This window comes from Astatotilapia calliptera, chromosome 6 (assembly GCF_900246225.1).
Source record: "Astatotilapia calliptera chromosome 6, fAstCal1.2, whole genome shotgun sequence".
NCBI lineage: Eukaryota > Metazoa > Chordata > Actinopteri > Cichliformes > Cichlidae > Astatotilapia > Astatotilapia calliptera.
This window is the reverse complement of record NC_039307.1, coordinates 28,182,699-28,326,877: the sequence shown is the minus strand read 5'-3', so window position 1 is coordinate 28,326,877 and position 144,179 is coordinate 28,182,699. Positions and strand designations below refer to the sequence as shown.

The following is a 144,179-nucleotide window of genomic DNA, read 5'->3' as shown; positions in this document are numbered from 1 at the left end:
TTTCTTCCCTCCGCAGTTCTGTGAGGTCCTAAAATCAATCATCAGGGACCAGCGCACTGTTATCGTTTCCGGGCTGCTTGGAATTATCTCTGTTGTTTACTTTGGTATGGCACCTTTAACTACATTACCCACAATTCTGATTCCCTTCACTCTCTGGATGGCTGGTTAAAAGAGCTCAAGGCAAGAAGCCAATAAAGAAGATGAACTTTTACTTGGCAAAACCTCCCTGAACACTGAACTCCAGCTTCATGCTTTGTCACAGTTCTCTGATTTCACTGGCCAACAGTGTTTGATGTATTATGTTGTTACTGCATCATTAGTTTCTTATTTTACTCTCAAAATGTGGGGACTAAACTGATTTCTTTATTAGAAGAATACAGTGAGTTATTTTTGCTAACATTGGACTAAATCAATAATAATGTTGTATGTAAATAAAGGTTATGAATATGACAGTTGTTTAATAAACAATGCATTTTTACATGTTTGCCTCGTGTGAATCTGACTCTTCTTACATCGCCACATGAATGCCAGTGGAAGAAGAAGCCTGCATCACCCATGCTAATGGCAGATAACTGGTCATAGGGTCAGCTGTGGAACAGGCTGCGTGAGAAAGCCTCCAAAACAATAGTTGACAAACAGATAGAGAGCAAGTGATGGATTATCGCAAACCTTTATACTTTTATATCAAGAAAGAGTCAAACCCATCACAGGACTACATTTGGCTTTAAGGGTATTTGACATGAAATTATAAGAACCTATCTCAGCTGAGAGTCGGGGTACATCCTACACAGGCTGCCAATCTGCTGCTGGACAACCAGCAACCACTCACACCCAGACCTACGATAAATACAGATCACAGATATCTATCTAATATATTTCTCTCAATATTCAACAAATCACTGAATAATAATGAGACTGGTTTGAACACTTGGAGGCCGATCTAGTCTGCAACAAAGAAACTAACAAAAGGTGCTTCTTTGGGTGTAATGGCTCAATAACTGTGACCTTTAAATTGGAATTGAACTTGTTGCCCAATTAGCCTTCCTGATGGGGGCGCTTCACCTTAATACCCCACAAATAGGCCTGAATTTCAAAATCCAACCACACAGAAAAGGGATTAAAGAAAGCTCCTTTGTTTTCCTGTGAAATTCACACTAAAACATTGAGCAACATTTAATCCTCCTCGGCAGACTCGGCCCTCCCATTTCTGTTATAAATAAAACGGTCAGGTGTCAGCCTGTGTGCTGCACACTGCCATCATGTTTCTCTACCAACTGCTCAGCTTTTTCTTTGTAGTTTCTAAAAAGGAAGAGAAGCCCAAATATGATTTATCTCTGTACAAGCGCGGCGACTTGCTTGAGGTACCCAGGACATTATTCACACATTTCGGGATTTACCTGGGGGACGATCGTGTGGCTCATCTCATTCCGGACATCCTGCCTGCGATCACCAAAAACAAATCTGCGATTGCAAAGATGGTAACAAATAACCGCCTTATCCTGGGGGCCATCACCAAAGAAGCAAGCGTCAGAGTGGACTCTGTGGCAGATTTTGCTTATGGCTCCGAGATCCTGATCAACCACGTGGATAAAGTGTGCGCACAGCCTCCCTTAGATGGAGACGAGGTGGCTCGGAGGGCAGAGAAACTCCTGGGCTCAGTCACCTACAGCCTGCTGTGGTACAACTGTGAACACTACGTCATGTACTGCAGATATGGAATGGCCATCAGCTACCAGACATACCAGGTAAACTCCACACAGAAAGGCCTCCCAGCAGCAAGACTAAAGGATGAAGTTCACTTTTTTCCAAGTCTGACTTCAAACAAGACTAAATAGGTTGTTTGTCACTGCGTTTAAACCTCGTGTCTATTCTTGTTGTAGAAACATAATTTTTGAATACCTTGCCACACACAGAATAAATGCATTTAAGGAAGTTAGACTGCTACAAAATATTTGTTTGATTGAATTTTGCAAAGTTTTTTTTTTTAATAAAAAACCTATAGAAGACAGTAGATTTTGCTATTCACTTTATTTTGAAAACCATATTAGAAAGAAATCTACTGGTATCTATTGCAGACGGGAAATATAATTAAAGCAGCCAGGACCATATATATTGTACCAGACATTTTATATATAAATTTTTTACATAGGTGTTATTTTAGAAAGGAAAAACATTAATTTAGACTTTTCCTCAAATAGGGTGGACTTTTTATAATTACCTCACTAAACAGTGTGTAAAAATGGTTTATTAGTACTTTTTAGGGATTTATATTGAAACAAAGACTTGCTTTTTAAAGGTTATGTTTATTTATTTATTTATTTATTTTGGGGGGGGGGGGGGGGGTTAAGTTTTCCTGCATTTGTTATTTTGAACTTAACTATTTCCTGAGGCGAGCAGTTCCATCTAGTGTTACTTTGTGTCCACATTGTTGTCATTAAGACTTTCCCTTTTCAGAACAAGCATCTTCTACTTTTCTAAATTTATCTCACACACTTTGTCATTTATCACAGCCTAATGTTGACATTTTCCCCCCAGTTCTGCACTACGATACGGAAGATCGTGTTCAGCAGACTGAGCGCCCTTTTGACTGCACTGTGTGGCGTGTGCACTGCGCTGTATGTAGGCTGCGTGACGCCGCTGATGTTTGTACTCATCCTGCTCGTCTCATTCACCATCTGGATGGCTGCCTAATGACCCCTGGAGAGACCGACCTGAGAGAAAGGACTCTGGCCCTGTTTTTGCTGTGTTACTGAAAACACTGGAAACAAGGTTTCTAGGTTGTTGTTTCAACTTCTTATATATGGCTGTTTTAATTTCTTTCTTTTTTCTTGTAGTTTTCTGAACTGTTAAGTAAGCTGTGATATTACTGTAGTTTAGCAGGTTTATTTAGCACAAATGTATTATGACTCAGGTGCAAAACTTTAAAGACTTTGAATAAAGCTCAAAGACATTTAAATAAAATAATGACTGAGATATATGATAGAGTACAGGGATGAGCTGTGCAGTAAGTGTGATAGATGGGTTCAAGGTGGGGGTGGAATTACATCAGGGATCAGCTCTGAGCCCGTTCTTGGTTGCAGTGGTGATGGACAGGTTAGCGGATGAGGTCAGGCATGTCTTCAGATGACATTGTGATCTTCAGTGAGGGAGTACCTGAAAGGATGGAGTTGTGCTCTGAAGAGGAATGAAAGTTCAAGATGTTAAGATTTTAATTGGGAATGAAGATTATATATCAGAGGGACAGCTCAGGTTTCACAGTGAGAGAGGAAAAGTTGAGATGGTTTGGACATGTGATTATGATGGACATCCCCCCCCCCAAGCAGCAGGAAAAGAGAAAGGAAAAAGAGGAGGTTCGTGCATGTATTGAAGCAGGACACGCAGCAGGTTGATGTGACAGAAAAGACCGCTAAGGATCGGGTGAGATGGTGGCAGGTGATCTACTGTGGTGACGCCTAAAGGGAGAAAGATGATGAAGAAGAAGACGAATACAATATATGTCAGTGTGATGGTGTATGCAAATTGTATTGTGATAAGACTCACAGAAATGACACAACTTGTTACTTTTGTATGTTGTAGAATAAATTACTGTTTGTACCATGTGGACAAAAGCGCAATAAATTCCTTCTATTGTAATTCGTTTTTGTTATTCTGTTAAACAATTTGAATTTCCCTTCATGTTGCATTACTTTTATGGCTCATAGGTCATATCATTACATTATTATCTGCTGCTATTTCAATCGTTTTTGACAACGCCTTGTCTGGGAAAAATAGGCGGAGACAACAATGCTCAGAATTAAATGTTTTTGCTGCTTACTGCAGAGACTGTTGTTAATCTTCTCCCATTTCAACAGTAACAAGGAAAGTGATATATGCAGTACAATGTTGTGAAATCATCTTAATAAATTCTCTGTAAATATTCAGTATATGGCTATGCAAACACACAGTTCAACTTAGACTTAGACTTCGAGCTTTTTATTGTCATTGTGCAGTTTCTTGCACAGCGAAATTGGGTAGCTGAACCACAAAGGTGCTAAAGTAAGAAGAAGAGAAACCAATATACAACAAAGGCGGAAAATAAATAAATAATTAAATAAATAGAATAAAATAAAAAACAGTGTATATGTATACATATGTGAGTGGAACTATATACATGGTGTGGACCAAAATAATTGCACATGAGCCAAAAATATTGCACAGAACATGGAAAGACTGAGATATTGCACATAGATGATCAACAGCAGTGTCAGGGTGGATGTGTTGGGGAAGTCTTTACACACTCTTAGTTTGCATTAAGAGTTCTGACAGCCCACGGGAAGAAGCTGTTCTTTAGTCTGTTGGTTTTGCACCTGATGGATCTGAGCCTTTTTCCAGAGGGCAGGATGTTGAAGAGGTGGTGGTTAGGATGGAGGTGGTCCTTTATAATTGCCCTGGCTCTGGAGAGACATCTTGAGCTGGCAATTAAGTTCAGGGAGGGGAGTGGACAGCCGATCACCTTCTCTGCAGTTCTGATGACCCTCTGTAGTCTCTTCTTGTCAGCTGTTGTGCAACCAGCGTACCACACAGGATGACGTGCACCAGCACACTCTCGATAGTGGCACGGTAGAAGGACACTAGGAGTTCAGTCTGCAGCCTGTTCAATCTCAGAACCCTCAAGAAATGGAGGCGCTGCTGGGCTTTCTTTACTAGGGCTGATGTGTTTGTGGACCAGCATAGGTCCTCGGATATGTGGGTGCCGAGGAACTTAAAGGAGGACACCCCTATCCATAAAAGGTGATGATAAAAACAACAACAACAGCAATGATAAAAAAAACAAAAAAAAAACAACGTCAGTACCCACAAATCTTTATTGTGATTTTTTTTGACACATCTGTGTTTGCCTGCAAAGCGTTTAGATGTGTGCAGCTCTTTGAAACAGAAATAACAGATTTCAAACTGACCTAAACTGACTAATACATTCAGGGGTTCCTTTGCAGAAGTATCAAAACTGAGAAAAAAGTTTTGCAAAAAAAGTAAAGAGAAACATCCTTTTTTAAAGAGGAGAATATTATCTGATTGACTCAGAGAAGAGGGCGTTTAATTCCAGGATTTATAGATAGAACTAGTGAGATGAAAGCAGACTTTACGCCAGGCAAGCGGTCAGAACAAATCCAGGAAAACAGATGCTAGAAAGAACAACAGGAAATGTGAAACACTGAGCAGGTATATATGTGTAATGTAGAGCTTATGAGGGGAAAAATATAAAATATAAATTTATATTTGTCATGATGTAAACACAAGATGAGACACTTATCAGAATTTCACAGCATCAGATGCAAAGACTCTAAATGTTCAGCCTGGCCAGAGCGCTCTAATAACTATAACTGAGCCCGCCTCTGTGACAACCTATCCGGTTGTTAAGTCTGATGTCACTAGCCGTGTCTGGGCCTAAACTCTGCTGCAGGTCCATATATCAAACGATCACTATGGCATTACTGAGAGTTGAAAAACTGTCTAAAGTCTTTCATCTTTTTTTTTTTTTAATGTATTTATTTATGCAAGTTTCAAATTTTTTTTACACATTCACAAACAGCGGGACAGAAGAACACAGACAATAAAGACAATAACAACCAAAAAAACAAAAAAAAAACAAAAAAAAAAACAGAGCAACAAACCACACAACAGGGTACAAGGCCAGCACTTGTTAAAAACAGCAGAGAAGAAAACAAAGCAACTGGTATACATGTCAAACAACTCACAATCTAGTGAGTCCAATCCACAAGATCAAATCCAAAGATCGCTAGGAGGAGCTGATAACAATCATGCAAAAACAGTTATGGGCAACAGCTCAGAATGAAAGCAGTTAAAACAATGTGGTCAGGACCCAGGGCGTGGACTGTCCTTCTTAATATGGTCTATAAAGGGCCCCCATATCTTCCTGAACTTCTCCATGGAATCAGACGTAGAGAACCGAATTTCTTCCAGGTATAGACAGGAGACCATCTCCTCGAGCCACCTCTTGAAGCAGGGAGGGGAGGCAGATTTCCACTCCCCCAGAATCAGACGTTTGGCAATCACCATACCAAACATGAGGGCCTGTTGAACAGCAAAGGGAAGTGCCAAGGAGTCGCCGGAGCAGCCCAGGATCACCATAAGACAGTCAGGATACAGTTGCCTATCATAAACAGTGCTATAGAAACTAAAAATACTAGTCCAAAAGGCTGTAAGCGTAGAACAGGACCAAAAAAGATGGCCAAGAGTACCGTCCACAAGTTTACATTTATCACATTTGGGGGAAACGTTAGGAAAAATCTTGTTCAATTTAGTTTTGGAATAGTGCAGTCTATGGACAACCTTAAATTGAATTAACTGAAGCCGGGCGTTAACAGAGGATAGTTTTATCCGACTTAACACTTCAGCCCATAGATCGTCAGAGATAACCAAACCAGTGTCCCTTGTCCAAGCCTCTTTAATATGGCAAGAGGGGGCTGCCGAAGAAAAAAGGTTGACAAGCCGAGAAATTAAGTGTTTTGAGGTGGGAGGTTTGTTCATCATATTGTAAAAGACATGCTGTATGGGGATGGTATCTAAATTTGAGAATGCTTGCTTGACATAATTCCTAATTTGTAAGTACCGAAAAAAATGACTTGTAGGGAGATTGTACTTTGTCTGAAGCTGAGCAAAAGAGGCAAAATGATTGTCAATATAAAGATCCTTTATAGCAATTAACCCTTTGACAGGCCATTGTTTGAAAGCAGCATCCATTGTACTAGGCGTAAAGCTAGGATTGTGGCAGATCGGGGCAAAAGTTGACACTACCGGGAGGTTCAAGATTCTCTTAATTTGATTCAATATTTTTATGGAGTTGCAAAGAATAAAGTCATCACATGCACTTTTAATAACCGATTTTGAAAATAAGATAGCTGGCAAGGATGCTCTAGTGTGCTCGATAGCAGTGCTAAGCTCCAATTCGAGCCATTTAGGGCTGGACCTGCATCCCACAGCATCACCAACTATAGGCAGATTCCAGAAGACCCAGGCTCTGGCATTACAGGCCCAGTAATAATGTCTGAAAACTGGAAGGCCCAGACCACCCTCGTCCGAGGGCTTTTGCAAGTGAGACTTCGAGATGCGGGGGGGCTTGTAGGCCCAAACAAAAGGCATGATAATGGCATCCAACGCTTTTAAAAAGGAAGACCTGAGAAAAATAGGAACGTTCTGGAATAGGTACATGAATTTAGGGAGCACAACCATTTTGATTATATTGATACGGCCAATCATTGAAAGTGGGAGAAGTTTCCACCTATCTATCATACACTTGAGCTCATCAGTTAGAACCGAATAATTAAGCCTGAAGAGGAGTTTTGAGTTCCTAGGGATGTTAATACCCAGGTATGAAAAATAATCCTGGGAGACCTTAAAGGGCAAACTAGACAGGAAATCAGGGCCCAGACCAGACGACAGCGGCATAAGAACAGACTTCTTCCAATTTATGGTGAACCCTGATAGGCGGCCAAAGCTGTCAATCAGCTTAAGAAGTGGAGGAAGGGAGATCTTTAAATCTGAAAGAGCCAATATGATATCATCTGCATACAGACCGATGGTGTACTCTGATGTGCCACAATTTATACCAGAGATATGGGAATTGGCTCTGATGGCAATGGCCAACGGCTCAAGAGCTAAAGCAAAAAGCATTGGAGAGAGGCAACAACCCTGCCTTGTCCCACGGTGTAAGAGGAACGGGAGCGACCTCTCATGGTTGGTAAGGACCGAGGAACGAGGGCAAGCGTAAAGCAACTTAATCATATTCAAAAAATTCGACCCAAAACCAAATTTTTCAAGAGTAGCAAACAAATAACTCCATTCCACCTGGTCGAAAGCCTGCTGGGCATCGAGTGAAATCACCGCAGAATTGGGCAGTGTCGTTGAGTACATCGCATTTAAGAGACATCTAGTATTAGAAAAAGAGAATCTATTGGGGATAAAACCCGATTGGTCAGGATGAATTATAGAGCCTATATGCTTATTTAACCGGTTGGTTAGGACTTTAGCAATTATCTTTTGGTCTGAGTTGAGAAGACTTAGGGGACGATAGGAAGAAACATTAGTTTCGTCTCTGTCTTTTTTCAGGAGGAGACATATATGGGCATCGTAGAAAGAATGAGGGAATGAGCCGTTTAACACTGCGCAATTTACCATCCGAAGTAGCAGGGGAGCGATAACATCAATATGTGTCTTATAAAGCTCTATCCCGAAACCGTCCGGACCACAAGCTTTTCCATTAGGAAAGGAGCAGATTGCATTTCTAATTTCCTCCAGCGTAAAGTCTGCATCGAGTAAGCCCCGTGCAGCCTCAGGAAGAGTCGGGATGTCTAAAGCATTAAGAAAATTAGTGATTTCAGCAACTGTGGCCATGGTACTAGATGTGTATAACAGACAATAAAAACTGCGAAATCTGTCATTTATCTGCTTGTGATCAGACAGCAACTGGCCAGTTGCAGAGAGAATTCTGTGTATCGCCCTTTCAGCTTGAATGCCCTTCAGCTGTCTGGAAAGCACCTTGTCAGCCTTTTCACCAAGCTCAAAATGCTTCTGTTTTAATCGACAAATACAATTCATGACCTGCTCCCCCAACATGTGGTTGTAGTCATATTTCAATTTGAGAATGGTATTAAGTGTGTCAGCAGCCCCGGTATCGCGATACTTCTCCTCCAACACAGCCAGCTCTGCCTCAATATTAGTACGCAGCCTGAGTTTGTCCCTCTTCTGAGAAGCTTGATAAGCAATAATATGACCTCTAATAACGACTTTAAAGGACTCCCACAAAACAGAGTCTGAAACTACACCATTATCATTAAATTGTAAAAATTCTGCGATTTTAGTAGATAGGTAAACCGTAAAAGAGTCATTTAGATATAAAGAGGGGTTAAATTTCCAATTGTATTGGGGGGTATATAGGTTGAAGTCAATTACCGTTGAGAGAGGTGCGTGGTCCGAAACTAAAATACTGTGATAAGTGGAACTAACCACCTTCGAAATAAGCCTGGAATCAATAAGAAAATACTCAATTCTACTGAAGCTGCCATGGACAGGGGAGAAGAAAGAGTATTGCTTTTCTAACGGATGCTGGTGCCTCCAAATGTCAACCAAGTCCAAAGATTTAGTAAGAGTATTGAGTACAGAAACAGCTCTCAAGGTTGGGGCCAGGGACGCAGAAGACCTATCCAACAATGGATCGAAATAACAATTAAAATCACCACCGATAATGATATTATGGTCATTGTATTGTGAAACAAGATTGAATATTTTACTAAAGAAGTCAGGGTTGTCAAAATTAGGGGCATAGATGTTCAAGAGGACTACAGGGGTGGAGTTGACTGTACCTGTAACAAGTATGAACCTCCCACCTGGATCACATATCTGAGTTTTGAATATAAAAGGAATAGTTCTGCGAACAAGAATGGCAACCCCTCTCGCCCTGGAAGAAAAGGCGGACTGGTACACCTGTGACACCCATACCGATCTTAATCGCCTCTGCTCTGAAGGTTGGATATGGGTCTCCTGTAAAAAAATTATATCAGAAGACAGAGATTTTAAATGCGAAAATACTTTACCACGTTTAAGAGCTTTGCCCATACCCCGACAATTCCAGGTCGTAAAAGTGATGTGGCTCATCCCCATCTTAAGTGAGTGGATGGTGTACGACGATGTGGAAGGACAAAATGAAGGCTTTGAGGTTTGAGCTGGCACTTACATCAAAAAACAAAAACGACACATATTTAGAAACAAGTAGACTGTAGATTAGCGGTAATAAAAGCCGAGGGAGGTCAACAGTGATCACTGACTGTTTTAGTAGACTGTTTAAATAGAAGAAAATACAAAACATTAAACATGTTAACAACACAAAAGCCATATTAAACGCAGACTACTTTAGGCCCAGAAGTAGGATTCGTCGTGTCATCACTGAACAACCGGATTAAGTAGATCATGAATTAAGATTAAGATCGTGGGCAGTCGCCACTGGTGGGGTGAGGAACCAACACATGTGAGCATGAATGGGTATGTCTCTCCTGCCTTTATCAAATTAAAATTCATTGTGGTCACTGTTTTTTTATTGTTAAAAATAAGAATAAATGATAAAAACACTGATATGTGAAGTCAAGTGAACTTTATTCATTTTTTTTAACATACAAACACATTCAACAACAATAGTGGAGCAGAGAAAAGCAATACAAGCACACTAACACTTAAAATGACATAAAAATGTATGTGGGGCATGAAAAAACTGCACAACCACATATAACGTCTTCTGCATAAGTCAAACTAAGTCCAAGATCCAACTCTTGATGTTTCCATCTGGACATCTACAATGTGAACATTTAACGAGTCATTAAATGAGTTTATAGGAGTCATTCTATAGGTGCAAGTGTATGTCTGTCTTTCGTCTGAGTATCAAAGGCAGACCAAGACCAGAGTTAAAGAAGGATAATTGCCTTACCATTACACTTAAGCACTAATCCCGCAGAGAAGCACTACATATTGATTTAAGATAGGTTGATGTAATGGGCTGAACCCCACAGGTTCTAATAAAAGGAGTGCAGGTGCACAGACCCTGCTGAGATGGAAGTGTAACTGGGTTTTGTCGCCTCTAAAATTGACGATTTCCAGGGCTAAGTTGGATTCACTAAGAGAAATCTAATTTTCATTTCTATAATCTCACACGGTGTCAGATGTCTCCCTTATTCAGCTTCTATTAAATACCTCGAGACATATTTCACATGGCAGCTTTAAGAAAAAAAAGGTCTGTGTCTATGAGAAGAAAGTGGGCTAAATCTATTTTAAGAGCCCAAAAGCTAAAGCAGGAGTACACTGTGCGTAAACACTCTTATATTTCATTATAATCATTTTTTAATATTTATAATACACACAAACTGATAATATTTGAATGACTTTTTTACAGTTGAGACATTGAGCTGTAGGTGCCTTGAGCTTTATTATTGCTGTCACCAGTTTTCCCTACCCTAACTGTCAAACGTGGTCCAAACATTAACATTAGTGGCTATAGTTACTCAACTAAATGTCTGGAATTGTCCTTTTAAAATATTTCCAGGGCACTCAAACATTTCCTAGTTCTGTCACAAAATATATTTTGTATTTTTATGTATGCTCTGGACAACTTTTTTCCCATAAAAATCAGAGTCTGCTTCCACTGGAGGTCTCTTCCTGTTAAAGGGGAGTTCATTGCTGCCACTGTGGCTAAATGTTGCTGATTGGGGATTGTTCACATCCGTTATAATACAAAGTGCCACGAGGCAACAGTTGTTGTGAACTGGTGCTATATAAATAAAAATAAAAATAGTGGTAGCTGCCAGTGCCACGCCTCAGCGTCTTAGTGCATGCACACGTGGTATAAATTTTTATCATAGGTGACTTCCATGTTCAGTTATTGCATTCACAAGATATTCAGAAAATGTGACCTTTGACTTCGACCTCGGGATCAAGGTTCACTGATATTTGAATTTGTCCAAGGTTTTCAGTAGATGCACATATGGCATCAATTTCAAAACCCCGCATCACCTCCTTCTCCAGTTATTCATTCACAATCTTGGGTGTCCATGCTGTCCACCTGCCTGCCTGGTGGGGTGATGACAATAACCCATCAGCCTTTTGCAACTGAGGGGTAAAAAGTGAATTTCGCTTTCTTCTTAAGAACATTTTAAATTATGTAAATCAGAAATCTAAAGATATTAAATGCATGGTGGTGCTGTGGTCAGTGCTGTTCCCTCACAGCAAGAAGGTCCTGAGTTTGACTCCAACTTTGTTTCTGTGTGGAGTTTGCATGGGTTCTCTCCAGGTACTCCAGCTTCCTCCAACAGTCCACAGACATGCAGTTAATGATGTGTTAATTGGTGAGTCTAAACTGAGTTGTGAGTGTTGCTGGTTGTCTGTCTCTCTGTGTTAGTCCTGCATCAGACTGGTGACCTGTCCAGGGTGTACCCTGCCTCTCACCTATGATAACTCCAGCAAACCTGATAAGGATAAGCGGAAGAGAAAGGATGAATGGGTGCAATTTTACAAACAGTGTTTATAAATGTATTTAAACTCTATCACAGCGGTCCCCAAACCCCCGGGCCACGGACTGGTCCGTGAGTCATTTGGTACCGGGCCGCGAGAGTGAGACTCGGGTGTGAAATGTATGGTTTTCAGGGTTTTTATCGGTTTTTATCGTTATTTTGTTATCGTTTTTTTCGTTAACTCGGTTTTCCTGGGTCTTTTCACGTGTGTTATGAATAAATCTTATTTTTTTTTCGGTACCGGTACTAGTTTTATTTTGTTGTATTTATCCGCGACACCTTAAAGGCCGGTCCGTGAAAATATTGTCGGGCAAAAAAGGTTGGGGGACCTCTGCTCTATCAAAATCCTTTTGTAACACCACCAAAGTTTAACGTGGTTCTCTTCAGGACACTGACTGTACCACCAGAACATGATTTGGAAAATAACTAATCTATGAACATAATTTCTGTGACAGAGATTTGTAATTGTGGTATAGGAAGTTACTACTACTTATCAGAGGGTTTATGGTTTGATCCGCAGTTCTTTCAAGCCTCGTGTGTATTATTGTGGTGTGGAATTAGCTTTTGGACGGATAAAAAATGTGTAGGATAAAAGCGCTATACAAATGTGCGTGAAATGGTAAAAGTGGTTTGCGGTGCAAAAGTGCTTCAGGTGTTTGATAAGACTGGAAAAAGGCTTCAAAGGCTTCAAAATACAGTAGCCAATAAAGTGATAAGTGGGGTGAAGATGGCAAGAAATATGCTCTTCTGGAGAGTGGATGTGCACTGAAGGACGGAATTGAACAGCAGTGCATCCTGATGCGCTGATGTGCTTGAAATTACAGTGACGCACATCGTGACTCCACCAGTGTGAGGCTATAAAATATTTGCTGCACAAACTGCTTGAGTGAGTTTACCTAAACTCTCTTTCTTACAGATTTAAACAGACCAAACGCAGCTACTGTAAATGAGCCAAAACTGAAATTTCTGTCTTTGTTTATATAAAAATCTCATCTTTCAAGTGTTTTTCAAAGTTCATTTATACAATATAATAAGCATATTATCAAGGTAAGTTTGCTGTTAGCCAAATTTATATTTTTGGTAATGGTAACTGAATGGTCAGACATGTCATTGGTCAGCTGCAATGCTGATCCTGGATCAACTTTATTATGATGATATAGGAACAACAACATGAGCATGGGGATATCAGTGCGTACTCACATATGCAAATGACGCCCACGTTTACATGCAAATAAAGTCCAAGAACTACTCCGATGTCAAATCTGGAAGCTTTTGTAAGTAAACCAAACTACCCAAACGACTGTATCAGCCTGCAATGATGTGAAAATATATAGTGTCACTGTATACAACACTGTTATTTGCTCTGAACAGCATGTTCCTCAGATCCATTTCATCGCTTTTACTGAGCTTTTTAGCTCATTTTTCTGCATGTTAAACAAGTGTTTTGAACACACTGTCCATAAATGCTATCTTTTGATTGAGTTCTATGAATTTATTATTGTTGGCCACAATATCTTCCTGTTCCTGTTCTCCCTTATTTATTTATTTGTTTATTTTTGTTGCTTGCATATTACAGCTTTATTAGTTACTAGGAGTAAATATGACACAGCAGCAACTGCAGTAATTATGATAAATACTGAGGCAGAAAATTAGTCAACCAGAAGGCAGCGCGGCTATTAGCCCTGGCTGTGCGAGAGCAGTGTGGCAATGCTAATTTTAATTGACTACACTGGAAGCCCTGCATGTGTCTTGCTGTGCACAATGAAAATGTGCAGCAGCCATGAGTGAAGAGACTCATGATCACCTTTTGAGATACAGTGACGTAAACACACCAAGCAAGCTGGCTTTAAGTAAGAACTCAGTTTCACCGATAACAAAAACACTTGCAAACGTTAGTGTAGCATTTTTCATGCCATTCTTCCTGTTTTTGTGTCATCTCTCTTCAAAATAAAGTAAAAATAATATTTAAAGTACAAATAATAATCATGTCAGAGGTTTACATTTCATTTGGACATCCACAAAGAATTGACCATGTGAGACAAAACTGATGTGGATTTGTCTACATGTTTCAGTTTTAACTCCATTAGTACTGACTGAAGGTAACACGTTTAACAGCATACAGCAAAATGTCCCCTGCATAATCACTTTAACTACAAACTGACATCTGGTCTTTGGATCTTAATATGATATCAGGTTCTGCAGCACTGACCAAGCAACGTTTGGTTTATCACTGTCTTTAATCGGTTAACGTCAGCTTCCACTGAAAAAGAGACGTTGCTCTAGCTGTCAGCTTTTACAGTCAGAATTGTGATCTGAATGCACTGTGGTGCTAAACTCAGTTTGCTTTTACAAGAACAGCTACATAGAGTCTCTACAGGCTCCTCTTGTTCATGTGAATCTTTTATCTGTTGATTTATTTATTTCTATTTCTGAGTATTTCAGTTATTACATTATATGTGGTACAGTATGAGCGCCTAGCACTCATAGGAAGCGGGGGCTGGGGAAATATTGGGCAAATATAATAAAAGAATAGAGTACGAATGGAAATGCAGAATGTATCGCCAACTGCTGCTCCTTTAAGAAAAACACAAACATGCAGCACACACAAAAATGAAAAATACACAGATACATAAATCAACAATTTTCTTGTAGCGTTAATGAGTGTGTCAGAGAGAGAGTGTGTTACAATGCCTGTGTCTTTGTCACAAATGTAATTGCTAATTAGGGTGGGAAGCCACAATAATGCCTCCCATGAGCCAGAAGCAGACAGAGATGGAACCAGAGATGGACAACTGCGCTATCTGCAGCCCCCAAGAGTACCTTAGACCTGTGGCCACACATCTCGGTGACAACCGCACACCCATCCCAGCAGGAGAAGGATTGAGGCCTCAGATGGGATGCCCACGACCAAAGGGTGAGAGTCTCAGAGTCAACCCTGCCAGAGGCTGGCCACCCTGGTGCAAGCTGAGAAGAGAAGAGTTGAGGGTCCCAGGCAGCCTAGAACTATCCCGCACCTGCCAGAGCCTGCTGACAAAGAGGAGGTCTAAGCCACGCCCAGCCTCCAAGGGAGCGGGCCAAAGTCCACACCAGAACATCCAGCCATGTACCCCAGAACCAACAAGCAACCTCATCCCAAGGAGGGGCAGAAGGGTCCAGCAGGGCGCAGGACCATGTTCCACAGGGGAAAAGGCATACAGTCCCCTGCATAATCACTTTAAGTACAAACTGACATCTGGTCTTTGGATCTTAATATGGCATCAGGTTCTGCAGCACTGACCACTGTCTTTATTTGGTTAACATTTGGTTTCTTTGCAACAGAGACGTTTCTCTGTGTATTTTATCATATCAAACACTTTGTTGTTCAGAATGATATATGTCGTGTCATCCTCTACAGACACACAGCAAGCAAAATTCTGCAGGTATTTAGGTTTGCTTCAGTTGTTTTTGATGTCTCCAGTGCACAATTCAATGATGTCTATGTAAATGCTGTCATGTTCAATTACCTGCTCGCTGCCAGTTGAGTGCATCAAATAAGTCTAATTTCTAAGATGTGAGCTGAGACAATGAATAACAAAATTGTACTGTAAAAAAAAGAAAAAGGTTATCCATGCACCCATGCATCCATTCTATTAATCGCTTCTCCAAGTCAGGGTCACAGGAGGCTGCAGCCTGTGAGGGTAAGAGGCTAAATAGGATGAATAAAACATGAAATAAGAGGCAAATAAATTCTGATTCATTTACATATTTATCCCTGCACTAGCTATTTAGTGAAACAGATACAATTTAAGAATTGTATAATAGAAAAAAACATTTTATTCTGACATAGAGTACACACACACACACACACACACACACACACACACACACACACACACACACACACACACACACACACACACACACACACACACACATAATCTATGTGGACCTCTTACTAATACAGAAATGTTCTTTTTTTCCTTGACCAGGAGCTGAAGCCTTAAATCACAGTGTGAGGCATCTGCAATGACAAATGAAGAATCATTTCTTGCTACCATATTAAAGAAGATCATTTACACTCTGCTCAGCCTGCTGCAATCTTCCTGAAAGCCTTGCCCAGGTTTCCTGTTTTTCTTTCCTCATTATTTCACCATCTGTGTTGTAGCTCTATGGGCAAGTTTGGTAGGCGTTTGCCAAGGAGACAGTTCTACAGTAACTCAGTTCCTAATGGCCACATGGTGACTTGGTTTATAACAGCGGTAATCAAATGATTGCAATTATAAGCCGCAGGCTTAACAATTTGAAATGGACCTGCTTCACTGAACTAGACCTTAAGCTGGAACCTGCGCTGTTATTCACCAGAATATAAAAAGTGAGGTCTCTAATAATGAGTTTGTGGGGAAAAAAGACGTTTCAGAGGATGCTGATTGATGGCATCAGTGAAAAAAAGCGGCAGAGACTCACGGACGCTCATATAACTGAAACTGATATTGTTTCATGTAACAACGTAATTTAACAATGCAAACATACTAATAAACAATCAAAAAGAAAACAACATCAATTACATACAACTTTAATTACATACACTATACAGTGGCGTGTCTAGAAAATTTTTGTTGGGGGGGCCAGGTAGGGGCACAGATTTGGAGAAGGGTGGCAGATGTAATTGGCAGATAATGTTAAAAACAATTCTACCAACCGTTAACCATAATTCAATAACCCTGTAAACCTAATAACCGAATGCGCTTTTAACTCTTATTAGAATGAGATTTTAACCACTACGGTGCAAAGTTTTTAGATACTGCGTTGATAAAGTACAAGAGATACAATCAGTCAGTGTTTACTCAGCATTCAAGGACAGCAATATTTGCATAGTATTTTTACTGACATGTAGTGCACATATGTTTTGGGCAAAAACATTTTTGAATATTAAAATACGAACATTTTTAACATACAATTGGCACATTAGCCAATGCCAATGCAAAACCAATGCCTGTTAAAAAAAAGAAGATAATCTTCTCACAAACTGGTGTTTGATTTTGAAACAGGAAAAAAGTGGGGAAACAAATGAAAAGACTAACATTTGAATAAAACCTGAAAGCAAGTAAATACTTTCTATGCTGCCTTATGGTAAACTTTGGTAATATTGATGTATAAATAACAGCATTGGCTGATGATGAAATACAGTCAGCTGGCATGGTGACACTGCCAGTATTAACCTGCAGGGCTGGACTGGGACAAAAAATCGGGGATTTTGACTACAGACCGGCCCACCAGGTATTAAAGCCATAAAGACTTTGAATGAAAACAAATGCTGTTGTGACAGTGATGTACACAGTCTTTTTGGTATATGTATGATTTCTATCCATTTTACGTCAGATAAAAACTTTGTTCAGAGATTCAGATAATTATTTAATAAAAGCTAGATATTTGAATTGACAATAAAAAAAGAAAAGTATTTCTTTGTGCCCCCCTCTCCCTGTTAATGCCCTACCCAGCCCCCTGGCAACACTTTCCTAGACCTGCCCCTGCACAGTTACCAGCTGTCAGCTACGTAAAAAAGGATCCTGGTGTTATTTGTCTCTCAGAAACAGTTCATAACTTCCCTTCAACTCATTCCTGTCACCTAAAAGGTAAACCTGTTTCTCCATCACCTGTTCAGCTCTGATGATCCAGTAAGGACGTCTCCTGGTTTCATCTTCATGTTTCCCTCTCACCACATATCCAAACCGACATCATGACCAGCAGCTTTACAGCTGTGGCTCCAGCAAACATCAGCTGATACTAGAAATTAATGTTAAATAAATTCTAACAACAGCTGATCAAGCTTAAACGTGCTGCTGTTGTTTAGCGCGACATCTGCTGGTTTCCTCTTTCTGGCACAAAGTGGGCGATAAACAAACAAGAGAGCCGATCAGCTGATCATTGATCAGTTTCACGATTGAAGTAGCAATAGAAGAGGCAGCTGTAAAGACAGAATAACTCCAGCTGTGTGTCTTTTTTTCATTATAGCTAAAGTTCGGGACAAACTGCGTCTCTTCTCAGCTCAATACGAAACGTGTAATATTTTCTCTGAATGAAGGACCATTCCATTTTTTAAGGAGCTGTTGGCAACTCTACTAACTAACCTTATGAATAAAATAAAGTTCACTATCAGTAACATCATAGCAACCGAACAGCTGTATAGAAACTCGTCATTCTAGCTCAGGCAGTACGAGGTATTGTAACTGACTGTAAAAAGTCAGCTTAACAAAAATAAACTCCACCTAAACTTGGTTTATATCTGACCCAGATAGACTGCAGGTCATAACTTCTTACCTGAAGTTCAGTTCACCTGACACTCGGACCGGCGGCCACCTCGGGTCTCTCCTCCTGCCTCACCTTCCCTCATCCACCTGTTGCCTCTGTGGAAGCTCCGCCATAGCCACCACCAAACAACTGAGTTATTTTTAAACATTGGCCAGCATCTGGCCAATCCACCACCTCTCATTGTTCATGCCGTTACAAAAAAAATAAAAAAATAAGTCATCAGCCCACCATGCAAACGTCCGATGGCTAGTCCAGCTATGTTAACTTGTTAATCTTTCGCAGAAAAAATGTTTTCTGCGGTGCCGTCTTTTGTGCTTGGCTCTCCTACCTTTGCTAACATGATGCTCATAGTGCAGAAGCCGGTGCTCCATTCACTTACCCTCGGATATCTGAGCTTCACTGTGAAACCATAATCGTACATTTGATATTTCATTAAATTTTATTGTTTTAGCTTCGGAGTGGCACCTGGGGTGGCCAGTCTGGTTGGGGGGGGGTGGCCTGTGCCCCAGGCCCCCGCTGGACACGCCACTGTTCAGCTCCTAAGTGTCCAGAGATAATTAACGCGTGGGTGGTAAATTTATGTCACATTTGACTCACTGCTTACAAAGTTGAGAAGATGCTAAATATGCTCTAGCTTGTGACTTGATTTTAAGTCACGGTAAATTTTGTTGTTGCAAGTAGCATTTCGAGGACATGTTGGAGTCACGTCCTAGCTGCACCTTGACGCATTTGGAGGAATCTGTTTAGAGTTTTTAATACCATACAATAGTGTTTATGTTCTAGGCGCAGTTATTAAACTGCAAATACTAATTATGAAAAACCCCAAAAGATAAAAGAAAAAGCTGCTACCGGTGCTGCGTAACAGTCTGCGGAGGCACACCCAGACTTCATCAGCGGAGTCCCTGTAATACGCAGATGCTGCAAGCACGTTGTCGCCAAGCTTATTTTTTTTTATTTTCTACATAAAACATTTTTATAATTGACTTTATAGTCTCATCTTCTCACAGTCTTTACACTTTGCTATTGCTCAAATGCTCCATATAAAGCACGCTACGCATCTGCACTTTTAGGTTTTCCTATTGTTGGCGCACATTTATTACATTTTGTACTCTCACAGGATGAAGATCCCCAAAAGACCGCGTTCTCGTTTCTTCTCTGTTACTTAACCCGCCTCGTTTTTCTGTATCGCTCAGTCTCACAGAGCAGTTAATGAACCCTCGACGCCAAACGGACCGCAGTGCGCACTGGCAAACTGTTGCGCGCTTTGCTGCTGCTGCTGTTTCTCAGAATAAGGACACTTTTTCTTCCCCCCCGCTGGTGTTTAAATGGGTTTGCTCATATGGACATGACAGGAACGAGAAGAAAAGCACCAAAACTTTACTAGCGGCACAAACGATGAGCGGAATCTAACAATCTCACTCTGCAGATTGAGGTGAGTGGATCTTGATCAGAGTAGCTGTCTCATTTATACTCAAACTGTCACGTGTTTTTTCTTGATAAATAGCCATCACAAATTGCCACATGACTTAATAACTGTTGCATTTGCAATTTTTTACAAGCCCCCCACAAAAGCGCGGTGCATCCTATAGGGCATGTAAATGTTAATTTAAGATTTTCACAATCCAGCAGCTGAGAAGGGGGTTAGTATTCTCAGCTAGTGACAGATTTGTGTTTGCCGCACTGAAAGATAATTGCGGCACTGCTCGTTACAGTATGTGGCTCTGGTTCCTGCGTTCATTGTATTCCAAGACCTCTTAAAAGGAAATCCACCCCATCAGAAGCGCATTGTGCTCTTGGATAGAAGCCAAGCCTTCGGAGTCAATATCTGCAATCACCCAAAGCAAACCTATGTGCCACCAACAAGTGTTCTGTCAAAACTCCGGTGTAACTGTGAGGTTTTTGGTAACTGGCTGATATTTAACATAAATGGTGGACTTTTCAAAGTTAAACCACATAAAAAAAAAAACTTTCAATGTATGAATTAATTAAAATGAGGGCTGTCCCTCAGTGACTTCTCACGTGTAGATTTGCATTTTACAGAGCTTACTTGTGATTTTGACTAATGCAGACTTAATACTAATACTACTAATAGAGCACGCAATATAAACTACTGGCTAATGGTTAATAGACTATTACATGAGCCACAACTAATGTCCATATCGACTTTTTGTTCCACAGATTTACTCTGGTTCTTTTAGTCATGAACACAGCAGAACAATTAAACATGACTCAAGTAGAAGATTATCAGCTTCAACCTTCTAACTGCTGCTCAACCGCGTACACAGTGTATGGTGAGAACTTTCTCATGGAGGATGACAGCACAAGGCTGGTTGCAGTTCAAGTTATCCTCATCCTTGCTTACAGCACAATCATCCTGTTTGGAGTCACTGGGAACTCCTTAGTGATATATGTCGTCTACAAGTTCAAAAATCTGCGGACCGTGACCAATTTCTTTATCGTAAACTTGGCTGTTGCTGACTTGCTCGTAAACACGCTGTGCTTACCTTCCACCCTTGTCAACACCCTCTATGGCAAATGGATGTTTGGTCAGGTGTTGTGCTTCATGCTACCCTGTGCTCAAGGCATGGCTGTGCACGTGTCCACCATCACTCTGAATATCATTGCTCTAGACCGCCACAGGAACATTGTCTACCACATGGAGACTAAGATGTCCAAAGACATGTGTGCTGTTGTTATCGTCATCACGTGGGCCGTCAGTGCCCTGTTGGCTAGTCCCCTTGCCATTTTCAGGGAGTACGAGATGCTTGATCTGTCGCCGGCCGAGACTCTTCACGTGTGTGCGGAGAAGTGGCCGGGAAGCAGCATGAATGGAGCCATCTACAGTACATCGATGCTTCTGATTCAGTACTGTTTGCCTTTAATAATCAACTCTGTCGCTTACATTCGCATCTGGAATAAACTGAAGAATCACATGGCTCATCGAAACGATCGAAATGACCGTAATCAGCGAAGGAAGAAGACAACCAAGATGCTCCTGACCATGGTGGTGGTCTTTGCCGTCAGCTGGTTGCCTTTCCACGCCTTCCAGTTGGCCGTTGACATCGACAGCAGCGTGCCGTACATGAAGGACTTCAAGCTGCTTTTCACTGTGTTCCATATCATAGCAATGTGCTCAACATTCGTCAACCCCATCCTGTACGGCTGGATGAACAACAACTACAGGATGGCTTTTATGTCTGTGTTTAAGTGTTTCCCGCTTTCCAGCGTGACCGCAAGATGCTCCAAAGCCAGAGAGACACAGAAAGACGAAGATGGAGTTTGTACTGATTGTAAATCAACAAATGTCTAAAGTTGCACAATTTAAGGGAATGGACTGATAATTAGTTGTTCAAATGTGAAGTGTGTATTTTATGTTTATTTTGGGCATTTTGACCACACATAATAATGGATGATTAAAATGACTTTTTAAATGTTTTAAAGGGCTTAAACTTTAAAATAGCTAACTTCTAACATCAAATAGAGCAACAAAGGGGGGCATCATTAACACACCTGTGAAACTGTACTCACGGCTTCGTAACATACATGTATACGTCTTTAATCTTAATCATTTAAAATACGGCGGATCCAATCTGCCATCCGCAATATACTGGTGTTATCTACATTTTTGCAGTCAGAAAAATAACTGACAAATACCCGCTGCAATAATGAACTTCTTCTCAATTTTGATTTCTGTTCAGCAACGCCACCAGTACAGCTCTCTTACAATATCTGCATAACATGAATTGATTTTAAGCTTTTCTGATTTTTTAAGTTGCCACAAAATCTTCTCAAACATCAGAATAAGCTTCATCGACACTAGAATGAAACAACAATATATTATTGTGACAAAAAAGCTGAAAAGCAAAAACCTCTCATAATCTCACGTTTTTCTGATTGTTCACCCTAATCATTTATTTTCCTGCTCACGCTGATGCCAGGCTGCACAGACTTTAATGGCGTATTTATCGACACATTTTACTGAAATGTAGCAAAGTCTTGACATGTTTAATTAATTAATTAATTAGCTAATTAGATTATTTTCTCACAATATGAATAAATAATTAAAACAGTAAGCATTTTTATCATAAGCAATTAAAAAAAATTGATGTTTGTAATCATTAATTTATTTTTATTTTACTTTTTTTTTTTTTTTGGTCCCTGCCACACTTTTTTAAGGAATTTGTCTTGTTGTGTTAGAAATGCACACACTGATAAGACACAAGACTTGAAGACAAACACCAAACTTCTATGTCAAAATGAAACTTTGCAGTCTAACCTAGCAATTGCTTTTCAAACAATTAAACCTTTAGAGGGGCAATAACTGTATCTGCTGCTCACATTTGTGAACACAGAAACAGAAAAGTTTAACAGCTGTATTGGTTGTTCTTATAGGGTTATATAGAAACTCACTGAAACAAAATAAATATGGAATAATGAAAAAATGTAAGGTAAACAAAAAAAGTACTGTTTGATCCTGTCATTTGTTATGCTCCACACGTCACATCGTCCACATCACGAGCTGTGCCATCCGTGGCTTGGCAACGGGGAAGATATCACCCTGCTCTTCTGTCGAGTGGACTGAAATCACATTGATGTACTTGCATGCCTTTCATTGCTTGAAAAAGAGGACCGGACCAAGGTATGTTCTTGGTTCTGATCTTCTCCCTCCTATTCCCCTTATCTTCCTCTTCCTCCCACCCTCTTTATCTCAAAGTTTGCAGAGTTTTTACAAGGGAGTTGAGCTACTAAGGTTCAGACTGCCTGTTGTATAACTGATTTCAAGCATGTGTGGGTGTTTCCAGGTATGTTTGGCAAAGACTGGAGAGAAGTGTTATCTCAATGATTGCAAGAGATTTCATTCTTCACCAACGTGTTGGAAGAAACACGTGTGGTGTTTAACAAGCAGTGTTCTGCACAACTGCATCAGATTACAAAGTATTAAAGAATATCTGCTCTTGCAGATATTCTTTAATACTCATTTTGTTCCATGAATCTTTGTTCGACAGCAGTCTTTTACACAGGAGCATGTAGAATAAATAAAATAAGAAGAATAAATAGAACCTAGGCTGTACTAAATTGGCTGTTGCTAAGTGTTTGACTTGGATTGGGCAATTAAGAATAAATACTTAATAATAAATAACAGACAAATTATGATATAATTGAAAGAATTGAATATCCAGTGAATTTAATGTTTAAGTTGCCAGTTCAGCTCAGGCTTCCAGGGTTGTAAAGATATAGTTGGAAAAGTTAACGTATCCATGCTTCTGTTTAAGCATTCACTTTCAACATGCAAGAAAGCAGCAAAGCTGTAATGGTTTACAAGGTTAACAAACTGTGGCAAAATGAAAATGTGCTATTATGAGCTCAGTGTTTGCAGTGATGGTTCAAATATACTATCATTATGTTGATCATGTGCTTTCTTGTGCTTCTCATAGCATCAACACGTTTAGAGACGATTCAGCAGAAGAGCCCAGCTGAGACAAGCAAGTGAAACCAAGAACAGGCTTTTTACCCGAATTATCGTATTCCCGTTAAATCCTTGCATCTATTTAATTTTTCCTTAAACTTTTACGTGTGGTTAATGCTAAACTCCTAAACTTTATTTCTGACATAGAGTGGCTCTTTTCTAACTAATCTGCATCGTAAACAACACTTAATCTGACTGGGTTTTAAAGATTTCTTTGATGCTCTTGTTAATGGTCATGATTTGAATGCATGGTTTGAAGTACAGGAGTCGTGAATACGTTGAAATTTTGACTGTGATCATCTGTGGTCACAGTTATAAAACTGTGTACAATGATGACGTTATTGCCTTCCTGTGTGAATTAACCTTCATACACACTTATTTTATTGATAGATAATGAATATGAAATACATTTTAATCTGTGACATGTAAATGTAACAAATTTAAGAAATGGCATGTGAAGTAAATTCCACTAATTATTCTGTTCTTGCTTTAAATTTGAGAATCATTTGATATTCAGTGGTGTCTTAGCTGTAGTTGCAGATGTTTGCATGTTTTTGTTTTTTAATTTAATTCTGAGTTCAACAGGAAAGTAAAATAGTTCCCACCCCTCCCCGAATTGTCTTTGTTTGCAGTGAGCATTGTAATCACCACTATTCACTCTTACACTGATTATCTCGGCACTCAGGTTTTAAAGTGTTCTTCCTGTTGACCGCGTCCTTAGTGATTTACTTTACGTGTACGTGAGGACCCAAGGGACTGGGATATTGGCTGTGGGTCTCCATTTTTAGTAAGCTATTCATGGTGTATTCAGCATTAAATCAATAATTGTTTCTTTGGCTGTTTGGCAGAGCAGGTGCTGCTGTCACAAAGCATCTGTCCAGGATGAGGGTACATACTAATCAAATAAATTGAACAATAGCTTGAAAACAAATTCGATTTTATTATTTTTTGCTGATCGCCATGTCCTTTGGCTTTCATACAAGAAAGCACTTAAGTCATCTGCCATGTCAATCTCACGACTTTCTGTCAACATGTATTAATATTTAATTAATGACATTTTGTTAGATATCGTGAGCATTGATTTTGCCAATTAATTGTATTCCCATTGTGAAATAATTAGATGGTGTGGCAGGATACTAATCAGTTGATTCACATGTAGAGAAGAAAATTTTATTGGTTATTGGTGATTCCCTGGGTTTCTTCAGCCACTTGAGTGGCTTTCTGTTATTATATATACAACACAGTGTAAAAGTCTTGAGTCCTCCCTGATTTCTTCACGTTTTCCCAGGAAAATTTGAAATAAGTGCAGTGATTTACTGAAATGTGCACACATGGAAATACAGCATATAAGGCCAAAACAAGGTTTATAATTTTAATGAGCTTGAAAGTAAATGTTCGGTATGACCACCTTTATTCTTCAAGACAGCCTGGAAGCTTTCTTGTCTTGTTTCTTTAAGTGGTCTTCAGGAATAGTTCTCCAGGCTTCTTAAAGGACATTCAAAGCTCTTCTTTGGATGTTTCTGCCTTTTGTTCTGCTCTCTGTCAAAATGATCCCCCCACACTGCTTGCTGAGTCCGGGCTCTGGTGAAGCCAATCCATGACTCCCCGTGTCCCACAGTGTGTTTCGCTTTTGTTGCATTAGCAGTGTGTTTGGGATAATTGTCATGCGAAAAAATGAAGTCATGCTTTCCAGGTCATACTGCATGGTGAATCAAAATCTGATTTTTTTTTACAAGATGTCCAACACTACTGGCTGAAACACAGCCCCAAACCATGACAGAGCCTCCACCATGTTTTACAAATGGCTGTAGATACTCACTGTTGTACCTTTCTGCTGACCTCCTCCATACATACTGACGACAGATGGAGCTAAAATGTTCAATTTAGATGAATTACTACAAGGCCACTGATTTTCAGTCCAGTTCCTGTGTAATTTGGCACACCTCAGCCGTTTCCCTTCACTTCCTTTCCTGAAGAATTGCTTCTTGATATGAACCCTTCCACTGAAAGCGTTTCTGATGAAGCTTCAGTGAGGAGTAGATGGATCAAAGTTTCAGATGTATCTTTTAGGTCCAGTGTCTGGTCTTTGCTGGATGGTTCCCCCCATTTCTCAAGGACATGACTTTCAGACACTGGTTATCTGCCAAAGATCAGTTTTAAGCTTTCCACTTACTCTTTTGTCTTACACTTGTCCAGTTTCCTCAAAGGACACACTGCACATCATGTTGGGATATGCCAAGGTTTTGGCTAATAGTTCTTTGGGAATCAGTGTGTTGGTACAACATGGTTATTTCATGTCTGTCAAACTGTATTATCTTTGACATTTCTGACGTATTCAACAAAGGAAATGGAAACAAATGTTGTGTTTCTGCAACAGCGTCATAGTAAAACTTAAATCTTGGTTCTCTCTTAAGCTGTCAGTTACTTGTAGAAACAACAATTTTTCATCCTTTGGTCGTTTTTTTATGCTTGAATCATTCGTAGGTCAATGTTAAGTGTTGTAACAAACAACAACATTTATCTGAAAACGATCAGGTACAAGTACTAGACTGAAAATGAGTGGAAAAGCAGTATTTTCTTTCTACTATACGTTAATTGCACAACTGAAATCAATTATATCTGGTTGACTGAAATTTGCATCAGATGGTAAAGTGGTGCAGGTGAAGTCTAAAATGTATGTTAATGTGTTGATCTAAAGTGAAAGTTTGTGTGCAAACCTTTTCCAATAAACTTTTAAGTAATGTGACCAACATCAGATTTATTTTGTATAAGCAAACAACATGTTAGCAGCAGCTACAGAAACAGAAAATGTCCATTCATATATCATATAAAAAGTAGCTCATACCTACCGTGACATCTCCAACTGGTGTGTGAGATACCAAGTCTGGCATTTTGGTCCCTTATTTATTTTATTTTTTAAAAACTTGGTCCTCGGAGTGGATAAAGCTAGGTTTGTTAGCTAGGCGCGTCACTGATTATGTTGTAATAGTAAATGTTATAAAACCTCCCGAGCATTTCCTCGTTGGAATCGCTCAGCTCTAGGTGTCACAGTTTGTTTGTATCCTTAGAAGTTTTTCTTTCCTCAGAGAAAGAGTATAAACCTAAACAGTAAATGGCTTTTGACTGTGATTTTGTCCAGCTTCTGCAAGAGTTTTCTGAATATTCAACGTGCTAGATTTGTAGATTAGTAACGTGTTGTTGATAGCAATTATGTTTTAATTGACTTAACCTCCTGCTCGGGTTAATGTGTGAAACTTCTGGCTAATTTCCAGCACCTGATTAAGATGTAGGTCAAATATACTGACAGGTTAAAAAGCTTAGAAAGTGCTGGAGGGTTTGACTAGCAGCCGTTAATCAAGATGTTTTATGAGTGCAGATTAAAGAAATTAATTTAGGTACAATCTCTTGATTAATAATTCACAATTATCTTAAATGTTAAATTCGGACCTAGAGAAAATTCACCACAATTGCTACTTAGGTAATTAATTTAACCTCAAAACACTTCAAAAACATCATGTAGAATGGTCATAACAGAACAAACAATAATGCTATGGCTCCCCCTGCTGTCTCAACAGGTTCATGTCATATAAACTAAAGTTACTCTCCAATATTTTAAGACAGTTAATCATAGTATTGGTAATATTGAGTATTATTGTTTATTTAACACTGGACTAGATCCAGCACTGCAATAGTTGAGATCATGGAGAATTTCAAGGATTTTATAACACTTAACCACATGCTGTATTTTTATTTTATGACTCCAATTGTGTGCTACCACAGTTTCAATCTGACATCCTGGAAATTAGAATCGGATGTTGACTGAGGATAAAAATAAAGTTATGCGGTTTTGTGCGTCTGCAGTGACAGATTCATCTGCCTGTTTTGCTCTTTTGCAGACTCAGTTGTGTAACTCTCCATTGTTCTTTGAAATGGTGCATAACAAGGTTAGCTACTCATTCACTCAAGAGGAATTGTGCGATATGGTGCACAACAAACAATACAAAGAGGCCAACGAACTAAGGAGTGGCTGTCGTATTGCATATAGGTGATCTCACAGGGTGGTTGCTGCCAGTGTTGATGAGGTTTTCCTCAAAAATTGTAGATTAGAGAGATGAGGCTGCTGTTTTTAATCAAGGCCACACACATTCCCAAAAGAACCACAGTAAGTGAAATCACTTTGATGACTTTACAATCTTCGTGGCTATATACATGGTACATACTACATAGTATTTGGTGATCCACTTGATTTGGTCATCTTGCCTAATTTTAGCTTTGCTTTTACTTCAAAATACATCCTTGACAAACATAAAAATTTGTTAGCTAGTCTAAAAGGGATCTTGAAATTTCTCACATATAGACTGAGCCACTGAATTCCCCTTTTGTGGTAGCATCCGTGCCAATCCACTGCTTTACAAAACACTCCAGACTTAGCATGTGAACTGCTAACAGCTAATGTTGTCAGAATCAGAATCAGAATCAGAGTCTGCAGCCAATCACCTTCTCAGCAGAGCGCACAACACGCTGCAGTCTCTGTTTGTCCCTGACAGTGGCTCCAGCGTACCACACGGTGATGGAGGAGGTGAGGATGGACTCGATGATTGCAGTGTAGAATTGCATCATCGTCCGTGTTGGCAGGTTGAATTTCTTCAGCTGCCTCAGGAAGTACATCCTCTGCTGGGCTTTCTTGATGACGGAGGTGATGGTGGGCTCCCACTTCAGGTCCTGGGTGATGGTGGTACCCAGGAAGCGGAATGAGTCCACAGAGGTGATGGGGGTGTCAGTCAGGATGATGGGGGGGAGTGGGGCTGTGTGCTTCCTGAAGTCCACAATAATCTCCACTGTCTTCTGGGCATTCAGCACCAGGTTGTTGTGGCTGCACCAGGACACCAGACGTTCAACCTCCCTCCTGTAGGCAGACTCGTCCCCGTCCGAGATGAGCCCAATGACGGTGGTGTCATCTGCAAACTTGATTAGCTTGACAGACTGGTGGGTGGAGGTGCAGCAGTTGGTGTACAGGGAGAAGAGCAGAGGAGAAAGAACACAGCCCTGAGGGGAGCCGGTGCTGATGGTCCGGGAGTCCGAGACATTCTTTCCCAGCCTCACATGCTGCTTCCTGTCCGTCAGGAAGTCAGTGATCCACCGGCAGATGGGATCAGGCACATTCATCTGGGAAAGCTTGTCTCGGAGATGGTCTGGAAGGATGGTGTTGAAGGCAGAGCTGAAGTCCACAAACAGGATCCTGGCGTAGGTTCCTGGGGAGTCCAGATGCTGCAGGATGAAGTGTAGGGCCATGTTGATGGCGTCGTCTACAGACCTGTTGGCTCTGTATGCAAACTGCAGGGGGTCCAGGAGGGGGGCCGTGAGGGTCTTGAGATAGGAGAGAACTAGGCGCTCAAAAGACTTCATGACCACAGATGTCAGAGCCACAGGTCTGTAGTCATTTAGTCCAGTGATCCTAGGTTTCTTAGGGACAGGGATTATGGTGGAGGACTTGAAGCAGGCAGGCACATGACATGCCTGCAGTGAGGAGTTGAAAATGCCAGAAAACACTGGGGCCAGCTCGTTTGCACAGTGTCTGAGGGTGGCAGGAGACACACCGTCTGGGCCGGGAGCTTTTCGAGCATTCAGACTCCTAAACTGCTTCCTCACATCTGCTTCATGAATATGAAGAGTTGTGGTGGGAGGAGGTGGTGTGAAATCCTCTTTTGTGTGGGGTGAGGAGGGGGGTGTTGTAGGTGAACGGTTTGAAGGTGGTGATGGCTCTATGTAGGGGGGAGAGGTGGGGGAATTAGTGTCCAAAGTGTCTCTATTGTTGGGGCCGTTGGAGGTGTGAAGGCTGCCTGATGGCTCGTCAAAACGGCAGTAGAAGTCGTTAAGGGTGTTGGCTAAGAGCAAGTCATCAGTGGAGTGGGGTTTTTTTTTGTCGTGGCTAACAAATGCTTATAGCCATAAAGCTTATAAACGGCCAACATTTAATATCCACCTTTCAAATATGAAGCAGGTGGATATTTCACACCAATGATGGGCATACAACCATGCCAGAGATTTAATGAGTTTGTACATGTTGAATTTTAACAAATACATTCATCGTTTTAATTTGCTAACATCTGTTAGCTTAAACCACAGGTGTCGAACTCCAGGCCTCGAGGGCTGATGTCCTGCAGGTTTTAGATATGTCCTCGATCCAACACAGCTGATTCAAATGGCTAAATTACCTCCTCAACATGTCTTGAAGTTCTCCAGAGGCCTGGTAATGAACTAATCATTTGATTCAGGTGTGCTCACCCAGTGTGACATCTAAAACCTGCAGGACACCGGCCCTCGAGGCCTGGAGTCCGACACCTCTTGCTTAAACTATGCATAAACAGAGCTGGATCTGTTAGAGCAGGGGTGGGGAACTCTAGGCCTCGAGGGCCGGTGTCCTGCAGGTTTTAGATGTCACACTGGGCCAACACACCTGAATCAAATGTTTATTTCATTACCAGGCCTCTGGAGAACTTCAAGACATGTTGAGGACGTAATTTAGCCATGTTGTTGTTGTTATTAAGGCTACACATACAGAGACCTTTAACATTATGAGCAGAGGCCTTTATTGGAAAGACAGATTGTGGTTTCGCTGGACTCTCTAAGCAACCAGGTGTTTACATTATTGCCTAGAAAATACATCATATCAGTAAGAGTGAAGAGTGTATTCTTACTGAAATATTATTACACACAGCACCAAAGTGCAGACGAACACATGAACACATATGTAAGGAATAGAAGGGCTTCCTAGATTTTATGTGTCTGTGCTCATATAAGGGAGGCAGGGTTCTATACAGAGGGAAATGTTGTGACGAGGTCGTGTCCCTCCGCTGGTCTCATTCTGGCACGAGCGTGGATCTCACAGTACAGCTGTCCCTCCACAAAGAAATAGCCCTTCTGTTTCAGGTTGACATCACAGTCAGAGCACACAAAGCAACCAGGGTGACGATATTTGTCCCGAGCTTTCACCACTGTCCCACTGAAGCATCAAAAACAAACTGATGTCAGGAGCACAGAATATACGGCACTTAAAAAGTGGTACAGCTTCACGATAAAGCATAGAACCCAGTTACTGCTGTGCTAACTGTTTATAGGTTAGAAACACTGGTAGATGTACTCTAAACAGGCTCCAAGTGTAAAGACAATAGATGGACACAAACCCAAATAACTGGAACACTTGTTTTCCTGCAGTGCAACCTCAATGCGACTTGTGTTTTTGCAACCAGAAAAGTCGCCCTCTGCTGCCCATCTAAAAACACACAGGTTTAACAGACTTCTCTTTCCCCCAGTCCCAGAAGCTTTTGATAATGTATTGAGTTTCAAAATGTAAGACATTTGTGTTTCTAGCTGACATTCAGTGGCCACTTTATTAGGTACACCTTGCTCGTACAGAATTGGATCCCTTTTTTCCTTCAGAACTGTCTGAATTCTCTTTGGTACAGATTCAACAAGGTTTTGGAAGCATTTCTCAGAGGTTTCGGTCCATCAGACAGGTGCTGCACATCTATATTAGCAATCTCTGATGATGGTGGAGGCCATATGAGTGCAGTGAACTTACTGACACATTCAAGAATTCAGTTTTTGATGGTTTGGCTGTGCGATTTAAATGACACTGAGCCAGTACTGGTGGGCTGAAAGTGTGCCAAGAACACATCCCCCATACCAGGAGCCTGAACTGTTTGTACAAGGAAGGATGGATCCATTAATTGCATGTTTATAACAAATTCTGATCCTGCCATCCAAATGTTGAAGCAGAAATTGAGACTCGGGCCAGGCATCATTTCTCCAATCTCCTGTGGTCCAGTTTTGCTGAGCCCATGTAAACTGCAGCTTTAGTTTCCTGTTCTTAGCTAATAGAAGTGGTACCCGGTGTGGTCCTCTGCTGCTCCAATCCATCTGCTTCAAGGTTCGACGTGTTGCACGGTCACGTATGCTATTCTGCATAACTTGGTTGCACTGAGTTACTGTTGCCTTCGTATTAGCTTAATGCAGTCTGGCCGTTCTTCTCTGACCTTTGACGTCAATGAGGAATTTTCACAGAGAGAACTGCCGCTCGCTCGATATTTTCTCTTTTTTAGACCATTCTCCGTAATCCCTAGAGGTGGTTGTGAGGGGAAAAATCCCAGTATGTCAGCAGTTTCTGAACTACTGAGACCAGCCTGTTTGGCACCAACAACCATGCCTCATTCAGAGTCACTTAACTTTCCTTTCGTCCCCATTCTGATGCTCAGTTTTCACTTCAGCACTGTGTTACTGCCACTCAGTGCATTATTAGGCTGATTCGATTTTTGCATCAACAATGAGGTGAACAGGTGTACCTAATGAGGTAGCAGGTGAGCGCATATAATTTATGCAGTTTCTGCGATCTTCAAACGATGCTAGAGCCTCTGGGTGTACTGCGCTGAACTGTGCTGTTTCTGCATAGATGGTCTTAATGTAAATCGCAGATGAGTCGTTCTATTTTTACTCACACAATCCCATTCCCACACTTGTCACAGACAGGCAGTTTCTGCAGGTTTCCTGTGGGCGTAGTTGGTTTGGTTGTGGGCGCTTTTACTGTCCTGGTCACAATGGGGCGAGTGCCTGATCACATTAGAAAGAAACCACTCAACACAAAAACCCTGCGTGATCATAACACACACATGAAAAGAAAAACCACGAGACGGGGACAAAGCGGCATGAATGATCATTCATTTTGGGTTTCTGTTTTTTGTTTTTCAGCATATTATACGTATTCTGCTAACAAAGGAAACACGTGGAAAAGTGCTTTTGTATTAATAATACTCCAAAAATAAGGAGAATGACACACACTGTGGAGCTTTAATAGGGTGTGATATGAGACATTGTCACAGTATTGCATAAATGATCTACTTACTTTCAGTCCTTTTTGTCCAAGTAAATCACAGTGTAATTTATTGAAAATGTATTAATGCCACAGGTAAGTCATCAACATGTAATTTCAGCTATGACTTTAAGCCAAAGGGTTTTTAGATCAATCCCTGAGCCCTTCTTCCAACCAGGGTTGAAAAAGATATGAAACCTTCAAATTTGTTCTTTATTTTTCTTACAGGGGGAAAGCTGAAAAAAAAAAGGTTTAAAACGGCAACTCTATGTGAAAAAACAGCATCTCGTGAACTGAAAAGTGTTTGATGACAAAACTACTGCCTGTCAGTGTCACTACAACCAGGTGAAGACTGAAAAAGTGGGAAGAATTATGAATGATTTATGAATTGATTTTTTGAGGAAGAGATGCATAATTTAGGAGAGAGCTCACCATCACTGTCAATAAATTCCTGGAGGGCTTTGAAGGAGCCAGACTGCCGAGGCTCCTGGGGATCCTCCTGGTCTTTCTGTAACATCCGGTAAACGTCAGAATCCTCAATGCTGGTTAGAGCTCTGGGACTGAGCAGTGCATCGAGACACACACAGAAAAACCCCATCAAATTCTACTAACTGCAATACAGGAGTTTTCTTATAATTCTGACAAAAAAAAAACAATGAAAGTTTCACCCATCACGCTTTAAAGTTGGTGTCTAGTGTGTGCAACAAATGTGCGTAACCAGGTGACGATCACGCAGCATGATGGGTCAGCCTTACAAGGAGAAAATGGATGCGAGACAAAAATAATCACACGGATTTGATTAACGTACAATTTGAGCTGTAATTTAACCATAATTATGGTTTAATAAACAATGATCCCTTCCAGTGTACTGATAATGTGCTGCAGTGCTCGTCTAAATCAGTGCAGAAGTAATGCATGAGTGAGTGGCTTTGGTCGGATGTGACCTATTCAGAAGTTGTGGTTGAGCCACAAAGAGATTCTTTCCTATATTCCCTAAGACACCGTACATCAAACAAGCTAATGGAATCCATATGACTGCATGGGAAGGCTGAAGGCTAACATGCTGTAGCACATCTGTGTGACTCACTGGACGGGTGATTCTGGAGGTGAGTTATGTAAAACGGGCAAAAACAATTGGTGCAATAGTAGCTCTGTAGGATCTACAGTGGTTATTATTCATTCCTGTTGTTGTATTGCTGGATCCTTATCACTCAAATAAAGAGAGTTGCCATAAGAGAGGCTCCAGAGGAAAGTAATTAGTTAATCAGTTATTTGGTTAAATATTCTTAGGTCAGCTCAGTTATTTTCAACCATAAACACACACACGCACAATCTTAAAAGCTTCCCACATACTTAATAGAAGAGTAAACAGCTATTTGCTGTGTATAATTACAACGATGCAATGATGTCCTTCGCAGAGGAAGAAGGCCTTTGTAAAGTGAGACTAAAAGCCACAAGGCAAAAACTACTCCAGAGAATCAGTATGTGTACTCATTTCATTTAAGCTCATGTAAGAATTTCCACTTATGTTTGCTGTGGCAAAGTAGACACACAGGGCAAGTGACGCAGAACAGCTTTACATTAGTTGGTTAAGTGGAGTATATAATGTGTACAAAAGTATTGTGAAAGTATTGTGCACCTGTTAGGCTTTGGATTCAGGTGCTTTCAACCACAGGTGTATAAAATAAAGCACCAATAAAGAATCAGTTGTACTAAAGAGCTCGCTGAATTCAAGCATAGTAGTGTAATAAGATGCCAGCTATGCACTTGCAACAATTTAGTACATGGAATTTCTTCCAAAATTAAGTGTAAGTGATATCATTGCAAAGTGGGAGCATTTAGTAACCCTAACTGCAAAGTGGCAGACCCCAAAGTTACAGAGCAGGGTTGCCAAGTGCTGAGGTAGTGCATAAAAGTCACCAATGCTCTGCTCACTCAATAGCTGCAGACCTCCAAATCTCCTTGTACATTAACATCAAGCACTGAAACTGTGCGCTGGGAGCTTCATTGCATAAGTTTCCTGTTGATGTAATGTGTTGGTGGCACAGTGTGGCATGCTGTCGTGCTAACATTTTTCTGTGTGTGTGAACCATTAGGCTTTACACTTACGCACCTTTATATTTCTAAACATACCAACACAATGACTGATGGAAAAGTATTTCTAAGCAACAGGTTTTTAGCACTTAGTTTGTGTAATGTGGTGCTTTTAGACAAACTAATGATTATTTGCACTGATCACCTCTCAGGCTTGTGCTGGACCAAGCCTCGGATCTGGCCCTCCATAGCATCCTGGATGTTGCCACTGGAGTAGAGGCCTATAGGCGTGTTGTAGGATGTGCTGACTACCTGGCGCTTGTCATCAATGTTCGCTGCTGCCACAAATGGCTGAGCTCTTCTATTGTGAGCTGTGCCAATTGGTTTATATTCCTGGTAGGAGAAGAAGGAAGCAAGGACACTACTGAAGCAGTAACAAGATACAAAGATTTAAGGCATCATAGCTACTAAACATACAGTCTCACAGACCTGCTGCTCTGCTTCCAGGTTTATTTTAAATGGGTGAGCTCTCCCGTCCTCCATGGCACGTGGAGTCCACAGTCTTGATTCGTTTCTGGAATTTAAAGGCAGATCCTGGTCAGAAGTTCACCACGATGAACTGACTGTTAAATGCCTGTTTTTGAAGCTTGTGCGCACATGTGAGCCTAATCCTGGCACATAAAACATCTAAACTGACCTTAGATTTATGTCTTTCCTTAAGTACCACAGGCTACATATTTCTTCCACATTTTTTCCCACAGCTTTTTTTGTAGTAGCAGTGGATATTATTATTAAAATTAAGGGGTCAACACACAAAATAATTGCAGTAACAATCTGTATTACAGAATGTGGATACATTAGTCATGGATTTATACCTTTATAGTAAAGCGAACACCTGTGAAATAGCTAACACCAAAAAATCCAACTTCAAATTTAACTTGAATCAAAAGCTGAATGATCCAAAAAAAGGCTTGTGAGCATGTGTATACTCCCGCAACCTTTCAATGGTGAGACAGAGCTGATGAGTGGATTCCTTTATCTTGTTCTGAGCTTCACAATGCAGCATGTTTGTTGCTGGGACTCCCTCAATAGCCAGGATGACATCACCAGGGCACAGGTTGGCAGCAGATGCCTTACTGCCAGGAGTGATCTGGATGGGAGTCAACAAACAAGGCGAGCATCATAGACAAGTGGATAACAAAAAAAAAGGAAAAACAAATATCCATCCATTCTCTTCAGCTTGTCCTTATCAGGGTCGTGGGGTTGCTGTAGCCTATTCCAGCTGGCATAGGGTGAGAGGCAGGGTACTCCATGGACAGGTCGGCAATTTGCCACAGGGTTCACACAGTGACAGATCACCAATTAACCTAACCCCACTGACTGCATGTCTCTGGACTGTGGCGAGAAGTCAGAGTACACGGAGAGAACCCATTCAGTTCACTGAAGGTTAGCCCAAATCCTCACCCTTCCACCACCGTGCTTGACTGTTGGTACAAAGTGTTTGTGCTGCTATGCTGTGTTTGGTTTTTACTGAAAGTAGCACTTAGCCTTTGTAGAGATAAGAGGCTTTCTCCTAGTAACTCTTCCAAATAAGCCATACAGGACTTTTCTATACGTACTGCCATGAACTTCAATATTTGCTGTCCCAACTAAGGCCTGTAGAGTCTAGGATGTAGTTGTTGGTAATTTTAGTGTTTCTCTGAAGATGCATGGCCCAACCTTGGGGCAAGATTACTCCTGTGAGGATTAGCAGCTGCCTTAAATGTTTTTGACTTGTAAATAACGTTTCCCTGTAGAATGATGGACTTTAGAAATTGCCTTATAACCCTCTCCGGATTGATTGGCACCTGAATGCTCCAGGCAAGTAAACTCCCAAAATTTGCTGATGATCAGTTAATCTGGTGAATTTGATCAGTAGCTCATGGCTGCTACTTATCCTCTTAAGCAATACAGGTGTACTTCACAGACACAGTTCATCTGAGGGTGTATTTATCCAATTGTAAGTCCAGATAAATTTTAAACTGGGTGTGCTTTCATTTTACTGTGGCGGTCAGTAATAATGCAAACAGCTCCATGTAGGACAAAGGATACTTTAACAAGCATATTCTATGGCCTGTTTCAGTTCCTAGACAGTGTTCCCTGGGAACACTGAATGGGGGATCTTTAAGAAACACAACAAGTTTTTCACCAAGCAACTATTTCTGAAAATTATGGGAGTTACACACTTTACTAAGACACACCATTCATTAGCTAATTCCTAATTAGTCTGTCCAACGTCCAACTTTTAATTTCAGCAGCAGCTGTCTTCATTTGCTTTTCGTCCTACGATTTAACTAAATTTTCATATCAGTTTATTCCTCTCAGTTTCAGTGACAAACAAAAACATGCCCTCGACGAATTCAGGGATGTACGGCTGTAGCTGGTGGGGTCATGGGAAAAGTTTGGGACCAGAAGACCAAGTTATGCAGCGGAAAAGGTTGAAGCAGCCTGAATTAGTATCATTATCAATAGAGGGAGTGGAAAATGAGCACGATATTTACGTCTGTATTAAAACTATTTCCTGTTTGTTGTATCATAGTTTGCTAACAATCATAACAAAGTGTTCTTTTCTCAAAAACAGAAAACTTGGCATGTTTGAGCATTTAAATCCAGCTTCAATAGAGTCCAAATGCAGTTCTTTTCAACAACACCTTACACGAACGAGCAAATACATAATATGCTTAAACTTATACATGCTTACACACAAAGACTTGAGTAAAAAAATAAAACAAAACCCCAACATATTCCGGTGATCTCATTTCTACGTTATGGTCAAGATTCTTACATGGATTGAAGCTTTAGCTTTATTAAACAGAAACTCTGCCCTTGACTTGGATTCCCTCTGTACATTGCCTTTATACAGTCCAGTACGTCCAGATGTTGCAGTGCTGTGAAAAGTCTGTTCTCCATCACTGGCACGTCATCTTTTAATACAGTACTCAGGGGCTGGGCCCCTTGTTTCTGTTCCCCTGCTTGGATCAAAGCTTTATAACCTCCCCCCCACACACACACACAAATTCAAAACACAATTCAGACCATTGATGAGCTAAATCTATAAATTCAGCAGCTCGTGCACTCTCCACAGTAGCTGCTAACAGAGAGACGTTGCTCTGGTTGGTATGCATGTGTGTAAACTCTCCTGTCATGGAGCCAAAGTAAACACCGAGTGACAGCGTCCAGATGGTAATATGTATTCTGATGGTCAGGAAGTGACTGGAAAAAAGAGCAAGAACTGCCAGAAAGCCACCAGGGTCACAGCTCACCTCTCCCGAGGCAACATCAAACAGTACCCAAAATGTCCACTTGCGCCACACAGGGCCCGACCTGTGCTCAGTCATATTGCATTACTGGACATTGCAGACTGAGCTACACTGAGATGTTACGGTGAAACTTAAATTAGGTCATCTGCCTATAAATAACAGCGGATAAAAGTGGTGAGGGGATGTCTCATGCTTCCAAAAGAGGGAGCGGTAATTTACAGTGGAGCATTTGTTTGAGAGCGCTGTCAGACTTTGTCTCGCTGCTCTCATGTCTGGATTGAGTAGGTACACAGCCATGCTTTTATTTTTTTCTTTAATTACATTCTTTTGCTTCCTCGGAGTTCAGCTGTCATGTCAAACGTTTGTCTTTGTTTAAATTACAACCACCTGCCTGCCTTTTCTTTCTGCTTTTCTCCCGTCCTGCCTCTCTCTTCTCTTTTTACCTCCCTTGCTTGCTCTAAAACTATTTTCTTAAGAGTCCGGGATAAAATAGGGGATGCAAGTAGCAAGACTGGGAATGTGACAGGTTGAAGCTCGTTGTGAAGGAGTACCTCAGCCTTCTTGTCAGCTGCAATCTTCTTTTTTTTTTTTCTGCCTGTTTGGACTGCTGGACTCTGATAAGCATATACAGTTGTAGTCTTAAAAATTAAGCCAAAGTAATGACATCATGGGAGTAGTTCTCTCACAGAGATCCTGCAGAGACACGTAATGCATGTTAGGCAATTGAATCCATGTGCTTTACACCCCTCATGGAGACATCACACAGAGATGCAGATCTTCATGGGTAAATCTAGAGCGGCGCCCACTTTACAGCCCCTGTGTGCTGAAGAAAAAGATGATTATCACTTGTGTTTACTTTCACCAGCTGGGAACACCAACGGCTCATGAAGGGGAGGATGTTCCTAACCAAAAATGGCATTGAACGGAGCGAGTCGAATCACTTGTGCTCTCAAATAAATCTTGTGGGTTCACTGAAGTAGCAGCTTTTTAATCTGCCCTGTAGCCATTTTTTTTAATCATAGTTTGTTTTGGGGTTTGGTTTTTTTAACAGTTGTCTCTGTTACAAATGCATTTGAGGATACAGCTTCTCATATTACTGATCTCATATCGTTTCCGCTTCCCCTCTCTCTTCAATCTCAGCCTTCTTTCATCACTGTGCTCATACAGGCCTCTGAGTGTCCACTAACACAACAGGTGTGAGTTTACTGGAAAGAGCTGGTGGTTTGTGAGCTAAAATTGCTTTTGGTCAGTATTTCCTGAGGTCCCTCTCTAAATATAGATTCACATAACCCCATCATACATAACAGGATTACTGATCTCCATCTCTGGCTGACTCTGGGGATTCAGCCCACAGGCAAGTTGTAACACAGATGGAGAAAGCAGTGCTCATCGTCAAAATCCTAACTTTTGTATTTTGCAGTGATCAAAACAGTTATTTGGAGCAGTAGCCAATATAAATGTCTGTTAACTGTGTGCATCCTTTGAAATTCTTATGTGTTTATTAGGTTTGTGGAGTCTGAATTATTAAAAAGCTAAAAAAAAAAAGTTTTGATTTTGACCAATATGGAACAAAAACGCTAAAACTTCCAACTACAAGGGACGATGTAATCTCATTTAGAAATAATCCTCATCAAAGTAACAGAGACTGGTTTTCTTACTCACAGGCTATGCTCAAAAAATATTGGATCACCTACACGTTACACCCCATGAACGTCTGCAGTTGTGCAGTTCGCAGAGCATCTCCTAAGCACCACGTTCATCCCCGCTCAGCAACTTACGTGGCTGGCATTGCTGTGTTTCCTAAATGCTTCCACTTTGGAATAATGCTTAAAGTTGAAGACTTTAAAGTAGTCACCGTATTATGATCAAATTCATTGAGCTGAGCATGGCTGGACACTTTATTTTATATGCCTGTGAGAATGGAACTGAAAACATCTGAAGTTACACTAAAAGCTGACAGGAAGTCACCATTTTACAGAGACTACAACAAAAATGACAGATTTTTCACCCATAAGGAATAAGTTCACATCCCGTTTAGGACATCTGTTGAGACTTTGCTTTTGACGGTATGATTAGGTTAGATTTTGGCAGCAAAAGTTAGCTAGCTCTAAAAAAACAAAATAGTTAATATAATCCTTTTTAAAATATAAATTACATACTGGAAAGCAATTTCTACAATCTACATCTAATGGCTTCTGTTTTAGATGTTGGAGGGTTTTATTGAAGTTTATTGAACTACTTGGTACTGTTAAAAATTTTGCTAGTGTGTGAAAGAGTGGCAGCGAGGTTTCCTGCCCAAGCATTAGTAAGCTAGGTGCTACACCACTTTTCTGAAGTTGTAGATATGATTCCATAAATGAATGAAAAAACATTTTATGATAGCTTTGACTGGCGCTTCAGAATAACAGTCTAAGTTTGCTGGTGGCAAAAACAAGCTTTTACATTCACACAGATCTTTGCTAAGTGGGATTAGCGTGCTTGACGGTCGTTGGTTTCTTGCTCTATTTTAGAAAGTACAAACATTTTGGTCAAAAATTATTTAGGTCAAAAAACATTTAGGTCCCCCAAATTAGAAGATATAAATAGGTTTGAAAATTACCTGAATTTTCCTTTAAAAATGAGACAATAGGAGCCACTGGTTAGCATAGCCTAGCTTAGCGTTCTGAAGCGAAACAGATAGTTGGACTCTCTAAGTTTACCTGCACTCCCAAAACTTACTTATTAGAATGCTATTTGCACTCTCACACACGCAAACCACAAAAACAATAATATAAAATTTATACAATTAGACTAGAGCCTGGTGACTTAAGGACAGCAACATAAAGAGTCAGTGAGGTTTGAGATATGAAAGACTATCTGTTATCATATTTGTACTAAACTAACAACAACACCCAGTCACTTATCTACAGTATTTATCTTCTTATCCAGCTTTGGCCTACAAAATACATGAACATATTTAACATATTTTCAGAAACAGAGAATGTGAACTGTCCCATTTAATTTGTGCTAAATTTACAACATCATTATTGGTATCTGTGAGGATTCCCTTGTTAGTACTTCGTGTCAACAGGAAATACCTAATTTCTTCCAGGAAATTATCGTTTTCATCACCGATGACCCCATACAGATAAGAGTTTCTCCATTTTCTTATCTTCCAAGTCCACCTACAGTCAGTCATTCACATGTCCAAATGACTTAATCTAGTTGGAATTTTTTTTTTGTATTTGCGAGTTATTTTTGTTTCTTCTCTCATCTTTTATCTCTCTCTGTGCTGTTGAGGATGACGAGCTGCCTGATGCTGTAAGCTGATCCAAAGTTGGTGTACTTTCTTCTCAACAGCTGCACTGTTCTAACAGACATTTCATAATGCTGCGCTCATCACTCCAGCGTCGGCACTGTCTGTTCGTCCTGTAACGTGAGGAGGTTCACACAGGTTTGTCCAAACATTTGTTTAGATCATCGGCTTTAAGTTGGTGATTATTCACACAGGCAGCGGGATTAGAGTATGATTTTGGAAATATTTTCCATGCTTCAAAATTTACTCAATGAGACATCCGTGTTTGTGTGTGTATTCGTGTGCGTGTGTGCACATATGTTGGATAACAATGCAAGCTGCTATTTGTATCTAAGCCTCTTGCATTTACTGCGGCACAGGTGCAAGCTTCATACCACACCAGAATGTTTCTAGAATGAATCGTCTGGAAGCACAATGTTTACCCTCAAGCTATTTGAAAAATGCACTGGGAAAAGAAAAAAATTATTTAAAGAACTACTTAAAAAACTGGCAAACTGATATCACTTTGCTTCTGTTCTTATAATGCAGACATTATGCCACTCACTCACTCACTCACCCTGGAGATGGTCAGGGGCTGGTTGAAGTCCTTTCCTCCTGTCAGACGAAAGCCCCAGGGGGCCGGCCCATCCAGCACCACGTTAAGTGGCATGACCCTTTAAAGTCTCCCTGCTGTTTTGACAGCAGCACAGACAGTAAACTGCACACTGTGGGGATCACAGTTAAAGAGCAGTGGAATATCAAAGTGATGGAGATTTTGAACCAAGTGAGGGGGTCAGGGGGAGGAGGATGGACAGCTCCCGCCCCGTGAGTGAGGTAATTGGTCAGATTTTGGGAACTGACTCTCAAGTCTGTACTAATTCTGTTTGAGCGTGTCTCGTTGCTTCTTTTACAGTACTCAGTCACTGCTTACCTAAATGAACTCGTGTCCACACACAGACTGAAGATGTAAACCAGCTTCTGTCAGAAGCCAGCCCCCACTAATGCTTCTCATCCCTGGGCAGCTCGAGGTCTGGCTGGCCTCCTCTTGCTCTGGTTGATGGGTCTTGCTGCTCCTGCCCTTATTTGGTCTGAAGGCAAAGCTTCTCTCTGAGGCCTTGGAGGTCTCACAGGCACATTCCAGTCACTATTGATTTGGAAGGGACCCAGGACTCTCACTCCTAGCCGAGCTTGATAACAATCCAGCTCTGACTTGAAGTTTTTTTTATTTTTTATTGTGTTTACAGCAGAAACCGGGCTTTGTCTACTCTATTAAACTGAGACATTTTTCATGTCTTTAAAGACTTCTTCTAGGCCAAAATCTGAATTCGCTCTTTGTGATCTCAGGAATTTATTTTTCAGCCAATACAGAATTTTCTTTGCTCCCCTTTCATATCTGTGTAGTACTATTAATAAGTTAAAATAAAAAATAAATAAAAACATCAAATGGTCCATGCCTGTGAGTAAGGCATACTAATCTGTGTCAACAGTGATAGCCATTTAGCCTGAGCAGGGAGCGGCTTCATCATGTAAATGTGCCATTATGAATCCACACCACAAACTCCGCCTTCGGCCTTGAAAACCCTTTCCCACTTGCAGTATTTCAGCGTGGATCAGATTCATGGTTTGTTTCTGTGGTTGCCATGACATGGAATCACTTGTGTTTCCACATTTCTTTCTCTCTGGACAGAATTAACAGGCCGTAACAGTAAGAGTACAGATCTAGGCATCCATTCTCTGTAACACCAAAACCATATTTAGCACACGTGTAGCGTTCAAGTACATAAGCATATAGGCATTATATGAACTTTATGTTTACCTTGCTTTACCTGAGGAATGGAACAGTTATATATGTCATGCAAGTTTAATGCAACATAGATCAGGACTGCTCTACTGGTTCAATGTGTGATGAAGCTTCAAAATCCACCAATAGCAACACAGTAACTCTGTAACTTCTGTCGGTGCTGTGCTTTTTTGGAAATCGAATTTCCCAGAGGAACCCACCTGAGGGATTAATAAAGTTCTATCTAATCTAATCTAATCTAGCGCTGTTGAACGTGACTGAAACCAGGACTCTGCTTGTTTGCAGACCCACTGAAAGAGCTCTCCTTATTTATCCTTTATTTATTCTTGTTTTCAAGTCTGCCTAGAGGAGCCGTGCATATGGTGGATTGTAGCCAGAGTGTCGTGACAAACTGCAGGGCACACGTTCCCCTCCTGATGGTGAAATTTACATCGCTTGGACTGAAGCGGACCTTCCACACTCACAGACACCAACTGCTGTTTCTTTGCTTCTTCGCAAAGAATTTGTGACCTTTTGGAAAAGTTTTGTTTGTAAGAAGAAAGAAATGTCCTTGTAGCTGAGAGCCAAAATACTGAGATGGTTTACTTGAACATGCAGCTGCCTTCTTATTGGCACACGACCGCCTTTTACTGCAGATTGGTTTCCTCTACTGGCTCCAAAAGAGAGTCAATCTCTGTCAACTCCTGTATTAAAAGATTGCCTCTGGGGTTGGGGATTCAGTTCAGTGATTTTACGTCACCTGAAGCAGAGATGGGCAGTAACGCGTTACTGTAATCCGATTACTTTTTTCAAGAAACGAGTAAAGTAAGGGATTACTATTGCAAAAACGGTAATTAGATTACCGTTACTTTCCCGTAGGAACGCTGCGTTACTGCGTTACTAAAACAGTGATTTTTTGCGAGAATGTCTCATGACAGTGACATAAGCGAGTGCGCCTTTAGTGACAACAGCTGTGTGCAGATCAACAATGGATCACATATCGATTGTGGGAGAGAGTATGAGCGTGTAGCGTTTAAAGCGTGGAAGTACTGACCTTACTTTGAGTTTGATTCCATAAAAAGTGACAAAAACATTAGCGTCCATCGTGCGTGGGAAGAAAACTTATTTTTACAGCGAAAAAAACCCCCAAAACTTCCAAGCAAGCACCGAGTAGCTACGACATAATGGGAAACTCACAGAGAAACTCGCGGATTCTTCCACTGACCGCGGCACACCTGCACCAGGGTAAACCTCCGCCTACCGCAGTCCTGCTTTACAGGTGAAAATAGAGCAACAGGACCGCTGAGTCTTTGACTTTATTTATTTTCTGCTGTGTTTTACTTGCATCTATTTGAAAGACTGAGTGTAAACACAAAATTTTTTTTATTTTATGTGCTGGAATGTGCAGAAAATAGGTTTAAATATTAAACTAATTTATTCAAGTCAGAGAATGTTGCATATAATTAAATTTTTGCTTGATGCATAAAGTTAAAAGATTAAAACTAATAAAACAAATTTTAAAAAGAGACTTTTCCATTTGATTACATTTTGTATGATGGATTATGTAGAAAAAGTAGAATTGGGCTGAAAGATCTATCGCTTTATCACCTATTCAGGTTGTAAATCGTGTTTTTAAAAAGTAACTAAGTAATTAATTACTTTTGAAAATAAGTAATCAGTAAAGTAACGGGATTACTTTTTTGAGGAAGTAATAAGTAATTAGTTACTGATTACTTTTTTCAAGTAACTTGACCAACACTGACCTGAAGTCAACTGGACTGAAATGGATGTTTGAATTCTTTTTGTGGCACTGACACCACAAACACTTGCCTGGTTGCAGGGAATGGAATTACGTGCCCTGCTTTGAGTTCCAGTCTACAAAATTTGTGTTTTTAGTCAGCTAGCACTAATTAGTAGGTACTCGTGTCCATCTAAATTATATGTCCTACCTTAGCTAGGGCAGGCAACAATAAAATAATTCAAGTCTGAGAGGGAGCGACCCGCCTCCAGCTACTCTAGGCTCTGTTTTCTGGTTTAAAAAACAAAAGAAAAAGCATCCGACACAAGATTTCTCCAACCACAGGGCTTTTCACCGGTTATACATTGGTAGTTTCCAGTAGTCGTGTATACGTTGTAGCAGTTTACTGTCACCAGGGGGCGGTGTCCATGACAATCGGTCTGTTGGTCCTTTAGCTTAGCGTCTACTGAGAATAGGGCTGAAGTAATAATAGACAAAGACCTTCTTAGTAGTGAAGTGAAACCAAGTGTTAAAAACGGTTTAAACGGTTGTTCTCTGCAGGTGCTTCCTTTGCTTTTCGTGCTGCTCTTTTGATGTTTTACGTTTTAATGAAGGGGGAAAAACCCTTCATGCTGAATTCTGACGTTACTCGCTTTCGTATTCCAGCCCACATTTCTATCAATCAGCTTTCAACCTATGCTTAATGTGAGCACCTAAGAACATCTGTGTAGGTTGTATACCCAGAACTTTTCACTCTGTTCAGTCCAATACCGATGCAAACCGCTTTGCAGTTTTTAAATTCTGCTTGACGTCAAAAGTGAACATTAATTCACGCGTGTGTCCTGTGACCTTCTGGTAGGAGAGGATTTATGCCAGGGATTTCTAGATTTCTGCCTATGGCACCTGAGATTTTCATTTCAGGTGGATGACATAATCTTTTTCTGTTGAGCTGAAAGGAAAAAAAATTGTTGGAATATTTGATCTACCAGCTGGATTTTATTAGCAATACAGCCCCTTAAAATCATCCAACAAGTCCTACAAGAAATACTCAGGTCCAAGAGTGTGCATTGAGTTCAATAATAACATGAATAACATAAGATTTACACCTTCATACACGTATAAACATATCAGCAATCAAATTCATCTCCTTGCTTCGAATTTGTTCTTACGCTCGTATCAAAGGCAGGCAGAGGGCCTAACGTTTAAACACTGAACACTTTGTATGTTCTCTGCACACTTTCATACACTTTCTAAACTACATATGCATAAATTATTCTTTTTGTTTTTGCATCACAGGTTTACATATACATGGCTATTAAATTAGTGAGCTGGATTTAAGGCAGCGATCACCAACTCTACTCGGTCTACCTACAGTAAATTCACTTTAAATACCCCACCAACGTAAAAACGACGAACTGGAGCAAAGAAAATCCTACGAGCCCGGCTACACGAGACGTTCTCAGAAGAATGCGGGTTAGCACCACTGATGATGCGAAATGGAAAGAAAGAGGAAACCAAACGTGATGGTGGATGAGAAAAAGCCGACTTTATAAAGCAAGTGGATGTTGGCCATTTTACAGCTCACATACAAAAACAAAAAAAGGCTTACAAAAACACGACACGCTCACACTCGCACACAGTGAACTCACGCCGGCTGAAATGGTGAATGACAGAGAGTGACGTGAAGGACAGTGAATGATAAAATATTTTAAGGTGCTTTTACATCGTTTTGTTGTCAGTGTCCATTCTTTGTGAAGAAAACAAAACAGAGATCAGTTACTGAGAACGACACGCTAAGATGGAAATTGCCAATCATTTCACAACAGTACAAACATGAGTAATGACACACTACCCACTCACTCTGACAACAGCTATAAAAGATCCAACAGCAGTTCTGTGATTTCCAAAGGTTTTCAAAATTCCCGTCCTGTATCTGACTTAAATAAATTCATCATAAAACAACAGTAAGTTCTTTTTAGCCCATTAACCATTGTGTTTTTGTTTTTCTGTAATCACTCAGAACCTGGACTTTGAATAATGATGACCATAAAATAACAATCATTCAAATGTAAGTTAGGTACTGTTAAAATATGCTTAAAAAAAATCCCAAAAAAAACAATGTGGTGCTCCGTTCTTTCTAAAAATCATCGTATAACACAGTGAGACCAGCCTTCGTCTTCTAATAAATATAATACCTAAAAAAGGTCAGTAACCTTTCTGCATACACTTTCAACACACTCCTCTCCCCCGAAGCCAGGCGCAGTCAAAATGACCTCTGCTGTGTAAAATCTGAAGTGAGGTTAAAAAAAGAAACCAAAGAGATTGTTTGTGATCAAGTTCAGTAAAAGTGCTTCAATTCTAACGTGAAAATAACTGAACAGCAACAACGTGTTTACTAATCTGGAGCTAAGTCTGTGATAGTGTTTTTCTTCACGTCTGCAGTATTTAAACTTATTGTTCATTTTATTAAATAATATCCCCCAAAGTCAAACAAAAAAACATTTGCTGAACCATCCTTTTACCTGGCATGATGATGCAACACGTTGGCTCCTAATTTGCCAAAACACATCTGGCCTCTGACACAATACTGCTTTCCTTTAACACTCTCTGCACTAAATCTTTGTGGAGACATCTGTAAATAAACACTGAAGTTAACTATAAGTGATTTAAATTTTGAGTTACTGGAGAAAAAAAAAGGTATTCTTGGTGATCTTAATGTCCTTAAACAACTGAAAAAGAAAGGAAAGCATCACTGCAGATATACTTCCGTTATTGTCAAAAGTCAAAGGTCACTGGGTGCAGCACAAATCTTCGGTTCTCCATAATAGAAAAATAAGGGTAAAAAGATAAGTTTAAAAAATGCGTTATTACTTTATAGAAGTCTTCCATTAAAGATGGCTAGTTAGAGCTAAGTATTTTGTCTGTGTGAAGCTGACAAGCCACACACATACACGCAAACACAAACGTGTGCTGCAGGTCTTTGTTGATGTCCTGCGGGTGCTGTGCTGAGGAGGGCGATGAACGGGTCATAGAAAGGGGCGGGGTCAGCGGGAGTTTGGAATCATTATAGCTGCTTCACGTAGTTTCCTGGGAAGGTTCCAAACAACTTGCTCCTTCGAGAGGTCCCTTCACAAACACAGAACAATGAAAGGAAACTGTCAGGGCTGAAACACGACTATGGCACAAATGTCAGCTGTAGTCTAGAAATCTGCCAACTGTGGAGATTCAGAACTACACCAACATTTAAGCAAGTTTCATTTTTGAAAAACAAAGAAATGACACTTAATCTGTGCTCAGCTGTGAGGGATATGGTTGTTTTGTCTTCTCCCACAGTCAGTGCTGAAGCCACACTGACATCTAGTGGTGTGTCTAGTTTTTCTACATTTTTATGCTTTAGTTTTCCTCTATTTTTTAGAAGGTTTTAGGTCGTGTTTGTCTTTACACCCTGACTTTAGACATTAAATTAAGGAGGGGGTCCAAAGTTGGTGTTCTCAAATCACATTAATTTCATGGTCCATTCGGTCCATTGTAACTGACTAAACCTTTAACTCATACATTAGTAATGGTTAAAAAGCTAGAAACCAGCACAAACACAACAGGAAAAAATAACAAACAAAAGCACAAAATGCACTGTATAAAGTGTAAAAGTTCCTTGAGGTAAATTCTGTGATTTTTGTGAGTATCTATAAAATTATATCGATTTTTTTGATATATACAGTGGTGGACAGAGTTATCAAATTCCTAATTTAACTGAAAGTAGTTCAGCACTTTATTGGAGTCATTATCAAGTTAAACATTGACTGTATTTATTTTCTGCATTCTTCCTGCTTATTCAGTCAGTGCGCTCATTTCTGCTTCATTTATTATGACAATTATCGACGTCTTGCTGGTACTTCCTTAATTCTTTGTGCCACAGATTGAACAAAGTGCTGTGGAAACATTCCTCAGAGATTCCAATCCACATTGGCACAATGACATCAACAACCTGCATGCTGCAGCAGAAATCATTTTTTCAATCTTCTGATGTCCAATTTTTCTGAGCCCATGTAAATGGTAGCATCGGTTTCCTGTTTTTAGTTCACAGGAGTGGGTCCCTGTATGGTCTTCTGCTGCTCTTTGTATTCAGAGATGCTCTTCTGCATAACTTGATTATAATGAGTGGTTATTTTAGTTACTGCTGACCTCCTATTAGTTGGAAACAGTCTGGCCATTTTCTATTTTTCAGGCTGTTCTGCAGAGATGGTTATTTGGGAAAATCCTGTACATTTTCATCAGGTCCTCCTGATCATTACTACATGCCTAAATTCATTGAGATGCTGCCATGTGACTGGATGATTGGATTTTATACATTTATAGAAGAGGCAGGCAAGTGTAACAATATAATTCTACTACTTTATACACTTATATAGTGATAAACTCACTTTTAGTTCATCATGTGTTTGGCTCAATGCATTTTGTATTTCTATCTCTATTACTTTTGTTGGCTGATGCCTGTTCATCTTACCAACAAACCAGCCATCATCGCACTTCTCCATCACATCAACGACGTCTCCCTCCCGCAGCTCCAGCTCATCCTCATTGCGAGGCATGTAGTTGTACAGCGCCTGGTACCTGGGTTGGAAAAGATTTGATTTTTATTCTTTGGCAAGTATTTCTTCACTATTAAGCAGAGATGGGCAGTAACGCGTAATCTGATTACTTTTTTCAAGTAACGAGTAAAGTAAGGGATTACTATTGCAAAAACGGTAATTAGATTACAGTTACTTTCCCGTAGGAACGCTGCGTTACTAAAACCGTGATTTTTTGCGAGAATGTCTCACGACAGTGACGTAAGCGAGTGCGCCTTTAGTGACAACAGCTGTGTGCAGATCAACAATGGATCACATATCGATTGTGGGAGAGAGTATGAGCGTGCAGCGTTTAAAGCGTGGAAGTACTGACCTTACTTTGAGTTTGATTCCATAAAAAGTGACAAAAACATTAGCGTCCATCGTGCGTGGGAAGAAAACTTCTTTTTACAGCGAAAAAACCCCCAAAACTTCCAAGCAAGCACCGAGTAGCTACGACGTAATGGGAAAATTCACAGAGAAACTCGCGGATTCTTCTACTGACCGCGGCACACCTGCACCAGGGTAAACCTCCGCCTAACCCACTCCTGCTTTACAGGTGAAAATAGAGCAACAGGACCGCTGAGTCTTTGACTTTATTTATTTCCTGCTGTGTTTTACTTGCATCTATTTGAAAGAGTGAGTGAAAACACAAAAAATATTTTATTTTATGTGCTGGAATGTGCAGAAAATAGGTTTAAATGTTAAACTAATTTATTCAAGTCAGAGAATGTTGCATATAATTAAATTTTTGCTTGATGCATAAAGTTAAAAGATTAAAATTAATAAAACAAGTTAAAAAAAAGAGACTTTTCCATTTGATTACATTTTGTATGATGGATTATGCAGAAAAAGTAGAATTGGGCTGAAAGATCTATCGCTTTATCACCTATTCAGGTTGTAAATCGGGTTTTTAAAAAGTAACTAAGTAACTAAGTAATTAATTACTTTTGAAAATAAGTAATCAGTAAAGTAACGGGATTACTTTTTTGTTGAAGTAATCAGTAATTAGTTACTGATTACTTTTTTCAAGTAACTTGACCAACACTGCAGTTAAGTACAGCTAATTTAAACTGGATGGGTGCAGTTGTTTTGATTACAGTTAATGCCACCACACACACACACCACACAAACCCCCACCACACACACGCCTTTTAAAGCACAGAGAAAGATGTTAATAGCAATTCAAAAAAAAAATTAAAATCATACTACTTACGGGTCTCCTCCACCGTGGAGTGCATCTTGTACTGACCGCTGAGTTTTAGAGACAAAGAGAGAAACACAAATGATTAACACAAATTTGTGTTTTGCCATTTGTGGAGCTTTTGTTTAGTGTTTGAGGAGAAAAGATTTTAGCAAGTTTTTTTGCTCTAAGATACTTTTGATTTTTATCTTCTCACAAAGTGAAATTATAAATCATCATATGACAAAAGAACAAAAAGAAATGAACCAAAAAAAGCATACTGTAGCACGTTATCAGTCATGAATGATATGGTTATTCCCAACATCTCCCTCCTGCACAGAGACAGGAGTGCACTATGAGCATGGTTGAATGAAGACATGCCCCCCTACCCTTCGACCTCTAACGGGTGACAGATAGGACCTCCGGGACAAGATGGGGCTACGAGGGGGTTTACCACCAACAATTGGATCCTGCTTAACAGGCAGAAAGACCAGAAGCAACACACCTATAATCTTTAACAGTAACCAACAGCAACCTCGACTCTGAGCTCTGCACACAGACAGAGAGTCTAAAGACATGCTGTAAAACATCATCAACATGCTGATGCCAATAAAAAGCCTCCTAATCACAACACAGTACAGTTACAGCTCACAACTCTATTAACAGTTATTCAAGCATGTATTCTGCTGCCTCTAAAATCATCAGCTGGGTACTTACATGTTAATATAATGAGAATTAGTGCCTGAAACTAACAGTACTGCTTGCATTGCATCTATAAATCTGATTATAAATTGTAATTAATCTTTGATATATATAACCAATCAGTTACTTCTCAATTCAGTTCACGTCTTAGTAGTTAGAGAAATACACTATTATGAGAGTTCTTATCATCCTCATCACCACAAATCAACGGCATACTCGTTACATGCCAGCTTTACCTTCACCTTAGGCGACCTACGTCCTTGATGTGGTACAGTTGGGGCAGTGGGGGGACAGCGCTGAGTGGAGGGTGGAGGGGCAATGTTAGCGGGAGGAAGGGGAAAATTTGGCTCTGAGATGGGACATGTCGTGACCGGACTAGAAAGAAAAGGAGAGCTTGAGGGGTGAGAGACAGACCGCTGAGAGGGATCGTCTGGAGGGAAGTGGAGGGGAGGTGGTGAGACAGATGGAGAAATTGGAGGCAGCAGTGACGTTGTGAGCTGAGGAAGGGACGGAGGACGAGGGGAGGCATGGTCACAGGAAGGGACGATACTACGATTGTGCTGCTGTTGTGTGTGGGAGAAAGAGGATGAAGGGCAAGCAGAGGAAAAAGAAGTGGAAAGCAGGGAGGTCACAGGGGGTGGTGTGGAGGGGGAGGAGGGACCATTGTGGGGAAACTGAGTAGATGGAGACACTTCAGCCTACGGGGTAAAGACACACATGTGAATACTCAAGTGTAATCACGGGATGAGCTGTTCTGTTTGTGATTTACTAAACCCCAGACGGGACATGGAGGAAAGTATAATTATATATATATATTAATATATATATATATAACAAAAAAAAAAACAAAACAATCTTGTGATAAGTATCCTAATTAACAAAAATATATCCACTAGTTTCCACTGAGTATGAGATGTTTCCAAAAAATCTTGTGATCAGTGTTGAATGGAAATAAGAACACAAGTCTATAATGCGCCCTAGACTAGACTAGATAACAATAATAAAAATAATGTATTATTTTTTAAATCAGATGCCAAAAATAACACAATTTTTAAAAAAAACTGGAAAGAGAACTCAAGTGCCTCTTGAACACTAAATACACCCCCCCACCCCAAACAAACAAACAAACAAACAAAAAAAAAAACAACCCTGGGTGTACTGCACCTACAGGAGCTGCTCGGCCATGGAAACCAATGCCAAGAAGCTCCTGGTGAACAGTTTCTATGCTGATGTTAATGCCAGAAGAGGTTTGGAGCTCTGCAGTTAATGAGTCAGCATAGTGCTAGCGACTTATACGCACTATGCGCCTCAGCATTTTGCAGTCGCGCAGCAGGAGATGGGAGAAAACAAAACAAAACATAAAAAAAGGACGATGGGACACACTTGCTAATTTTGGCGGGGAATGACATCATACAGTATATTAACTTAATTCCTCAATGTCCCTTCTAAGGCCCTATAGCATTTCCAAACTCAACAGATGTAGTGCACACCATGCTGTACCTGTGGGCTGTGCATCTGATTTAAAACTCTAACATCCTGCTCTTTCTCACTTCTAGCTTCATCGTCTTCTTCAATGAACAACTCAGTGTATTCCTTTGCTTGTACTGACGGTGGTCTATGTGAGTCAAAACGTTGCCCATTCACATTTTTTGACTGCTCTCCCCACGAAACACATAGGGGCTCCATTGTTACAGGCTTGTGAAGCTGCACTGCTAACTGAAAGCTGCCTGTTGAGTTGCTTGCAGGAGTGACCGCTGGGGGCTTTACGTCCGACTGATGGGATTCTTCCGCTTTTAATGGGAAGAGCCTGCTTTGGGACGTTTTGGTCAGCTTAGCTGCTGAAGAATCTACTGGAGATGATCTCAAAACATCACCATCATCTGTGCTGCTGGAACCATCCAAAAACATGCACAACAGCTCATCATAAGGGTCTTTGACTTGCAGTTTAGTGTCTGGGGTTTCCCTGCTTTTGTTTACTCGTACTGTGGATTTGTGCTCTTGTGCAGGAGGTGTGGCTGATTTTATCGGCTCTGATAAAACCTCAGGCGTAGTAATTCCTAAGTTTGAGTCTTCCTCAGTGATATGCAGTCCTCTGCCACAGTTATATTGAAATGAAGAGTCAGGCAGTGGAGAGGTTAATGAGAAATGGGGGTCTGGAGGAGGAGGAGTAGGGGGGGAGATGGGTGAGACAGCTGTGGTGTGACCTAAACTGAGGTTTGCGTCTTTAAAAGTGGGCGTTCTGGAAAATTCTTTGCAGGCTGTGGTTGCTAGGGATGACAAGGTGAAACTTTTTTGTGGCTGTGCAGATGAGAGTGCTTTGGGCTCTTGAGCCTTTAGGAGAGATGCAAGGTCAGAGGGGAGAGGAGGCGGTGTGGGCGGCAGAGGGGTGTTCGTGAGGGAGCGAGCTTGAGTGGATGCTGACGGCTCCACTGTGAGGGACAGCCACTCGGTGGTGATGGCTTGCAGGTCAAGGCTTCTCAAAGAGGGGTGAGGGGAGGGGGGTTTGTGGGTGGTGGGTGGTGGAGGTGGATGATAGAAAGGCTCCATGAAAATAAAGCAAAAAAAGAAGGAACAGTGGGTGATTTATGAAACTAGAACAGAGACGTGCTGTGTGTTTTTATGTACGTTTTGACTCTTCAAGGTAGAACAGAAGACTTACTATAGTTAAAGTATTCACTAATTACTAGACTACCGTTACACCAGAGGGAAGTTTTGGATCTTTATTTTCTTTTTATTTGGGGTGCAAGTTGATAACCAACAGCTTTTTTTAAGATGAAGAAATACCCCCCAAAATCACATCTTAATGAATTTATGAAGCCCCTGAAAGAGATGCATTATTTACATTATTGCACTGTCGTACAGTCAAGTAAAGTTTATTTATAGAGCGCATTTGAAAATAAACAGTGTCCTCTGTAATAAACTTTGACTATACATACATCCCATACAACTGTGAGGAAAACTGCATAAAACAGGAAATAAAGAGACCATCACACAAACACGTGATTTTAAACAGTAACAATGTAATTTAACAATAATTAGGCTCTGATTACTTATAACTTTGATAAAATAAATAATAAAAGCCAAGTTCAAGTATAACTTAATCAATATCTTCAAGGCACAAATCTGATCTGAAGTTGCTCTATTGTTTTTTGTGGCTTGACGAGTAAGCAGGCTCTAGACTCTCTTACCTTGACGGGTGTGGAGCTTGGTGTCCTGTTGCTGGGGTAACCATGTGGATCTATGTGATGGGCGGAGCTTTTGGATGGAGATCGCTTGACAAGGTCAACGTAGGACACAGGAAAGATCCCCTGTTTGGTTGTGTCTGGGATTTTCCCCTCATACCAATTCTGATCCACCTGCCTTATCACAATCACTCTCTCACCCTGCACACATCAGACACACCAACAACACACAAACAAGGCACTTAGCTGCAAATCAGGAACAGTGGAATGAACAGGACCCCACAGCAGGTCCTCTCACACTTACTTAAACCACAATGTGGCTTTTTTCCCCATGTCATTTTACATCATTTTGTCCCACTCTTCTTAACGGCGTTGCTTCAGTTCTTTGTCATCAATTTATGCGCATATCATTATGCACTTTCTTGCTTTTGACTCAATCATTGTAACACATCGATTCTTTTCTTTTTCAGCCTTTATGTTATAAATTTGCTGCTGTGCTTGAGATCATTGTCCTGTTGCATGGCTCAGTTTTGGCCTAGCTTTAGGCCTCAAATCTGATATGAATAGAGGAATTTATACAATATGTCTGCTTTATCAAACTGCATTTGATTAGAAGTTCCTTCCTATGGAACAGAGAATACCGGGAATTTAGTTCTTCAGAGGACTGCATTTTTTTTTACTACAATTTAGTAACATCTTTACCTTTAGATATAACTGCAAAAGCCAGCACTTCAAATATTTAAATCAATGACAAAAACATTATAAACATGCTTTAAGTTGAAATACCTTTCTCAGTGACAACTCCACGTTAGTATCAGCGTTAAAGTTGTAGCGGGCCACTGCCTCTCCAATCTCTCTGACATGTGCTGGAGGAGGAGGACGGATTGGCTGCTGCTTCTCTGAAGACGGCATCTTCTGTAAATGTGTGAAAAATGGTGTAAACCTGTATGCGTGTCATGTTGGAGGAGATGCATATTCAAATACAACCAAGCCATATTCAGACCAGAAATCAGCAGCCGACTTACCTCTACATATGCTATAGGGAATATTCCCACTCGCCCACGGTGTTCTCCTTCATACCAGTTGTTATCTATCTGCCTGATGATGTTCACTGCATCACCCTTTTTAAATGTCAGCTCCCTGTAACACAGTTTTATGAGTGAAGGGCCTCTGCATGCATCTTTCATCCACTGCATGGACATAACATAGCAGCTGAACAAGACACGGTGACTTCTGCAGCACGAGCATCGGTGACAAAATGTCAGCCAGGAAAGCAAAATAATATAAGTAATAAGAGCAAAATAATAAGAGACAGCAATGCAGAAAGCAGCTTTATTCATGCATACATCTAAAAGAAAAAAAAAACCCCATCAGATTATGGTGGTAAGGTGTTATACTGGTATACATGAAAGCAATATTACAACTACAAAATGTAAATAAAGGACATTGAGTTTGCTGACGTGCAGTTAGATGTCTGCGTTCTTAGACTCGGCTCTCTCACGCGTGCACTCTAAGCTTGTTGTACTCACTTGCTCGTTTGTGCCTTAAAATCATAAATGGCTCTTGCAGGTTGTTTCTGATGGAGGAGAGAGAACAGAATAAGTTGTGTCATCTGTTTATGGGAGACCTAAAAGAGTGGAGTGAGAGAAAGAAAGCCCACAAGCATTACCAGGTATATGAAACACGTATGTAACATAATTATTTTGAATTTTTAAGAATAAATATAAATATCAATGTGCTACAGAACTGGGAAATTAAAGACAAAGACGTTACCCTTTTGAGCACATTGATTACATGTTATTTGAGAGAAATGCACCGTGTATAAATGTGTTAAGTGCACCACCAGTTCCAATGTTGTACCTCTCTGTCAGGAGTGGGTCTTCTGTTCTGGGGTGTGTGGCGTCCATCCAGTGTGGAACTCCTGGAGATGTCCTGGTCTGTGATTAGCAGAGACACATGAAAAGGTTCACAGGAGTTACTAAGCGAACATGCCACATCACCTACAATACAAAGTGTGATCTGGGAAACAGTGATGATGCCACTCAAACAGGTAAATGAGGGAATGGAAGCTTGGGTCATAAACAGGTGTGTTTTATTTGTTTTTCATTGGAGAAAACAAGGTGATTGGACAACAGCACAAAAAGACACATGCGATGCTACAAAATACCTGGAAAACAAAATGAAACACGGGGAATACAGAGCAAAAAAATATGGCAAACAACAAAAACGTAGGATCAAAAGGATTACGGGAAAGAAAATGACCTGGTAATAATGCGATAACTATAAATAAATGTTTGAAACAGACAAATGATACAAGAAAAACAAAATGCATTAAAAAAAAAAAAAGGAACATTCACAACAATTTACCCCAAACATCAACCTTGTCTCTTAGAAGTTATATTTCTTTACAAATAAACTGAAATAACAAATACAGTTTGAAGGAAACTGTAACCAGATTATTATTTCTTACTCTGAACATGAAAGTAGATTTTTTGAACACATTCACTGACAACACATTTAAAACAAAAGTGTTTGATCAATATCCACCTGAAGTAACTACACATCCTGTTCTGTTTTGTGATTTGAGGTTTAGACACTGCCTAAACCCAACTATAAATTCAAGTCTACACGTAAACCTCGGCTTCTGGTGAGAGAATTCAATTCTTTGTATAGCCAAACTCCAAAATCCAGTTAATGACTCGTTCATTAGGAGCCTAAAAGTAAGGTGTAAAGAAATATTACATCTTTGAGACAGGATTACAGAGCAATATACTGTAAATTCTCAAATATCTGTCTTCCAAAATTGCATAAAACAAAGCCAGCATTTGAAACAATCCCTCTCCTGTTTCAAACCCTTTTCATCAGTGCTAAAACAGACTTATTATACTTGGACCATGTTATTTGTACCCCTCACTGTACTTTTGTACTATTTCACTGTAATAGTTCAGCTTCTCCACTGTTTTCTTCATCTGTTCATTGAGGATCTGCCAATAAAACTCCACATTCTGTGCAGTGTTTCAAATTAAAGCAGAAGCACTGTCCTCTTATTTTACTAAAAAAATAGCAGGAAGCTTCACTCACATTAACTTAACAAAATAAACAAATAGCCAGATTTGTCTCGAGAATTTACAGTAAATGGGTCTTAATCAATGCCATACAATTAAACAGAAAAGCATGGTAATGGAAGTGTCGGCAGATCAATGAGGAGAACTGGGCAACGAGTGCAGACAAAACTGAAAGAGACACTGAGATAAATGTAAGTGGATGTATATGTGCCTTCGTGTATTTATGCTTGTATGCATGCATGTATTTGTTGTGAAACACACTCATGTTAAGTGACTGCTAAGTGTAGTGTGTATCTGAGGTGTTACATGTGTGTTATTTCCACCTGAGTAACAGAGACCATTTCCATTGCCCTGCTCCTCTCCATAATCATTGTTGTTTGAGGTCTCCAACTGTCGTCCATAACAGGCACTGATTGGTGACTGTATCCGTGGTGACTGTAACCGTGGTGTTGAGGGCTCTCCTCTATATGAGGCATACCCAGTGGGGCTACTGTCTGGGTACAACGATGCAGAGGAGTGACCGCCGTGCCAACACCCCCTCCTTCCCCGCAACGAGGAGCTGCGTTCTGGCACATTTGGCAGCAGTTCTGCCAAGATTCTTCTCAGGATGCTATCATCAGGTGCCCGAGGGTTTCTGTGGCCTCTCTCTGCTTGAATGTGCTCATATATGTCTCTCAAAGCTGCATCTAGCGCTTCGTAAATTGCCTGTTTAGACTTGGGTCTGCTACCTCGACCTCCGCCCCCACTGCATCTTCTAGAGGTAGGTGGTGAGCCCTTTTTCCTGCGGAAAGGCACTGGACTGACCAGGAAGGCCAGCTTGGACATCGATTGCTGGGATTGTGAGCTCTGGTTTTGGGAATGGCTGCTGCGGGTCTGCTGTGAAGGTCTCTGGTGCTCCTGTCGCGCGCGTTCCCGCTCATGACGTATCATGGTTGTGAAACGGGTATATGAAGCCGGGCAGCGGCCTTTGCAGGTGCTGATGAGATGGCGGTGTTGGTAGCCTTGGCTCTGACCAAGACTCTGGTGACCAGGATGATGGTGGTGATGGTGGTGGTGGTGACGGAGGTGGTGGTGATGGTGGTGGAGGGTGGAAGAGCCGTATAGGCTCTCAGAGGAGGTTAGTGAGCAATGGTCAAAGTCACTCTCACTGCAAAATGACGAGCCTTCAACCTGAATGAAGTCACTGAGGTCAGAGGCAACAGCGTCTTGTTCACTGTCAGAATAGTCTGGGTTGGCTTGGGGGCCTTGGAGAACAGGAGGAGCGGGGAAGGACCGTCCACGCCCGGGGTCTGGTCCAACACGAGGCTGTCCCTCAGGGGGGCTACGAGGTCGGTGTAAGTGATCCATGGTTTGAGGTACTGTTCCACTGTTTCCATTGTTGTCTTCTTCCAGTAAAGACTCTATTGAAAAACGGCGTTTTGGATAACTGGGTGTGACACCACCACCACTGCTAGCTCGAGATGATGAGCCACCTGGTGTGGTGGTGCCTGAAGGCACCTCGCCATCACCCAAGTTAGGCATGGATTTGGATTTCTGAATAAGACGCTCATATTCAGAAATGCGGTTTGGCACCATATCACGTGGCACTTCCACACCCCAGGAGGGTGTCCAAGGAGAGAGGCGATGCCGAAGCAGATGAGGCTGACGCTCTAGATCCAGGATGCGCGCACGGACCGACCGGATGACTTCAGATGGAATTAGCTGAGCTCTGTCGATCTGGTGCATCTTTCGATAGAGCTGGAGAAAGCCCGGCGAGTCGTGTGCTCGTCGTCGATGGAGACGGGGTAATGAACGAGTAGATGATGATACTGTGGAGAGATTTCCATCGCATACCAGTGACCCAGCACTCTCTGAGCGGGTAGCATTTCGTCCACCCGAGCTAGAACGCCCATCGTTGAGTAGGTCATCACAACTGCGTGACTTTAGCTTGGCAGGAGAAGCTGGCGCTTCCTCTGCACTGCTCCACGTCTCAGCATTCTGGCGTTTTGTCTGCCAGCTGTTCTTACAACAGACAGACTGTTTGGAGGAAGAGCTGCCATCTTGGCTGCCATCCTCATTTGAATTGAGAGGGTCAGATGGGACTGGGGGAACAAAGGGCTGCTGATAAGGACCTGGAGAGGTCAAACTGTTTGAATACATGCTGCATGCGTCCCCACCTTTTAGATGTCCAATAGAGAGCAGCGTGGTGAGAGAGAAGAAGGAGGAAAGCAAGTTAAGAAATAATACCCAGCAAAACAGTAGGAGAGCTGGGGAGAGGGAGAATAAACAGGAGAGAAGAATGGATGGAAAAAACAGATGACTTGATGTTCTTTTTTTTTTTCCTTCAGACTTCCACCAATCAGTGAACTTTAAGGTTTATACCAGAAAGGCATCATATTGCAAAAAACCCAACAAAATCATATAAGCACAGTTCACATGCATGTGTTGGGAAAAGAAGGGAAAACAAACACAACCTGACCTAGGGTGAGCCTTTGGTGGCTAAACAGCAATGGTAACTTTCTTCTGGATTTGCCAAACAGCAAAATACAAAAAAATATCTCTTTTCATGAAATACCCAGAAGTGAAAGAAGCTGCATCTGTGAAAGCGTGGCTACCTTTGGCTCTGGAGGGTGAGGATGGTGAGGAACGAATGACGGGTTTCTTTAGGCTGCTGCTGGGTCTGTAGGCATCCACTGGTTTAGGGGAAGTTGCAGCTCGGCTCTGAGATGGAGCATTCACTTGGGAGCTTGACGGCTCAGACTTCCTTCTCTTCCTGTAGTCACTGGCAGCACTACAATAAAGAATGGGCCAAACAGTCAGTGAATCCAGTTTGCAGAAGGCGAATACAGACACTATAAATCTCCTGTGGGAGCACTGTTTATTTACCAAAGTCATGAGTAGTTGAATTGACAACAGGCAAAAAATAAATAAATTAAAAGTAACCCAGTAGTTTTAAGAAATAACCTCTTTTGTAAGAAATGATGCTACTGACAAAAGGAGATGTTAAATTTACATAGAATATGTCTGTGAAGGTTCTCAGTCATCCAGGTCATCGTAGTCAAAGGAGCTTGCAAAGAAAAGTGTCTGGACTTCTTTAAGTTGCTTGAAGACGTTTCACCTCTCATCCGAGAAGCTTCTTCAGTTCTAAGGTCAAATGGTGGAGAGTCCCAGATATAAAACTAGTGGGAGTATCCCCCCACAGAGGGACAAAAGGACCCCCTGATGATCCTCTAATCGCCTGAGCCAAGGTGTGAAACTGGGTGTGGGTCCCAATCAGCCAGAGTTTCGGGTGTGTTCATTGTGAAACCTGGCCCCACCTTATCATGCGAATTCCTGAAGTCAGATGGCCCAAGATGTGAGTGGGCGTTAAGGCGTCTGGGAAGGGATCTCAAAACTGGATTATAGATGGCAGAGAGTTGGTGTCGTAAACCCCCGCCTCTGTTCAAAGATGGTCGCTCACAGTGGACATAGATGGCTTCTTTCACTCCTCTTTCAAACCATCTGTCCTCTCTGTCCAAAATGTGAACATTGGCATCCTCGAAAGAGTGTCCTTTATCCTTAAGATGCAGATGGACTGCTGAGTCTTGTCCTGTGGAGGTGGCTCTTCTGTGTTGTGCCATGCGCTTGTGAAGTGGCTGTTTGGTCTCTCCAATGTAGAGGTCTGAGCATTCCTCACTGCACTGTACAGCATACACCACATTGTTAAGTCTGTGTTTTGGCGTTTTGTCTTTCGGGTGAACCAGTTTTTGTCTGAGCGTGTTACTGGGTCTGAAATGCACCGGGGTGTCATGCTTGGAAAAAACTCTCCTGAGTTTTTCTGATACACCGGCTAAATAGGGGATGACAATGTTGTTGCGTCTGTCCTTCTTATCCTCCCTCGCTGGTGTCTGGTCTTCTTTTCTGTGCCTCTTTGCTGACTTTAAGAAGAAGAAGGCCCGAAGAAGGCCACTGAAGAAGCTTCTCGGATGAGTAGTGAAACATCTTCAAGCAACTTAAAGAAGTCCAGACGCTTTTCTTTGCAAGCTCCTTTGACTTTACATAGAATACTTTATAGGTTTTATATATTGAGAGAATGTTAAAATCACTATGATCAATATGAAAACCTTGAATACATTTCTAGTATATCTAAGATCATCATACAAAGTACCAGATTATACTTAAATCCAAAAACAAAACAAAGGGAATAAAGTAACTTGAGTTTTAAATGTTAAAAATCCAAGGGGGCTTTCTGTTCAGGAAAGTTAAATAAATGACCCGGCCTATTCATCACATCCCCGCTCTGCCCTCTCTCTTCACAGAGTATAATGCATCTGAATAAGCAGGCCATTGATGAAAGGGAGTGGGATGAGGGGAGGAATGGGGGTTGAGGGAAGGACAGGAGGTGAAGAGCAGCATCAATAGGTTTGCTGGGTTCATTTATTCTGGCTCAGCTCATGAAAAAAAAAAAAAAAAAACGAGGCAAAGCGCCCTACCATCAGTGACAAAAGCAAAATTAAGACTTCACAAGTCATCATTTACTGCACACGCACGAGATGTTTGTGCGAGCGACAATATGAGAAAGACCTTAGTTTTTCTACTGAGCTGAATCACAACACGGACAGCTGCTGGTGAAAGGATGGGGGAGGGGGAAGAGGGGATGAGGGTGATGCAGAGGAAAATAAAAGAAGCAGCAGTTACCTTGCAGGTCTCTCTGGAGCCTTGTCAGCAGGAGTGATGTGGAGGGATGTCTGGAATAGGGCAGACAACAAAAGAGAAAAGTGAGCCCCGCAGGAACAAAGACTTGAGGCAGAGCAGCTTACAATACACAGCCTGCATGCGGTTGTTGCTGTGCCACACTCAAAACACTCCCCCAGCGTAAGGCGCAATGGATGCTGGTTCCACATGGCACACCTGACCAAGAAGAGGCCCTGCTGGTGCACACATACCGAAGACAAATTTCTGGTCTCTGTCGTGCTGCTCTGAAGGATGATGGAAAAGGTGATGCACTGAAGGGTGTTATGGAGGTTCAGCTCAGGGGGGCAAATGTTACCCTGCAAAAACTGGCATGGATCAGCTGGAATGGGTCTTAGTGGTATAGAGTGTTCAACGCTGATGACAAAAGTAGGGAAATCAACAGCATCGATTGCAATCACATTTATACTGGGATAAATGTGTGATTACCCTATGATGACTTGGGTAGGTGCAAGTCCCCAACCCCCATGATCATGAACTAGACTGAATTGGATTGAGAAAAATGATGGGTGGACACTTATGTCTGAAGCATCTATTGGTTTTCTAAAGTTTTGAGCTCATACTGTAATGTTACCAAAGGCTGATAAAAAAGAATGACGTGAACCAGCACTTCAAAGCTTCAAATGTTCAACAGCCTTCACAAAACAACCCACTCAAATTTTAGTAAATGGCTAGCATTTTAATTTAAACTCACAGTACATTCATTTTTAGCAGTCGTATCTTAAATATGTCTTAGCAATCGAGATCCTGATTGCTGTAACGGGTTAGAAATGGTACAATTAACACTACTGGAACACTTGTGAATGTGAGATTACCTCAATGCGCTGGCGAGCGGAGATGTCTGGATTATAATCCAGCCGTTTTTTAGGAGGCTTGAGCCCCAAGCAGCAGCAGTGAGCAGGAAGGGGAGGAGAAGAGGAGGAGGAATAAGAAGGTGAAGATGGAGGAGGTGAAGGAGGAGAAGCGGTGGTGACATCATGGGGGGGAAACAAACAAAAAAAAAAAAAAAAACATGTGGAGAGAGTGACACCTGTTAGAGAATCTGAGTAACCACAGACAACCACAGCACATGTGATTTGCTTGTATCAGACACTTGTGCACTTACACCAACACATTGACACACACCTACATATATCTATTCATCACACACGTTCTTTGATATACACTTTCTAATGTATTCTATTTATTAGTTTTTTCCCTTAAACTGCAGATTGTCGAGGCTAAAACAACGCAGGCCTACTACACCAGTCTATAAACCACACCAACACACGCAACTGTGCCTATTTACCACACACACATGCAGAGTGTAAGAACAAGCTGTAAGCAAAAAGCAAAGTGAAGCACAAGCTACGACATTGTGTTTCTTTGAGAGTGCAAGGACTTGCACAATCAAATGCTGTGACTTATCGCCTCAATCGAAAACTGAACACAGTGTGTGGTTCTGACCGTGGCCGTATCAGTCAGATAAAATGTCTACACTCTAAGGGCTTATTGAATGATGTGAAACAGTGAAAACATTGCAGGTAGAAATCTCACAAAACAGCTAAACATGACTGTGAGAAGACAGAAAGTCATGCTAGATCTGAATGTGAAATTTTCACCTGAACATTTCGAATAAGCCCAGCAAGTCAACACCTGATGTCATGCGCTGGCATGGACAGAGGCATGTCCATGTGACACTTTGTAAATCAGACAGGTTGTGGGTAATTTGATCCCACATTTATGACTGGAGGCGATCTCTGTTTCAAGTCACTATGACATTATTACCACTTACATCCATCAGAGGGCACTAAAGCATTTAGCTTCAAAGTATGCAGAGAGTTCCCTCATAGTACTGCAAGGATCAAATGAATAAACAGGGTATGTAAAGGCAGATTGACAAATAAATACTGGCATGTACAGTACTACGCAAAAGTCTTGAGCCATTCTTATTCTTTATGTTCTTCACCACAGTCTGAACTCTCTCAGGCAGCTTTCTTGTCATTTCTTTAAGTAGACTTCAGCAATAGTTCTCCAGGCTGCAGCTCTTTTTTCAGTGTTTCTGCCTTTTGTTTTGTTCTCTGTCAAGATGATACCACAAGGCTTCATTAATATTAATGTCCCGGCTCTGGGAAGGCCAATACATAACTGATAGTGTTTTACTTCCTAGGTATGCTTTACAGCATTGGCATTGCTTTTGAGGTCATTATCATGCTGAAAAATTAAGCCACCAGACGCTTTCTCCCAATACCACAGGCTGAAATGCCCCAAACCATGACAGTGCCTCCACTGTGTTTTATAGATGGCTGCAGACACTGTTGTACCTCTCTCTAGACCTCCTCTGTACATACTGATTACAATTTGTGAACAAAAAGTTTCAAATTCAGATACATGATTATAAAGCCTGCTGCCAATCAGCTGAAGGATTAGCTGCATCTCTCAGGTCTTGTCAGGTCTTTACTGATTTTTTCCTACTTCTCGAGGACATGACTTTTAGCTGTAACCATTTTTTTATGCCTTCTTAGGTCATTTCTTATTTTGTCCCCAACTTGTCCAGTTTCCTAGAAATTTTTAAAACTCACACTGCACACCAAGTTTTACAACAATAGTATGTTATGCCTGTCAACTATTTTCATGGATTTAGCTAAAGAAATGGGAACAAATTATGTGTTTTTTGTGACAGGCTGCTAGTAACAAAGTGCCTAAAGGTAATATTTAAAACTGCTTCTTTGCCAAGTTGTCATACAGTGGGGCAAAAAAGTATTTAGTCAGCCACCGATTGTGCAAGTTCCCCCACTTAAAATGATGACAGAGGTCAGTAATTTGCACCAGAGGTACACTTCAACTGTGAGAGACAGAATGTGAAAAAAAAAAAATCCATGAATCCACATGGTAGGATTTGTAAAGAATTTATTCGTAAATCAGGGTGGAAAATAAGTATTTGGTCAATAACAAAAATACGACTCAATACTTTGTAACATAACCTTTGTTGGCAATAACAGAGGTCAAACGTTTACTATAGGTCTTTACCAGGTTTGCACACACAGTAGCTGGTATTTTGGCCCATTCCTCCATGCAGATCTTCTCGAGAGCAGTGATGTTTTGGGGCTGTCGCCGAGCAACACGGACTTTCAACTCCCGCCACAGATTTTCTATGGGGTTGAGGTCTGGAGACTGGCTAGGCCACTCCAGGACTTTCAAATGCTTCTTACGGAGCCACTCCTTTGTTGCCCGGGCGGTGTGTTTTGGATCATTGTCATGTTGGAAGACCCAGCCTCGTTTCATCTTCAAAGTTCTCACTGATGGAAGGAGGTTTTGGCTCAAAATCTCACGATACATGGCCCCATTCATTCTGTCCTTAACACGGATCAGTCATCCTGTCCCCTTGGCAGAAAAACAGCCCCATAGCATGATGTTTCCACCCCCATGCTTCACAGTAGGTATGGTGTTCTTGGGATGCAACTCAGTATTCTTCTTCCTCCAAACACGACGAGTTGAGTTTATACCAAAAAGTTCTACTTTGGTTTCATCTGACCACATGACATTCTCCCAATCCTCTGCTGTATCATCCATGTGCTCTCTGGCAAACTTCAGACGGGCCTGGACATGCACTGGCTTCAGCAGCGGAACACGTCTGGCACTGCGGGATTTGATTCCCTGCCGTTGTAGTGTGTTACTGATGGTGACCTTTGTTACTTTGGTCCCAGCTCTCTGCAGGTCATTCACCAGGTCCCCCCGTGTGGTTCTGGGATCTTTGCTCACCATTCTCATGATCATTTTGACCCCACGGGATGAGATCTTGCGTGGAGACCCAGATCGTGGGAGATTATCAGTGGTCTTGTATGTCTTCCATTTTCTGATGATTGCTCCCACAGTTGATTTTTTCACACCAAGCTGCTTGCCTATTGTAGATTCACTCTTCCCAGTCTGGTGCAGGTCTACAATACTTTTCCTGGTGTCCTTCGAAAGCTCTGGCAGGGCGAAGGACACTGTCTCAGCTGAACTATGGACACGCACACACATACATATACTGATACTGATAAGCACTCACTGACGCAACACCCTCCCTACCCCGGCTCCAACGCCACCTCCAACGCTTACCTCCCCCATGATGTGGACATCGGGTCAGCTGGAGGCGCAGTCGAAAGATTGTAGCGGTCCCAGATCAGATGTACACACTGGAACTCTTTCCCATGTTGCTTGTCTGTGTTTATTGTGTTATTGTGAGTTGATACCTGTGCATTCCTGTATTATCCTTTTGTGTTGTACATTTCAATGTTTTTTTTCCTCGCTACCTGGCCTGACCTGTCTCCCCAATGTGATGTTTGTATTGTATGTATGGTCGGCAAGGTCTGTCATCTCGGTTGTGGGCAAAAGACCTGCAACTGACAAATAAAGGCTATCTCATCTCATCTCATCTCATCATCTCTTTGGTCTTGGCCATGGCGGAGTTTGGAGTCTGACTGTTTGAGGCTGTGGACAGGTGTCTTTTATACAGATGATGAGTTCAAACAGGTGCCATTCATACAGGTAACGAGTGGGGGACAGAAAAGCTTCTTACAGAAGACGTTACAGGTCTGTGAGAGCCAGAGATTTTCCTTGTTTGAGGTGACCAAATACTTATTTTCCACCCTAATTTACGAATAAATTCTTTACAAATCCTACCATGTGAATTCATGGATTTTTTTTTTTCACATTCTGTCTCTCACAGTTGAAGTGTACCTCTGGTGCAAATTACTGACCTCTGTCATCATTTTAAGTGGGGGAACTTGCACAATCGGTGGCTGACTAAATACTTTTTTGCCCCACTGTATGTGTAGAGACAACACTGATTAATTCCTTGACTTAGGAGCCTGTTTCATGCTTGAATGATTCATAGGTCAGCGTTGTGAGGCTTAGCTAACAAAAACACATTCTTCTGAAAATGGTGAGGCAGAATGACTGGAATGAAAAAGCAGATTGAAAAAGCAGCCAATGTCCAAAGAAAAACTTCAGAAAGCCCAGAGAACTAAAGAAATTACAAGAAAGTCTGGCTTCTTAGATGCTAAATATGAAGAATTTAGAAGTGGCTAAAGACTTTCGCAAAGAACTGTATGATAGATACTGAACAAAATTACACAAATTATTTAAGAAAGAGTTTAGAGCAAAAAGTAAATATCAGTCGAATCTCTGCTACTGCATCTTTTTTATTAATGTTTTGACTGTTCATGACCTCAAGTTATCTCAAACGTTTGGAGGCCACTGCCTTTAAACCATTTCCTGCTTATTTTTGAACAAGATGCAGAAATGAACCAACTGAAACAAAAGTGTCGAGGTTCACGTGTGAGCATTTTAGTGCCTGCTAGTCAAAGAACCAAAAACCCAGCAGCAGAGAGATAAACCGCAGTTTGTCACAAAGGTGTTTTGGGGGTAAGGAAGGGGGCACCAAACAAGCACCAAACAAGTATCACATGCCCAAACAACTAGCCCCACCCAGTCTAATAGCACAGACATAAAAAAAAAAGTCCCGGGTGGAGTGGAGATAGTGGGTGTATGCCTATGACAGAGTTGTGTTTAAAGGAGTAGCTAGGCCCTGACTTACCGGCCGCCCAAACTCCAGCTCGGAAAAGAACTTATACCAAGGCTCGTTCTCTAAATCTATGTCATCATAGGTCTGGGAAAGCATGACAGTGACAGAGAGAGGAAGTAGAAGAAAGACAGGAGAAAGGAAGTGTGGAAAGAAGTCACACACAAAGAGAGACATGGTCCTCGTGGTTAGGAATGGGCACAGGTGGCAAAGGGAGATGGGCACAGGATGAACCAGGATGAAGGCTTGCCCATGGAAACAAAAGTGTTGCAGCAGAGCCCATTTACAGCTCAAGTTTCACTCCTACAGTACAGTGGTCAGTCAGTCTAGAGCAACAAACTGCCACAATCCAAAAAGGGCTCAGGCTAAACATGTAAATAATAACTGTAACTGACTACGCTTTTGTGCTGCTGTATGCATTTATACAGTCTATAAACATCAAACACAAACAGCACCATGAACCACTCAGAAGTGAATGTTTGTGAATGAAAAAAGACAACATTTAGATGTTTTTCACGTTTTAAAATGATGTCCATATTAATGTTTTAGTTGCCTTAGTTTTCTTGTATGTCTTGATGCCTTTTAAGACACATTTTAATAAAAGGTCAGCTTGTTTGATTTGTTTCCATTTACTGTTACTTGAACTGTAGAGATGGCATTGTGTGTTTTACCACGCTGTCTGCTCTTTCTAACCCCAATCCCACATAAAATTGAGTTTTCATGCCAAATGAAAAACTGCCAGGAGATGTTTTGTAGGTGTTGTAGTGCTACATCTCTGGCTTAAAAGGAAATTCAGCTTTCAGATGGATGAGTCACCCTGGAAAAAAAAACAAAACAGAAGCCTGGAGCAGAGACTGCCAATCACACAAATGCATTAGGGACACTTGCACACACACATCTAAAGAACAAGAGTAACAGAAAAACATTTTTTGCCTCTTAAAGGCCATAATTACCCAAACGAGTGCGTCATCAACATACAGGTTGTTTTAGGGGTGACACTTTTTTACTTTGGTTAATGGAGAAAAAAAATTATACCGAGCAGCACATTAGACAGCGTGGGTCCTTCTACAGCTTTCTCCTTTATTACCTCTGTCTATCAGGAAGTGACTCATGCATTATTGCCCTGGAAGCACTCTCAGCAGTCATCACATAAAACATCTGCGAAACAGCCTTTTTTTTTTTTGCAAACACAACTCATTTATAACACATTATTCATTATTCCGTCCTAATCTCAAATACTATTTTTTTCAGTCCCGCCTGTCAACACAGTCAGTTTTTGCATTTTTTTCCTGCTATCTGCTTTGTCCTTCACCCCACACAAACATTAACACTGAGTACTGTCGCTAGCGGATGTAAGCACTGGAAGCTTTTAACGCCCACATTGTCTCTGACAGAAGAAGAGCCATGTGAAAGCCAACAATATAATGACATACTAATGTCTGTCTACCAGACTAGCAAGTTTAAAAAAATAAAAAAAAAAAAAAAAAAAAAAAAAAAAAGGCGCTCTTGCTTGTGACTATTTTTTCACTCTAAAAACAGCCTGAGCAGTGACTGAATTATTTAATCTTCTACCAAACGATACCAAGAAACACTGTGAGGAAATCACTTGATGTTCTCACACGATGCCAGGGTGAAGATAAACAGGGAGGCATTTCTCTGCATATTTTAAGAGGGGTGGGAATTTCAGTATTTAAAAAAAAAAAAAAAAAAATTACTCACTGGTCTTTCATGCTCCAAGATAGAGGACTTCCCAGGCTCGTACTCAAAAATACTCTTGGGCTCTGCGCGGTACTTTCGCGTGTCCACTTTTCGGTCTGGAGGACCCCATTCATTGCTGGTGTGAGAGAAACAAACACATGCTTTTTCAGAAAAAAACGCTTGAGATAACTGACATTAAAATAAAGATTATTAAAAATATTACAGCATATCAATATATCATCAATATTAGTTAATATTGAGAAAGTTCGCACTTACGCGTCTGTCAAGTCCCTCTCGCGATCACTGTCTCTCGCCCTCAGTTGGAGAAGGGATGGCATGGGTGGAGGTGGTGGGGGTACAGGGGATGGTGAAAGCTCCCGAGGTCCAAGATGCCCTTCATTGTTATCCGAGGGGCTCTTGGACAGAGGCCTGTACGTATGTGTCCGAGGGGCAGGGTGGGCCATGGTGGTGCTGGATGACAGGCTGTAGTTATCTGGCAAGGACAGGATGGAGGAGAGAGTGGAGGCAGAAGCAATGAGGCCAGTAAGCCAGAAAGGAAGGTTGGGAAGAAGTTATTGATTTTTAGGAAATACAACTTGTGTTACACAGGAGCAGGTCTCACCATTGTTTACGAGAGCATATGAAGCATTGTATGTGTCGGAATAGTCGTCATCTGTAGAGGAAATGTACAAAACAGTTGATTGGGAACACGTGTAAGCACACTTTGTTGTACACAGGGTACAAGTTTGTCCTCAAAGATAGCACTTTTAACCAGCCTGGAAATGAACAGTTACACAAGTGATTTTCTTTTCAGCTACAAGTATATTAAAAGCACCAAAGCAACATGATCCACTTTCCCAGAACTCTTTCTGAACTTTAAAGATGAAAGATGACTGAAATTCTGACTAAAACGAATCAAGGTTGCAGGATGGGGAAAGCATACTACTGCCTGTGCTTCCAGTAAAATCAAAAAAATAAAATGCATCAAGACCATAATGAGCCTTTGGATGAGTTCTCAGCGCACACACCCGTGAAATAGTCTGTGTATCTGAGAGTGCATGAGTTTTTTGTGTGTGCTCTTGTAGCAGAAGGCTGAGCAGTTTAGAACAAACAAGCCTTGTACTGATTCTGTGATTCTGTCAAGCCCACAAAATTAGAGCAGATTTCCCAGGATGGCTCTGTGTCTATTAGAGGTTTCTCTCCATTCCTCCTCCTCTCCAGGCTGTTGCTCGCAATCTAACGAGCTCTGGATCTGGGATCATCTGGGTCTTTTGGTTTAATGAGAACTGGCATGCAAACACACACACACACACACACACACACAAAATATACACACGCATACAAACAGCATGCATACATGACCAATTCTGCATGAAATGTCTAATAATCTAGTCGTTGCACATCATTTCAGCACGCTACAGCAGAGGCCTTACCTGCTTTGTGAACTTTGTGAATCTGTTTGAACATAGTTTTGTACCAGTCTTTGGGCCTATCCACCGTCTGCAGACAAAGAAATAACCAGAGTTATGTGCCGTTAAATGTAACACAAATGTGAAGGCTGAATTTAGAAACTATAAACGGACTCACAACATGTTATTGGACATTCTAGAGCTGAAAAAACACAGTAAGCCTGTTGAAGCATTTATACTTCACACAGGGATAATATAACTAATATAAATAATTTAACTAATATAAACAGACTAATACTAATATAACTATAACTAATATAAAGAATAAAACCAAGACTGCGTCTTATCCGAGAGAAATATTTGTATTTGCCAATAAGGTTATTCTGTCATGGCCACTTGTGTGTTGTCGTTTTCTGTTGATTAAACAAACAAACCCGTTAAATTAAGTAAGCACTAATTATGAAACCCGGGCCAACGTTTAGTTGGTGCATCCCTACATCAAATATCAGGCTAGTGTCTGACCACTGGCTAAAGTTGCTTTATTCACACAACTCCTGCTCTGTATGGCTGCTTTTCACATATAGTGTGTTTGTAACTTGTATAACTGTTTTTCACTTGACATTTGTTAAAAGGTTAAGATAGTCTTTTGTTTAGACAGCTTTTAGACAGAAATTTTGATAATATTCAGTAACCATACAAGTCTCACCAAGAACTTACACTGAATATTCATATGAAAAGAAACACAAGAGCTGTGAAAAAACAGATTTTTAGAATATTTGGCAGTGATACCTCTGTTTGTGTCTGCATATTCCTCAGAGACCTTTAGGACATTTTTTGGTTATATCAACTATTATATTGTCATTTTTGCAAGCAAACAAAATGGCTAAAATTACTAAATTTTAGCATTTTGTGCCTATAACACCTTATAAAATCATCTCATAGGTTTAATTTCATGAGAATAACCTTCAACAGATATACACAAAACTCAAATTATGCATGATACATTATTATTACATGACATCATTACTTAGCAATGGGCTAAAATGATCCATTATTAGCATATGGCCTGTATTTACCACTCCTTTTTTATGCTTTTCTCAGTGTGATTAAGTGTGAACAGGACAAACGATACTGTAGCATGGGCAACTACTTTTGTAATATTCTAAAATCAGGCACTTGCTGCAGCCCTTAGTAGGGCTGTGGGGTCCTTCTTTCTAACTATGACTTTGAGATCTTAAAGTGAGCAATTAAAAAAAACATGATGTTTATGTAAGGTCAGAATATTTAAATGCATAGTTTAAATAGCCACAAATGACACACTATCACTTACCTGAATGACTACTATGTCAGTTTGTTTTGGTATGACTATCAGTGCGTATGTTCGAGTCAAGCTGCCTCAGCAGGTTCAGTTTTGAACCACAAAGGTGTCGAATCCTTGTTGGTACAAAGTGGGGGCTCTGCTTGCTGTGGCTGGAGAATCAAGGAGAGACCCTGGTATGTGTGCCTTTGTGTAAACAGTATAGATCTAACAGACACTTAAAAAAAGACCCATCAAATGGCAGAGAGACTTAATCCTCTCTTTATTCAGTAGCACTAAACAATGTGCCTGGATTCCGGTCAGAGAGGAGGCAGTTTGGCTCCACAGAGAAAGAGCATGTGACTGTGCACGCAGCACTGGCACAGCCAAGAGACGCGCCAATTACCACTTCACTCTCCACGGTTACCAAACAGAGTGGCCACAAAAATGTTTGCCCGCTTAAAACAAGGAGCATCTGTTTTTCTTCTCTCCTGCTTTCGTCTCTTTTCAACTCTTTTCGTTTATTGCTCGTCTCTTATTCTCCCCATTTCTCTTTCTCTCATTTTGTAGCTCAGCGAGCATTCCTTTAAATGCTGCTTCAACCAACCAATAACTGAGTGAAGTGTTAATACACGGAAAGCCTTAACAGAGATAACACACAGGGACACGCTCCTTGACAAGTAATCAGCAAGGACCTTGTAGTACCAAAGCAAAGACCTTGTTTGAGCTCATCTTCATGACTAGCACACAGAAGGAAGCGAAACTGAGATAGTGAGAGCGGGAGAGAGTCTTTGAACATGGGGTCAAAAGCTGCTGACAGCTTCAAGTAATTCCTTGCTTAAAAAAAACCTGTTCACACAAGGAGGCAGGAGAAAATGGCTTCAAAGAAACTCCTCTGCTTTACTACAGCATCTACGAGAGCAGGTCTACTGTACGAGTTCTCTCACCGTGCGGATGGCGATAGGAATGCCTGACTCATCAACTGGGCCGATGCCTTCGTAGTGGGGGGCTTTAACGACCGACACCTTCTTTTCTTCTTCTGAGAAACGGGCAATGGGCACAGTGCTGCTGATGCTGGTGTGCCCTGACATCACAGACTCTCTGGTGACTGTTTCACTGCCCTCTGGATCCAAGAAGGAAGCAGAGAAAGAGGAGACAGACGTGTTAGTAATACAGGTCCTCCACAAGCTCCAGTTAAATGTTTGTAATGGATAGACTGCTACAGATATAGATTATATATGAATCCTGAGACATAGATACATACACCTTACTTGGCATCTTAACGTTTACAGTTACACTGTAAAGATCCTTTTACATTTACAATGATGTAAGCAATGATGTAACGTTTGTTCCTCTGTGAGAGGTTTCAGTTCAATTATCTGACTGAACGTAGGTTCTATTTTCTGCATGTGCTTGTGTAGTCTTAAGTCTAATGTCTTTCAATCTTTTTAGGCATGTCATATATCACCACAGATCAGTGACTCACCTGAACTCCTGCTCTGTCTCTGAAGCCCCGTGTGGAGTGAGACAGGAGGTGGAGGATATGACGGGGGAGACAGCGGCCTATGTGGATGGCTAGTACTTCCATTCATTGCGTGAGAAAGAACCTGGCCCTAGGAGCGACCCAAAACCCAGAAACAGGGAGTGTAAGAAAATCACCAACAGCAGACAAAACCTACACTACTTACAGTTGTAAAGCTCTATAACATTGGCTTAACATAATATATATATTTTTAAAAAATTGTGGAAACAAAAGGATTAGCCGCCAGATAACACTTCATGATAACCATTGCTAAGGATGGATACTAGTGGACTAAAAATCATAAGAGTTGGGAACCTGGACAGTGACGTCTCTGTCGGTGTGTAGTTTTATTGTCACTTGCTGTTTACATTTGTTGTTTGGTTTGGTGCAGGCCCTCAAAATACTGCATATGTTTATGGAAAGATTGTGTTTTAGGTAAATATTCAAGGAACCAATATAAGACCAAGGCTAAAGGACACCTTGTGCATACATGTGAGACACCTGCACAGTTGAATAAACAGCAGCATTTAATCCCCCGGGAGTGAAAACAGGCAGGTTAATCATTACCGAAATGCTAATGCAGTTTTGCAATAAACACATAACAGAAGTTTATAAAATGTTGCTTGTGTTGGTGACATCATAATGTAACAGCTACTAAATCTAAGTTATAACTTCATTAACACTAAAACAAATCATTGTTTGTTTCTAGTAAATTAACCGCTTAGTAAAGATTAATTAACAATCAATTTGTGGTTTATTAGCAATGGCTATTACAAAGTCTTACCATCCAACATTAGTCATCACATTGTTCCAATCAGAGCGGGTAAAAGAACCAGTTCTGATTAAGAGACGGATGGACATGTGAACATACAGTGAACGTGATTCACAGTAAGTTGTGAATCTGAAGTGACTAAAACATAAAGACAGTTAGTGGGGGGAAGGGTCACTCACTGAAACACGTCACAGTGTACATAAAATACATGAAAAAAGAAAAAAACAAAAGACTAAAACAGAGACAGTAAGCCCATTCACATTCACACACATCTCATTATTTAGTTAACAAACATCTGACATAAACAAGATAGTGGACATGATATATTTACAATGGGATGCTCTTCCCATTCAATATGTCACAGGAAGAAGTTACATTAACTGAAAAAGAATAAAAAGTCTGTACAGTGCTGTGAAAACCATTTACCCCCTTCCTGATTTCATAGTTTTGTTATTCCCCAAATTTCTCCCTCTTAAATGATTCAGATCATAAAACAAATTTTGACATTAGAAAAAGATAACCCATGTAAAAGCAATGCAGTTTTTAAATGATGATTTAATTTACTAAGAGAAAAAAAAATGGCATCCATGGGAGAGTTCCAACGAGCAAACCACTGCTGACCGAAAAGAACAGAGCGACTGTCTCACATTTACCAGAAAACATCTTGATGATCCCCAAGACTTGGATACAAAAGACAACCAACAAACCAAACCAAACCAAACCAAACCAAACCAAAAGGTAAAGTCTGGACTTTAATCTCATTGAGACTTTCTGGCATGACCTTATACGGGTTGTTCATGCTGGAAACCCCGCAAAGCTGCTAAACTGAAATAATTCTTCAAGATTCCTTCATAGCGATCTGACACAGATCATTGACAGTTATACTTGCTGCTGTGGGTGGCATAGTTATATTTTCTGAAACGTGTGAGAACTAAGCAAAGATCTATGAACTCATGAAGGGCGAATACTTTTTCACAGCACTGCATTTCAGTTTTAAAGTTTGCCTGTTCACACCAAAGATTCATGGTGAAGCAAGAGGGAGGTACTACAGAGCCAGAGCACCATCATCTTCGACTCAGATAACCCAAAGAAAGACTGACTAAAAAATGAATTGCTTTTTTAAGTGTGCTTGGCATATAATGCTATTATGTTGTCATATGAATAGTATAAAATTATGTAAAAAACAAACAAACACACACACACACACACACACACACACACACACACACACACACACACACACACACACACACACACACACACACACACACACACACACACACACACACACAATTATTTTTATACATAGGTTCAAGTGAGATTGCCTGCCTGTAGTACCCTAATCTACTTACACAGAGAATACTAATTAAAGCTACTTATTAGAATATGATTTTTTAATAAACTGAATAAAGAAAGGCCAATATGATATTTTAGTCATAGTGGTCATATAGCAGAAAGATAAAGTATTATTTATAAAGCGCCAATGTGCCTCAATGTGTTTCATGCTGTAAGGTAGGGACCCTACAATAATAGAGAAAACCCCAATATCAGACAACCCCCCTATGACCAAAAACTTTGTAACAGTGGGAAGGAAAAACTCCCTTTTAACAGGAAGAAACAACAAAAATGACTAATTAACTTCTCATGGTAACATTGTATATCTCATTGAAAAAAAAGGTTTGAAGAATTCTGTATTTAGAGTACTTTTGCAAACACTTGTTATCCACATAGTGATTAGCAGTGTAGTTACATGCATTTACAAAGCACTGCATGCTCTCCCCAAAGGCAAAAATTAGATTAAAATACTAAGAAACAAGTTTACCAAAATGAAATCTACTGCTTTCAATATCATACTTGCATAACTGCAAACACAGCATACACATGTATGTTCTCCTAGCATAACATAGAGAAACAATAAAGTAGAATATGTCTATTTGCAGTGTAATATAATGAGCTGAATGGTCACATAATTACAGTCCAAACACATGCTGCAGTGCTAAAAAAAAAAGAAAGAAGAAAAACAGCAGGAGTTCAGTCTTTTTAGATGCTAATAACCCATAGCTAATGGCTTCCAGCAGAGTACTGCACCTTCACCTTAGAAAAATCACTCCATTGCATCATGAATTTTTGATATGAACTGGCCTTAAGAAACACGATGGCAAAAACAACAAAAGGAGAAATATAGACACGCATAGACATGTTTGAATGAGTACAGACAGTAACATAATAAGGGAACGAAGAGGGCTGGATTTAATTTCAGTATCTGACAGGTAGGGTGTAGATAACAGTTAGTGAAAGTTAAAAATTGGTAGTGATCACACACTTTGTAGAGTTCTGATTCAGCCATCAAAATGAGTGGAGGGAGCGTGGGAACCAACTGTTCTTGGTAATGATGTATGTTATAGATGTGACTTGGATAATTACATTAGTGAAAGTGGCTGCTGCAGCAGTGGAGGCCACAGAGGTTGTTAGCACATCATCACGGCCAGCAGTGGGCGTGTAGGTAGAGACATGGCTCAGAGTGGGCGATGGCGTGGGTGAGGCGACAGGCGAGTCCAGGCTACAGATCTGCAGATCGTCCAGCAGACCGACCGTGGATGTCGAGTAGTGGCTGAGAGCTGACACGGTAACGGGGGAAGCCGAGGGCGAGGCACAGCTCACACTGCTGACTGCGCCGTGGCTTGGCCCGCTGGCCGCACCAGCTGTGCCACCAGCTCCACTTGGGACATACGGAGTGGGTGATAGTGCCTTGGGCATTAGACCTGACAGGTAGTCAAGTGACTCTGAGCTGTGGTAGCGATAGGGGGAGTGCCGTGCTGTGGGGTCAGGCGAGGGAGGCCCCTGAGGTTGGAATAAAAGGTAATTCATTGGAAAAGGAGGAAAGGAGGAGAGTGCTTAGTGATATAATTTATTAGACATGGCGTCAAAAGGGATGTGTAAAAATAACATGTGACAACAGGTGAATTACTGTTGTGAAACCACACTGTGTCATAAAGCTGCAGCACCCTCTTCTGAACGCATTAATGCTGGAAACTGAAGATGTTTTGTTAATTCACACTTTACAGAAAAAGCACCAGATTACATGGTAATTAACTGTGGTGTACAACATATTATACACTTGGTTAAAATGCAGTACAAGTTCACACAAATGTAGAATCACTGTTTGGTTCAGTGGAAGGTATTATCAAGAACAAGAATGAACTAAAGGGCAACACACACAAGTAGGAGACATGCATTAAAACCCCTACGGTATATCTGCTTTAACAGAATGCCACAGTCAGACTCAACATATAAGAAAAGAAGCTAGTTTAGAATTTGGGCCATCACTGTAATAGTAGCTTGACTACTTCTGTTATTTCTGGGGACCTACTGCAACCAAGTGACATGATGCAGTTGGTGTGTTACCCTTTAATCAGTCTTGATGTCACCAAGACATAAACCCAGTGTCTGGATTAAAGTGACCTTTAAATGAACACAACTGTGTATTTTGCTCTGCTGTACCGGTCTGTAGTCAGTTATGTACCAACAGTTTTGCAGGAGAAGGCCTTGGTGGAATTGCAGGAGGAGGCTTCATCATCTCCACCTGGGATGGAGCTGGAGCTGCCATTTGATCTGAGACCTCGAGTTCCACTTTGGAGTTTGTCTTAGATGAAGCAGGATTTTTTTTATTCTCTTTGTCCAAGCGGACAGAAATCGAAGCTGTCTGTGTCACGGGTTGAGATAGGATGGGACTTCTTTGTGGAGGTGAGGAAGTGGGTGGAGGGGACCCTGTGGTTTGGGTCTTATGTTGGGGATCAACACAAGAATTGAGGTGTGCAGGAGGGTCAGGGATGGTGACAGGAGTTAGTGTAAGGGAAGACACCTTACGTTCTTTTGTATTAGCATTGCTTGTGTCATTCGAGACAACGGACTCATTCAGCTGCTGGACTGTGTTTGCACTGGTTTCTGAGTATGAGTAGGATGATGTGCTTCTTACAGTGTAGGACTCTTTCAAGACTGCTTGCTCATTTTTAGTGATTGTTAGCATTCCAGGACTCAAATCATTAGCCAGGCCAATAAGGGAACTGTAATTTTGAGGATTAGTGCCTGCAGGCGAGAAGTGAAAACTCTCTTTTCTGGGGGGTGGCAATGGCAATGGACTGATATCCTTGTTAGCCAATTAGAAAGTGGCAACCAATGTAAGTTCAAACAGCAAAAAAGAAAAACAAAACAGAAAAAAAAAATCATCAGCACAAAGCATGAGATCAGAAAGTTTAAAAGACTTGTTTCAGAATACAGCAACAATATATGTATATTATCCAAATTCCTAATGACGTTAAAAATAACTTTTTTCCCCACTCAGACACTCAAAAGCCAACAGAAGCACATCACATCATGAAATTACACTTGTAATTAAATTTTAAATAGCAACAACAGAAATAAATGCGTGAGTGTCTGTCAGTGTACTGTGAATGATGTTTCACCTGTGAGGGGGACTTTTTGTCCTGCAGATTGGGTCTGACGCTGCGAAAGCCTTTGGCAGCAAGCGATGAGCTGCTAGCATCTCCGTTTTTAAGGCCGTCTGTTGCGCTGTGTGACCGCCAAGAATCTGAAGATAAATTTAGTAATTTTACCATTACTAATGTTTTCTGACCAAGTTTGCTGGGATCATGTGGGATGTTTTACAGCAGTGTTAGGATTGTCCACCAGAAATCACCAAAAGCATCAGGCACTTACCCAAGTCCGATGAGTGAGAATCACTCCCTGGGGAAAAAAGGACACAGCAATAATAAGCAACATGGCTGAGTGTTCCTTACATTCATCTCTGCAACAAACTCCAATATACACCTACTGTGCAAACATTTTTAAAAAGCTCTTAAACATCAAGATACAATTCACACCTAATTACCAAGAACTGCTTCTACTGCATTTTTAACAGCTAATGATTTTCCCCCCTGCATGCTACAACGTGTCTGTGGGTTTCCTCTTGAGGTTGCTTTCCCGTCAGCTTAAAGGATAGAGACAGAAAACTCATTCTTGAAGCAATTTTCACGCTTCACGCTGTAACAGGAGCATCATCTAAAGCAAACGTTAAAATCCACTATGAGCCACTTCAAGAAAGGCAAGTTGGAGCTTCAGGAAAATATGTGAGATAACCTAAAAATGTCTTTGAGTGAACTTGAAATTATCTAAAAGGAAATCAAAGAAATCGAGACTCTATAGAGACAGTTATCAAACTGTAATATCAAAATCTATGCCAAAATGATTTTTTTCTGCATTTCAAACTCCTGGCATAAAAAAATATCAGCATTTGCTTCAGTGACTGAACTTGCTTCCTATGACTAAAAATACAATCAAATAACTGTAATCTAATTTAACACTGAACTCACAAACAATAGTACTCTGTGGTGAATCTAGTGTAACAGTAATTTCATTAACGATGCCATTTTCTGTACACAGAGTATCTGAGGATAATTTAGCTTAGGTCAAGGAAACAGTGTAATGCCTAACCAAAAAAAAGAAACATATATTAAAAAAACCCTTTAAAAACATTAAGGTAATATACACATAGACAGGGAGAAGACATTGTGGGATGTGAGAACATAATATCACTTCTACAAAGAAGAAGCAAAAGAATAACAGCACATAGATACAAATATGACGAATGAGTGAAGGAAGCAAAAGAAGGAAATGAACAAAAGGAAATGAAAGAATTACACAATGAACTGATTAGGAAAAAATAGCATCCCACAATCCAAACATTGCTTAAGCATACCGAGGCAGCCACAGCCTATTTCAAAGTATTTCAAATGTGTTCAAGCCATAACAGGATTTTCAACAACAACAAGCCACTTAGATGTACCTCATGTCCTTAACCGATAGTTTGGCTCAGCCAACACTTGCAGCGGCCTTTTATTTGGGTTATTTTGGGAAATAGTTATGTTCATTTGTATGTTTGTGAGTGTTAGTACCTGTGGCTAGATTTGGTGAGCTCTGGACCCTCTTCATGGGAGAGAGCATGAGTGACAAGGCCACACATTTGCGAGCATATCCTCCGCTATCTGAGAAATCACAGCCAGGCAGATGATCATAGAAGCAAAAGCTGAAGCATACATGCACATGCTTGTGCGCATACTGCCATAAACAAATGCATTCAGCCGGAAAGATAATAATTACAGTAACAATATTGCAAACAAAGGCAGATTTGGAGGCAAAGCACATGCATTTCAAGTAGCTGATTTTTACTGGCACTCAATAGAAAATTAGGAAAAAGCTGTGCAAACACGAGAACTGCAAAAGTGAACAAATCAAAGTCAATATGATTTACTGCATTAGCTTCCACTAACCTAAATATTTACAAGAGATAAAGTGAGACATTAGTTGTTTTTAAATCAACGTGATTCTGAACTGGGTTATTACCAAAAAATAAATTTTAAAAAAATCCCAAACTAATGATTTTATGATCATGACATGACGACAGGCAGAAATGTAAAACATGCTCTTTCTTGTTATATTTCTCCCATTTTTCTCATAGATGAATACATTTTACACTTATAACCTGAAGTCTTATATAAGACACTGTTTTGTAGTAAAAGTTTCATGTATGCTCATCACCGTCATGGCTGATAAACCCACATGACAAAATTATTTTAACTTTTCCAAACAAAAGCAAGACATGGATCGGACAGGTGGATGGGGGACTTCCCAACGATCCTGTAAACGCTGCACTCTGTACTTGTTTTTGGATATATACTGTACCTGTATTCATATTGAAGAGCACTTCTTACTGATCGGCAGCAGGGGCACACACTTTCCTAAAAAACAAAACAAAATACAAAGTATTTTAGAAAGAGATTTAAACTGTTTGAATAGAGTTTCAAATCCAAGACCTCAAATAGATCTTCTTGAGGGTAAAACCTCAAAAGCAGATTTTGGAGATTCCGGTGTTAATACACAAAACTGTAGCGAGGTACCTGCTTTACTGCAACCAAGCATATGACTGTGATTAGTTTTTAGTGTGCTCACTAATTTGGCTTTTTTTCCATTCTGAGAAATGATGGCAGGCTGGGTGCATGATAGTATTTTGTAAACATGGAATAGATCATTTTTCACTGAGAAACAGCAATAAATGATTTCTAAAAAACTATATAAACTATATAAACTATTGGATATACGAGTGACAGGAAAAGGACACAAATCAAAGGCAAAGAATCATTACAACTGACAAGCAAACAGCACACCTGTTTTACAAAGAAACAAGACTCACATCGCTAACACTGCCTGATTCTGTTTAACTCTGTTTTTTATCTTTCTATTCTTAGAGCTGAGGAGAGAAATGCACAGATGTTTGGGCTATATGCCCCATAGCTGTATGTTGCCAGTTTGTTAAAAAGGATGAAACAGATTATATTCACCAACAAAACACATGTATCACCAGACATTTGTTTCAACACTGTGACAGCTTAGGGCCTCTTTGCACGCATGTGAGGTCCTGATAATTACAGCTGTCATTTACTGGTGCTTATTTGGGGGACGGTATGCAATTGTATTCTGACATAAATGTGTAAACTGCCTTAGCAGTTGTCCCCAGTAATGAGTGGCACGAGATGGATGACCCAGCATTTTAGTACATACTGTATTAGACCATACTCACAACTCCAGTCTTAACAAGGAGATAAATACAAAACAGTTTTAATGACAGACTAAGTTTGAAGTACCTAAGAAACATTTATTGCTGCTAACTATACAAGTAACTACAGCACCAGCCTCTCAGAACCATTTCATTTACAACTAAGTAGTTTATGTACACATAACAAACAAAAGACAAAAAACATGCAGCTACAACCATTAACTTGTAATACAAAACATAGTGAAACACATCTACCATCACAGGGACTTTATTTTCCTGTCAGCAGATTCTATTTGATTGCTTGTAATGGTTTTAAGAAATGCACAAGGTGTGATGAAACTGTCTTGGGCCCCAGTCACACAGAGCTTAAACTCATTTGGGGCTAAAGACCATCAGGAAACTACCCGCCATGAGGGAAAAATCTATAATCCCTGATCGGTTAGCAGACAGTTGCTAGCATCTGCTGTGAAATCAATTGACGCAGGCGTAGAGACTGGAGACCCCTGGTAACCACTAGTCACTAGGGAAAAGTGTGTCGTGGGAGCCTGTTGACAGTCGATTTGGTTGCAGGGGTATACAGTGCTGCACGACAAACCTTCTTGTGATTGCTTTGGTTCCCAATTGAAGACACAGAATCTTCTACAAATAGTAACAAACTACTTGCTAAGCAATAGTAAAACTAAGAAGTGTGATGCAAACGGGGGATGGAGACTACTTTCCTTCATAGTAAATGTTTTGAAACGTGTTGGTTGCAGCAGTTATGAACAACTTTTACTATGAAGGCAAACATTCTTTGTTTCCAGATTGTGTTGGACTTTGAAAAGTTTCTCAGCTTGGAGAGTAGACGGCGAGTGTTTGTAGATGAGGGGCATCTGTGCAACAACCTCTTTTCAACTGATTTTTATCAGGCATCAGCCAGATGCCTCCAGCCAACACTGGGGGAATAGACTACAGCAACCAGAGGTTGCCAGGGGGTTGCCAAATGGCCCAAGCCAGTGTGACTGAGGCCTTACCTGATTTGGCCAGTCACCCAATAAGGTTGTCCTTTTAGATCACCCTTTTGGCCTGATAATGCTCCTCACTTGACTGTAAGGAGCATCATCATTGATGAGAACAGCGATGCAGAAGCAGTTTTCAGCTGCATCATATCCTCGACCCCAAGGCTGAGACCGTCAGCTGTACTATAACTGTGTTTTCTAGCCACACAAACACAACCTTCACTCACCACCTGGACTAGGTGCAAATCTTTGCTGCCTGCAACTTCAACCACTTTCCAAAATTCAAAATCAAGCTGAAGGGTAGTCACTTTGACAATGGGGGAGATTCAACATGCACTGCAGAGGCACAAGTGCAAAAGGATAAAATGTAGCAGGTACACAGTGAGCTCAAAATGCTCGAGAGGTGTGTAACAAGTTGAGGTGGGCCAAATATAAATCAGGTAAGGGTTTTTATTTTGGCCATAGATCTTTATTATCATAACTTATAGATATTTTGCCCTGGCTTTGAGATTTTGAGTGCTGAATCTTTTATCACTTACAGTTACACAATATTATTTTTACTACACTTTCCTCTGCTCAGCCCTGTGTCCATCTGCTTCAGAGCAGGGTAGACCCACAGTAAAGCAGTTATATAAGCAAACTCACCCTGAGATGGAACGAAACAAGAGTACATTAAATAGATAAATTAAATTACAAGAGGTATCCTGCTTATCACCCAATAAGAGATGGGATCAGCATGTTTTTATCATGAAGTAACGTTTACTGACAAATTCTTTTTTAATCTGTATTCTTCTTGACATAACCTTCAAGCACCATGTCTTTGATTAGTTTATCCATATTCACTGCTTCATTCTTCCAAACACAGCTAATTTTGGTTGGCAAATAAAATCCTAATATTTGTGGGAGTGCATGAAGACAACATGGGATACTTTCTGTCCCTCAAGACCTAATCCTCACCCTCATACCCTGTGTCCTCATAAATCTTGCTCTCAGAAACAAACACGCACACATACACACACACACACACACACGCACACGCGCGCAGGCACCCAGGGGTAAATCATGGGTCTGGCGTCGCAGGCTGTCGGCGTCCAAATGATGGTCAGATTATAAACAGCATCATGTTTCTTGGGGACAGATCAGCGGCGACACAGCAGCTGTGGCCGTGGTGTAATATTAAGGCTACACACTGGAAGTAAAGCGCTCCGGGCTCAACACCTCAGTTCAACTCTGCCTGCTTGTCAATATAGAGCTTTTTAAAGCTTTTAAATACAATCTAGCAACCCCGTCTAAAGCCTGGGATAGACCATTAGTAGCTCTTTAGCATGTGCCTCACTCTATTTGAAAGAAAGTTTCCAAAATAATCCTGCAAATACTCCCCTAAAATGCTTACTGTGTTGCTTGAAAAGGAAGCCTGGAAATAAATGCAGACAGACCAAACATCTGATACTCTGTCAGCTCTCAAAACCTTAAATAAATACTCAATAATAAAGAAGAGGACTTTGTTTTCCAGCAAGATGCTTTGGATTCTTGTACTACTTTTTAAAGTTGGTATGTCAAGTTTCTTTCGAGACATTTATTTTTTTTTTTTTTTACTTTGCTGTGGTTTTTCCACCGACTGTAATTTAGACATCGGTTGGCCACTCTGGAGACCAGTGTGTATATAATTACTGAGTGTAATAGCTGTGGGACAGCAAATATACAACTCAGAGCTAGAAGCTGCAGAAAGCTGTGATGTCCAGTATCGGGGCCATCAAGTCTCGTTAGTCTGCCATGTGGCCCTCTGAGACCTACCTGGTTTACATTATTGGACTAATAGGGCTTAAACTTTATAAACTTTATTTATAGACAAGAGACTGTTACTGTAAGAGGAAGTTTGTGTTGTTTTGTGTCAGTACTAGAAAAACATTTTTGCTAATCTGAGTTTCTCACCATGAGCCGTTTTCTTAATTTTCCTTCCCTTCATCACATGGTAAGCTTAAACAGGAAGACTTTTAATATTGTTGACTTAATCAATCACGTGTTGACACAAATGTCCTTCTGAAAACAACTGATAAGTTTGAGTACATGTATGGGAAATTCCATGTGTAATCTGAGCGCTGTTTTAATTATCTCATAAAATCCGAGCAGAGACAGCACAACAAAGCTGGACCACCAAAGACCGGAAGGAACAAGTGTCTTTGCCAGTATTAACAAAAACAAAACAACAACAGTCACTTAGCTAGGATGCTGTGAAAAATAAAGATATGCCCTCAAAAAGTGTTCGACAGGATACCATTAGTCACTGACTGCTTTGACATAAACAAAACAAGAGTCTTAAGAATAAACATGCCACCATCTTTTAGGGGGAGTACTTAAAGAGCTGAGAGAAGCACTTTTCAATATCATGTGCCTGCTAAACGGACCTTATACAACTGATGGTGTTTTCTTATAAGCTATAACTGCATTGAAAAAAAATAATTATAAAAACAATGCTTTGCTGTTCAAGATTATGCAGAAGAGTGTGTATGGGGGAAAATCACCAGGTGAGAGTGAATGGTCATTAGTGATGAGGGGACATCAGCCTCAAAGGTTCTGGTACTGAAGTGGTCACTCACTAAGATGCACTCACAGATTAAAATTTGTAGCAAATCTGTTAAAAGTGTTGCATATGACCCTGAATGTCCCACTGGAGGAACATCTGAGACCAAAACAAACAGTTGCACTGACCACACCTTTGTGTTTCATATACAACCAGAAACTCTGTGTGCACACAGTCCTGCAAAACACGAAGCCAGCCTGCTTCAATGGCAGCTTTAATTACATTTACATCAACATAAAGGCCAAAGTTAAACCAATGTAAACTCTGGCTGACTGAAACTGTACCTACTCTTTAAATGATCAATTGGTCTTGAGGAAAGAAAATATGTAAATCAATGCAATAAGACCACTGTATATGATAGCTTTATTGGACTATGAGTAATCAATACATTTAATAGGTAGCATTTGCAGTATATTAAATCTCTGTATTTTACACAGAACTGAGAACAACAGACTCAGAGCTGCCCGGATTCATCATCCGTATGATGTCAGAAAAACAGAACAGCTATATATCAACTTTATGTCCAGCTTGGTTTGGCTGTTGCTGCTTACTTGAAGGTGAGGCTGGGCATGCCTCTCCATATAAAGTGACTTTGATATTTTGGGCCTCTGTTTTGACAAACTATAACCACAGCAATGTCTTCTTTGACTTCTTGTCTGTTTACAGTTGAGATTTGTGCACATAAGTTGCGTAAATCAAACAAACCAATTTTATTGTTACTCTTTATTTTCTGGGGAGACCAGCTGATGTGCCCGACTGCACTCTAAGGGTGGGGAAAATGTTTGATACAACAGAGCATTGAAATATTTTGCATGGCAATATTGTATCAATACAGGGGCACCAAATATCAAAAACTATAAATGATAACTCATCCCAAGATGAGCAAACTTATATTAAATCAGTTCACCTGAAAAAAACAAAACAAAACAAAAACAAACACTGGACACACTTAGCTTGACAAAGTTGCCCTTTTAATTTAGAACAAGTTAACGGCGCAGTCACACAAGTAAAATATGACAGCGGCCTCCGTACGTCACCAAAAGTCAGAGGCAGCCTGGTGATTGTATTGAATTTTCCCCACGTTCTGCCACATAACCCGTGGTGACTACCCAGAACTTGAGGGCGTTGTACACTCACAACCACTCTGATCTGATTTTAATGCAAAAAAATAATAGATGTGAGACAGGTTTGTCAATATCTTTCTTATCCAATAAGATACTGACAAAGTATAACTTTCTGAACATACTTCGCAGTTGAAAAAAGGTGATGAATCACAGTTTATGTTATTGCAATACTCAGCATATTGCAAAATGTTAAAACAGCTTTATCAATGTTCAAAATGCTTGTTACAAGTTTCAGTGAGAAAAAGAAGAAGCAAAAAACAAAAAATACTGCAGCAGAAATATTAATGGACACGAGTTAGAATGTGTGCTCTGCGTATTACCTGTAGGGATGCTACACAGTAACAGCCAGGCCAGTGCATTTTACGCAGATACAACAACAGCAAACAGAGAAATCTGGAAAACCTATCTAGGAGGAATCAGAGAAAACAAACTCCTTTTTTAAACAGGGAAACAGAAGGTCCCGGGAGATTCAACATAAATCTCAGTCAAGACATGACCAGACTGAAACCAAACCGACGGGGACAACAACCCCTCCAAAAAAGGCAGGATTTAGCATTGCTTCATTCCTTAATTACTGAAACTGAGCCAAAGTTTTTGCTTTTTTTTCTTCAGTGTTGCATTTTTGTGGTAAAAATGTGGGGAGTGTGGGATTGTGGTAAAAGAAACGAAAGAATCAAAACAGTAAAAAGAATTGCCCACTGTGCTTTAAATGGACACTGTAGCCACGTTAGCCCAACAAATGTTAATAAAAGTAAACATTGAAATAGTTTATAAGCCTTTTAATAAAGCTGCAGAGGAAGCGTTAAGAGCTTGTAACCTTTTCCTTTTTCAAATAATGAAGAACATAAAAAAAACAAACAAGTTTTTGTCTATGCTTAATTTAAAACTCCAAGTATCTTGGCATCATTTAGCCACACAAATGTCCTAACAAAGTAATGAAAAATATAACCTCCCATAATGGTGGCAACAAAGTCAGATTTAAATATTACATTCAGAAAGCGATGAGTAATCCATGTCACGGTGATTTTAAGCACTTTAACACAGAGGCATGTGTCAAAATCTCTGCTGAGCAGCGGTGTTAAAAATCCTTTAATGGCCACATCACAATGATTCCTGGTAATATGCCGGTCATTTCCCATTCATATGATTGAGGTGCTATTGTTTCAGCATGCTGCCTTTCCTACATACCTTAAGAAACTTCTGACCTGCAATTCACTTTAGAAAAGCGGATTACTCGAACCATGAAACAGTTTAGGCCCTGCACTCCAGCCTGTTAGAAGTATGTTAAATACCCGTCCATACCACTAAATCTGAATAAATGGTCTTTAATGATTCCTTTAAAAAAACGAAACCTTTCTAAAGTACAAAACGAACAGCTTCAATCCTCAAGCAGAACACAGTTTAAGCCTCTCACAAAAGCTCTAAAGTATTTGTTGTTAGATGCAGGAATGTTTTGTCGGTGCCATGTTACTGTTCTACCAGCACATTACTGCCAGTAGTTGAACAACAACCACTTGCAACAAAGTCTCTGTTATCAGCCTTGTTTGCTCAACCTTGCCACTCATTAGCGGACCCCCCTCCCCTCTGGCTGTAAGAATGGACAGGGGAGGTCAACACACTGACCCTGCGTGCCCACTCACTGCCCATACGGCAAACAACAGAGAGTGTGTTCTCCAGATTGCATCACAACGACGCTAACGAGCACAGCCATTGGCCCGAGAGCACTAATGCAATTATGTAACACAATCCCTGGTACTTTGAGTCGGGGATATGGGAGAAAAAGAATGAATTGGATGTGACACTTGGTGGGTTTGTTATCTCAGTCTTCCTATACAGAATTTATGATGTGCTCTGTGTGTAAGGAGAGAGCAATTTAAAAATAAAAAATAAAAAAGTGCATAGAAATCTAATAAAATCAAGAGATGAAGAGAAAACCTTCCTATTGTGTTGTGTTTAGTGAAGGAAGTGCAAAATAACTGGCATCCTACTGAAAATGGAAAATTATATTAGTTGCATTATGTAAGCTCTGTGCCAAAAGCTGCCCGAGGACACATCTGAGCAGCCCCGCTCAACAATACATTTAGAGCTGCCACAGTTTCATGCCGGCTCCTTAAGAATAAGCACAACACACACAAAGATATCTAACAAAAGCTTGAAAACTATTATTCAGACTGCAGCCCACACAACAAGCTAATATAGGCAGAGCTACGAGAAGATAATAGAGTGAGCAAATGAGAGGACAGTGTGACATTAGGCTAAATGTCAAAGCAATTTCAAAGATGAAGCTTGAGCGTTTCCTGACTTGTCATTTTGACGTAATGTAATAGTCAAGCTCCAGCTTTCTGAGTGAAGGAAGAACAACTGTTGTTCAGCTTGGAATCTGAAACATTTTGAGTTTAAAATATGATGTTTGAACTACAAATACCATCAGCCGATGAAAACTATTCATTACAACTTGGTGTGGACTTCATAAAAGCAATATTTTCCTTTGTGCTTGCAGAGGATGCAGAAGTTAGTTTTTCCACATGCTACGAGTAAACACGCCCATCTCGAGGGCGACAAAGTGTGACGAGGTAAAGAAATGTATCCTGAAAATATGCAAACACGTCAGAGAGATGACAACAAAAAGAAATTCCAAATTACAATATGTAAAACAAAGTGTTTACGTCTAAGACTTTGTTAAGACAAACAGTTCAAAAATATATTTTTTGATTTGAGACAGGAGGTACGCTGAAGCGGCAGGGCTATCTGTTGTGCCCAAGATTAAATTCCCCATGCATAGTCTGGATTCCCCAGGTACCAGTGTTAAGTGTCGAGCATGAAGACAAGAGGAACTTGATTAGAGGAGGCGCTATATTTAATGCCATTAGCCGTGACCTTTTAACCTCGAAGCTGGTCAAGAACATTAGAAAAAACTTTTTCCTATTTCCAGGATTCTAGATATTTGCATGAGAGCCTCAAATAAGAGCCTTGCATTCGCTTTGATTCAGTAAAATAAAAAAATTTTCAGCTTTAGAACAAACAACCAGTAATCAGGAATGCGGAAAAGAAGGGCTGAAACAACAGCCCGGGTAAGCTCATAATCATTTATCTAACCAAAAAACCTTTACAAAAGTATCGCTGACCTCTGCAATCAGTTTTAATGAGGCTGGAATGACGCATATGAATGAAGAAAAAAAAAAAAAAAAAAAGAAGAGGTTGCCCTGTGACGTTTGCAGGGAACGCACAAAGTGACTGTGTATGTGAGATCCGGAAGAAAACAAATCCAGCCGCCCGTGATACAAACCGAGGCTGGGAACCACCCCTTACTGTGTACCCAAGGGGTCAAGGTGACATTCCACAACACCTCTGAGATTGGCCTAATGGAGGAATTGGTGCATGGCTTTTGTTGAATAGGAAATAAGAAACCATGAAAAAAGGCTGTAACAAGAGACTGAAGTATGTAAAAGGGCCCGAAGAGGGAAAGGATTCTGGGGCAAAAGTTAAGAGGTTACGGAGTTCTTATAAATATATTTACAAACAAACAAATACACAAAAATCTGATAAAGTCATGCTCAGGAAGTTAACGCTCACAACTGTAATCTAAGCTTTTTTTGTGATCCTATTTCTTAGGTGACCGCGGTCAAAACCGCTGTTTTTATTTGACACCATTTCCTCTGTCCACTGTCACAAAAGACAAAAATTCTACTCTTGGGCTATAATTTTTGGTTTTGGCAGCACAGATAAATACTATTCCCTTTGGGTGTTTGGGCTGTAAAAGCTATTCGGATCTCTTTTAATTTAAATCTTTTTAAAGCATCTGTGTTCATAACAAGTAAATATAGACACATGACAACCGAGTAGACAGCGCTGCAATATCTGCGTGCCTTGAAGAGGGTCTTTGAAGAAAGCAATATAAGATATTAGGACAGGTTAAATCCAAAATATCCACACTCGGATTTAAATTTGTTTTAATAAAAATGGTTTTCCTGTGAACGCCAACGAAATGCAATCCTGCCCCACTGCAGACAACAGAGTGCAGGTGCAATGGTCCATCAAGTAAAGTAAATGTAACTCTTACCGTCATAAACCCAAAAGACTGGAGAAGTGCTAAGAAGAGTCACGTATGGCGTTGTGACTTAAAGTCCCCCTGTGCCTTCCACTTTCTCTCCTCTGCTCAGGACAAGTATCTCCTCCCGCTCAAGCTTTAGTCCCAAGATCCCCGTTCAATGCCTGGGAAGCACAGAGACAACAGACCGAGGAGAAAGTTAAGAGACGGAGTCGAAGAGTGGGAGTGACAGGGAAAGAGAGTTGCCTGTTTGGGTGAAGCAGTGATCAGATACGGTTATTTTCAGACTCTGGCATGCTTGTCTTTGAGACTGGAAAGTAACCCCCCGGTGTGGATGGGTGGGGGATAAGTGACAGGCCTGAGTATCTCTATTTTGCCACACACATGTTTGCATGCATGCCACGCAGTATAAGCGCACGCATGCCCATGAAGACAAACTACTTCTAAGCACACGTTCACACAATTCATACATTCCAAAGGAGTCGCAGAGTGATTCTACTGTATGCTACATCGGGTAGATACACCTTTCAGATGTTAGGCTCACCTGAGGTGTGAGAAGGGTGTAAGAGAACCTCAATGTACTCATCTCCTCCTAACAGGTTTTATGTCACAGTGGCCAGAGTTGTCAGTTTGTGGCTATGTAAAGTGGCAGCATCCACACAGAAACTGACAGGAGTCTTAAATCCTTCTCACATGAGATTTTCTTTCTTTCCTTTTTTGTTGTGGTCAGCTTGACTTTGTGTCAAGAATGCTCCCTCGGAGATGTGAATATCCAGCCACATAGACATGACATGCAATTGCACTTTTTCTTTTCCCTTTTTAAATCCATGTAAATACATCTTGTACTGTCAACGTCATACCAGGCTCTAAATATACAAATTATATGACCACTCACCTGTACCATTAATAATCTTTCCCGCGCTGTAATCCATATGGGACTGTATATTTGGAAAATGACCACACACATGCACACAGACGCCGAATATACACAGGAGAGAGGTCAGCCAGAAGCACCTCTAGACCCCAGACTCCCTGCTATTCCTAGAATGATGATGTAACTACTGCTATTAGCATGTCATATTTAGAGCCTGGATACCTAAAACCAGCCAGGCAGCTACTGTGTAACATGCTATTTGGACAACATCCAACGCATCCACTTAAAACAAGTTTTTAACAATAAACAGAAGAGGCGCAAGAATCCGCAACTTACAAATTAAAGTGCGGTAAAGGCTCGGGCAGAGCCGAGGTGCCACTACAAAAGAAATTAATTAGCTTCCATAAACCAAATCCTGAGATATGACAAAAACAGATGAGATTCATACTACAAACCTTCCACCAAACAGTGGGCGGATCTCTTTAGTTTGCTGTCATTTTAAATGTATTTATCTTACTCTACAGTAGCTGACCAGCAACTATTTTAGTATAAGGCCATAAATTAAAAAAAAAAAAAAAGCTTCATAGGCTCTGCCAAACCTGTTGCCAACTTTTAAATCAAACATGGACACAGCTAAGTCTTGATCAACACTCTCTGTGCCTGCTGTCATCATGCAGATGATGAAGTGGTAATGTAAAAATCCTGTCTACATGGGCACGAATGGATCCAGTGACGAGTAGCGCTCCTCCAACTATGTCTCCCAAACACCTAGGCTTCAGACTTTAGGGTTCCTGAAAGCCCCACAGCAGCGATCAGTGTGTCAACAAACATAATCAAACAGCAGTTGCCCCCCCAGAAACATCTCATCATGTGGGAAGGATCACTGAGGTATGGTGAAAAGCTGACAACTGACAGGTGCTAATGATGCAACCTTGAGGCCAAAATCAGGGCAGTACCAGGGGACCAATAAAGTTCTATCATAAGTGCTATCAACTATAGACTTAATCTTGTAACCTGGCATGACAAACACAAGCAGCAGGATCTGCATCACACATCAAAGCAAACAGATTTTTGACCACATTCCTTACTTGAGATCATATTTTGGCTCTTCTAGGTGTGTCCTACTTAGTGCTGCATGTGGAAGAATGATTTATAAGACAATTTAAAGTAAACGGACAGAGCAGCAGCTTAGTAATGATCTTATTAAAGTACCAAAGCAAACTATTTTTATAGTGACTGACACAAACTCACACTCAAACGCACCGACACTTTGACCTATGAGCCACTCTGGACTACAGTAGCCGTGTCGACATGCTCTCACCCGTACAGTTTCAACACCTAATTCATTATCAGCTTCTCCAAGGCCCTGCCATTCCCAGTTAAGTAAGTGGTAGGATATAAAAAGCAGAAGAGCTGCGCATGTAGTAAGTGTCACTTACTGGAAAACACTTAAATCTGAAGATCAAAAAAGGAAAAGCATATTCACAAAGCAGCGTGCTCTTTAATAGAGATATAATAGTTTAATAATATTTGTTTTTCTACAAACTTTTTTTAACATGTATTACATAACTGGTGTTGTGAACTCCTTCAGTATAACTCATACATTCAGATCTGGCCATTTTTGAGTGGCCAAGTACTGTACTGGTTGGCCCTCTCAAAGACGATTCTAGATTTGAACCAGCTGGTCTGATGGGGGCATTTGCGTGATGAGTTTGCACATTCTCCCTGTCCCCGTTTGGGGTTTTGTTCAGGTTGCTCCAGCTTCCTCTCACAATTCAAAGACACAAATACTAGGTTGGTAGATAATTCTAAAATTGTCATATGTATGAGCGTGCATGTTTGCCTCATGTGGTAGCCCTGTCTATGACGGTATAGTGACTTGCTGAGGGTGTGCCCTGCATTTTGCCCTTTGTCAGTGGGGTTAGGCCTCAGCCCCTAATGATATAGGGATACACGGGGCTTAATCTGATGTATGACAAGCTGGATGTGACCACAGCAAGTAACTGTGGTGTTGCACGGGCTTTTGGTCCACTTTTCTAGATTTACCATAATTTGAAAGCACCTGGCAGGACTTGAATAACATGAAGTGTAACAGAGGTATAGCAGGCCCACTCAGTGTACTCAGAGGCTTAGTGTTTCTGCTGTTTAACAAAGCTGGCTGTGTATTACTTTCTGTGTTTAGCCTTTATATTTAGAAACCTGTGGTTGTTCTTACAACCACTGAAATAGATTAAAAGGCCTCATGACTGAAATAGGATTGACGTGCAAGGATTAAATTAGGGAAAGATCTTGGCTGGAAATACAGGTGAAGATATACTTGTCAACTTGCAGTGTAAGTTTTTAGACTTTTAATTTTCCAGATACAGTATAATTTGAACATCCCTAGCGGTGTATAGATGCAGAGGTTTTTCACAAAGCCAGAAAAATGTGTTCAAGTCCATTTTATAAGATCAGATATTGCCATTTTTACACATTTGATTATTACACATCACATACATATGCACAAGTTTGCCACTAAGCAAACCATATTGGGTGGGATTAAGGTCCCTGTATGGTCATCCGCAGGTGCAACAGAGGCTGGCTGACCTGCGTCTGTGTGCTGTCGCTGTGTACTGTCTCCAGGGGGCAGTGTAAAAAATATGTGGAACAACCGGTAATGTGGGCTCTTGTTTGCACTCATGTTAGTCATTTTGGTTTGGCCACTGTCAAGTCATGATCTACTAGAACGTCTCTACAATGGAGTAGGACTAATAAAGAATCAGAACTGTCCATCACAGCCATTGTTTGTGTTTCCTATCCATGCTTCTTTCATCTCTGTTGTTTTTTGCTTTTCTTTGTCTTTGTGGTAACTCAACTACATTGCACACCACAATCAGCATTTGGCCTCGACAGCAGCTTTTTGGGGCCGTCTCTGTTGCACAGCCAGATAACTAAGCAAAAATGATTCCAATGCAGGACCGTATCAAGTCTTTTTTTGTGCTACAATGTGTTGCTTATTTGTCAGAATAAAGTATCTCTGGTTCAGTAACAAAGAATTACTGATTACTGTGCAAAAAAGAGGATTTCTTTAGATAAAAGTGGCTCAGCAGATGAGATTTTAAAAAAAAAAAGTCATCAGCATGACACTTTATGATGCACGCTACAGGACATTGTTAATGGGCTCTGGGAGCAGGCACACACCACTTCTCAAACACTACTTGAGCCATGACATCAGACTCTGGAGAAGGGCACAGTGAGGGGGAGATAAAGGAGGAAGCAGAGCAGAGGATACAATGAGAAAAGAGAGGGCACCAAAACAAAGAATAGACATGGGAAAATTAAAAATGAGTGTGAGAGAATGATAGAGTGAAATAAAGGCCACTGTGATAGTAACCCCCTCTGCTACATTCTGTACTTTCAGAAGAAAATGTATCACATTCGCCCATTCCCTGACAACCTGCCTTGATCCTCTTTCTTTCTCTCTCCCTCTCGGACACACATGCACCACACAGCTTCTCTCCCAGTAACTCTAAACTAGCAGGTGCAACTGAGTTAGCAACAGAGACACTTAGTTTTGGGCTCTCTGGCCATTAATCAAATCAAAAATGCTATGATTGCTCATTATGAGTGTATATTTAAGTCCCTGTTATTGGTCCTCTGCGAAACAGTCAGTAGCCAACTGTTGCTCGTCACACTGCATCCTGCCCGCTGCTTCCTCATCAGAGACAGAAGTGTGTAGTCACAGAAATACAAGAAAGACAACATCAGAAACACCGGCCAGTATGGCCTAAGGCACACACACACACACACACACACACACACACACACACACACACACACACACACACACACACACACACACACAGCAAAAGACACTCACAAGGCAGGTAGAAAGGTAGGCCTCACTGGGAGTGGTATGTGGTTCCCGGAGTGATAGTGTTACAGTCTGTGCATCCTGGACACATCCCCATTTTCCCTGCTCATCCAGCATTCATATGCATCTTACGGATACTATCCGTTGCCCCTCATTACATCATCCGTTTAACCAAGTTAGAAGACTGGACAGAAAAAGCTGTGTTATCCGTTTTATTTTTGTTTGCTTGTTTTGAACTGGGACAGCAATGGCTTTGAGGAAGTCAGACAGCAAGGCAGCAGATGAGTTTTCCTATCTGCATAGAGACTGACTGATAAAGCTTTAATGGCAGATGAATGTGAACTCAGGAAGCAGGAATAAGGAAAAACTGCAACTCAGTGATGACTGTAGGGTGGCCCTGCGCAGAAGCATTGCTCTACATATTACACACAAGATGAAATGAAAGAATTGCAGGGTAACAGTGTTACTATTATCATCATAAAACCAAACTCAATAAGTTATATGTTCTTCGTCCAGTTAGAAAATAAATATCTGCTATACGCTTATATCCTTTTTTCTTACACATACGGGAAACTGTATTGACCAATGCACAAGTGCAAGCTAACAATAGAGATTATCCTAAGCGTTTAAGATCTAGGTTAAACGTGGATATTTCAGTTCATGTTTACAACTATCAGGAGGCTGCATGTTCTTCCCACACTGCTCTCATAATGTCGGTCCTTACGGTTTTAGAAATATTCTTTGTAAAGCTTAAAAGCTTGTGGTTTCGTCATTTATCATCCTCCCAGTCCCAACCGCATCTTCCTCTAATGCACTGGAGACACCAGTCCACCGGAATGCACTTTAAATGGAAACCGAGTCGACCCGACCGCATCCCGGATAAGCTAATTCATTTTCTCGAGTTTCGTCAATTACAACTGCAGGGTCATAACTGCTTGTAAGGCAGTTAAAACAACCCAAATAGCCTTGTTTACCAGCTCTAACACCACGAAATTAAGCCGAGGGTCAGATCTAGTGCTGCTGCTGCTGGTGCAGCTGCTAAAAGCGACGCGGAGGGAGAGATAAATATATAGCCCCCCTGTGTTTTTTAAACAACAAACTGGTAGTGTGTACTTACCTTAACACAGCTGCCACCTCACCGGACAAATTCCCGAAACATGTCTAATAACATGTCTTTTCCATATAAAACGAGTGAAGTCCTCGGACAGGCGCAGAAGTGACACACACCGTGAAGCTACGGCGGCTTCGGGAGCTACTGTGTGATGAAACCGTACACCTGTTTTCAACGCGCATGGATGTTGTGCCAACCTTGACTGAAGGCTACTCCCTCTCTCCCGGGGGGTCACTGGGCCTCGGACAGCAATGCGGTGAAAATAACCTGTCCCCTCTCCTTAAGACACTCCAAGGAGAAGGCGGCACAATTAAGTTACCGCCTGCCTTTCTTTCTCGACTACATGCGCGAGCCGCGCCGCAGTCCCGACCCTAGCGACTCTGGAGAAGAGAAGCGGCGTCAGTCCAGAAATGGACCGGCTCTGCCTCCGTTTCCGTTTTTCGTTATTAGTGAATGATGTCTTGGCTTCGTTCGCAAAATGGCCTCTGTTATTTTCATTCAGCAACAGTCTACCGCGAGCTTCTCATTGGGTCTGCGTGTAGCCATGGCAACGCCCGCGGTTCAATCAGTGTTTGCAGAGGACACACACAGCACACGGGAGGCCTGTGTACGGCTCACCAACAGGAAAGTGTCACTTTGCCTTCTATCTGCAGCAGAAACACACAATAGACTGACCTCAGATATGAGGCGGGGTGCTGACGGTTTGTTTTAATGGTTAGACCATGACACAGGCTAAGGCTCGAAGCCTAAATAAGAAATGATTCATAGATGTTTGCTAGGAATAACTTTGAAGCTGTGTTAAGATTTATATCTATGCTGTCCTGGTAGCATTTTGTCCATCACCATGCTTGTAGGTTTAAATGTCCCTACCGTGAGCTGTAGGTATTTGCTTCTAGATACATTTGTTTCTACTTTTTATTATTATTATTTGGCAGCGAAATCTTTTAATTATCAGGAAATACTCTGCTGTGATAGTGTGGGTTTATTTGAGTGCTGACCATAAACTGTATATAAAAGATGCACATGTCCACTATGACATCACCTGGTCATAAGTTTGACATTTTGGCATGCACCATCTAGGTTTTTTGATGATCATATTTGGATATTAGTTTTGAGCTCTGTGTCATCAGCGAATGCTAGCTACCTGTTTTGCGGTTTGGAAAAGGCCTTGGAGGGGACTGGCGTCAGCTCTTGGGATGGGCAGATACACATGCACTTGTGAGAAGTGAATAAATTGAAAAAGAGAGGGAGGGTGAGGAACAAAAATGAGAACAAACTCGTAGCTTGTAGTGCAGGGGCGTCATATATAGATATATAGACAGAGAAGCAGAAGGGGAGTGTACGAGGTGTGGTCCTGCATTTGAAATTTAGATAAATTATCTAAGGTGAGATCTAGCAGAAAGCCAGCAGCTACAGATGCTCAAAGTGGCTACACTCTTCATGCATGACTTTAGGCCATAAAACAATTAAAACAGGTCAGTTTTAATTGTTTTATACGCTCACTGGCTAATGACTTGTCAGTCACATAATATAATCCTCCTCTCTGACACCAGACTTTACAAAACGGACTTAAGGTTTTTTTCATTATGCCCCAAAACATGCAACACAAGTCAGTTTTTACAGAGGTAAAGGGAGAGTGCTGTTATCTCATAGATTTCTGTAGGATCTGAAGCCTTTTATGCAACTACAGGTGTCACCCCCTGGTGGCTGTTAGAAAAGAATGCCTATTTAGGGCACTGCTGCATTGGCTTCACTTTGGAAGCTAAGTGCATTTCCCCCAGCCCCATCTGAACACACCCAGCTATTAAATAATATATAAACTTGATCTACTATAGGCCTTTATAGCCAACAGAAGATATTCTTTATGCACATTTAATAATTTGTCTTTAATGTGTCCAATAATATCTATCTATCTATCTATCTATCTATCTATCTATCTATCTATCTATCTATCTATCTATCTATCTATCTATCTATCTATCTATCTATCTATCTATCTAATTTAATACCTCTTTGTTGTGGCTGGTCTATTTATCTATTTAGGTCTCAGTGTAACAGAGACATAGACTGCAGATGTGTTGTAACTCTAAAGTGAAAGTAAGCAGCTTTTGCTCATAAATTCTTAAAAACCTTTTGAGGGCCATTAGACATGGTCTAGCGAGTTGATACAGAATCACACACAAAGCCAAAAATTTGAGTTGTTCTAATTTTCTAGTAATATGGAAATTATTGAAAACATTATATGCAGGGTTTTCATCTTTAGATGCCAAATTTATGTTTAAACTATGTCTGAATTTGATTTTCAAGTGAGTTTCTTTACTATACTGCACATTTCTGATACATTTTCACTGTTTAATGCTTCAGTAAGAGTGATTATTATTTGTGTCATCTTATAACTTCAATCACATTAACAGCATTTCATCAGCAGCGTTAAAGCTGAGGTGTTATGTTGCCGTTAGCACATCCATAAAGAGCCCTTTCTTCTGTCAGCTTGAAAGCTGTACGAATTTAGAGCATTATTGATGGCTGACCTTTGTGAGGTGTCAGCAAGACCACATCTGTTAGTGTGTATGTGTGCATATGTGTTTCTGTGAGCGCGCGTGTATGCAGGCATCTGCTCGGTCTTTTATCACCAGCACTCATGTGCTGTAAAAGCAGCCCTTACTGTCTGTTACTGTGGTCAAGAGGGTTCCTTTTTATAGGTGATATGTTATCCGCTGGCATACTATCAGGCATGCATTCTTACAGGGCCAGGGAAGACGATGATGATACATTGTGTCTGGTATGCAGAGATCCACAGGAGGTACAGGTATAGACATACCAAGGGAAGAGGCTATGGACTTTAAAGATTCAAGTAATAGAAATGAAATAACTAGGCTAGAATGCCCACCTGGTGGTAGGTTTCAGCGAGTTTCAGCGAGTCTGTGTAAATTGTAGCCTCAGTTTCCTGTTCTTAGCTGACATGTGTTGGTGCTTTTAGGTTCAATGGGCTGTGTGCCCTGAGATGCTGTTCTGCATACCTTGGTAGTAACAAGTTGTTATTTTGACACAGTGTAGCCATTCTCATCTGAACCTCTGGGATCAACAAAAGCATTTTTTTTCCAGCTCGGTGGATTTCTTTTTGCTCTTTCTCAGACCACTATCTATAAACCATAGAGATGGTTGTGTGAGAAAATCCCAGCAGATCAGCAGTTTCTGACGTAAGCCAGTAGCTTAACCAACCTCGCCACATTTAAAGTCACTTAAATCACCTTTCTTTAAAGCTTTGAGCTTCAACAGAACATGTTGACATGCTTAAATGGACTGAATTACTGCAATATGATTGGCTTTTTTGATATTTGGAGATGAACAGATGTACTCAAACAAAGTGGTCAATGAATATAATTGCAAGAATCCTTACCAGTCTCCACTGACGTTCAAGAATCATCCTCAGTGCGGGTGGCTCTCATAGTGCATCGTTCATTTAGTAAAGTCTTAAATGCATTCCAAATACTGACATTAAATACAAGACACACTGAAGCTGGCCACAGCCAGGAGACAACACGCTGCACGTCACACAGAGTATCCCTGTACCTAACCTTTAAACAACTGCAACTGTTTCATTTTCTCGTGATTACAGCTACATCATACTGTAGAACTCATTCTAAATAAAATACATAAAAGTTCCCACAAGACACCCTCATAATCTACTGATGTTTTTATATAAATAAATGTATATAAATAAATATATAGCCCTAACATACAGTGTATACTAAAAGCACCCTCGCAGTCTCTCTCAGAATAGCCCACGGGACAAAGGACAGCAGGGTGGCACACTGATCTTGTGAGAAAATGACTCTTTTATCTGAACAGTGGCACTCTGTCACATCTTTCAGTCATTGCTATCCAAAGAGATCCACATTTGGAACAGCTGATACTGAGGTCCACTCGTCTGGCCAGTGTTAAAGAAGTGGTACAGAATGAGTGCATGGCGTATGAGTACAGGAGGACATTGTCTGGGAATGACATCATGCTACTTTCACTTCTATTCCTGACTTACTTTGATGTCTAAGAGCTGAGCAGGTGAAATGCCAAAGCAGATCTGTAAGAGGGCGATGATGTTGAAGTCTACGTCCTCTCTCTGTTTAGCAGAGTCATTAGAGACAGCTCAAGTATTAAAGTAAATCTTTGACCCCCTAACTTCCATTTGCTCTTATTTATTTTACCCAGCGTGACTGCAGTTAGTCAGATAACTATCTTAATCAAGCTAGCTGTGTTTTAGCTGTGTTTTACTTGGTCAAGAGTCAGTTTCCACCTTACACAGATAGAATAAAAAGGGGAAAAAAAATCTTTCCGCCTCCCATCAATCATCCAGTGGATGGTATAATTTACCGTGAACCCAGCACTTTGGCTTCTGCCCTGCTCCTGTGCTGTAATCAGTCAGAAAGAGTGAGCATTGCCCAGTGTGAAAGCCAGTGTCACTCATGACTCTTCAGTTTGAATAAAGTATTGCTCTTCCAGTGCTTTGACAGATGTTAAGGAAACGCTGATGCAGCAGAAAAAAAATGGTGCATGAGAGAAGTTCAGGAATACCAGAGAATTGAAATATAATAGCAATATAAAGGACTGTGAAGAGCTCAGAGGACGAGAGGGGAACCAGAGGTTGATGCCATAATAACAAAATTATACTTGATAGCATGTTGCTGCATGCAGAAATGTAATTGAATTAAATTATTTTGCAGACATGTGAAATGTTGAGCATAACCAACGCACACTATCATGTTTATTATATTTTGAATTAATTAAACAGATTACGCATTTCAGCCTTTTTCCTCGGCCATAAATTCTCACCTAGGCTCACTCGGAGGCAGATTCTCAGACTCTTATTGCCATTTGGATGATAAAATCAATCATGGCTCACTTTTTGTAGCATACTGCTACAAAACCGCTGCCGACTCGGTTTTTGATATTTTGCAATTACCAGTAATCCAATAGTGCTGAAGATGTTTGGCACAGTCAGACTGGAGGCAGAGGGAAAAGAGGCAGGACTAAATTAATTTTCTGCAAGATTTCCCATGCACGTGTTTTCAGTATTGTAATAGATCTCCCAAATGAATTTGCTGACTCAGTGGCTTTAATAATCTATCTGTAGCTGTTTGGAAATGCTCCCGGCAGTGTCTTTGGTCTGCTTGCGGTGCTTGTGAAGTCTTCAAAAAGTCCACTAATCAATATGTCCTATAACAACAACGGATAAAATGACTATGTGTATTGTGTAAATTGCCAAAGCTACAGATTGTTAGACCTGACTCTGCAGTACTATTGAGCTTTTTAGGCTAATTTCACTAATTGTTTTGATGGTACTGTCCCCAGGTTCCACTCTCATAAACTCATCTTACAGGGAACTGTTTTCATTCAAATAAATGAATAGAATAAAACAATACTGGACTTAACTTAAAACACAGAAGCCAAAGCAATCTCTATTTCTGAAGAAGCTGAGGTCTTTTAATATTTGTTGGATGATGCTCAGCATGCTTTGAGTCTGTGGTGTCCACGGGCAGCAGACTGAGGGTAGGGGGCATCAACAAACTGCTGCTGGCCCAGTAGGATCGTGGCTGTCGAGCTTGACTCTCTGATGTCAGTGTCAGAAAGGAGGATGCTGTCCAAGTTAAGCACAGTTTTGGATGCTTTACACCCTTTCCGTGGCATGTTGAACAGTCACAGCAGCATTTGCAGGAAAAGACTCCTTCCACCACAATGCAAAACAGAATGCCACAGGAAGTCGTTCATTATGGCCATCAAACTCTACAACACCTGACATCCTGGACTATTTTTTCGCTTGCCATTTTTTGGATACGCTACCTTCCCGGCACTACAATTCACAGAGACAAAGTTAGGCACTAGCTGTGTTTCCTTAAACTATGATTTAGCAGCTATTGAGCAATCAGAGGCCAACAGAGGGTGTAGCTATATAATTAACACTGTAATTACCGCAGCAGGGCACAAGGATGCGTTTAAGATAACTACTAACTTCTGTCTATATCATTCCCTCTTCTAATTTGTGTGATGCTACATAGGGGGATCAAACTTACAGCTGACATACAGAGATAACCTTTTAAAATGAGGAATAGCATGCTTTCTAGAAGGAAATAGCCAAATATTGGACATGTTAGGCAATGTCATCAAGATATTAAAGATCTTATGTCTCTTTCACTCTGAATGCTGGTAAGTTTCTCATATTGTAATAAACGTTTAAGGCAGATTAAAGTTCAGCTTTCACCCAATTTGAATAACCAAATTATCCTCACCCTTTAACCCATCATTATGGAAATCATTAAGTCCTAATAGGCCTATCTCTTTTTTTAGCCATGATAATACATGAATAGGCTCTTTAGCACAGTTCTATTGAGTGAATCAGTGTTCGTCTGTTATTTAGCAGGTCTGCTGTGGTCCAGACTGAAATATCTGACTAAATATTGAACAGATGAGCCATTAGGTTTGGAAGACCTTTCCATGGTGTCCAGAGGATGAACTGAAATGACACTGGTGACACTCCTGAAAGGGTAGCAATAAAGTGAATCATTATGTGTGTTTTGTTCAGTGCCTTCATTTATGATAGGCCTGCAAAAATGAATGGCATTCCATCAGTGTCAGATTAATACACACACTTAATACTTAGTAATCACATGCATGTGTAATTGTTGTCTTGTCAGTGTTATGAAGACTGCAACACCATTAAATCTGATCTAACCCTGATACTGAAACACACAATCTTACATTTGAAACCTTTGGAACCGCATCCACCTCTCTCCTTTTCCTTATCAGGGCATGAAAGGACGGCAGACTATCTTGTGCTCCTTACGCAACATAGCTACCTCTTCATGTTTCCCACGTGCGTCTTCTAAGCGTAATTGCTGACAGACTCTCTGGAACACATTTCTAATACACCTCTCTACTCTTCACTGTGGGTAAGCCAGGCCTCTCCTGTGTGACCGCTGAGTGGATTGATAAGTGGTGCTGCGAAATGTGGCCGGTTGCTGATGCAAGCTTTGTGTATATGCCAGTTGGCAGAGCCGATGCAGAAATGAGAACCAACACATACAAAAGCAAACTTGATAGATGTGCAGCTGGGTGGGGGACCCTGACAAAAAAGAAGATAATGGACTATTAGCAAGTGCACTGAGAGAGTATGGAGAAGTAGAAAGTATGAAAAGTGACTGATAGTTAGAGGTGCTTGGCAAGTGGGGATGCCAGCTGGCTCATAGTTAGCCATTCCTCGCACATCTAAGTGTTTAGTGAGGATAGACACCCCTTCTCAGCTCAGAGCCTGAGTGTTTGGAGAGTCTTTGGTTGATTTTGTAAATGATTAGCTTACATTGTAATCAAAAGGCCAAGGATGGGGTCTTATTACAGTTCAATTTAAGAAATATTCAATATTCAATATTTGATAAGTTAACACAACATCTCTACTACTAACTACTGACGGCATAAACATTTCAAGTGTTTGCAAACTCTTTTAGCAACCTCTTTTATTTTACCATGTAAAATAGCAGAGTTTGGTCCATATTGACACGATAGCATCACGCTGTCGCTGCACATTTGTCTGCCGCACATCCACAATTGTACTGAGATCTGGTGACTTGCATGATCAACAAACCAGTTTGAGATGATATGACAGTGACATGACGATGCAGCCAGCAGGGAATGGGTGCATTGTGGTCACAAAAAGCGATAGACATGGTCAGCAACAATACTTAAGTAGGCTGCGGGATTTAAACAACTCGCATTTATTATGCTTGTGATTATTTGGCCCCCGCCCCTCTGCTTCCTTTAAGGTGTGTTCATGAACAAGTTGGAGCCCAAAGTGTGCCAAGAAGATATCTCCTACGTCATTACACTACAATTAGTTGCCTGAATTGTTGATACAAGGCAGGATTGATCCGTGTCTTTATGTTGTGTATGCAGAAATTGATCATCATCAGCCCAGGCACCATTTTTCCCATATTCTATTTTTCAATTTTCATGAACCTGTGTAAATTATGACCTCGGTTTCCTGTGTGGTCTTCTGCTGCTGTAGATGCTCTTCTGCATACCTTGTTTGTAACTTGTGTTTATTTAAGCTACTGTTGCCTTCATTAGCTTGAAAAACTCAAGCCACTCTCCTCTGACCTCTGAGGAGCTTGCTAACTGGATCATTTATCTTTAAAATGCGTTGTATAATATTCTGTAGAAGTATAATCTCAAAACATCAACTGTTGATCATGCAAGTGAGCTCGCTGTACTCAAATGTACAGTCACCAGATCTCAGTACAATCGTGGATGTGTGGCAGACAAATGTGCGGCAATAGCATGATGCTATTGGGCCAACATGGACCAAACTCTCTGCTATTCTACATGGTAAAATAAAAGAGGTTGCTAACAGAGTATAGAAATACTTAGACATGATCTCAACTCTAAAGCAGTGTTTACACCATCAATAGTCAGTAGTAGAGATGTTGTGTTAACTTAGCAAATACTGAATATTTCTTTTCAAAACTTTTTTGCATTTGTAATGAGACCCCATCCTTGGTCTCTGAGTTCAATGTAAGGTAATTATTTACAAATTCAGCAAGCAATGAGAGTGTAGCAGTGAACCATTATGCCAAAAGTCTACAGTCTAAGCCTACAGTATGATGGAACAATTGCACTGCTTTTTTTTTTTGCAATTTAGAGCTACTAATCCTGATTGAACATTTTAATCATAAATTTATTAAACCATTTTCACATTCTAACAGTGAGTAATTACTGTAATGCTCCTGACCAGCATTGGAAATGCTACCTGGATAGCAGAATCAGCAGCAACACCAGCTCTTTCCTTCATTTACTTGCTAATGATCCTGTTAGTGGAAAGCAGTTATGAAAAAAATCTGTCCTTGATTTATGGGAAGAGCTGTAAATCCTCCTCATAGATTTTCAGCTTCTTCTCAAGCCTGTAATTAAGTAATGGCTCGATTAATCCTATCAAACCAGGGGGGGGGGGAGCAGGGATATTTATTAGAAGCCAACAGGAGGAGACTAATACAGGTCAAACACATGATGGTGCTGGTAGTGCAGTCGCAATCACGACAACGCACAGTTTGCAGTGGGATTTGAAAACTAGGCGACCAAACAAAATGTCTAAGTTCATTCAGAGACCAACAAGGGGATGCAAACAGTAGCAAAAGGGCAAAGTGTTTTGTGTATAAAAAAACAGTGCTTACTTTTAGTTTGCCTAAAAAGGGAGAACTGCAGACAGAATTGTCAGCAAATATTGACTATCTCGTTCATCAAAATACTTTTGCTCTCAATTTTCAGTGTCCTTCGTTCTGGTTCTGTTGCATTAGGAGTAAAGCAGTCTGTCCATTTTTTTTTCCGGTGTGAGGAATGTGACCCCTGAAACTCCCTCTTCCTTCTTTGGTAACATTGCTGCTCTGCTACATCAAAAGAGACCTAAATCGCTAAATCAGTTTTGACCACATGACCCAGAAAAAATATTTGTGTGTTTAGCCCAAAGGGGATGAACTTCACACAGCAGTGAATGAAAGTATTTTATTTAATTTATCAGCTGAAAATAAGACATGTAGTAATTACTGCGTTGAGCCTAAATTGTTTTTTCCCGTTGTTTTTCTGTTTTAGGACAATCTTCCCTGTTGGACATTAGTTATATTGTAATTACACATTAATTACATGAAAAATACTAAAGGAGGATCTGCAGGTGGCTGGACTTTACTGTGCTCTTACATTAGAATTAACAAGACTGAAAAAAAATGTATTCTAAATATAATGCCCTATTTTTAACATAAAAGCAAACCACTGACTCTCAGCACTCACTCAGTCTGCTTGGCTCTTTAAATCAAGGCATTTAGTGCAATCTGCTAAACATAACAGGCAGGCTGGGTTGTTAAGACTGCCAAAGCTTAAGGTGTTGGAACAAAGCTGTGGCTGCCTCCTTTACTTTAAGGCTGGCGCTAGAAATGTGTAATCTCTCTTTGAAAAGGCCACATGTCCGACAGCATTTATCACACAGAGAAAGCTCAGGTCTCAGCTCTTCACAGAAAGGCTCGCAACCTTGGAAAACTTGGGTCGTGGGTCAGCTCGGGCACTGTTTGTGCTGTAGGCAAAAATAAAAATGTTTGCTGTAGATCGCGTCACATGCTTTCTCAGATCAGCCTGAAAAAGCTGCACACTATCAGTAAGTCTGCTTAAAAGGAAAGCCACAGCCAATTTTTAATTCCTTAAAGCTGCTCTAATTTTTTATTTTATTGTAACACAGAGTGATAGAGATGTGAAATTATCACATGACTGCCAGTTTACCTTCTCAACTACAGCCCTAAGACAAGTTCTTCAAAATATGTTTAACTACTGTTTCGACCTACAGGTGTTCAGTACGTGGACAAACAAACCTCTGATGCTGACTCACTGCCCAGACAGCAGTAACTGCTGTTTGGTCTAAATGTGGCCCACATCTGCAGTTTTCTATGGGCCACTGAGAGAGATGACTCACTTTGACTCAGACAGAAGTTCCACCTTAAACGAGCCAGATGGAAGGTGTATTGCAAATTTTAGGCCACGCATAAAATAACAGAACATTTTCTAACACTGTAACTGAGGATAAGAACAAAAATCAATAGAGATTAATTCAAATGTGAAAGAAAGAAAATTAGAAAAAGGAAAAGATTTCTAAAAACAAGAAGCTGATTTCAGGTCCTTCAAATCCATACATGCATATGTCTGGCATTTTATTCAAACTGTGCCTCTTACACACTGAATATCACTGAGCTGCACTGCACACTGCAAAGAGTTAAGAGTATGGTAGTAGATCCATGCTGCTGATTCCAATTCAGTATTGATGTCCTGTCACCCCCGGGGACTACTTCTAGTGAGAACAGACCCGAGTAAGCACTTAGTGAGCACTAGCCACTGATGAGAAACACTCACATGCAGTAATTATTTTGTTTATTCCTCAACAGCACTCTTTTTAGTCAAAATAAGGACAAAACTGTTAAAAATCTGAGTTTCCAAGTGCGTGCAAAAATTATCTGGCCACATCTCTGTCGTCTGACATCGGCTGCTCGTTTTCCTGCACTGAAGACAAAACAGCCGTTTCTGTGCGGGGTGACACATCATGCAGTCATCCGTGCTGAGCAGCTTTATTTTTTGGGTAACAGTATGCTGAATGCATATATTTGCACATTTTTGCTCACTAGCTTCTCAGCAGATGGCATAAATATGTGCATATATTTTGCTTGTGATTATTTGCCCCCCCTCCCCCGCGCTTCCTTTAAGGTGTGTTCCTGAACAAGCTGTATGTCATGGGGCTGACAGCAGAGCTGGGAGTCTGACCTCCAAACATCATTGGTCAGCAAATTGGGGAGGGGGAGATATGCTGCAGTGTCTTTTTTTTTCTGCAGAGGGAACATGCTACAACATTGCTTCTACCGCCTGCACATCTCCTTGTATGTGCATTAGCCGTTCCCTTCTTCCCCATTCCTCTCTGCAAAAAATCTCTTCATTCCAGTTTTCCACTTCACCTATTGTGAGAATTTATCCCATCGCTGCTAAAAATGTCAGGCTAACAAAGACTTAAAGTAACACTGCTTGTCTTTTTTAAGTCCACACATGTCCACCAAACAATGGCAGTATGCTGCTATAAGACTGCAACTCCCTATAACTACGCACACAATCATATTCTGGGAGTAAATAAATGGATTTCCAAAGCACAGGTGTCACTCAGTCAGTGTGTAGTGAGGGTTTGGACACGCTGATGATTAAGATTTATTTGTGAGTTAAAGCTGTTGACATAATTACATAGCACAGGTTAACAACCGCTACAGCGAAGAGCCAAGAGGGCAAACTCACCTTTTGTGTTAGGGCATTCCAACACTCCGGAGACTCAATCTATAAATGAGGGAGAGGAGATTAACCCAAGCCGCACACATACTCCCACTGATGGAGCTGTTGCCTCCCACCAATTATCCCTTTTGCATGAGTGCATTCAATCACACGCGTACGCACAACACGCACCGGCCACAATCTGGCAACAGTAAGTGAAATAAGTACAGTAACGCCTGTCACTGTCCACAGGTAAGTAGGGGTGCTTCTCCTTATTCTTAATCCCTTATTCCAGCGCCAAGTTGTTCCTCTTGGTCAGAATCAGATGGTTACCTGATGGTTACTTTTCTTCTCTTCGCGAGCTGATCAAGGTGCATCTCATGAGTTAGTTGGTGTTATGGCAGAGGCTCCTGTTCTCATCACAGCCCTTTCCACTCCATGCGCCTTTGATCTCACTTCATTTGATTGCCCCTATTCCTGCCCCCCCCCCTGCTGAATCCTTTCAATCTATTCTTCCTGCTTTTATTTATTGCATTACTAGCTTGACCTCCACCAGCACCACCACAGTGCTGACCATGCCAGCTGTCTTCAGTTTTTACAGGTCTTCAGCAATCCAGGAGTTGGCACAACGCCCTGTAAGCTGCCTCAGCTTAAGTGGTGGGGTAAACCAATCAGTGGCCTCAGGTCTGTTCCAGGAAGTACCTGCTCTGCAGCCCAATAATCTGAGGGGGGGATGAAGGAGAAAAGGGAGGTGAGAGAATGGTGTGTTTACATATCTTCGGGTCTGACTACAGAGAGAAGAAGGCTTTTCTTTTTCCAAACTGAAGCAATGTAATGTTTCCTCCTTTTCATGCAACACAGCTGTCCTCATCCATAGCACTAATCCAGTTAATAGACAGAGTAAACATGCTGTGTTAAAATGTTGCTGCAGGGTCAGTGACCTTCCTTCATCCATCTCTGCATAATTAATCGATTAGCAGTGTGCAGGAGAGATGGAAAATGAAAAAGACAGGAAAAACGCTGACACGGTCTGTGGAGTTTAAGAGATTTAAGATGTTAATCGCACGTTGCTATCTCCACATTTAAAAGATAGTACTTATGTATGCAGTTCTATGATACTATAAATCCAGAAAGTGCACAGCTGCAGCTCTCTGAGGCTAAATGTTAACACGCTCACAGTGAAAATTCTTAAGATTGGTCCATTTTTTTCCTCTTTTTTTCAGACCACAGTTAAAAAACTAAATGATGGCTGAAAATACAGGAAAAAATATTTTTAAAGTTCAGTGAAAACGATTTCAGTAGCACTTCATTGCAGGTTTGAACTACGGCAGTGTTGTATGGCAAAAGATGGGACATGCAACCCCCGCAGTATGATAATTGATGTTAAGATAATGAAAATGCTTTGGCTCAACTGGCACTTGTATCTTTATGCTTCCATAAAAAAAATAAAGGTTTTTATCTCAAGTGAAATTCAGTTTAAAGAATAATTGTCAGTCTAACATTATTGCTTTTAATTTTTTTTATGTAACTTACACCAGCTGTAAGTAATTTCTGATTTTCTATCACTGCTGACCTTTTAAAGGCCTGCCATGGTGATTACCTTCAGATTTATAGGTATTTGGACTGCCTATGTAATGCACTTAGCTGCAGCCTACAGCTGCAATCATAGTAACTTATACTTTAAAATGAAATTACCTGCACTGTACATCTCTGGTGGGAGTCATACATCTTTGACTCCCTGCATTAAATAATTAATTTGAACTAAAATAAATATAATCAGTGTCATCGGTTGCAAGAGTCAGGAGTGAAATAACATTGATGCTTCATTTATGTCCATAGTGTAGATATGATTGCGTTCTGAACTGTGTTGTTCTGGGTCCCTACCAAAAGGACTTCTTATTATTCTATTTTCTAATAGAATAATAAGAAGAAAAGTTATGTGGGGTCAGATAATATATTCAATTAAAGCACCCTGCAAAACAGAAACAAATCCATAGATTTTAGCACATTATCCAGTATGTGTAATGCAATCTCCAACACAAAGATGCATACAAACTGTATAATACGGGCTCATTGACATTTGTTGTGTCATTCTGTTGAAAGACCTGTCACTATAAATATGTGCTGTACCCTGAAAGAGGACTCATAGCCCCCACCAACAAACAGCACAGCATTACTTAAGCTCATGGTTTAATAGCAGCGTTTTACTGCCCTCCAGTGGTTACTAACACCAAGTTCAGATTTACAACAACAAGATTTCACTTCTCTGTCGTTCTGAATAAGGACATATCAGGTCATGTAATGAGATGTCAGTTTGTACGCTGCAGTGTTCCTGCAGGCCTCGGAACAATCAGGGAGAACTTGATACTCTGTGAATAAATGTAATAAAATTAAAGCAGAGAGAGAGAAACTGTAAAGTGTGCTTTCTGTACATTTGTTTAGGGTGTACTCTTAAATATAACTTAACAAAAACACAGTCTTAAATGACTGTGTTTATGCCTCTAAATAACAAAGGTTGACCAAAGTGCTGTACATAGTAAAAAAGTAAAAAGCAGAACAAACACACACAAAGAATCACACAAAAGCCCAGTCACAATTAAGTGATGATGGGTTTTTAAAAATGTCAAGTGTTGGAGAGATCCTAATATGAAGAGGCAGACTGTTCCAAAGTTTGGGCACAGCAATCGCAAAGGCCCTAGCTTGTTTCTAGGGACAACTACAAGCAACTTATTAGCTGACCTGAGAGTAGGTCTGAGAGGTTTGACGGAGCTAACCCGTCACAGCTAATTTAGAGACTTAAAAACAAGAAAGAAAATCTTAAAATCGATTCTACAACGTACTGGAAGCCAGTATAAACGAGCCAAGACTGGACAGATATATTCATGTTTACGAGTGCCTGTCAAGGGTCGGGCAGCTGCATTCTGAACTAGCTGAAGATGAGAGAGCAGAGCCTGGCTGATACCAAAATAAAGAATATTACATGTATGAATGACCATGAGGGGAAAGCCATGTAGGAAAAGCTTTAAAACACAGTTGAAAGTTCAAAATTAAGTTTTTCCAAAGTTATGCAGTGGGTTGGATTGGACTCTTACCAGAGCTTATTCTGGCACCCAGGCCTTGTGTTTGTGACCCCAAATCGAAACCTCATCAGGGTAAGGGAAACCATATCCCACAGGTGTGTGGTTCACTTGCTATAACAAGTACTTAGCTATAAGATGCTACTCCTCTTAAAAGAGAAGCAGCAGTTGTTGTTTTTTTTGGATAGTGAAAACCTCGTATTTATTCTGGTCCTGTCACTATAATAAGTGTGCGTTTTAGAGTACCACATATAAACTTTGAGCTACCTAAATGACATCTGACTAGTTTCATATCCTAAAAAAACGAACTAACTAAATAAATATAAAGTAACAATTTTTTTGTTTTAATAACTTATAACATAATAAATATAATTAACTATTAATTTAAAGGATGCCTAAAAGAAAAAGAGAAATAACTACAGCTGTCTGTTGTTACCTGCACATATTTACGACACTTTTCCTACACAGCAGTGTATTTGCTCAGGCGCATCTCAGTCGCTGTTTAACTCACCGCGGATGTTAAACATGTTTAAAGAAACGGTTCCCGGTTTAATATATGAAACCACCGACAAATGTTTCAGAAGGCACGAACATAATAGACGACCGGCTGACTCAACCTGTTCAACCTGTTTACACCACGCCTTCCTGAATCCTGTCTACGGTCTACACGCAAGTCCAAAAAGTTTGTTCGGAAACTAGACGTCAAATCACCCGACGTGTCTCTGGAGTGTAGGATATGATGCATATAAATTTTATGCAAACTTAATATCTCAATATCTGTGGCTATCCGCCTGCGTGAAATGGTTAGCTCTCCAGTGGATACCCACCACCGAAGAAGAAACGAAACCACAGTTTCATTTCCTCATAAGCGCCGCTGTGGCTGTGTGCGTTCAGCGATAGAAGCCGTGCAGCTGCAGGGGGAATCTTCTGTCTGGACTCTGACTGTCGAAGGTATTGTGCAATGTTCACATCTGGTAAGAAATCTGTATGGACTGCATTCAAAATATTAGTGTGCTTGTAAGGTCAGCGTGGGAGCGCTGTAGTCACCCTGTAATTACGAGGGCGGATATTTTTGAAAGCTTTCAAAGTTACAGAACTGCGCAAAGGGCTGGATCCACCGCTCATCTCTTTATATTTTGATAGGAAATACGAAAAGGTTGCCGCGACTTATTGAAACATGAAAAGGTAAAAACAACGAGCTCGACAGTGAATATTTGGTATGATCATCGTTGCTTTAAACATAGCCCGAGCTCTCTTAGGCAGCTTTCTTCTAATATCTTTAGGTAGTCTTCAGGAAAGGTTCTCCAGGCTTCTTGGAGGACATTCAGAGCTCTTCTTTGAATGTTGGCTGCCTTTTGTTCTGTTCTCTGTCGAGATGATCCCACCCTGTTTCAGTAATATTGAGGTCTGGGTTCAGTGGAGGTCAATCCATGACTCGTGATCTTTTATTGTTTATTTTTCCATTCAGGTTTATCCAGCCTGTACTGCAGGCAAAGTCTAGTAAACTACTGCCCAAGAATGTTTGGCTCCTTGGAAGTAAACTACTTGTATAAAGAAGTGAGGGGTGGTCCAAGACTTTTGCACAACAGTGTTTACTAGTTCTACAGTGTAGTGTCACAATTGAAATCGTTGGTACATTGTTTTTGTAATTTTCCCAGTATACCAAATATTATATTTTTATATAAACAAATTGTGTAGAGTTATAATTGTTATTAATATAGAGGAAAGTAAAAAAAAAAAAAAAAAAAAAAGGAAGAAAAACATGTCTCAGTTCCACCCAGCTCCACAGAGGGCTTCTCAGCCTTTTCTTTAGTCTTACCATCCCAGCAACAAATTTGAATGCAAATCCACCCTTCTCTCTTCTTTAAAGGTCTTTGAAATGATGTGCGCCCATCGTTCCCGTCTCCTGTCATGGATCCTCGTCACGTGTTGTGTTTTGACGGGACCGTACCGTTGCGATGCCTCTGAGAAGAAGACCTCCTGCTATGTGGAAGACGGCCGAGCTGACTGCAGTCGCCTCCGCCTCAGTGCGATCCCTTCAGACCTTCCCAGGAACATCACCAGCCTGGATGTGTCCCACAACATACTGAGAGGGATTACCCCGCTGTCACTAAGCCTGTACCCGGGCCTCCTGCACCTCGACGCCGGTTACAACAGCATCACCAAGGTGGACGCGGGTTTGTGCCAAACACTGCCTCTGCTGCAGATGTTGAACCTGGAACACAATCAGGTGCATTTGCTGAAGACTGGAGATATGAGCCACTGCACCCGACTGACATCGTTGAACTTGGCTAGTAATAGACTAAAGCTGCAGGGAGAACCCTTCTCGTCACTGCAGGTACTGATGTGTCGGATCACTTAGATGACTAATTATTGCTTGACTCAATTATATTTCAAGGCCAAAAACTGTACGTTTGCTCCTCATTATTAATATGACAGCTCTGTTTCAGTTAGTTTTCTTTTTATCATACAAATCATCAGTGATCAGTGTTTTGGGGATTTAGGTTAGGTTAGGTCATGGATTTAGGTTATACAGCCTGCTGCCCAAAGCTTGCTGCCATTTGTTTGATATCTACAGATGTGTTGGTATCCAAACAAATTAAATTTGGGGTAAAGAGTATGTGTGTGTGTGAGGAAATGTGGAGCTTCCTACTTCCTCTGAGAGAGATATTGAAATTTTGCCACATATAGCTTCAAAAATCAAGTCCCACAAATGTAAACGGAAGAGGTTTGTGTATTAATTTCAGTTCGATTTTCCGAACTTCCTATGATTAGCAGGAAGTGAAAGTTACTGCGTTTTTTTTTCCAGTCTTATTAAATACACATATCAACTTTTTCTAAACTAACTGTTACAGCAGTTGTTAGCTGTTGTTTCATCACGGATTCTGCCTTCCAATCATCTTTTCAGCTGGGATGCATCTGTTGCTCAGCGCATTTCTTCCAAGCCACATATTTCATATGCGTGACTCACCCCACCCCAACAAACTCTGACAGTCTTTTTCCGCTTGCTTCAGCCAGTCTTCATTCTAGCCGTATTTCCTTTTTTTAATGGTTGTTTCCATTAAATTACAAAATCTGCACCACTTATATCTTTGTGGTGACGTGTAGTTCTCTCAGTTTTGCATGCATCTGCAACAAAAGACACAGACATTGTAACCTGCACTTGATGTTTCCTGGTTTCTTCACAGCCACTAGATAAAAAAGCCAGACATTTTGACCAAAAAAGCATCCGCCCTGCAGTGTTAACTTTGGAAAACTAGAGCCAGTGAAAAATGTGGGACGCTTTCTTTATGATTGGAACGATGGTGGTGTTGGGGGGGGGGACCCTTTGGAGTTCCTCTGCCATTCTTTAATTTGTACTTAATGGAAATAAAGGCAAGTAAGAACAGTTAAAACCTAATAACTATGGACTGTCCTGCAAAAGTAATACACATGAGTAACGTAAATTCCACCTACCACCAAAAATAAAATAAAATAAAACAATAATAAAAAAAAAACAAAGAGCCGAGGAATTTTAATATGAAATGGATGGATGGTGCATATGTGAGCTGTCTTTGTAGAGAGATGGAGCAAACTATCCTGTGACCTGAGAGAAGTGCTGCTTATGAAATTTTGTCTGACATATGCTGTGGATCAATTGTTTGCCTCTTGTGCACAGCATTAAATAACCCTTCTTCTTGTCTCCCTCTTCTTTAATAATCCACAGAACCTAACCTTTCTAGATGTTTCTAAAAACAAACTGCAGTCACCCAAGCTCGGCTCCCAGCCTCAGCTGCCCAGCCTGGTGAACTTCAGCTTGGCATTCAATGACTTCACCACTCTGAAGAAAGATGACTTTTCATTTCTTGACCATTCATCCTCTCTGCAAGTCCTCAACCTGTCATCTGTGTTGTTAAAAACAGTAAGAAACTTGTTTAATCCAGAAATGGGAAATGAAATTCCATCAAAATCGGAACTGGCAGTAGAAAGTAGAGTTACTGTAGCACATTCCTTTCGGTTGTCTGTTTTGTTTCCTTTTTCCGTCTCACTAAAAAAAATCTCTGTGATTGTTTGTTTGCAGTTGGAGCCCGGCTGCTTTCAGCACATTTCAGGCCTGCGCACTTTAATCATGGATGGCAACTTGGGAACTCTGGTTTCCAAACTGTGCTCAGAGTTGTCTGGGACAGCCATCGATGCTCTCTCTCTTCGGAAAATGAGTCTAGTCATGGTCACAAACAAAGTCTTTACAGGACTGCAGAAGACAAATCTAACCTTCTTGGATCTGTCCAGTAATGGCATGGGTAAAATTGAAGACGGCTCATTTCAGTGGCTATCTAAACTTCAAACTCTAAATTTGTCGCACAATAACATTAAGCACCTAACCAATGGGACATTTCAGGGGCTCAATAGATTGAAAAAACTGGCACTTACAGAAGCACTGGTGAAAGGTCGTACCGCTGCCCCAGTTATTGATGATTTTGCTTTCCAGCCATTAGGCATGCTAGAGAGTTTGATGTTACAGAGGACTGCAATCCGGGAAATCGGAGAGCACACCTTTGCAGGCTTAAAAAGTCTTAAAAAACTTGACATAAGCTGGATTAGCTGTCCGTCACTCCGAAACATCACCAACAAGACCTTAGCATCTCTTGCAGATTCACCAGTCAGATGGCTAAATCTTATAAATACAAATATAGCGCAGATCAATCCCGGAAGCTTCTCTGTTTTGCGAAACCTCACTGTTCTTCTTCTAGATTACAACCATATCAAGCAAACTTTGACAGGCAGAGAATTCGAAGGCCTAGATCAGGTTCAGGAAATTCACATGAGCAATAACTTCCAGTCAATTGACCTAAGCTCCAGTTCCTTTATTAATGTGCCCAACCTTAGAGTCCTGACTTTGGGGAGAAGTCTTAAAGCTTTAGCCCTAAACCTAGATCACTCTCCATTCAAACCCCTGACCAACCTCTCTGTCTTGGATCTCAGCAACAACAATGTTGCTAACATCAAAGACAATCTGCTAGAGGGGCTTGTAAACCTAAAGGTGTTGAAACTCCAGCACAACAACTTGGCCCGACTGTGGAAGAGTGCCAACCTTGGTGGGCCGGTGTTGTTTCTCAAAGATGCGCAGAGGTTGAAATCCTTACAGATGGATTATAATGGACTGGATGAGATCCCACTGAAGGCTTTGAAAGGTTTAACTCACCTCAAGGAGCTAAGCCTTAGCAACAATCTCATAAATAATCTCAAGGACTCTGTTTTCGATGACCTGAAGTCGCTGCAGGTATTACGTTTTGAGAAGAACTTGATCACAAGCGTGAGACCTGAAGTGTTTCGTACTCCCATGAGCAACCTCACCCAGCTTATCATGGGCAGAAATCCATTCGACTGCACATGCGAGAGCATCCTGTGGTTCGTGACGTGGTTGAATACCACAAATACGACGAGTGTGCCAAATGTCAGGGACGAGTATGTGTGCAACACTCCACGAGCTTACTTTAACCACTCCATCATGGATTTCGACCCCCTTTCTTGCAAAGACATGACCCCATTTCAGACTCTTTACATAGTGAGCAGCACAGCCGTCATCTTGCTAATTGTAACCGCACTCACGGTGCGGTTTCATGACTGGAGGATCCACTTTTACTGGAACATAATGATCAATCGCACATTAGGATTCAGTGATGCCAAAGTTGACGAAGGCAGAGAATATGAGTACGACGCTTATGTCATACGTACGGAGGAAGACTCCAGTTGGGTGGAGAGGAGGTTGGTCCCTTTAGAGAATGAAAAGTGCCAGTTTTGTTTAGAGGATCGAGATTCAGTCGCTGGCATGTCACAGGTGGAATCCATTGTGACAAATATGAAAAAGTCCAGAAAAATCATGTTTGTCGTCACCGAAAGTCTCCTCAAAGATCCCTGGTGTAGACGGTAAATAAAACATACACTAGATTATGCTTTATTGTGACTTTATGTATCAGGTGAAAGCTAAGTACAAGAAAAAAAATGGTGATGTGCAAGGCAGTTTTATCAAATTCTCCTTCCTTTGATTAAAAATCAGTACACTTACACCTTTCATATAGTGTTTTTAAAGCAATAGTAGTTCATTTCAAGCAATATGTAGAACTTGTCCCTATTCACCTGTAGATTTAAGCGCTCCGAATTGCTTGTTTTTTACATGTTCACACACTAACTCTATAATTTTGAGATCAAACAGTCATTTATTTATTGCAAAAGTTGCAAAATTATCTTAGTCGGATAATATTGTTTAATAGCACAATGTCTTCTCTTTCTTGTCACCAGATTTAAAGTCTATCATGCACTTCAACAAGTCATCGAAGAAAGCAGGGACTCAGTCATCCTGGTCTTTCTTCAGGATGTGCACGATCACAAGTTGTTTCACTCACTCTTCCTCCGCAGAGGAATGTTACGTTCACGTTGCATTCTGGACTGGCCTGTCCATAAGGAAAGGATACCAGCATTTCACCAGAAGCTTCTCATTGCACTCGGCTTGACTAATCGGCTGAAGGACTGACTTGTTTATCCTTGATAATCATGACAGATTGCATTCTTGATTCTTTCCACAATAAAGACAGGATTTGAAGACCTCAAGTCTATTCTTAATGATGAGTTTCACAACTCAGTGTATATCAGTAATGATGTATACAGCGAGAGACCGCATTCACTTAATTTTAATGTACACTCAGTGATTTTATTCTACAAGTAGCTTAAAATATGACAGAAATCATTCCGTTTGGAAAAGAGCCTCAGGGGTTAATGGGTAAAAGAATTAACATAAACTAGTGTTTGTATGTTACTTCCAGTTTCTGATTGTGTTGCCTTTTGTATAAATATTGCACTCAGTGGCGGTCCTAGCCTGTTTGGCACCCGGGCGAACACTCCCTCTGCCCCACACACATATGAAGAGAGAGGAAGTATGCATTGTATGCAAACGGCTACCAAACAGCCATCATAATTCGTCATACAATGAGAACAGGACAAATCAACAATTGACAATGACTAATTAATATTAAAATCTGTAACATAATGTATTGTTTGGAGTTTAGTCTGTTACTGTTACTATTTTTACCATTTCTTTTTGGAGCAACTGTAATCCACATTATTTCCTTAGGGATTAATAAAGTATTCTGATTCTGATTCTGATTGTTTCAGGATGACCTGCCAATGACACATCTGCTTACCTGTATCTTTTGCTCGTTTCTCCTCCTCTTCTTTTCCATTTTTTCTAAACTGAGCACCTGATGGCTTTGAACTTTTCTTGTCCATCTTACATTGTTTTTTTTTTCTTTTTCATTTTTTCTTTTATTAGTTATTTTTATTCTAAGTTATTGTAATCAGGCCAGACTGGACAAGAAGAAAAGTTCAGAAGAAAGTTAATGGAAGGAGAGGGAAAGAAAAGGGAGAAAAGAGAGAGAGAAAAGACAATGAAAATTTGCTTCATCACCTTTTTTTCCCTCTCTTTTCCTGGATCACCTGTTGAGAAAAAAAGCAAACAAGCAGAAGAAGACTAGAGCAATAGAATAAACAACATCATGATGATCTATGGGAATATAACAGTAAATACTAAATATTAAACATTATTGTGCAGCAAGTAAGATCGACAGCGCACAGTGTGCTTTAAGGTAAAAAGGGTGTAGTTTGTGTGTGTGAGCACCCGTGTGTACACCTGTGAGCATGAACACACTTGTTTTTAAAAGGTTCCTTCATGTAATGATCTGCTAGAGGGTGTGGGAGAGGCCACAGCCCCGTCCTCCAGGGCATGAAGCAGGTATGGAGGAGATCAAAACTCCAGACATCCAGAGGCCCCCAGAACACAAGAGACCAAGGAAGACCAACAGAGGGGCAGCCGCGCCACTGTCCCAGAAAGAGCTGAGGAGAGTCCCAGATGGGGGGGGGGGTCACTCAGCAGCCGCGGAGCAGAAGCCAGGGGGGTTGCAGTGACATGCCCGGGAGCTCCACCGGCAGCCAGCTGCGCCAGAGTGACCGAGCCCCAGGCCGAGGGCACCCCACCCCCGAAGTGGCCCGAGCGAGCCCCAGGCTCCAGGCCCCGATAAGCAGCCACCAAGGAGTGAGCCGGTGTGTACCTGGATGCTCATCCAAGACCCACCAACGCACCGGTGTCTGAGGGCGTCTGTCACTGGCAGGGGAAGTTGTGGGGGGAGATAGGCCTCCAGACCTTGGAGGGCCTGAGATGTCCCCAGAGAGGTGGCGTCTGATACCCAACCTGACATATGGACACAGACAAACAGGCACACACAGATACAAACATCCATTCCCACCCTCATGCTCTCATATGCACTTACTCAACACTCACCCAACGTGGAGACAGACATAAAGAGACACTGTACACACAATCACACTCCCCAAGCGTACTCTAAGCCCCGGGGTCTAGGTATCCTTGCCCCATCTTACATTGGTTTTGATTTTGCACTCCAGTATGAACACAAATCCCCCAACTCCAGGATCGTCACAACATAACCTAATAGACCTACACCTTAGTTCACAGATTCACTTTGTCTAAGGTTTATTTCTGGGATTTCACACAACCCAGGATTCAAATCATGAATACATAATGGGCTTGGATTTACATCATTATGAATGAAATGTGCTCTATCTGGAAGCAGCCGGCCCCCCTCCCCCTTTGAAGGGTTGTGTGTACTTTAAATCATCAAACTGTAAATTATAAATTTTAAATTGTTATTGATCCCTTTACCCCTTGTCCTAAAGTGTATATTCATTTTCTTACTCTTCTTATATTTATTGTTTGTTTACTTGCACTGCTGTAACTGGAGCCTCGTCGTCTCGTCTCTCTCTACACTGGACTGTATGTAGCGGAGATGACAATAAAGTTTACTTTGACTTCAGCAGCAAGCAGGCGCACTGAGGGCTCTCGCGCTCACTTTTCACGTATAGAATTTCGAAAAAACATCGGCGCAAATTATAAGTCTGTATCATGATGTCTGGTGTTTTCGTGTTTGTTGGTTTGTTTTTATTTTGCGAGTTGGTTATTAGATGCCGCTCCAGCCACCAGTGAATCCGTCGCCGCCCCGCCCTCTCCTCCCTGTGCCGCAAGCAGCAGGCGCACCTGGCAAACGGAGGGCGTCCTTACTCCCAGCAAATGGGCGATAGAAAACCGATCGGTGCCTATGCCATTCCCAATGTGCGCTGGCTGATGTCGGGGCAGCATGAGTACGAGCAATTTTTTATTTTTTATTTTTTTTTGCCGATGCCCGTGATGCCGCCCCGGGCAACCGCCCATGTCGACCGTATCAAAAACCGCTACTGATTGCACGAGACTGACTGCAAGAGTTGTATTTTTGCATAATAAATGCAATAAAACCGCATAAATATTTTAAATAAAAATATTAAACGTTTTATTAATAATATAAAAATCGTGGAATTCACAGATTTATTGCTTGCTCATTCGTAACATCCTCCTTTATTGTTGTTTCCAGTCTAGTCCTATTTTATATTGTATGCCAATGCAGAGGGTAATATGGAAAAAACAAACAAAAAAGAAGAAGTTGACATCGAACATCTAGTGGCTAAAGCTCAGTATTACATTTTGTACTAAGGAGTCAAAAGCAAGCTACGAAGTTGTTCTAATTTGCAGTATATTTCCAGCCACTCAGGCAATGTTTTTAAGGTGCACTGTCTTTACCTAGGTTTTTGTTTTTTTTTACCAGCGGAAATGTTTTACCGTAAAAACTACCAAAATTATTTTTACCTTATTATCAGTCAATATTTAAATGGCATGCTTATTTTCCAACAAATACTTTTTCAAAACATTCTTAAGGCTGAACAAATTGTCTTAAGGATGTTCGTTTCTAAAAGTGACATTTTTACAGTCTTTGTAGACTACAATGTCTGGAAATTACTGAAAACAAATCACATTCCCACAATGGTTCAGGCTTTCTTGGGAGGGTTTATCTAAGAATTCATAGACACATGATATTATTAAAAGATTCAGAGAATTCTCTGCACGAGTCAAAGCCACTACTAGCAAAATCTCCAGTTTTAATCGACTGAGGAAAAGTTAAAAACTCTCCTGTCGTAAAATCTGTGATTTTCAAATCCTTTTTGGAAACCTCGGGCACCACCTTGTCAAAACAGAGACCTTCCTTCCTTGTTATCCTTTCTAGTGCAATAATCCTTTCTGTCATCGTTGTATTTTTACTCAGTTGTATATAGCATTTGTATTTGTATTCTATTTTTATCTTATTGTATATTTATTTTATTTTATTCTACTCTATATAGTATTTTATTTTATTCTATTCTGTACAGTTGTGTACTGTATTTATTCTTATTGTATCCTAATTTTTGCCTCATAACTTTTGCACTGTCCACTTCCTGCTGTGACAAAACAAATTTCCCACGTGTGGGACTAATAAAGGTTATCTTATCTTATCTTATCAGCTCACAGTTCAAAAGCCAGCATCAGGGAAGATATCAATGCTTATTAATGTGGATGATGCATTAACATTAAGGAGACTGGCAGACCACATATTTTAAAGCAGGGCTCTCTAAAGGAGTGTAAGTCCTTTCAGTAGCTGTGGGGCCTGGGCAGCAGAAATCCTGGCTCAAACAGGAATGAGATATTACAGGCTCACTCCTTCCATTGCTAAAGGTAATTAGCGTGCAAAGCTGAAGAGCTATGATGACATAAAAAGAAAAAAAACACAAGGCAATCACAGATAAGACTGTCACTTATTAACCAGGCAGGTAGGACACGAACTGTTAATGTGGATAAATACACGGAGATAATAAATCGGACAAAGTTCTTGATCACGCAGTAAATAATTAACACGGGTTATTCGTGCCAGCAGAGAGCACGTTTTTCATATTTGAAAATGTACATTTACCTGTTATCTCATGCTATAAATGTCAATTTAATAAACTTTCTATGAAGTCCCTCACACATCCTCCTCTCCTCCTGGGCAATAGATGGCAATGTAAGACCAGGGGTCCCCTTTACCCACTACAGGACAGTAGAGGAGAGGAGGAGTAAAAGGCAGGGCAAAAACATGTCACAGAGCTTTTAAGGACAGCCTGGCACCGACATTTCAGCACACACAGGCTGAGCACACACACGGCATGAAAAATGGCAGTTTTAATTGGCAGTTACAGCACAACTTTACTCGGAGTTAGCATCTTTGTTGCTTTTCTGACCTACTTAACCTACAAGCTGCTGAGCGATTACCTGCACAAATGGTTTGAGATGAAGCCGATCCCTGAGCTGGGAACCACTTACCCCTTCATTGGGAATGCTCTGCAGTTCAAAAACAATGCGGGCGGTAAGCAAGCAAGCAACGTGTTCATTTAAAGTACTCAAAGTGATGAAGCACATTGAGTTTCTCGTGATTTTTGTACCCAACATCTTTATTTTTCTCTTTAAGACTTCTTTCGTCAAATTCAGGATTTTACCTGGGAGTTCCGAGATAAGCCGCTGTTTAAACTCTGGGTCGGGCCGGTCCCCTTTGTGGTTCTGTATCACGCTGAGACGGTTGAGGTAAGCGGACTGACACCTATCCAAAATACAGAGTGGATGCAGCACGTCTTATACTGTAAATATGCCTGTGATGAGTAAGCCTATGGACAATTTCCATCCCCGTTCAGCGAAGCAGGTAAACAAACCACACATGTCACTGAAGTGGAAGCTGCACTGTCGTTACAGATGGATTGGATGAGATCCCGTTGAAGTCTTTGAGATCAGCTAAGCAGTCTGTGATGACATCTTAGGATGTCTTTGCACTTTTATACAGTGCAGGATACAGAATTCCTGCCACCCACCACTCAAACATTAAGCTGAAGCCAGTTACTCCTCTTAGCACAAATTCCTCATGTTCCTTAAAGAAGTTACAATATGTCCCACCTAAACTGTATGTGTAACTTGTTTTCATCATACATCTAGATAAGATAATGGACTAAGGTGGATGCTTGCAGGGTCAGTCTGAGTGAATCATTTCTTTCCCCCTGTGACGACAGGGACTGTTGGAACATAGCATGCTCGATTGTACACTGAAGATTTCTTTAAGTAAACAACTTTTTGCCTCAAATATTACTCATGACATGTTTCTGTCTACTTTTTCTTTAAGCCGGTTCTGGCTAACAGCATTCACATGGAGAAAGCTTTTGCATACAAGTTTCTGCATCCTTGGCTGGGAACTGGTCTGCTTACTAGGTATAACTGTGGCATAGCAAACATCCCATCTGTCCATCAGGAAAGATCAAAAGATTTAGATCGTTCATATATCAAAACTTGAGCTAAGACTATGCACAAAACAAAAAGAAGCTCCTATCTACAGCATTATTATTGCAAATGAAATAATATAAAGTGCATAACGCCTTCTTATCTTTGATCAGCACTGGGACCAAGTGGCGTCAGCGGAGGAAGATGCTGACGCCCACCTTTCACTTCTCCATCCTGGAGGACTTCTTGGAAGTGATGAACGAGCAGGCTGAGATTCTGGTGGAGAAGTTGGAAAACCACGCAGGGAAGGGTCCATTCAACTGCTTCAGTCTCATCACCCTCTGTGCTCTCGACATTATCTGCGGTAAGCAGAATGTGCAAATCTGGGACAACTTAAAGGAAAACCCTGCGTTAAGGTGATACGCATCCAGAACAGAGCAGATTCAGCATGGCATGGTTTCTCCTTCCAAAACATATTCTCTCATTAGAATTGGTAATGGTAGGGATTAGCAGTGAGACCATTCATCCACTCATGCAGTCTAATTGGGTTGAAATGATGAGTGGGTCTCGGTCGCATTTTTTGAGCCCTCATGCATTATGTCATTCTGGAAGAGACGAGTCCAGTCGTCAAATGATGACGGTGATCTCCCAGAACAACTCTAGATTCATTTTTCTCTATAAGGTGGAAGGCGAATCCAATCCAGTGAAATATCTGCAACGACATAACGGAGACACCAGATCCCTTTACTGTAGGGGTTGAACTGTAAAGGTTTTTCCTTTAAGTTGTCAACCCTTTGAGTTGGATAAACCTTTGACCCTTTTTGTGCTTAACAAATGCAGGTATACAAAATAAATAATTAGAAAAAGGGCGTTTTATATTTATATACCCTTAATTTCTTGACAGAAACTGCAATGGGAAAGAAAATTTATGCACAGAGTAACTCTGATTCGGAGTATGTTAGGAGCGTGTACAGGTGAGTTACTGCTTTTATCATTCTAATGCAAATTATAGTAGAAGAAAAAGATCTAATCTGCTGTCTTTCTCTTTATTCTCAGAATGAGCGACATTGTCAGTCGCAGACAGCGGTCACCTTGGTTATGGCCTGACTTCATTTACACTTACTTTAGTGAAGGCCGCGACCACGACAAAACACTCAAGGTCCTCCACTCCTTTACCTACAAAGTGAGTAACGGAGCGGGTCGCTTTTCCACGTTGCGCGATCATGCAGAAATCATGAAATTGTTCAGAAGAAGCATCTCTTCTTCTCTTCCCATTTATTTTCAGGTGATCCATGAAAGAGCTGAGAACATGTCCTGCAACGAGTCAGACAGCGAAAACGACCAAGGCAAGAGGAAACGACGGGCATTTCTGGACATGCTCCTGAGCACCACCTATGAAGACGGCAGCAAGATGAGCCATGAGGACATCCAGGAGGAAGTGGACACCTTTATGTTTCGGGTTGGTGGTTAAGCAATGAAAAGGAATACTTAAGGCTGCTCTTATTAATACATTTATATTACCCAAAAAACTGCACTTTGTGCCAATAAAGGATTTACTTTCTGAGATAATGATGTGAGCCTCTTCTGGGAGAATAATCCACATATCCTGTTTCAATAAAGGGTCTTTAAAAAAGTCTCTAATTAACTCTCTTTATTTGCAGGGCCATGATACTACAGCCGCCGCTATGAATTGGGCTCTCCACCTGCTGGGCTCGCACCCTGAGGTGCACAAGAAAGTTCAACAAGAGCTACAGGAGGTGTTCGGTAATAATAACAGGCTCTACCACTTTAATGGTGTTGTTTTGTTCCTGCCTGAGGGCTTTTTGACTCATCTTTGTTCAAACTCATTTGTTCTTTGTAAGGCACGGGGAGCTTTTTCAGGGATAAGAGCTGTGAACATACCCGCCAGAATACACAGACAAAAAGTGCAGCATAATAACTTTCTTTACCGATGGCCTTGTAACCATAGGCAACCAGGCTAATTTGTCCACAAGTAGAGAAGGATAATTTTGCCATATGGTCATCACTTATATTTCCAATGTAAACCCTATGCTACAGCCACACCTGGGGAAGCAGTGATTGGAGACCGTGGCATGACTTTTGTAGCCATGTGCAGTGAACTTATAACCTTTTTGTCTTTGAAATGGTTGCTTTGAAGACGGGGACCAGGGTCAGTTGCTGTCTTCAGGTTGACTGTGGTGCATTAAGATGGTGATAAAACAGCAATAACATGGAGTCAGTCTGCTATCACTGTGATTGTGATTGAATGGGGGCAAGTTAGCGATAACTTTCAATGTGTTTATGATAGTACAGCAATTTACTGCAGTGAATCACCCAAATGTACATACACAGAAATTAATATTAAACAGAAACTGACATCAACCACTTATATTCAGATTACAGAAAGAACTGCATAGATCTAAAAAAGAATTTAAAAATTCCGATTTAACTACCGACATAGATGCAGCTTTTTATATAGGACTATAACAAGAACGCAAACAACTGGTATCCAGTTGAGTGAAATCACCGATTGCAAAGAGTTGCACCGCAGATGAGTTGCACTGACTGATCCAGATTGATTGCAATGTCCTCGTGATCTGTCTGCATTTATAAATTTGGCCACAAATGTCTGCAAACCTTCACCAGCCCATATGGGCTGATTCGGATCACAGTTATTTGGAGACAGGTCGACTCCCACCATGTGACCTGTGCAATGACTTGGAATCAAAAGTGGTTGTTCTGAGATAGCTGGCCACTGCAAGTACGTGCAATTGGTTGTTAAAAGTGCAAAAAGTTACCAAAATCCTTGTAACCTCACCATATTTGCAAAGAGGTTACTATCCTATTTTTATCCTGTTGTGTCTGAGCTATTAGATTACCTTACCACACCTGGTTATATAATTAATTTGTTATGTTAATGATTGTTGATTTACAGTCACAAGGTTGATAACAATTATTGCTCTATAGAGAGTTACAGATCTTGAGTGCTGTCCTATTTACAGGTGAATTTTAGGATGTACTGTTGCACTTTTACCTACTGAGGCAGGTTAAGTATCACTGTATGTCTAATCTGTGCTGTGGTGCTGTTTAATGTTCAAAGGTACATCTTCCCGGCCCACCAGCACTGAGGACCTGAAGAAGCTCAAGTACCTGGAGTGTGTGATCAAGGAGGCTCTGAGGCTGTTTCCCTCTGTGCCTTTCTTTGCTCGTAGCCTCGGTGAAGACTGCTATATCAGTGAGTTAAAGATTAGATCGTTGGCACCTGAAACAAATGGCTCATTGACCCCAAACACAAGCCGGTGCTGATACCTCTTCACAAAAAGGGAAGCCAGTCTTCCTCTGTTGTCGTGGCCACGTAACAGATGCATCTGAGTAATCGGTTTTGCCTGTTTTTGGTGTCATACTTTCTTCGTACTTTTAGACGGTTTCAAGGTTCCTAAAGGCGCAAACGCGATCATAATCACCTACTCTCTTCACCGTGATCCACGGTACTTCCCCGAGCCCGAAGAGTTCAGGCCTGAGCGTTTTCTGCCGGAGAATTCGGTGGGAAGGCCTGCCTATGCATACGTCCCCTTCTCAGCTGGACTCCGCAACTGTATAGGTAAGGACTTTTAAATTTATAGTCTCCATACGCGCTTCGCTGTGTGAGGATTTCCAAATAGGTGCGTCACGTCTTCGTTTGTTTTACTGTCATTTTCTTTAGGCCAGCGTTTCGCACTCATGGAAGAAAAGGTGGTGCTGGCGGCTATTTTGCGGAACTTCACAGTCGAAGCCTGTCAGAAACGCGAAGACCTCCGCCCGGTTGGAGAGCTCATCCTACGACCAGAGAAGGGCATCGTGATCAAATTAGAAAAGAAGACGCCTCAAACGTCATCAAACTAACACCTGATGCAGCATCCTGGGGAATTTTCTCTGCATGGTTTTTATCTAATGACACATAACAATGTGACATTTTTAAAAAATATTTTAGTAATTTTAGGAAATTCCTATTTTCATAATGATAAATATTCATAAATACAGATGACAAAGGAATCCTGAAATGCTGTTTGCTGTGTTGTGTGTAGACACAGCACTGGTCCATCTTTGAGCTGAATGATTCACAGGTCAGTGTGAAGAGGCTTAAAAAATCCTCGAAAGCAAAATATAAAGAAAGAGTTTTCCAAACTATAAGATTTACAGTATAGATTTACACCATATTGTGAGTTACATTAATAAAAATGAACCGACGATTTCAAAACACGCGACTGATTAATTGTGGAAAATGAGATAAACAGCTACTTAACTGGAGTCAGTCACAGATAATTATTTTCTAGGTTACACCCATTTTACGAAAAAATGAAAGCATTCATCTTGATTCCCAGCTGGGATAGGCTCCAGCCGCCCTGCACCCTGAGTTGGATAAGTGTACGAGAATGGACGGATGGATGATTCACATCCACTATGCACTCTGCAAGAGTTTATACCCATGTATGACACATTTCTGTTATTTTGTATGTGGCTGTGTAACGTAGATAAACAGTATGGAGGATTAAAAACGGAACTTATGTACATGCACACACATATATGTATATATATTTTGTGGTATCAGCTTGTAATGAAGTCCTGAATCACACTTTAAGATATTAATTACACTTACAGTACAAACAAGATCTGTCTTTTGACTGTGCAGTGTTTCAAGTGCTATAGTAATTTTTAACCTTTAGCCATTGTGTTTTCTGTGGATTGACCCCCCTTTAAAAAAAATAGTTGCTGTCTTTATGTGTAGCTTTCATTTTCTTTACTTACCAAAAACCTACTATTCTTTCTCCAATAAAAAGTGTTGCTTAAACTGTGTTTTTCTGGGATCATTTCAAAGATTTGGACATATGAGAGATGCACATATGAAACGGTCAATTTCCACATCATCCATCAGCTCACAAGCCACATTCGTGCAGCCAAGTCTGTAGCCTCGAGTCAAGCTGAGGCTGTAGACTTCATGGAAACGGCCGACACAGCCACCGTCATGGAAGCGTGGACTGTGGAACTGAGATATTCTGTTTGATCATAGTTCTGCTCGATCACAAGGCTGGCCTGCTCCAAAGTATACCTTTATGTATTGTTCTTGTGGACACTGATGTGACCATAAATGTACAAAATGAAGATCATAGTGAATTCATAACGAGTCCGTAAACCTAATCAGGAAAGTGTTTGCTGTGGTCAAAGAGAAAGTTAGCCTTGGGTCATTTTCTTATAGACTGCTATAAAACTAGGCGATTCCCCCCCCCCTCCTGTTGGTTACTGGTCAGGTTTAAGGTACTTCTGGGCTAAATCCATCTTTTGTTTAGCGTTGTTGGTTCTGTCATTCCAGCTCTGAGCACACGTCTAAAAACTTGTCCTTAAAACTTTTTCCTAAAACTTCTAAAACTCTCCTCGGTGTACTTTCAGGCTCTCGAGTATCAAGACCAAAACTCACTAAATCAGAATTGAGGTCAAAAAGGCTCCTTTGTAAGAATAGGTAATCACAGCATGATACAGTTACAAATGACCCCATTCATTATGTCATCGAATGATTTAGCAGGTGCGCCTGCAAGGGTCATTGCCTAACACCCAAATGACTTGACTGATGATGAATAGCATCTTCTTTCCCAATGCTATTTTTTGAATTATTGAGCACATCTCTAATCAATGAGCAGAGCTGAGGTGCCCGAGCTCTAAATGAAGCAGGAAGAGTTCATTTATCTGAGGATCTCTAATAAATGGCTGAGATAGAGGAGCTTTATGTGGGGCTCGAGTATAGATGGATTATAAGAGATGACTTTTCAGGACACCTTTATAACAATAACACATACATTTACTCAAACTGAGCTCATAATATGCAATAAATTAAAGTATCAAAACACTGTAATAAAACTATAAGTAGAAAAGTATGTGATACATCATCATACAGTGTGATGTTGTTGAAGTTTGAAACCACATTGGCTGTAAAGACTGTCAAGATCAATTTAATCTTACAGTAGCCTCGAGCAACTGTTCACTTTATTGGGCATTTCTGTATAAAACAAAGTAAGTTTGGTATGATAGAAGACCTGGAAAGAAGACTGACCCCATTAATCTGCTGAAGTAACCTCATCATGTACACCCTGGCTGCTTTTATTTTACAGCACACTGCAGCTACGTAATAATTTCAACAATATTTTAGATTCTCGCTGTAAAATCTTTGTGGTTTTTTCTCTGTGAACAACTTTTTTCCCCCCTGCTCTGCAGACGTAATACTAACTCTGAGTTCGCCAAAGTTCAAATGTTTCTAAAGTGCAAAGGCAGGTTTGCTGAAGAGGGACAACAGACAGTTCAAAGTACATGTGCAGTTGCCAAAATAGCACAGGTTCATAACTGGGCCGTGCATGGGGTTGCAAGATGAATTTGAATGGTTGTGAGATGATTCGCAAGACATAAAGAAACAAAATATGGCTAATTTGTAGGGTTTTTTCTGAGTTTTTGTCAGTCTTTTAAATATTGTTTCAGTTTAAATTGCTGGTTAAACTGCAGTTACTTTGAATACTTTACAGGCAGAAAGTGAAACAATCCATCAGACCTGTTAAACTGTGGACCCCAGAGTCTGAGAGCATCCTGCAGGACTGCTTTGCCCAAACAGACTGGGGTGTGTTTCAAACTGCAGCCACTATGAAGAACAGCTATGTGACTGGGTACATCAGCACCTGTGTTGAAAATATTGTGCCCACCACACAAGTCAGAATGTTCCCCAACCAGAAGCCCTGGATCAACAGTCAGGTATGACACATGCTGCGTACTCAGTCGCTCGCATTTAGATCAGGCACTGAGATGGAGTACAAAGCTGCGAAGTATGGATTGAGGAGCAATGCAAAACTCTGTGAACTAACAATAAAAACAACATAAAAGACTCCTATCACATTTCAATGTCAGCAAGCTTTATCCGAGATGTGCGTGCGCCTCATGGGGCTCTCTGACGAAATGAAATGAAACCAGAGGAGAAATGTGAAGACAGATTTTTTTCCTCCCCTTTTCCTTCAAAATTCAGGTTTTGCTGAACGTGTTATGAAATCCTGCTACTTGACAGAGAAACACATCTGTACTGTATACTCCGAGATCAGAGAGACCACACTGCTCACGAATACAGTGCAGTTCAAACTAACGCCCAGGGAGTGGCAGTAGTGTATGGTTTTTCTAGAGTGCAAAACAAAGACAAGGAGGACTTGGTTCTGTGTGTGTGTGTGTGTGTGTGTGTGTGTGTGTGTGTGTGTGTGTGTGTGTGTGTGTGTGTGTGTGTGTGTGTGTGTGTGTGTGTCAGACAGAGGGAGAGAGAGACCAACACACACAGCAGACTGTATCTACATGTTTTTCTGTATCACTGCCCAGCAGCTTCATGTCGATGTGACTGACAGCTGTCTTCAGCACGTGTGCAGCCTGTGAGTTTCAGATTCTCTGCATCTTTATATTTGAATGACACGTTATAAATGTATGCAATGTTCCTTTAACAATCCTTAATTAGCACCATGTGTCCAATCTTAGCAACAGCCAACAGTGAAAGCCAGATGCAGAAAGACAATGAAGGAAAAAAAATCTAAATTCCGAAACATATTTAAATTAAAAACTCAAATGACATTGATTTACATATGACAAGATCAATCTGAGTGTGAGACGAGCAGCGTCCCCCAAAGCTGCCAAATAGCTGTCGTGTTTGCAAATGGCACAAGGCATCGTAATCTCTCAGCAGTCTCTCGTCTCCTTGATGTGGCAGACCTGAACTGACCTGCTTAAAAATCCTCGGGATTTTCTCAAGTTTAGAGTATAGCAACACAGAGTGACCTGCTGTCCAAATAAGGTTTCATTTTTCCACTTCCTATGACTCACAATATGAAGTCACAGTAATATCATGAACAAACGGGCACTCTAGCAGGCTTAGATCACATATGTTTGCCAGGTGGTGCATTGCTGGTTAGGCTTCTGCTACATTTGTGCCAGCTCCCTTATTTTTTGTCATGTTCTGTGATCCTTATAAGGTATTGTTTCGCACAGAAACAGCCAGAACATGAAATTTAAAGGTAAAATAGAGATTTAAAGGCTCAAGCTTACAGCATTATACTTCCATCAAAAGACCGAAGGCGTATTAACTGCAGCTGAAAAAAGTTCCAACATGGGCATGTTTAATTTTATTTTTTCTCTCTTGTGTTATTTTATTTCTTGATGGAAAATTCCTCATCCTTTAAAACAATCATTAATTCTTTTCTACAACAAACCTAACTTGACCTCACAGGAAGAAATTGGATTGGATCTGAGTCCCACAGAAGGACTGTAAATGAAAAAGTAATACAAGGGCAGTTTCAGAAACATGATAAAACTTAGAATGATGCTGGTGTAGTCTGAAAGAAAATCTGAACTAACCAGTTACCACTAATAAGGGCATTAAAAGCCATATCATTGAACATTGAAAGGAAAACAGAAACACAGTTAATGTGCATAGTCTGACATTGGCAATGCATAAAAGATAAAATTTAAATATCTGAATTCCTGATGATGTTATGCACCTGATCTACTGAAGCACAGACGTCTGGTTATACACAATGAATCCTTGTATTATTATGATTTTAAGTGCTTTCTTGTATGTTACCAATAAATCATTCATATGAGCGACAGACTACCAATTTAACTTTCAAGTATTTCATGCTAATTTAAGGACCCATTAAAAACAATGGAGTACTGTTGAGTGAAGCTTCACTCACTCCAGCACCAGTGTTGGGTTCCAAGGTTGTAGGGATATAAAGCTGTTTGCATCTAATCTTAAATTTAGCAGATATTCACTATACTAACGGTGTAAATGGAAAATCTGACTGACAAAAGGTGGGTTGGCTAAAACATGATGTTTTTTTCTTGTCGATTTTGGCTCTGTTGGGGGCAGTGTTGGTCAAGTTACTTGAAAAAAGTAATCAGTAACTAATTACTGGTTACTTCTCCAAAAAAGTAATCCCGTTACTTTACTGATTTCTTATTTTCAAAAGTAATTAATTACTTAGTTACTTAGTTACTTTTTAAAAACATGATTTACAACCTGAATAGGTGATAAAGCGATAGATCTTTCAGCCCAATTCTACTTTTTCTACATAATCCATCATACAAAATGTAATCAAATGGAAAAGTCTCTTTTTAAAACTTGTTTTATTAGTTTTAATCTTTTGACTTTATGCATCAAGCAAAAATTTTATTATATGCAACATTCTGACTGGAAGAAATTTGTTTAATATTTAAACCTATTTTCTGCACATTCCAGCACATATTTTTTTGTGTGTGTTTACACTCACTCTTTCAAATAGATGCAAGTAAAACACAGCAGAAAATAAATAAAATCAAGACTCAGCGGCCATGTTGCTCTATTTTCACCTGTAAAGCAGGAGTAGGGCAGGCGGAGGTTTACCCTGGTGCAGGTGTGCCGCGGCGGTCAGTGGAAGAATCCGCAAGTTTCTCTGTGAGTTTCCCATTACCTCGTAGCGCACTCGGTGCTTGCTTGGAAGTTTAGGGGGTTTTTCGCTGTAAAAGGAAGTTTTCTTCCCACGCACGATGGACGCTAATGTTTTTGACACTTTTTATGGAATCAAACTCAAAGTAAGGTCAGTACTTCCACGCTTTAAACGCTGCACGCTCATACTCTCTCCCGCACTCGATATATGATCCATTGTTGATCTGCACACAGCTGTTGTCACGAATGTCGCACTCGCTTACGTCACTGTCATGAGGCATTCTCGCAAAAAAAATCACGGTTTTAGTAACGCAGTAACGCAGCGTGCTTAGGGAAAGTAACGGTAATCTAATTACCGTTTTTGCAATAGTAATCCCTTACTTTACTCGTTACTTGAAAAAAGTAATCGGATTACAGTAACGCGTTACAAGTAACGCATTACTGCCCATCTCTGGTTGGGGGTAACCAACATATTTAGCTTGCACTACATTGCTAAAAGTATTCGCTCTTCTATCTGCACACTCAGTGGCTTGGATGCTCAGTCATTCCATCAAGCTCTCTATGCACTGTTCTTGACTCTGCAGAAAGTTGTCAGCATCTGCCCACTATGCACCTCAGCATCCGCGACCCCGCTCTGCGATTCTTTGTGGCCTACCACTTCATGGGTAAGGCGCTGACGATCCCAATTGCTTCCACTTTGTTTTAAAATCACTAACAGCTGACTATGGAATATTTAGCAGCGACAACATTTCACAACTTGCATTTGTTGCACAGGAGGTGTCCTGTCACAGTACCAGTGCTCCCGAGAGCAAATAATTCTTTCACAAACGTATGTAGAAACAGTCAGTTTTGATGTGGGGAGTAGTGGCTCTACTCTGAGACAGAGAAGCTAATTCATGCAGTTCTTTCAGTCACTAGCCAGAGTAGAGGAGTTTAAACATTTGCCAGTTGAGAACCATGGCCTCTGACTTGGAGGTGCTAATTCTCATTCCCACTGCTTCACACTCAGCTGCTCATCTCTTGATGAAGAGATGAGCACACCGAGCCACATCATCTGCAAATCTATGAATCAAACCTTTGACGAAGAACAGCCCAGGTGGAGACCAGCATCCACCATTGTGCCAAGAAATACAGCTAAAAACAAACCACAAGCAGTACAAACACGTGCCTCATGCTATGTTCAGGGCATGCTAATATGTGACAATGATGATGAGTACTTACTTTAATCAAGAATCTATAGCAAACGTTAACTGATCAAATGGAGGAGTAGACAGTTTCTACCTTTTTTATCTGTTTTTTGGGAGAAAAACATCTTTTTCAAGTCAATTTTCCAGCTGACTGTTGGACAGTCACGTCAGCACTTCACTCCTAGTAGGGGTGAAGTGAAGTCTGGGCTTTACAGTGCAGAAGCACCAGCTCTGTTTTTTCATGTGTGGTACGTCCAGGGCACGAGTCAGTCATCTTTGGTAGATCTGGTGCATCTCCAACATTCTGATAACTTTAAATCATGGGAGTTCCCCTTCCAGATCATAATAATGATGATGATTACTTAATTTCACTAGCTGGGACCACATCCTCTGAATGATAAGCGGAGAGGGATGAGGGAGTATGACCTGGTGCTGCGGTTTGGAGAAGGCTTCGAAGGGGAGTGGCGACGGCTCACGGGCTGGGCAGAACCCCATGTACTAATGAGAGGTGAATGAAAGAAGGGAGGAGGAGAGAAGAGAGGGAAAGAAAAGGGGGGTAGGGTGGGGCATGGAAATGAGCACAGCGGGTATTGGAGAAGGGGGCATTTATAGTCTGAAGGAGGAGTGGTCCTGCTCCTGAAATTCAGATGATAACTCCACTTAATTTAGGATCTATAGCAAATATTAACTGATGAAATAATTGCATTTCTTAAAACTGCAATGGAAGAATTGGATCGTTTTGACTGGGGTCTTTTGAGACCCTACAACATTTTTATTTTTTAAGAAAAAGCACTAATCAAAACAGAAATGTGACACGACATCACCAGGAACAAACTGATTGAAGTTATTTCCATCTTTCATGTAGTTGTCCAGAGTTATTAAACTCAGGGTTCATGTCACTAGTAAAAGCAAAAAGTATTCTACCTACTGAGTTGCTTCGCTTTTATCCCTAACTCTGCTCAGGACAATAGAAAAAGTTATAGTTAGGATGGTGAAGTATTTACATCTGCAATATCTTGCAGATCTCGCTGGCACACAAAGTCTGACCAGTGATGATGAGGACAGGATGTGACAGCATCCCTAGATCTGACCGAGCGCCATTCTGGAACAACATGACACACTGCAATTTCTATTGGTTGCTTTCAGTCACTCTTCCACACACACACATGCCTGCACAAATGCACACATACACCACACCAGCACTTTCTTCTCAATCATCCTTGATTCCGCCAATTTTCACATCAAACAAATGCCCGCATTAGACAGTAAGTAATAATAAGCAATAAATTAAAGCTGCAAGCAGCGTTATGAGGGCCCTCGCACCCCCGGCACGTTGAGCCACTGCCAACACCTCAAACCGGCACGTCCGATGTGATGTCACATTGATGGATTTCATGCTTTTAATCACCAGCTAACATTTCATCTTATTCAACCAAGATTATAGTCATGCCACTAGGTGGCGCTCTAACCATTATTGACAAATAGCATAACAAACATTTCCAAGCTCGAGTCTCATCACACCTGCGACCTTTGGGAGAGATTGGACATTGTGTTTTTGAGTGACAGCAGATTACTGCTTTTTCCGAGTGATTGAAACTCTACGTGCCGCCATGACCACCCCGTTTCCCTGAACGGAAAAAGCTTCGCAATTTAACATCACAAAGGTCTTTAGATTCTACACACTGAAGAATGCTTCAATATGATGAAATCCCTTGGAGGAGTTCGTCAAAGTATGAGGCCTGAAAAGGGGGGAAAATGTCATCAAAATTACACATTAATTTTAAAATGGCTGACTTCCTGTTGGATTTGGGATATTGCTCCAAGAGACTTTTTTGTACATCTTGATATCTTACACAAGCTTACCAAGTGTCAGACTCATAGATGAAACACAGAGCAGGGGCTGATGTTTTGAAATATTGTAGGGGGCGCTGTGGAGCCATTTTGCGCTATTCAAGGAAAATGGTTACATAACAACAATGCCTTCATCCATTTGGAGGTGTGTGCCAAATTTCAAGCCTCTATAAACTTTCCAAGCCCCTCAAAAGCCACTTCATCTTTCATGATGAACCGCGTTGCCACCAGGGTGCGCCGTTCAGTTTAAAGTCACAATTTTTGCACTGAAGCATCACGAGGGACTGATGGTGATATTCACCGCTTTTGAGGTGGCCACGATCAACCTGTGAAAATCAGTACAACAAAGTTAAAGCCATGACATTTCCTGTTGCCACTAGGTGGCGCTGTCCGTATTTCCGACAATGGGCACATCAATCTGTTCAGGGCGGGTCTGACATCATGCCTGTAAAGTCTGGTACTGATCAGACTGGATTTCATTGAGTTATACTAATTTGTTTCTTCATGGCGAGATATCAAAGTTCGCCATGCTGCTGAGGTCACACCCTTTCGTGAAAAGCCACAGTTTTCACTGTACCCCAAGACCAACTCCTTAAGGCTTTCCTGGAGAAATTTGAGGCTGCAAATGTCACCCATCACAATACTGTACCCCAAAGTGTAAAACATGACATTTCCTGTTCCCACTAGGTGGCGCTGTCCTTGATGTCAAATATGGCAGTTGAAATATGTTCAGGGGTGGAGCCTTATCATATGTGTTCACTTTGGTCAAGGTCAGAAAATGTATGACAAAATGAGAGGCAATAAGATTTTCATGGCGAGTCATCGAAATTCGCCATGGCGCCACGGCCTCATAGTATTGTGAAAACTCAAAAGCTCCGCAATTTAACATGGCACAAGGGTGTAGTTGACACTGTCCAAATTTGAAGGTTATGAAATGAAACCCCAAGGAGGAGTTCGCAAAAGTTCGAGGCATGGAAATGGCAAAATTAGAGCCAAAATGTCACCTTCTCTTCCAAATGGCGGACTTCCTGTTGGGTTTGCGTCAATGGGCCCACAGACTTTTTTGTTCGTCTTGGCATGATACACATGTGTGCCAAATTTCATACATGTAGCACAAACGATGTGGTCGTAGGGCTGCATTTAACAAGGCATAGGTGGCGCTGTAGAGCCATTTCCCAGTGCTCATATGTAAAACCATTAAAATACAAAATTTTTCACCAGACCTGGCATGTGTGCAAAATTTCATGAGTTTTTGAGCATGTTTAGGCCCTCAAAAAGGCCCTTGTTTGGGGTGAATAATAATAATAATAATTAAAGCTGCAAGCAGCGTTATGAGGGCCCTCGCACCCCCGGCGCGTCGAGCCACGCCCAACACCTAAAACCAGCACGTCCGATCTGATGTCACATTGATGGAATTCATGCATTTAACCACCAGCTAACATTTCATCTCATTGAAACATTATTATAGTCGTCCCACTAGGTGGCGCTCAAACCATTATGTACAAATGGCATAACAAACACTTCCAAGCTCGAGTCTCATCACACCTGCGACGTTTGGGAGAGATTGGACATTGTGTTTTTGAGTGACAGCAGATTACTGCTTTTTGGCGAGTGATTGAAACTCTAAGTGCCGCCATAACCACCCCGTTTCCCTGAACGTAAAAAGCTTCGCAATTTAACATCACAAAGGTCTTTAGATTCCACAAACTTCAGATCGGTCCAATCTGATGAAATCCCTTGGAGGAGTTCGTCAAAGTATGAAGCCTGAAAAGAGGGGAAAATGTCGCCAAAATTACACATTAATTTTAAAATGGCTGACTTCCTGTTGGATTTGGGATATTGCTCCAAGAGACTTTTTTGTACATCTTGATATCTCCTATAAGCCTACCAGGTTTCAGATTCATACATAAAACACAGAGCTGGGGCTGTGGTTTTGAAATTTTGTAGGGGGCGCTGTGGAGCCATTTTGGGATATTCAATGAAAATTATCACATGACAACAAAGCCTTCGTCACATTGGAGGTGTGTGCCAAATTTCAAGCCTCTATACACTTGCCAAGACCCTCAAAAGCCACTTCATCTTTCATGGTGAACAGCGTTGCCACCAGGGTGCGCCGTTCAGTTTAAAGTCACAATTTTTGCACTGAAGCATCACGAGGGACTGATGTTGATATTCACCGCTTTTGAGGTGGCCACGATGAACCTGTGAAAATCAGTACAACAAAGTTAAAGCCATGACATTTCCTGTTGCCACTAGGTGGCGCTGTCCGTATTTCCGACAATGGGCACATCAATCTGTTCAGGGCGGGTCTGACATCATGCCTGTAAAGTCTGGTACTGATCAGACTGGATTTCATTGAGTTATACTAATTTGTTTCTTCATGGCGTGACATCAAAGTTCGCCATGCTGCTGGGGTCACACCCTTTCGCGAAAAGTCACAGTTTTCACTGTAACCCAAGACCAACTCCTTAAGGCTTTCCTGGAGAAATTTGAGGCTGCAGATGTCACCCATCACTATACTGTACCCCAAAGTGTAAAACATGACATTTCCTGTTCCCACTAGGTGGCGCTGTCCCTGGTGTCAAATATGGCAGTTGAAATATGTTCAGGGGTGGAGCCTTATCATATGTGTTCACTTTGGTCAAGGTCAGAAAATGTATGACAAAATGAGAGGCAATAAGATTTTCATGGCGAGTCATCGAAATTCGCCATGGCGCCACGGCCTCATAGTATTGTGAAAACTCAAAAGCTCCGCAATTTAACATGGCACAAGGGTGTAGTTGACACTGTCCAAATTTGAAGGTTATGAAATGAAACCCCAAGGAGGAGTTCGCAAAAGTTCGAGGCATGGAAATGGCAAAATTAGAGCCAAAATGTCACCTTCTCTTCCAAATGGCGGACTTCCTGTTGGGTTTGCGTCAATGGGCCCACAGACTTTTTTGTTCGTCTTGGCATGATACACATGTGTGCCAAATTTCATACATGTAGCTCAAACGATGTGGTCGTAGGGCTGCATTTAACAAGGCATAGGTGGCGCTCTAGAGCCATTTCCCAGTGCTCATATGTAAAACCATTAAAATACAAAATTTTTCACCAGACCTGGCATGTGTGCAAAATTTCATGAGTTTTTGAGCATGTTTAGGCCCTCAAAAAGGCCCTTGTTTGGGGTGAATAATAATAATAATAATTAAAGCTGCAAGCAGCGTTATGAGGGCCCTCGCACCCCCGGCGCGTCGAGCCACGCCCAACACCTAAAACCAGCACGTCCGATCTGATGTCACATTGATGGAATTCATGCATTAAACCACCAGCTAACATTTCAACTCATTCATTCATGATTAGTTAGTCGTTCCACTAGGTGGGGCTCTAACCATTATGTACAAATGGCATAACAAACACTTCCAAGCTCGAGTCTCATCACACCTGAGACGTTTGGGAGAGATTGGACATTGTGTTTTTGAGTGACAGCAGATTACTGCTTTTTGGCGAGTGATTCAAACTCTAAGTGCCGCCATAACCACCCCGTTTCCCTGGACGTAAAAGCTTCGCAATTTAACATCACAAAGGTCTTTAGATTCCACAAACTGCAGATCGGTCCAATCTGATGAAATCCCTTGGAGGAGTTCGTCAAAGTACGGTGCCTGAAAAGATGGGAAAATGTCGCCAAAATTACACATTAACTTTAAAATGGCTGACTTCCTGTTGGATTAGGGATATTGCTCCAAGAGACTTTTTTGTACATCTTGATATCTTACACAAGCTTACCAAGTGTCAGACTCATAGATAAAACACAGAGCAGGGGCTGATGTTTTGAAATATTGTAGGGGGCGCTGTGGAGCCATTTTGCGCTATTCAAGGAAAATGGTTACATAACAACAATGCCTTCATCCATTTGGAGGTGTGTGCCAAATTTCAAGCCTCTATAAACTTTCCAAGCCCCTCAAAAGCCACTTCATCTTTCATGATGAACCGCGTTGCCACCAGGGTGCGCCGTTCAGTTTAAAGTCACAATTTTTGCACTGAAGCATCACGAGGGACTGATGGTGATATTCACCGCTTTTGAGGTGGCCACGATCACCCTGTGAAAATCAGTACAACAAAGTTAAAGCCATGACATTTCCTGTTGCCACTAGGTGGCGCTGTCCGTATTTCCGACAATGGGCATATCAATCTGTTCAGGGCGGGTCTGACATCATGCCTGTAAAGTCTGGTACTGATCAGACTGGATTTCATTGAGTTAGCATTTGTTACTGTCCAAGTGGCATGTACATCAAATAGTTGAAAACAGAGAATGCTGTTGGGAGTTAAAAGCATTTTTGCACTAGTTTTATGTTTAGATGTGTAAGAACTGAGGCTGTTGAAATTTTGGCTCATTATTCACCCAACACTATAAATCAAAGTGTAACTGAAATTCCCATGGTGGCGCTGTTCCTAATGATGTTATGAGTTGAAAACTCGCGGTGTATCATGGGTGTGTGATCTTTGGCCACAGTGCAGAAAAGTGGTGATGCAAAACAGGAGCATAGAGAGGCATGGCCTATCATCGTTGCCTACTTTTGTGCTCTCCTGGCGTATAGTATTTTGTGAACTACACACTGTCAAAAGCTCCGCAATACACTATAGCCCCCCCCCCCCCCACCCTTGTGCCATGTAAATGCGGAGCTTTTGAGTTTTCACCCTATGAGGCCGTGGCGCCATGGCGAATTCGATGACTAGCCATGAAAATCTATTGCCTCTCATTTTGTCATACATTTTCTGACCTTGACCAAAGTGAACAATATGATAAGGCTCCACCCTGAACATATTTCAACTGCCATATTTGACACCAGGGACAGCGCCACCTAGTGGGAACAGGAAATGTCATGTTTTACACTTTGGGTACAGTATAGTGATGGGTGACATCTGCAGCCTCAAATTTCTCCAGGAAAGCCTTAAGGAGTTGGTCTTGGGTTACAGTGAAAACTGTGACTTTTCGCGAAAGGGTGTGACCCCAGCAGCATGGCGAACTTTGATGTCACGCCATGAAGAAACAAATTAGTATAACTCAATGAAATCCAGTCTGATCAGTACCAGACTTTACAGGCATGATGTCAGACCCGCCCTGAACAGATTGATGTGCCCATTGTCGGAAATACGGACAGCGCCACCTAGTGGCAACAGGAAATGTCATGGCTTTAACTTTGTTGTACTGATTTTCACAGGTTCATCGTGGCCACCTCAAAAGCGGTGAATATCAACATCAGTCCCTCGTGATGCTTCAGTGCAAAAATTGTGACTTTAAACTGAACGGCGCACCCTGGTGGCAACGCGGTTCATCATGAAAGATGAAGTGGCTTTTGAGGGGCTTGGAAAGTTTATAGAGGCTTGAAATTTGGCACACACCTCCAAATGGATGAAGGCTTTGTTGTCATGTGACCATTTTCATTGAATAGCGCAAAATGGCTCCACAGCGCCCCCTACAATATTTCAAAACATCAGCCCCTGCTCTGTGTTTTATCTCTGAGTCTGACACTTGGTAAGCTTGTGAAGATATCAAGATGTACAAAAAAGTCTCTTGGAGCAATATCCCAAATCCAACAGGAAGTCAGCCATTTTAAAATTAATGTGCAATTTTGATGACATTTTCCCCTCTTTTCAGGCCTCATACTTTGACGAACTCCTCCAAGGGATTTCATCATATTGAAGCATTCTTCAGTGTGTGGAATCCAAAGACCTTTGTGTTGTTAAATTGCGAAGCTTTTTCCGTTCAGGGAAACGGGGTGGTCATGGCGGCACTTAGAGTTTGAATCACTCGCCAAAAAGCAGTAATCTGCTGTCACTCAAAAAAACACAATGTCCAATCTCTCCCAAAGTCGCAGGTTGTGAGACTCGAGCTTGGAAATGTTTTGTTATGCCATTGTCATAATGGTTAGAGCGCCACCTAGTGGCAGACTATAATCTGGTTAATGAAGATGAAATGTTAGCTGGTGATTAAAGCATGAATCCATCAATGTGACATCACATCGGACGTGCGGTTTTAGGTGTTGGCGTGGCTCGACGTGCCGGGTGCGAGGGCCCTCATAACGCTGCTTGCAGCTTAATTATTATTAATGCATGATATATTGTGTATTAGGCACTATATGATCTCATTAATTTTTAATTTATTATCACCCCAAACAAGGGCCTTTTTGAGGGCCTAAACATGCTCAAAAACTCATGAAATTTTGCACACATGCCAGGTCTGGTGAAAAATTTTGTATTTAATGGTTTTACATATGAGCACTGGGAAATGGCTCTACAGCGCCACCTATGCCTTGTTAAATGCAGCCCTACGACCACATCGTTTGAGCTACATGTATGAAATTTGGCACACATGTGTATCATGCCAAGACGAACAAAAAAGTCTGTGGGCCCATTGACGCAAACCCAACAGGAAGTCCGCCATTTGGAAGAGAAGGTGACATTTTGGCTCTAATTTTGCCATTTCCATGCCTCGAACTTTTGCGAACTCCTCCTTGGGGTTTCATTTCATAACCTTCAAATTTGGACAGTGTCAACTACACCCTTGTGCCATGTTAAATTGCGGAGCTTTTGAGTTTTCACAATACTATGAGGCCGTGGCGCCATGGCGAATTTCGATGACTCGCCATGAAAATCTTATTGCCTCTCATTTTGTCATACATTTTCTGACCTTGACCAAAGTGAACACATATGATAAGGCTCCACCCCTGAACATATTTCAACTGCCATATTTGACATCAAGGACAGCGCCACCTAGTGGGAACAGGAAATGTCATGTTTTACACTTTGGGGTACAGTATAGTGATGGGTGACATCTGCAGCCTCAAATTTCTCCAGGAAAGCCTTAAGGAGTTGGTCTTGGGTTACAGTGAAAACTGTGACTTTTCGCGAAAGGGTGTGACCCCAGCAGCATGGCGAACTTTGATGTCACGCCATGAAGAAACAAATTAGTATAACTCAATGAAATCCAGTCTGATCAGTACCAGACTTTACAGGCATGATGTCAGACCCGCCCTGAACAGATTGATGTGCCCATTGTCGGAAATACGGACAGCGCCACCTAGTGGCAACAGGAAATGTCATGGCTTTAATTTTGTTGTACTGATTTTCACAGGTTCATCGTGGCCACCTCAAAAGCGGTGAATATCACCATCAGTCCCTCGTGATGCTTCAGTGCAAAAATTGTGACTTTAAACTGAACGGCGCACCCTGGTGGCAACGCTGTTCACCATGAAAGATGAAGTGGCTTTTGAGGGGCTTGGAAAGTTTATAGAGGCTTGAAATTTGGCACACACCTCCAAATGGATGAAGGCTTCGTTGTTATGTGATCATTTTCATTGAATAGCGCAAAATGGCTCCACAGCGCCCCCTACAATATTTCAAAACATCAGCCCCTGCTCTGTGTTTTCATTATGAGTCTGACACTGGTAAGCTTGTGTAAGATATCAAGATGTACAAAAAAGTCTCTTGGAGCAATATCCCAAATCCAACAGGAAGTCAGCCATTTTAAAATTAATGTGTAATTTTGATGACATTTTCCCCCCTTTTCAGGCCTCATACTTTGACGAACTCCTCCAAGGGATTTCATCATATTGAAGCATTCTTCAGTGTGTAGAATCTAAAGACCTTTGTGATGTTAAATTGCGAAGCTTTTTCCGTTCAGGGAAACGGGGTGGTCATGGCGGCACGTAGAGTTTCAATCACTCGCAAAAAGCAGTAATCTGCTGTCACTAAAAAACACAATGTCCAATCTCTCCCAAAGGTCGCAGGTGTGATGAGACCCGAGCTTGGAAATGTTTATTATGATATTTGTCAATAATGGTTAGAGCGCCACCTAGTGGGACGACTATAATCATGATTGATGATTGAAATGTTAGCTGTGGTTTAATGCATGAA

The 144,179-nt window shown here is 41.0% G+C and overlaps 7 protein-coding genes across 24 annotated transcripts in view; 5 read left to right on the top strand and 2 right to left on the bottom strand.

Moving 5' to 3' along the window:
* Window positions 1-432, top strand: part of lrata (lecithin retinol acyltransferase a) — a 1,254-nt gene extending 822 nt beyond the window's left edge. Inside the window, exon 2 of the mRNA XM_026169338.1 lies at window positions 17-432. Coding sequence (XP_026025123.1) covers window positions 17-169 — 153 coding nt within the window. The 3' untranslated portion in view covers window positions 170-432. The remainder of the gene's footprint in view (window positions 1-16) is intronic.
* An 827-nt stretch (window positions 433-1,259) lies between these two features.
* Window positions 1,260-3,275, top strand: LOC113023319 (lecithin retinol acyltransferase). The gene is made up of 2 exons (XM_026169337.1): window positions 1,260-1,745; window positions 2,536-3,275. The coding sequence occupies exons 1-2, from the start codon at window positions 1,260-1,262 to the stop codon at window positions 2,689-2,691; spliced, it is 642 nt and encodes a 213-aa protein (XP_026025122.1). The 3' UTR covers window positions 2,692-3,275.
* Window positions 3,276-19,630: 16,355 nt separating this feature from the next.
* npy2r (neuropeptide Y receptor Y2) lies at window positions 19,631-22,318 on the top strand. Its single transcript, XM_026169336.1, has 2 exons — window positions 19,631-19,770; window positions 20,517-22,318. Exon 2 carries the CDS (start codon window positions 20,539-20,541, stop codon window positions 21,646-21,648), a length of 1,110 nt encoding a protein of 369 aa, XP_026025121.1. The 5' UTR covers window positions 19,631-19,770; window positions 20,517-20,538; the 3' UTR covers window positions 21,649-22,318.
* An 8,053-nt stretch (window positions 22,319-30,371) lies between these two features.
* Window positions 30,372-43,246, bottom strand: LOC113024406 (PDZ and LIM domain protein 3). 2 transcript variants are annotated; one of them, XM_026171494.1, is made up of 7 exons: window positions 41,856-43,246; window positions 35,704-35,855; window positions 35,195-35,279; window positions 34,911-35,098; window positions 33,104-33,231; window positions 32,301-32,412; window positions 30,372-30,808 (listed from the first exon to the last, which is right to left on the bottom strand). In XM_026171494.1, exons 1-7 carry the CDS (start codon window positions 41,946-41,948, stop codon window positions 30,619-30,621), a joined length of 948 nt encoding a protein of 315 aa, XP_026027279.1. In that variant the 5' UTR covers window positions 41,949-43,246; the 3' UTR covers window positions 30,372-30,618. The 2 variants fall into 2 exon arrangements, with proteins under 2 accessions (XP_026027279.1, XP_026027280.1); XM_026171495.1 differs by lacking the exon at window positions 41,856-43,246 and adding an exon at window positions 40,604-41,833.
* A 2,526-nt stretch (window positions 43,247-45,772) lies between these two features.
* On the bottom strand, window positions 45,773-97,344 carry sorbs2a (sorbin and SH3 domain containing 2a). 16 transcript variants are annotated; one of them, XM_026171474.1, is made up of 29 exons: window positions 96,693-97,343; window positions 90,861-91,012; window positions 81,227-81,282; window positions 80,440-80,529; window positions 79,205-79,231; window positions 78,952-79,076; window positions 76,913-77,329; window positions 73,681-73,807; window positions 73,142-73,317; window positions 70,922-70,988; window positions 70,111-70,161; window positions 69,765-69,981; window positions 69,510-69,624; window positions 67,806-67,877; window positions 63,061-63,117; window positions 62,192-62,241; window positions 60,130-60,305; window positions 57,859-59,691; window positions 56,331-56,407; window positions 56,000-56,097; window positions 55,496-55,610; window positions 55,257-55,385; window positions 54,477-54,671; window positions 52,789-53,829; window positions 51,525-51,986; window positions 50,976-51,056; window positions 50,620-50,657; window positions 49,301-49,407; window positions 45,773-47,922 (listed from the first exon to the last, which is right to left on the bottom strand). In XM_026171474.1, the coding sequence occupies exons 3-29, from the start codon at window positions 81,234-81,236 to the stop codon at window positions 47,861-47,863; spliced, it is 6,015 nt and encodes a 2,004-aa protein (XP_026027259.1). In that variant the 5' UTR covers window positions 81,237-81,282; window positions 90,861-91,012; window positions 96,693-97,343; the 3' UTR covers window positions 45,773-47,860. The 16 variants fall into 16 exon arrangements, with proteins under 16 accessions (XP_026027259.1, XP_026027262.1, XP_026027260.1 ...); XM_026171477.1 differs by having other exon boundaries at window positions 56,000-56,046; XM_026171475.1 differs by having other exon boundaries at window positions 96,884-97,343.
* A 14,607-nt stretch (window positions 97,345-111,951) lies between these two features.
* On the top strand, window positions 111,952-118,177 carry tlr3 (toll-like receptor 3). 2 transcript variants are annotated; one of them, XM_026171492.1, is made up of 5 exons: window positions 111,952-112,563; window positions 113,460-113,927; window positions 115,296-115,490; window positions 115,650-117,496; window positions 117,869-118,177. In XM_026171492.1, exons 1-5 carry the CDS (start codon window positions 112,390-112,392, stop codon window positions 118,098-118,100), a joined length of 2,916 nt encoding a protein of 971 aa, XP_026027277.1. In that variant the 5' UTR covers window positions 111,952-112,389; the 3' UTR covers window positions 118,101-118,177. The 2 variants fall into 2 exon arrangements, with proteins under 2 accessions (XP_026027277.1, XP_026027278.1); XM_026171493.1 differs by having other exon boundaries at window positions 112,484-112,540.
* A 4,427-nt stretch (window positions 118,178-122,604) lies between these two features.
* cyp4v2a (cytochrome P450, family 4, subfamily V, member 2a) lies at window positions 122,605-128,566 on the top strand. Its single transcript, XM_026171473.1, has 11 exons — window positions 122,605-122,880; window positions 122,983-123,095; window positions 123,682-123,767; window positions 123,950-124,140; window positions 124,681-124,750; window positions 124,833-124,959; window positions 125,062-125,235; window positions 125,438-125,540; window positions 126,877-127,011; window positions 127,198-127,377; window positions 127,480-128,566. The coding sequence occupies exons 1-11, from the start codon at window positions 122,688-122,690 to the stop codon at window positions 127,656-127,658; spliced, it is 1,551 nt and encodes a 516-aa protein (XP_026027258.1). The 5' UTR covers window positions 122,605-122,687; the 3' UTR covers window positions 127,659-128,566.
* Window positions 128,567-144,179: the final 15,613 nt, after the last annotated feature.

Bases quoted from the DNA above. Each gene is read 5' to 3' on its own strand.
- LOC113023319 (XM_026169337.1), top strand. From the start codon at position 1,260: ATGTTTCTCTACCAACTGCTCAGCTTTTTCTTTGTAGTTTCTAAAAAG. The intron at 1,746-2,535 runs GTAAACTCCACA...TTTTCCCCCCAG, and splicing joins TCAGCTACCAGACATACCAG to TTCTGCACTACGATACGGAA.
- npy2r (XM_026169336.1), top strand. From the start codon at position 20,539: ATGAACACAGCAGAACAATTAAACATGACTCAAGTAGAAGATTATCAG.
- LOC113024406 (XM_026171494.1), bottom strand. From the start codon at position 41,948: ATGCCACTTAACGTGGTGCTGGATGGGCCGGCCCCCTGGGGCTTTCGT. The intron at 35,856-41,855 runs GTGAGTGAGTGA...ACTCCCATCCAG, and splicing joins AGCCCCTGACCATCTCCAGG to ATCACTCCTGGCAGTAAGGC. The intron at 33,232-34,910 runs GTGATCAGTGCA...TGCACTGCTCAG, and splicing joins GTCCAGCACAAGCCTGAGAG to TCCCAGAGCTCTAACCAGCA.
- sorbs2a (XM_026171474.1), bottom strand. The intron at 73,808-76,912 runs GTAATTATCCAA...GGTCGCTCCTAG, and splicing joins CAGCAGCCACTTTCACTAAT to GGCCAGGTTCTTTCTCACGC. The intron at 53,830-54,476 runs GTAAGAGAGTCT...ATTTTCATGGAG, and splicing joins CAAGCTCCACACCCGTCAAG to CCTTTCTATCATCCACCTCC.
- tlr3 (XM_026171492.1), top strand. From the start codon at position 112,390: ATGGTTAGCTCTCCAGTGGATACCCACCACCGAAGAAGAAACGAAACC. The intron at 113,928-115,295 runs GTACTGATGTGT...AATAATCCACAG, and splicing joins AACCCTTCTCGTCACTGCAG to AACCTAACCTTTCTAGATGT. The intron at 115,491-115,649 runs GTAAGAAACTTG...GTTTGTTTGCAG, and splicing joins CATCTGTGTTGTTAAAAACA to TTGGAGCCCGGCTGCTTTCA.
- cyp4v2a (XM_026171473.1), top strand. From the start codon at position 122,688: ATGGCAGTTTTAATTGGCAGTTACAGCACAACTTTACTCGGAGTTAGC. The intron at 122,881-122,982 runs GTAAGCAAGCAA...TTTCTCTTTAAG, and splicing joins GTTCAAAAACAATGCGGGCG to ACTTCTTTCGTCAAATTCAG. The intron at 125,541-126,876 runs GTAATAATAACA...TAATGTTCAAAG, and splicing joins AGAGCTACAGGAGGTGTTCG to GTACATCTTCCCGGCCCACC.